The sequence below is a fragment of the Pelecanus crispus genome, chromosome 1, assembly GCF_030463565.1.
Source record: "Pelecanus crispus isolate bPelCri1 chromosome 1, bPelCri1.pri, whole genome shotgun sequence".
NCBI classification, from domain to species: domain Eukaryota; kingdom Metazoa; phylum Chordata; class Aves; order Pelecaniformes; family Pelecanidae; genus Pelecanus; species Pelecanus crispus.
The window spans coordinates 123706264-123850442 of record NC_134643.1 but is presented as its reverse complement, the minus strand read 5'-3'; positions in this window follow the sequence as shown (position 1 = coordinate 123850442).

Here is a 144179-nt window from a genome sequence, read left to right as displayed (position 1 = left end):
GCATTACACTTAAGTTGTGACTGGGATAACGTCCTGCAGTGTGGGTGGAAGTTTCACAGTCACAGGGTTTGCACCACTTCAATCTACTCACTCTTGAGGTAGCTCTTAATCTCCTCCAGTGCAAGCACAGAGGCAAAGCCATAGAGGAACAGCACCTGGCACAGCTGAAGTGGCACGGTTAGGCTGCCATATGCCTGACTTTTTACTGGAAGGAGTATTGTTCAGGTGGAAAAAGCAGAATTTAGTTCTTACTCTGGACCTCCCAGAAGGCAGAGGGCTCTTTTGGCGCAGCAGCGACTGGAGTGTGCCTGACCAGCCACATCTATGCAGTCAAGCAGTGCAGCAAGGGCTTTCCATGTCCAATGAGACCTGCACACGCTGGTCTTAATGTGTGTGAGCCAGGCAATCGATCTGCGCCTGCGCACGGTCTGATACGTGTCACCTGTACATGCGCTGGCCACCTGGGCCTTATAAAGCCACACGTGCACGATAAAGCCTGTGTTCATGCCTGTGGGACTCGCTGGCAAGTGAGTCCTTGCTTTGTGCTTCCCTGAGAATAATCAGGGAGCCCGAGGCAGGAGTCCTTTCCTGAAGTCTGAAGGAATATCCCTGCTGAAGTTTTGAGCTGTAATATCAAAATTAACTCATATCACAGCATCGACTATTTTTATTAACATATTTTTCAAAATTCTTGGGAGAATTACCTGATGAGGATAAACACCCCACCACCACCTTAAAAAAAAAGAGAAGCAGCACTGGAAAAACAATGGGTTAAGCATTCCTAATTTAAAAAAAAAATGTTTTTGTTAAAGAAAACGTGCAGAGAATTGTTAAACAAAGAAACCCCAGACCATTGCAAAATGAAACAGCATGAAAAATGTTCTTAATTCTCTGGATTCACATTCTCTGGATTTCCCCCCCCGCCTTCCCCACTGGTTCAAGATGAAAGTAAGATTTGAATCTAAGTCAATAACAAGATGCAACTGTTGAATGTCAAGTAGGGGGGAAAATGTGAGCATTACTTGGATGATTCAGAAAACAGCTGCTGCAACTACTCAGCGTTGTACTAGTTAGAAAAAGATGCTACTCCCCTTGGGAGGAAGAGGCAAATTTCTGGTAACTTGGTGTCCTAGGGGCAACAGGCAACACGGCTGTGATGCTGTGTTAGCCCAGGCCAGGCAGAGATCAAGGTGGGGGTACCTCTGAGGTTTTGGGCTTTGGGGTCTCTGTGCCAGGCTTCCTTCCTCCTAGACACCTGCCTGCCTCTGGTGGGGTGTAGTGTTAGGGAAGATGAGGTGAGTGGATACCACAATACAAGGACCTGAGACAAATACTTTTGACAGTCTTAGGTAATGAATGTAGAGCTAAATGGACCACAGTCCTGTGTTTAAAAGGAGAAAAGGTCGAAAGAGGACTAATAGTCAGTTATTTAAATCATTCTTTAAACACCTCTTCCAGTCATATAGAGTGAGCTGTTTTTATCTGTCTTTAAGCTCTCCATGACTGATAAATATTTGAAAAAATATGGTATACGCCGGTTGTTACTGGTTGCAGGTTGCAGCTTATATGTAAATCAAGTGCCGCTGACAGAAAGCTCCACTGTACGCCCTCTTTGCACTCTGACCACTTCAGTATTAGAGAATCATTCTCTCCATTAGTGCACTTATATTATGAAGAATGATGTGGAACAGAGGTACTAGCAACTCCTCCTTTGTTTATAGCTAGAAAATATCTGACTGCTTAAAACGAACATGAAAACGAGTTTTGTCTTCCTTTCCTATTACTGTCAAACAAACTTCACCTCCGCGCTCAACATCACATGGAATTTGTCACTGGCAGGAAGCGTAAACCCTACCTTGTGAATATGTAACTTACAGTCACTTCAGAGGGAGAAAAAAAATCCTTTCATCATGTTCAGTTTTCTTCACTGTTTTATTTCACTTAAAACATCACTCACTACCAAATGGTATTTGTCAGTAGTAATTGGCAAATGCTGGAGGCGGTTTTCAAGGCTGTCTGAATGGAAAATCTCAAAGCAGTTGTCTGCACTGAAAGAAAATATTACATTTGATCTTTTTATGATTCTTGCAGACATGATGTATGTCTGCATTCCTTAGCCTGAAGAATTCTTGGTGTTTGGGTTTCTTTTCCTTTAAATGACAGGAAGTAACACTTCACTCTTATTTTGCAGTATTGTCTGAGAATTAACCACAACATAATGGTAATGTACATTTTTTTATGCTTTACAGAGATTCGTTTTTATTAGCCATTTATTGTGGTTTTGCTTGTTGGCAAGATTTAGATCCTCTGAGTGATAACTGTGGCTATTGCATTTCATCTGCATTTGTATTTAGACGTGTATTTCTTCTGATGTCTTCTTTCTAAATAATGTCTCCCTCCAAGATTGCCTTGCAATAAATCAGCTTTCCCCTAATGCAACTGTACAAATGTATTATTGCTCGTCACCTCTGCCCCTGCGCTTTTTGGTCATCAAGACAAAGGATAGGAAGCACGTTACATTAACACGGTGGTTCAAGTCTGCAGAGCTGGGATGTTCCTAGTGCCAAGTAAAGTCCAATACCAGGGAGTGGAGGACACAACAGCAGGTGAATAGTAACTCTCAGAGCCCCTGACAGCCTCAAACACTGCTTAAAAATGCCACTGCTGGGCTCCTCAGCATTTTAAAACTTAATGACATGTAAAGTGTAACTGATTCCCATCTGGTAATAATTTGAACTTTGGTTTTATATATAACAAAATGACCATTGAGGGTTCTTTTACCTCCAGTGTTGGTGATGGCTAATGCTGCAGCATACTAGCAGCCTGGTAGCACAGATCAGGTGTGCAAAATATCCCTCTGTCCCAGAGGTGAGCACGTTGTTACTGGCTGCAGACCTACTGCCTTGCGGCTGGAAAAGTCACTAATGCCCTGGCCCAGCGATTCCCAAGCGTCTGAAATCCCAGTATGATGCCTGAGCTCCCTCAGCACTGAGGGCAGCAGTTCTCTGCAGTAAACAAGACCTCTTCCAGCCACCTGAAGCACAGCAATGACTTGGTGGTACCATGGCGTTCTCAACAAAAAAGAAAAAAAGAGACAAGTGAGCCTGTGGCTTTCCATGGGATGCTGCTCCAGTGGAGGAAGGCTGCCTGGCTCCTTTCAGCTGCTCCCAGCCTGGTGAGGGAAACCCCTCCATGCCCTGGCACCCTGCAGGGATGACTTCTCCCTTCTTCCTGCGACGAGGCACCGCTGGGCTGGCCTCTGCCATCAAGGTCTGCATGACAGGCAAGGCTCGTCTCTTCTGCCATCACCTGCTGCCTCTGGACCAGAGAAAATTAGCAGCACTTGGAGGTCTTTCTAGAAAAGGCGAAATTGCTGAAAACTTCTTCAGAGAACACCTTTACTGTCACCTAAGGGACTGACATCTGCCTCTCCCTGCCACCATAAGGCTGGCCTGAAAATGCCAAGATTACATGAAAAAAACCTGCTGATTTTTGGTAGCGTTTTACTCGCCTTCTGGTTTCCAGCTGTACTGAACTCAAATTTTCTTTACAATAATCAGAAGCAGCGAAGAATGATTTTTCCATGCAAGCTAGAAGCTTGATTCCACAAATGGAGCCTTTGACCTCTGCAACAAGCAGAGGCTGTGGGCAGCTCTGAGGTGTAGCATCTTGGTTATATCACCAGAAATGAATGAAATACTAAAATCCTGGCTATCTCCTGCAAGGAAACTGTGGTATGTGGCTTGGTTTGCTACAGTTAAACAAAATGCTATCATTCATTTAGATGATGCTCTTAGAAAGAGTGCTCACAGTGAGATGGGGGTGTGTGTACAATATATACACAAACACACATGCGTGTGGATACAATTTCCTTTTAAATGTCAACACACCCTTCAAAACATAGTGTAATCCCATGGGAGAGAAATGACAGCTTATTTGCAAACAATGCTGTATTTGTTTTATTTCGTACCAGAAATGAATTAAGTTCTTTTCCCTCCATGAAGGATTGTGGGTTTTGCACTGAGTCATTGTGAGACTGTTGGCCAGGGGACGTCAGATAAGGCTTGTGTGCTTGCAACTGGAGACCTGATCTGCTAAATTAAAGTGTTTGGGGGCCTATAGGGGCCTCTCTTGGGGTGCCTGTGGGGTATGCAGTGGGCTGCAAGTGAGTCAGCTCGCAGGTTGGGAGAGGGGAGCGAAGGTGCTAACCGAGGTTGTGGCTGCTCCTCAAAGTGTGAAGAAGGCTGCTGGGGGCTTGGGGGGTGTGGGGGTGCCACCCTCCAGCCATAGTGCCTCTGCCTGCTCCCCGGGGTGCCGCCGCCCCGCTCCCCCTGTGCAGCAGTGCAAAGCCCAGCGCACAGAGCCAGGCTGCTTCAAACCCAGCGGGGCCGTTCCCCCTGCGTGGCGGGGGCACCGGCTGCTGGGAATGGCGGATGCAGACCCATAGGAAATGGAGGTTTGTTACTTTTGCTGCCTATGGAATAATTTGGGTTTAGTGCAGTGTTTTACTTGGTGCTTTCTCTCTCTCACTAGGCTGCAATGAGACCTCACTCTCTCCCATGTGTAGGGATGGGCTTCTGCTCTCGTTGGGCAGAATTCAGTAAGAAATACTAATTTTTTTGCAGCCTGTGGCTTGAGCTATTCAGCCACATCTGCTGTGGCTCTGATGATTGTCACTTTTCCACAGTTTGCAAATTAATGCCACATCGGAGATTCCTAAGCCAATAGCACAATTAGTTAACAAAACTATGCAAGATCATGAGCAAAATTAAAGACAAGCTGTGACAGTCTTCTATCCCCAGAAGTTCTGTGGGCCTTGTTTAATTATTATCCACAGGCAATTCTGTTGTCTTCTTGTAAAACTTGTGTGAGAGTATTCAGGAATGTTTTTGCTTTATTTTTGTCACCAATCGGCAAAGCAATAAATGCACAAACCTTAATTTTTCTCTCCTCTGTTGACACATGGAGCCAAGAACTTGGGGATGTGCGTGAGAAATGACCAGTCTTTACAAAAAAGTGCTGGTCAAACATTTTGACCAGAAGGCTGCAGTCATTAGAAGTATTTTTTTCTTGAAGTCATTTGCTCTAATTTGTACATAAAGTTTTAGAGCTTAGAAATTCTACAAACGCATATTTTTACTTGCTTTAATAATTCCTAATACTTTTTAATAGCTAATATACAATTTTTATCATTAAATATGTATAATTTTAAGATTATTTTAGGGTCTGCTTCCAAATGTTCACCTCCCTATCACAATGCATACAACTGAGCTCAGATGGAAATATTTTATTTATTGAATCAATCACCTTAGTGCCCCTCCCAGACAATATATGTCCATGTTCTGCAGTATAATTTCTGTGTGATCCATGCAGATCTGCAGAAAGCCATCAAAACCAAAAGAAGTAGAGGTAGGGGGTGCTTCTTCCCTTCCTAAAACAGTTTGTTTCTGGTGAGAATAAGCAAGAAGCATTTGTATCTGCCAAATGTGCACTGTTTCTGACCTTTTAAGGTTAAATAAATAAATCAGACTCCTTCTTGCTGAATTCATGCCAATTAGAGCTGGCTGGCAGTTCAAACTATTTGGGGTTAAATTCAGTTCTATGCAAAACAACCGTTCTTCCACCTACTTTCTAACACAAGGTATTTGAATAGGAGCTAAGAGATGCACAGGCCATATTTCGGCCCTTTCTTCAGGAACAGATTCACTCCATTGCACATTTGTTCTTTGGTTGAGACACTTTGAAGTCAATGGGATATTTAAATTGGGGATTTGACTGTCTTCAGGATACTGGTGTCACCTTGTGACTGTTGGGTTGTGGCATATTAAAATACTGGTTCAGTGCTCAGCAGCAGTCAAAAAGGCAGGTAGGGTATTAGAGATTACTGGGAAAAGGAGAGGGCATGAACAGAGGATTTTTTCAGCCTCTGTATAACTCATGAGTATACCTCCTTTTAGACAGAATAATGTAGCATAGTATAGTATCATATAATGCAATAGAATATAAATAAAATAACATGCTTTTTTTGGTTATCGCTTCTTGAATGCAGCAAAACTAGCAATGATAAAGAGAAGAGCAGAGACTGAAGTGATCCTTGCAGAAAGTAGGATGAACATACCAGTTTTCGTAAGTTTGGGAAAACAGACAAATCGGGTAGGAAAGGGTTATGATAGGAGACTATAAAATCCTGAATAGTATGGGGAAGGCAGATAGGGAAAGATTAAATATTCTTTCTCAAAACACAAGCAGTAGGGGGTGCCTAGTGGGATTATAAAGCAAAGAACAAAAGGGAAAAGTTTTTCACAGTAGCACATAATTGGTTTATTGAGATTATTGCTGCAAGATGTCCTGAGGGCCAAAAGGAGAAACGGTTTCCAAAAGGGTCGAGACAAGGACAGAGCCAATGGTCTGGATGCAAACTGGAACAAGACCATCATGCATATTCTGGTTTATGCTTTTCCCTTGAGCATCTGTCCCAGCTGCTGTCAGAGACTGGACTTTGGGATGAATTATCTTAGTTCTCGTACAGAATTGCTGTTTCTTTCTATGTTTTTATATTCAGAAGCTGCCAGATGTTAGCCTCACCAATGCAGGTTTTCCTGCTCCCTCTCTTCCAGCTCCATAACCACAAAAGGTGCGTTATATGCCCATAAGCCACAAAGTGGGCACAGGAGGTGATTTCTACTTCCTGAATGGATAATTTGTGTGCTAAACTCTTATCCAAAGCAGCTGAAAATGTGAGCACGCCATTATATTTTTCAGTAATGCAACTCACAATAGAGCTAGTTCATCACAGCTAATTTCTGAAAGACGTCTGTGGGGTTGGACTAGTATAGTGCTTGAGGAACGCGGTGATCGAGAGCAGTAAAATAGCTTGTTTCTGATTTTGCAGAGGATTCATTTGAGAGAGAACTCTGACTACCAAACCAAATTATTCATGGCAGAATAAAAGGAAATGATAATATAGCTTCCCAGAATGAGGGACTAGTACTGTGGTGCTGCAATAAATTTGAGAAAGTTAAAAAAAAAAGGAGGAATTGGCACAGGTCTGCAGTTGTTTCCAAAGGACCAAGAACACAGTGCAGAGCCCACATGTTAGCAGGTGATAGGGTTGCAGTTTGGAAACTTGTGGTGTCTGCCCTTTTATCTAGACAAGTGTACCTATTAAAATGTACAAGTCTCCTGTGTCTGCTTAAGCTGTCCAACTTTGTGACTTAAGAACAGACTTAAAAATTGCTCAATATTTTTATTATTTAAATCTTAAAGAGCCTTTCTTTGGCAAATCCTTTCTGGGTTACAAATTTCATTTAGTCAGGATAAGCTTTTAAGGGAAAAGTGCTGGCACTGTAACAGTGTCCTCCTTCTTAAACTGCACATAATTTAAAATCCTATAATGTTTAAAAGAGAAATATGACCTGTTTAGTGGATCTCAGTGGCACTTCAGGACCTTAGGATCCTGAAAGTCCATCTCAAAACAAAATGGTGTTTTATTTCTGCTGTATAGTTCTCCTCCAGATGTTTTGAGACCTAAATGCAAGTTTTTAGAAGTTGTATTAGGAACCTTGGCTCAGTGTGTCTCTTACTCAAATTTTTATTTCTTAATTTAAAATTATTTAGAACAGCAAATACTAACTGATGGTTTAAGATTCTTGGTGTGTATGGCTTGTATTTGGTGCTTCATCACTTAGCTGCCGACAAGCGTATTTTTAAGAAGCTCTTGTAAGACTTGCAGGAAATATATATGAGATTTAAATGTCAGGTCTCAAGGGAGCTGAGAACTATGCACAATTGTTTTTAGTTTTTGACTTGTGTGATTCTACTAATGATGTGAATGACGTTTTTTGCCTTTTTCTGCTCTTTCCAGGATGCCTTTGCAATGAGATGCTTCGCTGAAATAGGATTCTCCTGTTTGTGTAGTCCATGCATTATTTTAAGAAGAAACCAGACGAACAATTATGGAAATGTAACTCTGGGGTGCTAGTGACATGGAAGATAGGGTGCCCCTGTTAAACAGGGAACAGGAATCAGAAAAGCTGGCTTCTCCTAGGTCTACCACTATGTAACCTTTGCCTGCCTTTTGTCTGGTTACCTGCCTGTGAGAGCTGGAGCAAAACCAGTACAGGATCCTCTGGACGCTGTGTTGGCTGCAGGGAGAGCAGAGGCTCCCTCTCTGCCCCCAGCAATCTCTGCATGGGATTCCCTCACTGCTGTTCATATTTGTTGTTCATTTTGGGGAGGAATAAAAGCACCTGCAACACCTGTTCTGGTGAAGCAATTACTCTGTTGAGTATTCAGCAGTTAATCATAACATTACACGGTGCTGTTTGCTTTCATAAAATATACATGATGCAAGAGGGGTCACATCAGATATTTGCTTGTCTTTCGGCTTGTTTGAAGACCAAACCACAGCCATGTTGGGATAAAACAACTGAGGTTAGATAGTGCTAGTAGCATGCTGTTAACTCCTCTCCCAGCTTACCACGAAAACCTCAGCACTGATACACTTTTGCAATGTGTACAGACCAGCAGAGTAATTAAAAAAAGTAGCTTACTGTAACATTGCAGTTGGCTCTCACTGAGCGGTGTAAGGGAACTGCAAGCCTGCACTGGGAGACAGCGAGAGGTGTAATGCCAGTGCTTTTCCTATCACGGTCACTCTCCCAGGGGAACACATCTGCTCAGAAAAGCACAACAGCTGGGGTTTTCAAAGGTGCATGGGGTATGCCCAAAGAAAATCAACGTGTGTTGAGTGCCTGATTGCTTTAGGCACCTTGAGAGTCCAAAGCAAAGGTGATACCATGGCTTATTCTTCCAGCATATGTACGGAGTCAAAGAAATGTCTTAAAGACAAGAATTTTACAGCATTTTCACTGTAATAATATTTTTTTAATTTTCACTGATTTATAGAGGACTGTATCAAGGAAACAACACATGGGATATGTGTTACGACAGCTCCTGCAAACATACCTGATCTGGTGCAGTGCTGGCTCCAGTGCTGACAGGAGTGCAGGGAAGCAGCCTGCAGCACTGGTTTGAGATGCTGCTCAGTTTTCAGATCCTTAGAGATGTTAATGATCTCATGGATTTACAGATTATTAGAGCTCCATCCTGTTTAGCTATCCAGTTAATCAGAAGCGGATTTAGCTACCTGACAATTGTCTTGATTATGCTTACAACAAGGCATCGACACAACTTTTGACTGCAGTATCAATGTATTTACCATAAGTTGTACTGACACAAGCTGCTGCATTTTGGTCAGCAATGCCTTTGGTCTCATACCGCCTTGTGCAACCTGTGCAGGGTTAAAATGTACCAGATGAGGATGGTTGCATTTTGTTCCTGTGTTGCAGACCTAGAGGTCTGCATGAATCACAAAACAACCACCTCGATGTCTCTTGCATTGCCAAGGCGTCTTCACTTTATGACAGGTTTTAATGTGAAGTCTGCAGGATTTGGGCACTCTCCAGCTTCACCTGGCAACTGAACACTGCTCAGTCCACAGTGCTTGTCCACAGTGCAGTTATATGTTTCAGTTGCATGCTAACACAGCAAATTTCTGGATGAAACTTTATAGCTCAATGGAACAAATGTCATTTTACCGTGTCCTGACTTCGTACCACTGAATGGTGAGAGGCAGACTCCTGTCCAGTAATAGAGGTTATAATGCAGTTTCGTTTGTCTTGGCTCTGCTTACATGCAGGATATTTTGGACCTGCTAGTCTCCTGAGCCAATTGCCTTTAATGCCACATGCACGATGCAAGAGTTATGGGATAGATACATGCAACAGGCCCTAAGATGTGTATGGTGTGGATCTTAACCAGGTTTCTTAGCAGCTGCAAGGGCTCTGTTGCCATTTTCTGCAGAACCCATTCTTTCTGTGAATAGAAGATGCTGTGCTTTTCAGGGTGTCACTGAGAGTAGCACTGACCTTGGGACCTTAAAATACAAACTTCTTCAGCCTGCGCTAAAAAAAAAAAAAATAATCCTAGCTCCTGAAGTAGCAGCAGCCAGTCATGTGGCCCACCCACTGTTCAATGCCGCCAGAGCACCATGCTGAACATGTGCATCTGGATGAGAAAAAACCACTCTGGCAAGCGCGCCTCTTCCCGTGTTGAGGTTTCCATCTGTTTTCACTCGTTCTGAAGGGATGTGGGCAACACGCCTCTTGAATATTTGAAGATAACTGCACACTTCCGCTCTGAAGAGCAAACAGCTCCTTGATGATAAGATCTTTGATGACATATCGTGGTTTTCTGCAATGAAGGATTGCTCGTCTCCTGTGCTATCGGGCGCTGCACATGGAAGAGCTGCTGCCCCGGCTGATAGCGTCCTCGCTGGATATGACATGCCAATAGCCTCCTCCTTCCTAATGAATGCAGCGGTGGAGAGCTGTACATCCCAGTGCTGAGGAAAATGGCAGCAGGTGGCAGGGAAGACGATCAGGACCAGGGGTGAGTTCCTATGCTGAGACATTAGCTGTATTTTGGCAACAGTGTTATTCACTTAAAAGGGCAGTGCACTTTTTTTTTTTCCTTGGTATTGTAATGTTAAATGTGGAATTTACCACGGCACTTTCCAAAACAAACACACCCTCCCTTTTGCTTCATATGAATTGTCTGTACCTGCTGCAATACAAAACACGATAAAGAATTAGCTCAAAGAGATCATGGGGCAAATAAATGGCAAGGCTAAGGAAGGTAGCTGCTGCCATTCTGCTGAAGTTTTCTTTGAGCTGGATAGGTGTACCTCTATAAGCCATATTTTTATAATTTTACTCACTTTGAACATTAGACTCTTACCCCACAAATGATTCTCCTGGAGTCTGTGAAATAATCTTCTACATCTTCTCCCAGGATAACCTCACTTGTAAACACAACATTAATCTTCGTACTGATGAGTCAGAGGTACACCTCTTTAATCCCGGTCATCACCTTCTGTCCAAACAAAAATCTTGGCTGCCCCTTGGCAATCCCCTGATGGGTGTCAAGCTGTCAGCTCAACAACAGCATCACCGCGAGTGTACAACAACATCATTTTGCCTTTCATTCAGTTTACAATCTGCACATTGATATGGGGCCAATTTCTTGTCTGATTCAAACAGCAGCAAAACCCCCGCCAAACTAAAAACCAAAAAGCCCCAGAGATACTCAGAAACAACTTGAGTACCTTACCCTGGCTTTTATAGGTCTTTGTCTGTTAACTGCAAGCTAGATTACACACAGGACGAGATACCTATATCTGCCAAGCCACCTCATTATCGCTCCTTTGCCTTCCTGCTTACAAATAATTGCACTTGTTTCCTTGTGTTTCTTGCCTGCATGTCTCTTGGTTTGTACTTCAGCTGTAAACATTTTGGAACATGGGAGGATTTTGTGTGCTAAGGTTGTACAGTACTGAGCACATTTGGGTCCTAGTCCAAGAGAAAGGCTTGAGGACACTTAAAAACCAAAATCCACATAAAGTCCATAAAGAGCACTGTGGAGTATTGTCTATTAAACCACAGTACAGGGTCAGAGCCTGGTCATTTTTAACTTGCTGATCTTTTGCAATTATGTAAAAAAAATGGCCTTGTGTCCTTAATTCAGTTCTCATTTATGCAAAAAATTAATACTCAGATTGAAGGACTGGGTATTCTGTGTGGACACACTGCTGCTATGAAGCACTCTGAGGTTTCTTGGCATTGCAGGCACCCAGTGACACAGGGCGTGTCTGAAAATTTTTAACTGCTTCAATCTACAGTGCTTAATATATCTCTGAAATTCATCTGGAAAAACATTTAAAGAATAATATTTCAGCTTGGCTTTCAACCTAGGGCATTTTTCCTCTGTTCGAAGGCACAACTGCAGAAAAAGGGCCACTTAATGCTTTTGCTGATGCTTGTAGTTTATAAGAGATCCACTTTGCAAAATATCACTACCATTTTGTTATTCAGAAGGCAGACAGCAAAGGCAACCTTATAGTTCTTTACAAAGCAGAAGACCATTTCAACAAATGTATGTATAGCATCACAGCTCAGGCCTCAGCTCAGACTCTGGACAGCCAAAACTGTTGTGATTGATAGGCACCAACCTTTGAATCCTATATGATTTCTAGTAAACTGGGCTTGGATATTGACTGGTCAATATGTGCCCTCACTCTGGGCCATCACTGAGCTCCTTTACATGCCTGGTACCTTTCCTGGGCAGTGTGACTCTGTTATCCAGCTACTGAGCTGCTGCAGCATGTAGTTTAGGCTTTCCAAACATCTTTTATTAAGATGCTTTCTGCATCTGAGGCAGGTCAGATATTCCATTTGTATCCTCCTGGGTTCAACTGACAATAAAATAAGGAATAGCTAGCCTTATTAAAAAATTTCTTGACACCTTCACTGTTGAAAAGCAGAAGAGACAGAGATCCAAGGAAATAATGAACCCCTGAATGCAATTCTGCAACTTCTCCTCTGATCACTTCCATGATAGTTTAATCTGAGTCTCTTTCTGCACAGCTGCCTTGCTCTCTCCCTTATCGTCTCTTAGCAGAGAACAGTCCTGTTTCCTATCAGCCGTGGCTGCTGTCTCCATCCACGTGCTTTGCACAGTTTCCAGGCTTCTTTTCTCCTTTGCTCTTACGCTTGTATTAAAGATTGTTTCAAGTCATGGTGGGTTAAAAACTTGGCTCCTCTGCTGGACTGAAGCCTCCAGCATTGCTGGCCCTTGACTCCTCTGCCACCCTTTCCTGGACTTAGGTTAGGTATTACCTCCGAGTTATGAAATGTATGCTGTAAAGTCACACTGAAGGTGAGTTTTAAAAAGAGGCTGTCATGGCTTTCTGTAATAAGAGTGGCACCCGTAATCTGTCACAATCATTTCCTTAATTCTTGACGTGTGGGAATAGCATAACCATGTTGGCTTATCAGAGAGCCGGCCTCAAGGCCACAGGAAGATGTGGTCAGAGAAAACTTACTGGAGGTTTGATGTTGCTGTTTTACTCATATTCATTCGACGCATGGGAAAACATCCCTTAGACCACAATCTGCTGCTGTGGATTTCAAAAGGCAGCTTCTGCCTGGGCACATAAGAGGGTTCAAAGGAAGGGAGTCCCCTCATGTGGTTCGGGTACATGATCTCTTGCTGGAAGCCCTGAGGTTCAGGCAGAGGAAGAAAACAGCCAGGTTTATTTTCAGTGTTGGGAATGAGTTGTGGTAGCTCAGCAACAAAAGCTGGAAACAGAAAAGATAGGACGGCTGCCCGCCCACTTTGTAAACTCAGCGCAGGTGGCTGAAAATAATACCTGAGCAAATATCACCAGTCACTTCTGAAACTTTCATTGTATGAACATTTGCTGTAGGTGGTTCACACATCTATTGGCGTTTGCTTGGCAAACAGCCTGCTTTGGAACAAAAGAAAAAGGCTTCCAAGGAACAATTATGCATTAATTAACCTTACAGATAATGTTATCGGCATTACTTTTTCTGCCATTATGAACTGTAACACTGTTCTCCATTTTAATCTTAACATTGACACTGCTTGAATAACTTCAGTGTTTAAAGGTGGTGATTTTTTTGGCCTGCATGTTTTGGAGACCCCTTAATATCTTCCCCTTGTCCCTTTGTCCCCTTGTCCCCTAGACTGCATTTTGCAAGGAAGGAAGAGTCCAGTTGATCAGGTAGCAAACTGTGCTGAGTCTACTCAGCTCCTTGATTTTCCTTCATGGATGTGGGCAACATTTTAATATTTGTGGGTCTCAGTTTTCCTCTGTAAAATTGGAAAACTCTGTTGTCCTATCCTCTGAGTACTGTAGAATTACCCATAGAAAGATATATATGTGTTCTGGATGCATATTTCTTCCTGTAGGTAGGTTTTATTCAAATAAGGGATTCATATTTTTGGAAACTCCATTTTAAATAAAAATTCATTACTATTAAGAGAAGTGGTCTACAAAGTGGCTTGGGGAAAGCTTTCCGTAACTGAAAAATCTGGCCTTCAGACTTGCCATTGAGAGGGTGGGTGTTGGAAGAAGGAATTATCAATTGCATTTTTTCATAAAGAAAGGGGCTACAGCCTATTTTTTAAATCATTGTGTCTTTCCCTGTTCAAGTTCAGCCTTGAGTGACCAGGTCTGGAGTTTTGGTGTGGGCCTGTCTAAAGTATTAATCAGCTCAAAAAGTTTAATTAAGATCTTCAGGAAGAAAATTGCAGCTTGATTTTGAGAAGCCCACAAGCAATTTCTTTCAGCCCTCATAGTTCAGCACAAAAGAGTCTCGACCCCTGAATAAGGCTGTGGCTACTTTAGGACAAATAAAGAATAGGAAGATAATTTGAAATATGCCATTTAATTATTTTTGGTAAAGATATGGCAGATGCTTCAGAACATTTTAAAATGATATACATTTCCTTGTACCGCCCTTCGAGGTATTGCACTTTTGGGCCTGCCTGAAGTGACAAGGATCCCTGTAGGATCAAACCTCCAAGTTCCTCTCCCTCCTTGCCTCCTATACCAGAGTGGAGGTGTCATCCATGGTTTGGGTGCCTGCAGCTGTACCCAGGGTCTGAAGAGGCAGGTGTCTCCCTTCCTCTCTGCCCACAGCTGCAGCCCTCCAGCCCCTCGTCCCACCAGGGCTGCATCTGCCCCTCACTCGACTACTGAAGCTGGCAAGTTTAGGAGAGGACAGAGCCAAGGCTCCTTGGTGCCCAGGTGGTAAGTAATGAAAAGGCAAACCTTTCCCTCCTGCTCTGTCTAGCGCCGCGTAGTGATATTCCCACAAGATGAGGTTCTGCCTTTAAAATAACTTTGTTATGCATCTGCCAAATAGCCAGAGCTTCATGCTCACAGATGTGAAAAGCAAGCTTTTTTTTAATAGGAGAAATACAGCTCCTCTGGGGATAATTTCACCTCTGTCAGCTGAAGCATTGCCTGCGCCAGTGTTTAGAGATGCTCTCACTCCCTTTTTTAGATGAAAAAAAACGGGCTCCTCAGGCCCCTTCCCCCAAGGCTGAAAGCACTTGGGATAGCAGGGCTCTTCTCTAACTGATAAATATTTTAAGGTTCGAGCTTCCTTTCAAAAACACATTTGCAGAAGCAAAGGTTGAGCTCCAAACACAGTCGTTCTCATTTCTGAGGAGAGCTTCCAGCTTTGTTCCGATGCTTGGTGCTCTGGGATGAGCATAAGCCCAAAATGGGGGGCATGGCCCATGACACTGGCTGGGGAGGTCCGGCCTGTGGAGAGTCCTGTATCTTCGGCATGGGGCATGTCAGCACAGCGGGGAATGTGGGATGCTCCAACACATCAGGTCTGTACTTGCACTGGTACCGTGCTGGCAGCAACAACAGCCCCAAGAACTTCAGTAGCTCCATGGGGTTATAGGAGGGTGTTGATCACTATTACATTTGTTAGTGAAAAAAAATGCAAAAACATAACAAGAAACAGTTCTAGCTCCACGAAAGTTGTGGATTTTAAAAAAATTCATAGTTGGTAATCTACTGGGTAGCTTTCATTTTTTAGTTAATTAGAAGTCAGATGTTTGTACTTGGCATTTATATTTGCCTTGGTTGGTAAAGCCCTAGAATATGATAATTTATCTTTCTCTTTTAGCATATTCCTCTGTGACTACTGGAAATGCTCACCCTGGTAAACCTCCTCTGTAAAAGAAACCTTCTAGGAGTCCTCACGAGGGGAGCAGTGTGATTTTTGAGCCAGTTGCTAGCGGATGGTCCCTTTTCTTTGAAGGCCAAATGTGTAAGGACTTTACTGCTTCATCGGCTTTTCCTAGAAAATCACATCCTAATAGTTGTGATGAAGTAGATTTTTCAGTGGAAATCATTACCTGATCTCACTGTTACGTTTTTCTGATGCTTTTGCTCTTGTTGGCTGAACCGCGAAGCTGCTTGTGCAAAGAGGGCTGTGTTTGCCACAGCCGTCCTGAAGACATCACGCAAACCTGGTCCTGGGGCCATGCATTGCTTCAGCAGTGGAAACTGGACCTCAGCTCTGCAGACCCTGCGTGTCCTTCCTTCCCGAGCCCCGCTCCAAAGCTGGCTTCCTTCGGCTGTAGGTGGGGTTTTGTGCCGCTGCATTGTTCCCAAAGTCCCAAGCCCTATTTACCCAGCTGGTGTCAGTTCAGAGCGCTGTTTGGATTGCTCTGTAGAAAGATTTGCCTGAAAGGTTTGCATATTCCAAGAAACCGCAATGATTAAGTACACATGAAAGAAAGCATTATGATGAATAATCAGGACATAATCAATGATACCCTTTTTGCATTATAAATGATGATGCTTATACTCAACAGCTTTTAGGCAGAGCGTGGGTGTGACAGTTTGAAAAACAGGGTATAGCATGACATGAGACCTGTCAACTCTTAAATGAAGTAATTAATGACCTGCTAAGCATGCAGATTTTAAATGTCAGTTATTTTTTTGAAATATCTCAAGAGGAAAACATTATTTGCAATTTATCATTCTTATTAGTAAAAACTCAGAATAAGAATACACAAGTGCAATGAGAAATAACAGTAGCTGTTATGACAAAAATGCTTTATGCTTTTATCACTAAAAAAATCAAACCTCCCACTGAGGTTTCTCTCACTCAACATCTTCTTCAGTGTATCACTTTAGAGGCAGACAGCTTTATTTTTGTATACATGGAGTGGCTATATTTGAGGACATTGTCCTCAAGGCCAGAACCACCTGCTTAAAACAGGCTCAAAAGAAAACTGTGGATTAATTTATTCTGCCAAATGTCTGATCCTAATCGTGCAATATCTGAATTTGTGTAACCCTTCTTCCAGGACTTGACTGGTATCAAAAAAGGACAGGTTTCAATTTTAAAGGAAGTTTATAAAGCATCAGTTTTCAGGTGTTTGTCAAGTCTTGTAGCGAACCAGGACACAGATCTACCAATGTCTCCTTGCTCTGCTCCTGGCTGCACCTTGTTCTGCTATCTGTGGCTCACTAAGCATTGCAGCTCTGTAATTTTTTTATAATTTTATTTTTTTGCAGTAATGCATACAAGATGCAAAATGGACAAATTTCTTCTCCACAGAAGACCTTTAAATATCTTGTTCTACTTCATGGATTAAACAGGGTTTTTAGCAAACTCCACATTATGGGCTATGGTGCTTGTACCCAGTGCTGGAAGTTGATGGTGTGGGAACTACTCACCCCAGACAGCTCGGGGCAGTTTCTCAACTCAAATTTCCATCTGTTGATACAATCCACTTTCTGGTATGTGTCCCCTTTTAACAGAAATCCCTCTGAGCATAAACCAAATGTCTCTAAAGCATCTCTTGGTCCCCTCTCTCCACCAGACATTAACAAAGTCTTCCTCCTTTTCAGACATTGTTCCCTTCTGCCATGCTTTGGAGATTGCTATGGGGGATGTTGGGTAGATGGTAGGGATTTGTGGGTGTCAACTTAGCCTCTACACTTACATTTGGCCTCAAATGATGTGTAAACAACCGGAATTTATTAGCATTAGCTGTCTCAAGTTTGGCTGTCCTCCTTTCTCTCTCTAATTTTTTTATTTTTATACTCTCTTTCACATCTTTCAGCTTTGTTTAATCTTTTCTTGCCTTTCTCTGATCTTCCATAATATTTGGGTCATTATTATTCAGTCTATCCTTATCCGTGGATTCTTAATGTTTTCTTTGCTCTTTTTCCCTTTCTGTCTGCCAGTTTTCCCTCCATTCTTTAAGCTCCTTCACAGTTTTCCCTCACATCTCCATGGTAGAGTGGACTTTGGCATCTTCAGGGTCCTTCTGCTTTGCTAGCCAGACCCCTTGCTGCTGTACATCGCCCTGCAGAGGGTACTTGGACTGTGCATCTCTGCTGGCATGTGGACATGCACAGTGCCTGCCTTGCCAAGAGCATTAGAGAGCAAGTAGTGGGGAGCTGCAAGCTTGCAGCACCTGTGAAAAGATTGAGGATGCGGGGGGACCTGGAGATTCTGAAATGACCCATGAGAGTACCAGGGGGCCCAAGTGCAGCTCCCAAATGGAAGGGCAGCACTGGTGAGTCAAGGGAAATGAACACCATACTGATAATACCGAATGCACTGAGGAAGCCAGGTGATTTCCTGGAACAGGGGAACACCCACGAACTCTTCCAGGGTTTGTGCACAGCTGTTTTCTCTTAGCAGTAGCCCAGAAAAATACACGCTGAGTGATGTGCATGCCCCATGCTTGAAGGCCAGTGGTGTCCCAGTGTGTCTGCAGGGCACTGTCTCCTCTCAGATGGTTTGAAGGGAGGCTGTGAGGCTGAGGTGTCCAAGGGCAGGCACAGGGTGTCTGATCTCCCCATGAACTCATGGAACCATCTTTGCTGGGTGGCACGGGCTGCCCACAGGCAGGGCTGGGGCTCTGGAGAGGGTCCCCTTCGTCTGGGCTGATGTCAGACCAAAGGCTATGGGTGGTCCCCCAGAAGAGGACATATAGGTGGTGTCCTGAAATATGAGGACCAGGCTGGGATCAGATCATCTCTCCACCATGATGTAGAAGCACTGTTTTTGGTTGCTGCACTGCTCTTGTTGGTGACTATAGCCAGTATTTTCCATGTCTGAATGTACGGCTCAACTCTGATCTTGCACCCCCCAAAAAAAAGAAAGAAAAAAGCTAGATAACAGGTGAACTGTAACTGTTCTTGTAAATTAAGAGGGCTTCTGATGGCTGAAATAACCACGTGGGATGCTTCCAAATTGGGGTTAGTGTATTGGTGGTGGCATATACAGAGACTTTCATTGTCTCCCTCAAACAACACTATGCATTTGTGTTTTGGTACAGTAAATCTTACCTTTTATATGGTTTTGAATCCTGAATGTTTAAAATAAACAATGCACAGAAAAGGTACACTTTAATCTCTCTAATGACAGCTGGAATATAGGCTGAAGCTCAAGAGATTATAATTTAACAAAGACCATTTCCTAAGTGCTATCTTAAGATTGTGTTTACCCTGTGCATGCATGATGAAATCTCATTTAGATGCTTTAATAAGTGAAAGGAAAGAAAAACCATGCTGATATGGTGTTTGGAGCACTTTGTGCCAGGAGTCATAATCACTGAAAACTAACTTTAATCCTGGTTTAAAAATAAAAATGTCCAATTTTGTTTAGACGTCTGTCTTGTAATGTTCATGTGACTAATAATAGCAGCTTTGCCAACTCATTGTAATAAGATTTCCATAAAGATTAATGCCCATGTCTTGCAAGGCTAGGTGGATATTTTCTTCTCAGGGAAGAAGAAAGGACGCAGGTGTGCTTCTTTAGTCTTCTTCCACAAGTACTCTCTGGGGGCAGAGCTGCCCTGATCTGTCAGGACAGCATGCTAACGGAGTGCCTCGGACTCTGAGCTTTTATTACTAGCATGGCAGTTAGTTTATTAGTTTCAGTTATACAGAAGAAAAAGGCATCAGTAGTAAAATAAAGCACAAAAAATATGAAAGCAGTGGTGTCACAGGAAAGATATGATTTGATAAATATATTTCGGGGGTTGGTGTTGGCTGCTGATTGTGGAAATATATGAATCTTCAGCTATGCCAATGCATAATATTAATGGAGTCTAAATTTCTGTCAGGTACAGACTGGTCCAAAGCTCCACTGAGATGAATAAGAGCCTTCCTACTAATTTCAGCAGGCCTCCTATCAGAATACATATATCTGAACACAAATAGGTGGGTGTGCACTTTACACAGCAGAGAGAAAAACTAATTTCTTCGGGTGTTGGAAGACAGGTTATATCATATAGTGTGTGAGCCAGAAGGCTGTCAGCTCCAGCTAGTGTATTAAGACCAGCTCCTCAAGTTCATAACGCTGTATGTTAGTAAGTGTTGTCTTTTATCTAGTTACTACGTGTGCTGGAGATCCTTATCAGGCTAATAAAATAATTGTTGGGGTTTTTTTTAAGGTAATTTCCATTGTTAATCTCCAACAATCTCCATTCCTGTGTCAGCAGTATGTGGTAAGCTGGTGGATACATCTAACCTAAAACTTTCTTTTATTTATTCCTTTTTTTTGTTACTTCACCTTGCACTTTAGCTTCAGTTTATATATCTTCTTGCAATTGCAATTTGAAAAATAATCCTCCAAAAGAACATAGTATATACTTTAAAATAAGAACAATTTTCTCCTATGACACCAGTGGAGTAATTTTCCTTTGAAATAGTCTGTAAATACTTTTCATCACGCTGCATATTCAGATAAACTCAACTTATGCAGCATAACCTGCACATTGAGGGAGCTGGTGGAGGAGCTTGCCAAGCCACTTTTCATCATCTATCAGCATTCCTGGTTAACAGGGGAGGTGCCTGATGACTGGAGGCTTGCCAATGTGACGCCCATCCACAAGAAGGGCTGGGAGGAGGACCTGGGGAACTACAGGCCTGTCAGCCTGACCTCGGTGCTGGGGAAGGTTATGGAGTGGTTCATCTTGAGTGAACTCAACAGGTGTGTGCAGATCAACTGGGGGATCAGGCCCAGCCAGCATGGGTTCATGAAAGGCAGGTCCTGCTTGACCAACCTGATCTCCTTTTATGACCTGGTGACCCGCCTGGTCAATGAAGGAAAGGCTGTGGATGTCATCTACCTGGATTTCAGTAAAGCCTTTGACACTGTCTCCCACAGCATTCTCCTTAGGAAGCTGGCGGCTGATGGCTTGGACGGGCGTACTCTTCACTGGATAAACAACTGGCTGGGTGGCTGAGCTCAGAGAGTTGTGGTGAATGGAGTTAAATCCAGTTGGTGACTGGTCACAAGCGGAGTTCCCCAAGGTTCTGTTTTAGGGCCAGTCTTGTTTAATATCTTTATTAATGATCTGGATGAGGGGATTGAGTGCACCCTCAGTAAGTTTGCAGATAACAAATTGGGCGGGAGTGTTGATCTGCTCGAGGGCAGGGAGGCTCTGCAGAGGAATGTGGACAGGCTGGATCGATGGGCCAAGGACAATTGTATGAGGTTCAACGAGGCCAAGTGCCGGGTCCTGCAATTCAGGCACAACAACCCCATGCAATGCTATAGGCTTGGGGAAGAGTGGCTGGAAAGCTGCCTGGCCGGAAAGGACCTGGGGGTGTTGGTTGACAGCCAGCTGAACATGAGCCAGCAGCGTGCCCAGGTGGCCAAGAAGGCCAACAGCATCCTGGCTAGTATCAGGAATAGTGTGGCCAGCAGGAGCAGGGAAGTGATCGTGCCCCTGTACTCGGCACTGGTGAGGCCACACCTTGAATACTGTGTTCAGTTTTGGGCCCCTCAATACAAGAAAGACATAGAGTTGCTGGAGCGTGTCCAGACAAGGGCAACAAAGCTGGTGAAGGGTCTGGAGCACAGGTATTATGGGGAGCGGCTGAGAGACCTGGGATTGTATAGCCTAGAGAAGAGGAGGCTGAGGGGAGACCTTATTGCTCTCTACAACTGCCTGCAAGGAGGTTGTAGTGAAGTGGGTGTTGGTCTCTTGTCCCAAGTAAGAAGTGATAGGATGAGAGGAAATAGGCTTAAGCTGCGCCAGGGGAGGTTTAGATTGGATATTAGGAAAAATTTCTTTACGGAAAGCGTAGTCAAGCATTGGAACAGGCTGCCCAGAGAGGTGGTGGAGTCACCATCCCTGGAGGTGTTCAAAAAAACATGTAGACGTGGCACTTTGGGACATGGTTTAGTGGACATGGTGATGTTGGGTTGATGGTTGGACTGATGGTCTTAAAGATCCTTTCCAACCTTAATGATTCCTAGTTTTTACTTTCATTAAAAATAATCCAGCCACCAAGCCAGGAAACATGAAATTGCTACTCTTCCCTTAATTGGTATAGTGGTAGACATGGTAGTGTTAGGTTAATGGTTGGACTGGATGATCTTAAAGGTCTTTTCCAACCTAAACAATACTACGATTCTATGATTCATTAGTTAGATCCAAGCTTCCCGCTGATTTCAGCTATGTACAGTCATAAAAGACCAAATAGGTAGTTGATGCATAGTCTTACTGCTCTGAGTGGGCTTTAAATGAAGCCCAGAGCCACTCTCCTGTCCCCCTTTTCAGATGTATGATCAGTTTTCCAGTGTTCTTTAAATAATACAGTTTATCTACTATGATGCAAGATAAAATGAACTTCAAGCCTTCCTTTTGACAACTATGGTAGCACTGATTAATTAATGTCTGGGAAAGTCAGGGTACTTCTTTCCAAAGCTTCTAAGTTTCTGGCATCATTGTGTGCAGGTATTGGCATGAGTATCTGCATTGATATTAATATCACATTGCCCTCATCAAGATGCAGTGTTTGGGACTTCGTTTTATTTAGTACTTTCCAAAATCACACGCTTGAGCTTTTGGTTGAACACAGTTATGTTGTGTTTCTGTGCCCTCTGTTCAACATAAATACCTATGGCTTTTCTGAACCATCCCAGTTCACATTTGTTTTCTCATGTTAAACCATAGACAAGTCAACAGTAAAGTCCTCTTCATGATCCTGGTTCTCTCCAAAGCTGATGCAAGCATGCTTATTGGGATATATACTTCATATTTCCTTAGAACGTGCAGGGACCAAGCATCAAGACCTGAATGAAAATCCCAGGTACTTGCTTGAAAGATTACTTTCAGTTCAGTGGAGCTTCATTATTTTTTCTTGCTCAACATTTGCAAATTAAAAAACAACAGCAAGCCCTTCTGGGAATGTGTCTTAGCAATTGGAGAAATCATTGGGAATTCTGTACTGTGCTAGCCTAGCCTAGCTTGATACTCCCCCACATATTTTTCCATGTATTTAATTGCAGAGCTATGCTGTTTGACTTGTTCTCATCTCTTTTGCAGAGTGCTGCTCTGTGGCAATGATTAGGCTCTGTACTGACCAAAGAATCCCATACTGGTTTCTGTGTCCAGCCTGATCTCTAAGCAACAGGTTTGCCTGGAAGCTCCCAAGGTCCTTCCAACCTGAGTTACTTGAGGAGGTTCTTTTTTTTTCTCCCAGCAGTATTGCTGCAGAACATACTTAACAGCATAATTGGCTGTAAAATGTGGCAACATTAACAAGCAAATCTTTATCCTGTTGTAGGCTAGAAGGACTTAGCAGTAGTCTAGGCTGTCTGAAAATTATTCCAAAACTGGCTGAACTTTGAGGAAGAACCAGAGATTTTTGCACAATGGATTCCCCTTGTTCTTTGGTAAGGAAAGAATGAAATGAGATATATCTTTCATTGCAAACCTTGTCAATGACATGTCAAACTGTAGCCACAGTGGTATAATAACTGGAACATCATGGGCGGAGTCTCTGCTGAGCTCATTTAGGGCCTTATTTAAAGCCTGTCAGTCCCCAGTGACAGTGCCAAGAGGATCCAAGGGAGACAAGCTTTCTAACTTTGTCACCTAGCTGAGGTCTACCTCTTTGCTACAATGCCCAGAGCAATGTTTTCTGAAACATAATGCTCTGGAGCAGCTCCCAAATGTTGGTGAGAATATCCTGTTATCCCCTTTTTGGACTCAAGCATTTGGGAAGTAGTTTAGGCCCCACCAGGTGTTTTCCATTCAAAACTGAGGCTTGAATCAATGTCTTCTGTCTTTGGATCAAGCAAAAGTAGCATCTTTGCAACAGATTCAAGACTTTTCTGACAGTGCTTGCCTTAACTCACTCTCTTTGCACCATGCTGCCACAGCTCCTGTGTTTGGTGCTTCCTTGATGCCTTCTTTGTAAACTTTTCAGATTTTTTCTGCTCTTGCTTCCTAGCAAAAGAGCAAAAGAAAAGCCAGCTCCATTGATCAGTAGCCTAACCTCTCCTGTTTCTGTATTGAAACCAAATGCCTTTAAGCCAGATGGTTTCTACTCAGGACTAGCTCTATACTGATGCTTTGACCAACAGTGGGTGCCTGGTTCCATAAACGAGCTTAATAGCTTCTTTACGTACCTCTGCATCAAACCTGGGCATTAATTACACTTATGGCTGATTTAATCTATAACACCATTTTTTGGCTTGTCATGGATTTAAACCAGTACATTTTCTCTTGCACTAATTGACATACAAATTGTTGAGCCATTTCATATCAATATTTCATACACACCAAACCCTGAACCTGTTTTTGCAGACATAACAGGATCGTGGTTGCCTGTGCTGCTGTCAGTGTAAAAATTGTGTAACAGTGCACCTTTTGCACCACTAACACTGTCTGGAGAAGGCTGTGCAATACATCTCTGCTGTGCAAAGGGAAACACAATCATCTGAAGGACTTTGGCAGAAAGTCAGTACTCCCGAAAAAAGCATAGCGCTGTGTTCTTGCCCTTTAACTTGCACAGTTCTGTTGTCCTAAGAGGGAGCAAGTATTCTCCAGAGGGCTGCTGAGATGATGCGACGGCATGCTGGCTGGCGTTGTGGTGGGGTAGGGTGGCAGCTCTGTCCAGAGCGATGGGAGTGACTATTCATGCAAATTAGTTTTGATTTCCAGACTGGACATGAATTGGTTTTGATGCCCAGGCTGGTGATGCCGTGAGCTCCATTTTGGTGTTTTACTTCAAAGTGTGTTGGTTGAAACTTTTTTTTTTTCTGTTGTTCTGGTGAACTACAAGTTAGATGTGTGATGAGCACTGGGTAAAAAAGAGACTATCATAATGACATTACAGCAGTGGATTTTCTAGAACGACTCAGTTTGCCAAAATGATTCTGGTTTGCATCTGCTGTAAGCAGCAGTAACTCTAGTGTGGAAAACAACGCAACACCCTTGAAAACCAAATGAGGCCTCTTTCTTCTGAAGATGACAGTTGAGTCTATTTTTTTATGATGTCTTTTAAGGCTGCTAAATTGTTGTCTAATCCTTACCTCAGGGCTAAAAGCCTTTCAAGAGAACAAACACATGTAATATCAAAAAGGAAAGGTCTGTGCTGCATACTCTCCGAAGCAGCTTGTGTGCAGATAACTCCTCAGAGGTTGCATTCAGATGAGCAAATGTGACAGAATTGCGTTCAGTAATAACAATATCCTCAATCAAAGGCATCAGCTGCACTCATATGCGCTAAGCCTGACTTCTGAAGTCTTTGAAAGAACGAAAATTGGCACATGTGGATACGACACGGCATTTGCAAGGAGGTTTGTGAATATTCTCACGTTATCAGAAAAACATCTGTCTGGGAGAATTTGAGATATTTCACCTTCCTGCCCCCCAGAATTACAATAATTAACTCCTTTTTTTCTTTTCTGCATGGTTGGATCATATGATTGTAGCAGATATATTATTCAATAGGTAGATCAACAGAGACATCTTATCTCATATACATGGTAATAGTTAGATTTCATAGATCTCAGATACTTCTTCTACCTGAATTTTTCATTTCATTATATTTTTTGAGTCTGCTTTTTATAGTGAACTACCCAGGGGAATCTTCCCGCTCTCCAAAACTGGAGTTTCATCAGTTCTGACAGACTAGTCAGCCTTTGGTTTTGAGTAACCTCTGGGCAAAATCATAACAGAAACGTCTCTGAATAACTTCCTTCACATATTTAGAAATTTCTGGAGACTGGAGGGACTTGGGGTATTTCTGGAGACTGGAGGGACTTTGCAGATATGCAAAGATGTGCAGAAGGAACCTCTAGGGCTCTTTTTCAAGGCTGGACATCAAGGCCATAGTTTCAATGGGGATATCCAAGCAGAGAGCATACATGAAAGGACTTGTACAGCTGTGAGGAGGCACTTGGAAATGATGGGGAGACCCTCTGGTGCAGATCAGTGTGCTGTCAAAGCCCCGCAGTCCCACAGCAACCACTCCTCCTGATCTCCATTGAGAGCCCTCCACCCATAGCTGTGGAGGATGGCCCCACGTAGGGTTGATGAGCACTTCTGCAAGTGTTTTGAGTCAATCAGAGGCTCGGCTGCTGTTAAAAGGGCAGCAGTCCTGCACTGCCCCTGCCACAGGCTGCTCCTCATGAAGCGGGTGGAGGTCCACAATGATCCGTGAGATGGGGCTCCTGCTGTGGCGTGAGGAGCTGTGTGAACAAAAGGTGGCCTGGTCCCTTGGTCGGGGATTGCAGGCAGAAATGCAAGTTGTCCCTCCAGGATCAGATGAGCAGACTCCAAACCTGAAGTTGTACCTGGTTTGACCAAGTATGGTGTGTAGTTGGAGTCCTGCATCCCCTGACTCTTGACTGTGGATGCAGATTTGCTTTCTGATATACACTGCAGTGTTCACTGGAGACTTGTTGTTTGGTGAATATTTTTTGCCAGTAAAATCATTTATGAGAACATGTGTTCAAAAGGTCATAGGAAATTCATTTAAATAGTCAAATGAATTTTCATGGGAACTTTCTATTTCATTCACCCAGAATTAAAAAGATCAATGATTATTTAATGAGTTGCCTCATGTGGCTGGGAAGCAAAAGCTCTCCATGACATAAGTGATAATCACACTATGCATTCACCTTTAGAAATACATATAACACACATAATTTGGGAAAATCAGTGCTTCACCCATGGTGGATGGAGGGTAATGTGAGTCTTTGGAACAGACCCTAAATACTTTTTCTGTCTTGCCAAGACAATGCCTGAGTTTAAGGATATCCAGTGCTCTTGCATAAGATGTCTTTGACCTCAACTCATCCACACAACACTGACAATCTGACCTCAGACCACTTTCCAAGATTTCATTTTTCTCCCAGGCTGTCATTTTTTTACACCTAGATAAAGAAAGAGATGATATGAATGAACAAGATACATTTCTAACAACAAAGCTGCGGAGAAGCTCAGGGAGCAGAAGCTATTTTGGGTAGCAATGTATGGATTGCTTAGTTCTTAAGGGGGGATCTTCCCTGTGGCTGAGCAGGCTGTTTTGGATGGTTTTGGAAGCTTGGGGCTGGACTGTGGATGAACCATGAAGGGAAGGCAGGCTAGACAGAAAAGTCTCTCCTGTACCCCACTGGGGTAGCAATCTTGTGATATCAAGCATGTAACTATCAAGTATTTTTGTTTTCCTTTCTGCAGAGCAATAAAACATACCACAGTCAAAACATTTTGGACTTCTTTTGCTGCCTTTTGCAGCTACACCATTTGGGTGTCCTATTTTCAAGCTTTTCCTGAACGAGGGGCAGAAAATATCCTTTAAAAAACCCTTTCCTTTCTCTCCTTTGTCTTGCTTTGCTTTTCAGGTAAGAGTGTGAAAGGGATCGTACTGCTGGCCCACCCTCTGCCGCCTTGTCCACTTCCCCTGCCACTGGTCGGGTGCCGGGTTTCAGTGGGTGCAAACATGCATGGTTTGGGTCATGAGATGTTCGTTCTTGCCTGATGATATTGGGGCCATGTGAGCTTTTAGTGCTGTTGGTGCTAGCCCTATGCAACTCTTGTGTGTATTTGCCATGCAGACAGGTGGGTCCCACATGAGCGATGGACACAAAGGTGGCTCTGCTCCTTCTGGCTGACAACGTGAGAGTCATTTGTATCATTCCTCTCCTAAGTAAACATAAAACTCTTCCAAAATAGGCTCCTACCAGAAGCCTTGCCATGATTATACTGTGGAGAAATCAGCTTGTCTTTCAGTGTCTTTGCACAGAAACATGACTGAGAAGAGAATTACCATGCAAGGAAGAAGCAGAAGCTCACTGAAGGCCAGTGAAAGGAAGCAATGTGAGCAGAGCATTAGCCATGTTAGGAAACTGCTTTGCCCAGCACGTTTGAATTGAATGCTCACTTCTAATTTTTTATCATACAAAAAAGCCAAAAAACTCCCCAAGATCCTCATTGTGTGCCTGTGCCTGTCCATCCTTTTGAGTCATTCAACTCCATATGTTCTTCCTGCCCTGCATTTTGGGATTGATTCGGCAGGAAAAAAAGGCAGTGGAAAAGCCAGCAGACAAGCCGTGCTCATTTAGTTGCAGTTTCTAAGCATAGGTAAGAAGCAGTTGTCCCTGGGGGTATTTGCACCTGACATGGAGGTTTGGGAAGAGTCTTAGAAATGGGTGTCACCCAGAGGAAGCTTTAGCTTCGTGGAGTGAAGCAGCACCAGGGGCCTTTTACGTATCTTGGGGATGAACCATGTTTGTGGCCAGACCTCCAACATCCAGGAGTGCAATGGGGCAACCAAGCCGGGAGGGAAGAATTTGTCACACGCTGGGAGGAGATATTCCCAATCCAGCTCCCTGTGAGTTCCTCCTGGGATTTTTATAGTTCAGTATGCCCCAGAGGATTCGCTGCCTGTGTTTGAGTTCCCTCTGGGAGAGCCATCCTCGAAAGGTTATTGTTGTTTGAAAACCACTAATTCATCGACAACATGAGGTTGTTATTCTGAGGTAAGGATTGTATATGTGGGGTGGTATCCAAGAAGGGCTATTTTGCTTTAAATTTGCATCCTTTCTTAGCTGGGATTAGTTTTTGAAAATCAACAAGGTCTTAGGTTTGTGGGTGTGTAACAAATTCAGAATTAAGCCCCAGAGACTTATATCTGAAATTGCTGACGTATGCAGTCACAAATTTGCCACTTTTGTCTTTTTGCCGGTAATTTGTTTACCCAAGGAATTGCACATTTTCCCCTCATGGGTCTTTGATAAAGTTAATATGGGAAACAGCTGGTCAGTTGAACAGTTAAAAAAAGCATAAGAAAGTTTTCTACTTTCGTTTACATTTTCCATCAAATAAAAACAATATTTAAAAAGTAAAAAAAAAAAAAAAAGATTACTTCTGCTGCTTACATATAATTCCAGCACCCATACAGACAGTCAGGGTAGCCACCATCTGTTAAACATATTGCTTAAAACATCTTATTGCCTATGTTTTAATAGGTTATATATTAAATTCTGAACCCCTAAATAAAGATACAGCATAGTTCTCAGTCCATATCACGGACATCTCAATGGTTTGACACCATCACTGGTGCTTAAAAGCAGGGTCTGATACACAGATTTTTTATTAATGTAGCAACAGTTTCTAATAATTTCACATTCCTTTTTTGACCATTTGGTTATGTGGGATTTGCTTAGTCTTTTTTTTATGGACAGAGTTTTCTCTCAAAATCTGAATGTTGGTTAAGGAAAATGGCTACTTTAAACCTAGTGCATTTTATGCAGGAATGGAATGATTTTTAGCTGGAACAAAACCTTGATGAAATGAGAGCATAAAATCACAATTTTAGCTTCAGTCTCAGACTTAAGTGTGTTTGCGCAGGAGTTCATTCCTAATATTTTCCTGCATTAGCCTGATCTGGTCACTAGATGTTGCTGAGCACCTATGCTAGTAGTCGTTTTGTCTGATTTAACTATACAGCTTTATAGGTATAAAAAGAGAATGTTACTATCTGTAACAACTTAAAGAGTTATTTCACTCAGTTTATAAATGTTATTAATAAAAAAGCCCCCACTTTCCCCATTTCATGACAAAGCTGTGTCCTTCCATATTAACGGACTCTGCTCAGCAAAGCAGATGACCCCATCGCCCAAAATCTGAATTTAATTTTTAACACTTCAGATGCTTTGGGAAATGTTTTTTTCTCTGTGGAAATGAGGATTTAGGCAAACAGCCCTTGCTGCTTAGGACCTGAGCGTGGCCCATGAGGAACAACAGGCACAACCTTACTGTGGCTCCACAATGTGACCAGGGGACCTCTCGCCTTCCCCCGGGCTGCTGGAGAGTCAGTTATTCCTCCTGAGACCTTCCTCCTCAGTGGCTTCCCAAGTAAAACATGTTTAGTATTCCCAGTATGTGACTGCTTCCCAGTACTGCTGGATAAAAGCAGTTATACTTAAATACATATAAACTAGATGTACCAAGCAGTCTCATTAATTGCTGATCGCTACAGTTTCAGAAAAGGGGTTTTGCAAGAATATCGTGTTTGTTTGAGTATCAGGAGGATTTTGGGCTAATGGGTTGTAGTCACATAAGGAGGATGGGCTAGCTATCCTCTTTCACCTGACTAGCCCTTAGGAAAGGCAAAAGGGTGGTCACTGTTCTCTACCTTGGAGTCACCAGATACCTGTGGAGATAACATCCAGGTATTCCCTGAACAAAAGTGCTCCTTAAATCTTAGTCAAAGCTTTAAATCTTAGTCAAAGTTTAAGCAAAGCTTAGTCTCTCAATTGGTAGCTCCCATACCATTGGACTTATATATGACAAACATTTTTTTAACTGCTGAGACATGCCCTTTTCTTGAAATATTTCCCATATCAACAGCTTCTATACAAGTGACATGTCTTGAAATCAGTGGAGTACTTCAATGAATAACAATTAACCAACAGATCTGTGAAAAAGTAAATTTTATTTCACCTAAAATGTTGAATTCTTAACTTTAAACTTAATTTCAAATTGGAGACAAAGATTTACAATGTCAGGAAAAATTGCAGAACAATTTAAAAAAATTAGGAAGTGTGGAGTAGAGCATTTATGTAAGTAATTTTGGATTAAATACAGAAACAAAGACTTAGCAGTTAAAATGCCCACATGTTTTACTTAAATGTACTTGAATGTTTTGTGTCAAGACCAGTGATATTTTTCATAATGTGTATATTCACTGTGGGTAGAAATCCTCCAGCCAAACTTTGGCTGTATCAAGGTTCAGGGCTTAATCTAAGCCAGCAGTTCAACCTCCCTGGCTCTAGCAAATGTGATTCATCCCATCCTAGGAGAGGTGACTAAAATCGGGAGGATGAATTCACCTGGGCACATGCCTGTCTCTGTTGACTATACAGGAAGCCCAAATGGCTGGCTCACTAAAAGTCTAACTTCTGGAAAGCTGAAATTAGTTGAAGTGAGGCTGAGTCTTTCTATAAAAAATGCCAAGGCATGGCAGTTAGTGCTTTTCTTTCATTCTTACATGTTCGCATGTTGAAAGTATTGAAACAAAATGTTTTGCTCTTTTTTCATGAGTGTATTTCCTAAACCAAGAAATACCTGAGTGGCCATTTGTTCTCAGGGGTCAGGGAAAGGAGAGGAGAAAAAGAATAAATATCTCTGACCAGGGCAAATCGTGATAGGCAGCAAGGAACTTGGGAAAAAAAAAAAAAAGGGAAAAGAGAAGTACTCAGATGAAACCTTGAGAAGAAACAGAAAATACACAGAATAAATCCAAAAACTTTGAATAAAATGCACTTTTTCAGTTAAATTGTATCTGTCTGATGAAAAACAGGTTCTCTATTTTTCTCACAACCAGCTACAGTCAGAAAGAGCTTGGTGAATTGGGCTATGTGAGTCTTTTAATTTATCACTGTTCTTTACCTTAGAAATATAATTTGTCTCTTCTTTCCTGCACTGGAAAGATAGTTTATTTGAATCAGTCTGAAAAGCAAGAAAAATCTGAAGCCACGTTCTTCTAATTTTTACTTTTTTTTTTAAAGTCCATGATGTACAGAAGTGCTAAAGACCAGGAAACTAGAAAAAATTATGTATTATAGGGCTGGTGATCACAGCATCCATGGGACTGGTAATCCCATCATTCAAACACCAGTTTGATTTCCTTCACAGGATTTGATAATGCACACTCACGTTGCTCTCCTTTTCTAAGGGGACTGTAGGTAAATGTGCTTTGCATCCCTCCTGAGAATGTCAGGCTCTGTCTTGTAATTGAGTCTGAGACCATATTCAGCAAAAGATCCCCTAAAAAATAAACGCTTTGCTTCAGGATTTAATCTGTGGGCAACTGTTTCTTTTCCATTGCTGGGAGAAAGAGAAACAATATTGACTGGCATTTGTTTTTAGCCTGTAATCTGCGGGCATCTGTGAATCTCTGGTGTTTATTTAAGAGGTCTGCTAAAGGTAGCAGAATCTATCAAACACAAACAACTGAAAAACATTTGCCTATGAAGTTTGTACACTAGTGAGCAAAGTAAGGAAACATTTTCTCTCATGTCATTTTTCCCCAAGCCAATAAAGTCTGTCCTAATCCTTGGCTGCCCAATCACTGTCCCCTGCCTGCATTTCCAGACCTCGCGTTTCCCTGCCTCTGAGCATGGGTGGCAGAGCTCAGCAGCTTGGGTAGATGGTGCTGCTGGGAGGCCTGTGCAATCACCGGTGCCTGCTTCTAGAGGCTCACTGTTTCCTACAGTACAGCTGACAGGTTGTCTGCTCTTCCCTTCAAGGGTATGCTTCCCAAAATTGCTGACCATAATGTTTTTTCCTTGGCCTGCTGACTCTTTAGTGCACCCACCTTTGCAAAGACGCTTTTCTGCAATAAGTATGCTGTGTTTAGCTATGCCCACGTGATATTTGTAATGCCCTTGGTTTTTTTTTTTTTTTTAAATTCAAAGAAGGAGAAGGAAAAAAGAAAACTTCCATTTGTAACTAAATTTTGCATGTATGGAGAGAAGTCTACAGACTCAAATGTGTTAAGTATCCACACAGTTAACAGCATGTCACTTCGTGAGAGAATTTTCATAATTAATGAACTGGTTCAATTTGCTCTGCCGCTTGACTTTGATTAATACATTTTTGAGTGTTCCCACTGGGACTCTGTCCAGTTTGTTTAGTAAGCTCTTATGTCTATATCCAGTTCATGTGTATGGATCAAAGTGTTGGCACCAAATACTGGCAATATTAGGCTATGGTACAGCCATTCTGACTCCACTTAAAAAGGAGATAGCAATACATCTTAAATCAAGTTCTTTGTGACTCATTTAAAAAAAAAAAAGGAAAGAAATTTCACACTGTATTGTGTGGAAATGCTGTGATTTAAAAGTTCATCTCACGCAAGCTTTGCCAATTAAAGAGGTATTTATCAATCCAGACAGTAATTGTGCAGACCCAAACCGGCGATTTGTTCAATATTAAACATTGAGCTGCAAAGCTTCCATAATTAACAAACCTAACGAATGTTACCCTGCTGCGATGGCGTTGCACGTTTATCTCACAGTTACGCTTTGGAAGTCCTCCCCAGCCCCCCGTACAGCACAAGGGTGTGCACCAGGTTTTAAAAAGGGGCCGAACCCTGGACTGATTCAAGGCACGAGGAGGGTGGGCTCCATGGCACACATTGCCCACGGAAGGGCCTGCGGCAGGTCCACAGAGGGCTGCCCGTGGGACTGTTCCCGAGGGGGCGGTGGAAGGGGGTGGCTGCCCCATATGGCTGCCCCCGGCCGCTTTCAGAGCCCCATCCGGGGACACCCCTTCCCTCTGTGGCTGTCCCCTGTCCCCCACTGGGCAGCCTCCAGCTAGCTGGGGCCGAGGGGCTCTCATTTTGTGTCTGCCTGAACAGGATGGTCTGATGAAAGAGAAGTAACTCATGGCTTTGGGGCATTAACTCACTCCTTGCTTGGTCAGGCTACAAATAACCCGTTTCTGTCAGGAGCAATATTTAGCATTGGTATGGTCCCAACAGGGTGCAAAGGGGGCACATGTTGCAGATATGAAAGTTTGTTTTATAGCGAAAACTCTAGCAGAGCCAGGAAAAAGTCGCTACCTTTAGTTTTCATCTTAAAGGAGATTGCTAAATATCATTTACCTCCCAAATGCCATGGCTAACGCCAGTATTCTGCGATTGGTGTAGGTGTATAAATATCAGTGCCTGATTAGCATTAATGAGTATGTTGGGGAAAGGGGAGGTTTTGCCACGTAGTACAGAAGGCCATCGCCAGTCTGTGTGTTAACTCAGGGCTATCCTAGCCTTATTTTGAAGGTTGACATGTGGTGCTGAAGTACTTCTCTGGCTCTGTTTCCTGGGGTAAATTTCATCCCCAGAGAGCTGGAGGCATGGAGGATCAATGACAGTGTCAGAAAGCCCCCAGAGAAATCCTTTGTAGTAGGAAAATATGAGAAGGCTCAAAACAAGTTTTCAGTCAATGCTGTATATATATGTCCGCATCAGCTCAGGGCTTCCAGCTCTGTGCCCTTGGCTCACGGCACTGCGCTTTCCAAATGACGGCAGTTGGAGAAGCATATCTTAAGCCCATAGGGTTTAAATTAATTAGAGAAATTCCCTTGAGCTCAATCTCCGCTTTCCCTGAGGGTGACGGGGACCACGCAGTTAATCACCAGCAGTAACAAACTGTCATGCCTGCTGCCCTGGTTTTGTTCAGATGTTATAAGGCTGAACGATATTGCATAATGAACAATGGGAGACAAGCTGATGGAAACACAGAAAACGCTGGCAGATTTAAGTGCACATTGTTTAGCTACTAGTAGGAGAACAGCCTCAGAAAAAATGTATTCTTTTTAACTTTTCCCATGGGGTTCCTGCTCCCATAATACTCCAGTGCGTTTTACAGCTGTTTATTCCTGCTCTGCGAGGAAGCCAAAGCAGTGTTTGTATCTAGTGGCTCCATTGGCAGCATTTGTCTTACAATTTATGTCTCGTCACTTAAGCACTTGTAAGCAGTCTTCGGCCCAGCAAAATGTAACGTGCTGCACATAGTAAATAAACTCTGCAAATAACTTTCATGGATGAATCCTTGTTCATTCAGTGCTTTTAGTCATGTGGTTATTTTCATTATATGGGTTACAGGTGACTAACCAGCAAATTATGAGCTGGTTAATGGCTGCTTTCTTCTACCATATATTGAAAGAACTGTAAAACCAAACCACTCATTAAACTAAGCATGTTGTCTAGCACGGGATCCGCACAGATTTGTCTACCAATAGCTTACACATTTGAGAGACTCCCTCTTTTTTAAACCCTTGCCTGTAAGCACTTTCAGTTCTCCTGAAAGAACTGAAGAAACTCTGGTAACATAAGAATGAGATAAAGTTTTGTATTTTCAAAACAGCGTGCAATATAAAGTAGCCCATTTAACCTGTGTTGATTTTTTAACTTTCTTTTATATGGAATATATATGAGTACTGAAACAGTGCAGAAAGAGTGCTTTCTCTTTGTCAGTTTATTTGATTTGTGTGTTTGGCAGATGTTTCCAAGGGTCCATTTTATTCTTTGCACTGACTATTGATCAGCCAGTTGGTTTCTCCTCTTCTATGTCTAACTTTCAGTAGTAATGGTATGGGGTGGTTTAAAATGAGAAAAACAAAACTGAGAAAATACAGTGCCGATAGGAAGACTCAGCATCTGGTATGAGAGGTGAATGAATTTAAAAACATGACTTCTTTTTAACTAACTGGCTAGATTTCAAATGGTTATTCTGCCTTTAGCAACTCCTCATGATAGCGCATGGGCTGCTAAAGACTTGCTACCAATCCAGCAACAGAGCCAGGACTGCTAATTCGGGCTGCCATTTCTTGGTTGTTACTTTTCTTCTCCAACAACTGCAGCATAACCTCTCACAGCATCGTTCGGTCTGGTTGCAGTGGAAACTCTAACTGTACTTTGGGGAGGACGCTACCCTTTTGTCTGTCTGTTTATCAGTATATCCTCCCCCCAGCAGACTTTTTCAGCATTTTGGCCAATGACAGCCCAATTTGGCAGTGGAGAAGTTTCGGGAGGTGGGGGCAGTTAGCTCCTTTCCCTTATGCTTTGGCCCCTTAGAAAAACTAAGCAAACCCAGGGACTGCTGTGCTGCTGTTGAGTGTGTAGGAAATTCTGCTTACTGGATGACTTTTGGGGTACATGTGTGGCCCCTGGGGGGGAGCAGGGGCTGTGAGGAGCCCAATTCAGGGGCTGTACCATGTGTCCTCCTCGAGATTCATGTTAAGTGCATGAAAAAGTAATGGTTCCACATTCCAGGTCTTATCTCACCGTAAATCAGGTATGTGTTTGCTATACTTTCATTCTTCTGAGGCATTTGCCACAAATCCTACCCCCTTTACATCCCCTCAATCCAGGCACACCAAAAGCCCAGCTCTACTCACAGCACGCTCAATAGCCAGCCCTCTTCCCAATGTGGGTCGATGCTGGATCTGTCTGGGCACTTGTATATGCTGTAATAATATATGTAATATACAATATACAATATATAATATAGAGTATATAATGCATAATACATAATAATATATTACAATAATATAATAAAATGCTAAAAAATCTGATGTTGGTTTCAGTGTTATTGTCACCTTTACATAGGCTTTTCCTCCAACAGAAAACATGAAGGGTCAGAGGAGATAGGTTTTTAAAAGGGGGAAATACCAAGATATTTAAGAGAAGAGGAAAATTGGCCTCCATGACCGGAAAAGCCAATGAAGTCCTGGAAAGAAAATTAACAAGGCTGCTGCCTCTTCTGATACACGAAGCAGGGAGGGAGGAGGGGAGCACAAATTAAACTAGCAGATGGAAGATTTACAATCAACAAAAGCATCCCAGCAAAGTGGTGTGGGGTGAAGCTGTGGGGCTCACTGTCACAGAGCAGTGGTGACAGTAGGAATTTGCTGTGTTCAAAGAGACAAATGGGATGCACAGGCACCACCTCCATCCAAGCTCCCAAACAAGATCCTTCTTACCCACAGGAAGAAACACTTGCTGGATGAGTCCAAAAGGGGCTCTTCCCTGTCTCAGACAGGAGGAGTTAAAATTCTTCTTTGTGCATGTCTGAATCTGGGCTCCAGTTGTGAAGCATCCTAACTAATTTAGATGATTGATCCTTTTTTGTAATTAATTCAAGTGTTCACGCAGTATCATTGCTTACATCATAGTATGTTATTACTGTAGTGCTTAAGTACCTTTGTTATGTGCCCCAATGGATTCGGCAGTGTAAAAACAGAGGAAAAAAGATAGTCCTTACCTCCAGAAGCACAGTTTCCAGTTCCATCTAACAAGGGTCTTACTACTTCAGGGAAAGCAGTGTGTTAACTTAGAAAATGCTGTGCTAACTTTTCTGGTCACAGAAGCATGTGCGGAAAAAGTAGTGCCTGATCAAAACAGGATCTGTCACTGTCATCTGCTAATGAAACACTGCAATTGCCATTCTATATTTCCAAGAATAAAGAAGGACTGGTGCTATTTGCCTGCTTCTTACAGAACTCAAAGGTCAGTGACACGCAGAAAATGGCATTTCATTAACTAGACATTTATATTATAAACATTATTCCCAGACAAGCAGGAAAGTCCCAAAAATCTGAGTCACTGGTGTTTGAATAGATGTTTTGTAAGGCCAAGTGCAGGCCTCTATAAATAAAGCATTGATGAAATAAACAGTCACTTTGTATCAAAAAGGGAAAGTTTTCTATATAGACATGCAGTTTTCTTAAAACAGTGCCATGATTTAGAAGTTTTTTTTAAAAAATGTGTAATCCTATCAGGAGATTCATCCTGTCTAACCAGCGTCTTAACTGGTTGCTAGTATAAAATGTGTATTTTTTACTGAGCATATCTCTGCCTCAGCTCATACTTGTGCCTAATTTATAACGTCTTAATCTTCCTTCCGCTTTACCTTAGTTATGATCATGACCCTTAAACGATAATTTTGAGCTACTGCAATGATTCAAGATGTGTCCACTATATGAGAAGGAAGGTAGATGAATCTCAGGTCTTTAAAACCTGAAGCCAGTTTTTGTTGCTTGGAAAGCACACCGCCCTGTGCCTTCTGTCTCCAGGCAAATTATTTCCCATGCGAGGCTTCCCTGAAGGCACTTTTTATTGATCACTAGGATGACCTTACTCAAAAGCTAAGCAGGTGCAAATGGGGGACTCTCAGGTGTGTGTCCTGCCCCACCAGGGTAAGTAGGGTGCAGGACGTGGAATGCAGATCTAGCTGCCATCGCACCCTGCTCAGGTGCTGGCCTGCTGAGACACCTTAGGCTGGGCTCCTCCAGCAGCTCTGCTCAGCTTCCTGCTCCTTCATCTCTCTTGCTGTGGATGCAAGCAGAACCTCTGCCCATGTGTTCGCACGGCACCTAGCGCCTTCTTGCCAAAGGTGTCCCTGAGTGAGGCTTACTGCAAAGAATAAAAAGCAAAAAAGGATTGTAAAAGTTTCTCTTGCCTCCTTTTTTACAGTGTCTTCATTTTAACTTGTGCCTATGCCCTGATGAAATCGGCCTGATCCTCTGCTGCCTTGCACACTACTCTCCCTGTGGCTATGGAAAAGGAGCACCAAGAGAACTTTGGTCTCAGCAGGATTTTGCTGTGGACAGATGTGCTGTAACAGTAGTAGGGATTTCTACCTTCTTCTGCAAGATGTATTGGCAAGAATTTCCTATTACTTCCTTGAGAGCAGGAGAATGCCTCTCCCATTGAAATCACTCAGACCCTGAAAGCATGAGTCCAATCCTGCTCTCATTTGAGACTGAGAAAAGGATCAGAGGGAAGAGCAGCAGTGTTGGGAATGAAAGCTCTTTGCAACTGCAAAACAGCTGACAGCAGCAGATGAAAATGTGTGAAGAAGCAAAAGAACATTAGGTTATAACAGCTGGATTTAATGTTGGAGGGCTTAAAGTAAACTGCATTGCACCATTATTTTATTTCTTTCCTTTCATTCATGTACCCCAGGAGAGTAGATGACAGAGGTACTGCAAGAACAATTAGTTTCTCTGGTAGATTAAGTAGGAAGAGTAATTCCTGCAGGGAAACCAAGAGTAGTATGTGCACATACGATTCCTGTACTGGGACTTTAAGTGTCAGGGGTTTGCCTACCCACCTGCCAGGGCAGCGTCAGGAGGTTTGGGGAGACCATCCTGAGAACAAGCAAGATGTTCTGTTTTCTCTATTGCGGGAGAGTGTCTCTTCTTTCCTGTTGGTTGGTTTCTTTAATTAATCTTTAATGATAGTAGATGATTTGCTTTTGTATATAAAGCTAAAGCTTGTAAAAAGTTATTGGAGTCATGCAGAGATATAAACAGATACTTGCCTGTCAATCTACCTATCTTTCTTTCTTACATGTTTATACTATTTAGGAACAAAACAAATAACACCAGGCCCACAACTGGCTGCTAAAACGACATTTTCCCAACACTGCTAATGGGAAAGTGTGCTATGGGATGTGGTAACAACCCAAATAATAACAAAACAAGAATAGCCTATTTGCATGGATTTCATTTGCTTGCCTTTTGCTTGATTGGACAATTTGGGGCCGAGACTTTAGGCACAACTTCAATCGCCTAATAATAAAAATAAAAGCTCCTATCCAGAAGGCATGAGCAATTAAAGACAACTGTGAGAAACGTCATTTGCAGAAGAACATTTCCTTTCTCTATAGTGTGCTGGAGACATGAAAGGGGACCCTGTGAAAAGACAAGTCAGATGACTAGAGACTTGGTGTATGTGCTTCTTCCTCCAAGGCTCCCTCCTGTTTTCCTTGGTAATCTCAGGTGCTGGCCCTCACCATGACATGGTTTGGCTGTGTTGGCAGGTGCCCAGAAGCAAACGGGCTGGTGAAGATGATAGTCTTCAGCTACCTTTGCAGCTTTCTAATTTGCAGGTACCTGGCAGGGGCTTGAGCACTGCAATGATCTGCACTTCAGGACATGTCCTTCCATATTGCAAAGCAATTTTGACAAGATGATGCCCTACACATCTGGCTTTCTTCCAGAGAGGAGAAGGCACTGGTAATGCCACATCTTTCCCTCCCTAAGTGGGGAGACCTGTGCCTGCTGCTGGGGACATGGCACCCACTGCTGGGCTCCATGTCAGCTCCTCTTGCAGGGGGCTGCCTCCTTTCCTGAAGGTAGGAGACATGGACATGGCCTGGGGACATGCCAGCTACTCCTTGTGCCTCTCCTGAGCCCTTGGAAGCCTTTACTCCTCTCTGCTTTTACCAGGGCAGGCAGTCTCTCACTGTCCTGAGACCTGTCCTCTTGCATACAGCATGTTAGGGAAAAGATTCAGTTATTCTGAAGTGCCAAGAGGTGAAGGAACTTTGCAAAATGCTGTGTGGTCAGGAGAGGAACAAAGCCAGAGATACATCCAAAGAGAGACAGCCTGGGGAGGGAAAAACAGGAACGTGGAAATCCTGCCTGCAGCTCCCTGAAACAGCAACTGGCTGAAGGGGAGATCTTGTGCAGGGGGTTGGCAGGTTTCTGGGCTGTTTTGGTAGGACTGGCAAAACAATGCCTCCTCTGCTGATCTCACTAGACATGCACACTCCACAGTGCCTTGCTGCCCGCAGGTGAGATATTGCGCACCTCTTTTCTCAGCTCAAAGCCTGAGAGTGCTGCATTTCATCCCTTACCTTGCAACTTTTGCACACCGCATGAGTGGATGAACATATGATTTTAAGGGGTTACATTTATTTCAGAGTGTCCTGGTGCTGTATTTTAAAGACTTTTGATGGATATAAATAGGTGAGCTTTCATAACGTCTAGAAAGAAAGAAGCTGAGTTAAATAACACAGTGTGAAAGGCATCAATGGCGGCAACCTTGTAATCACCCACAAGAGTGTAGATAAGCTGTGAATCACTATGGAGTGAGGAACTCCCTCCACCCCATGTGAAATAAACCTCTGCATTCCTTGGTGCAAAGACCATAAACACCTCCTATCCATGCTTGCCACTAGCTGTTCAGCTTGACGGCGTTGCCATAAGCATGCACAATACACGTGCCTGGTACATGCTTTGCTGGCATCAGTCTCAGCCCTGCAGGAGGGGATGGGATGGTGCCCAAACCTTCTCTTGCCCCTCATGTCTGCTCATGTTTTGCCCTGGGAATGTTTACTGGGATTTCCACTTTCTAAAACAAGCACTGGGCAACAATCCCCCTGTTATTTATGCACCCTTTGTGCTTCCTGGTGCTTAGGCTAAAGGCAGGATGCAGCTTTTGGAGCTACTGCTGTGATGTGAGATGGTACCCACAATTCTGGCAGATTGTATAACAAGGAGGTGGCTAAAGCTGGACCCTCCTAGCTCTGCTGTGTAGATTGCTTCACATAGGGGCCATTTCAGGCAGCAGGAACCCTCTTTGTCATAGAGTGAAAGAAGCAGTTCACTTGTATTCTACTGCAAATGGTTTTAGAGGAAAGGCTGGGCTGTCTGGAGAAGACTAGCTTTGTATGAAGTCTCAGGCTAAATGCAGATCTTCCATTAAAATCAGCTCACTCCACTGTTGTGATGCTATGAGTGAAGTTGTCCTCGGGATACAAGTTACATAAGGAAATATACATAAGGAAACATGGCTTACAATCCTTCTTATAATACTTAAATAAAAAGCATTGCTTTGCTATTGAGAGTATTGTTTCAGGAGGAAGAGAACAACATCTTCTTGAGTAAAGAATATGTCCTCCAGGTCAGTCTGTCTCGTTGTTAGATTAGCTGATTTGAATGGCGCTTCTCTTTGAGCTTGGATTCCTCCTGGTGTTGCAGGGGAGAAGTTATATTCAGCTGTGAGGGAAAACTGGTTCTTGCCATCATGAGGGTTTTTCTTCATTTGGTGAAAGGGGTCTTTGGAAAGGTCTAAGGCATGATACAGGATGAAATTGTGTGCTCAGTATGGAGAAAATGGTTTATACAAAATAAAGCCATTGTGTGTTCCTTCATAAACAATAAACATCATAACTTCAAACCAAGCCTAAACTTGTTTTGAATCCTTCTGCAACTTTGTCTTCCATTTGCTTACATCTCTGGGTCCTGCCTGTGGATGGAAATGCATACCATGCTAGAGGAAAGGGGGCTGTCAGCATCTCTGGCTCAGCTTCATAGAATCATAGAATCATAGAATGCTTTGGGTTGGAAGGGACCTTTAGAGGTCATCTAGCCCAACCCCCCTGCAGTGAGCAGGGACAGCTTTAACTCAATCAGGTTGCTCAGCGCCCCGTCCAACCTGACCTTGAATGTTTCCAGGGATGGGGCCTCCACTACCTCTCTGGGCAACCTGTTCCAGTGCTTGACCACCCTCATTGTAAAAAATTTCTTACTTAAGTCTAGTCTAAATCTATTCTTCTTTAGTTTAAATCCATTATTCCTTGTTCTGTCACAACAGGCCTTGCTAAAAAGATTCTCCCCATCCTTCCTGTAAGCCCCCTTTAAGTACTGGAAGGAAAAGTCAAGGAAAAGTCAAGGAAAAGTCTCACAGGAGAAAGTGCATCTATGAGATCTTCAGCGTTCCTTTCATTTACATAAGAAACTAAGGGAGATACAGTGAAAGTTTTGAGTTTTTCCCATGTTACTATTTCCCCTTTTTAGAAAAGAATATCTAAAGAATATCTCTTTGAGCTGAATCCATGCAGCATGGAGGTTGTGCTGGTGGTGCCTTCCTGGCAGAGGAAATGAGCTGATGAACAGTTTGCCGTTTTCTTTGGTGAAAATGACTTACCTCTGTTAGTCTAGGAGTGTTCTTGATTTCTTCAATCATTGCTTCTACCCATGAGGTAGAAACCTTGTAGGAGGTTTCAAAGAGGAACACTAAGTCAAATTTAATGCTTTTGTCTTTATCTTCAGGGCACTCACTGACCTGAACACAGATTTTCTAAATGTTCGCTTAAATCTCTGGAAAGGAAACAGCTATGAAGCTCTTTGTGAAGATGGATACTTTTGCCATAAATCATGACTTATATTTTTGGGGGGCTGTTCTGAGAATTCAGGAGAAACCCCTGCAAGAACTGGGAATGATCCTGGGCTTAACTATCTTTAATTCCAATTATCTCTAATGTGCTTTCTCTAACTTAAATCTAAGGTTTGCTGACATTAAGAACAATTCAACCCCAGTAAGGCTTTGCAACAGGTGTACAAGTTTTCTGTGTAGAGCTGATAAGAGCAAGAACAAGCTACACATCAGATGTTAGACATGACACAAAATACTCTGCATGTGCTACTACCTTGGTTACAAAGGTTTATACAAACACAAATATAGAATAAACCCACATATGCACACTACAGGATGAAAGCTACTGGACTTTAGGCAAGCATTTGTAATTAAATGAAAGTATTAAAGTGATAACAAATACGAATGTTCAAGTTAGCGTTTAGAAACATGGGAAAAGATTAAGTTGTTCTGCATTTAATATTAACTTGAGGGTGCAGAAGTTATCCTGATTTGATTAGCTAAACTTATAAAGCCTGTGTAATGAGGAATTGTTGCTTGCGTTCTATTTTCTGGCTTGTTTCTCAAGGACAGCTCCTGGAACCATGCTGCCTGTCTTCTCATACTGGTTTTGGTTAAGCCACAACACTGCCTTAAAACTGGACAAATTTCACCTAAATTCATGGAGGAAGTTAACATCTTAAACCAGTGATGTTCTGTACGTATTTGTGAAAATTTAAGGTTGGGTGGAGGACAGAGATCTGCATTAATACCCCACTGAGCAGAGGGCCACAGCACAAACTCCACAGCTACATGCTTGTTTTGGATTGCCAGCCACCCACTCAGCACAGTTCAGGCTGCAGCCCCTGCCATGTTGTTGTCAGCCAGTTATTGCATCCTAGGGAGAGCAGATCAGTCTAAGGTCTACTGGCATGGAGGGAAGTTACAGATGTGGCAGAAGGAGTAAAGTCAAGGAAGAGAGTGAATGCAATGAGAAATTGGGCTACTGCAGCCTAGCGGGAAGCTGTAGGGATGGAGGGTACACATCTATAAGAAACCATGCTTTATTAGTTCCTCTGCTCAAAGTAAAGTTAAATGGTAAGACTCCAAACCTTGCATCTGAGATGTTCAAAGGACCATAAAGGAACTGGGTATCATAAACTCATTGAAATTTATTGAGCTTGTAAACTTCTCAGGATCTTGTATCAATCCCAGTCAACAAAAGTGCTGTTGGGCTAGCAATGAAGGAGCTTGCTGAAGACATTACTACAGATAATCCTTTGGGTAGCATTTCAGTAGATGACTTCTTCTCAAACTTAATGAGGTCAAAAATATCAGAAAGTGAAAACTTTGTGGGGTCAAATATGATTAGTGTATGCCATGATTCAGCATCCATTAAGGCAACAGAAAGACCCACAATATTTCCCTAGAAGATGACTAGACTGGGCAGGCAAAAGAAATTATTGCAACTCTTCTGCAATTTTTTTCCAACATTGATGATTCTAGTCATGTGTGAGCTTTGCTGATCATTATGAAGCACTTTGAAAAGGAGATGAGAGGGATCCCTGCTACCTTCCTAAGGACTGTGGTGGATCATGGCCACTTCCACTTGCGTGCATGACAGCAACCTACTCAGGAGCTGGGTTTGCACTGTCACTCTGGCTGTCCCAGACTGCTTTTTCTACAGCTTTAGCTGTGAGACTGGAAGGGAGACAATTGGTTTTTGATTTTCTTATTCCTCCAAGTGCCTGTAAATCAGCAAGTATGAAATGAAAGTGGATTGCAATGGTGATATTTTGCTATGACCAGTAAAAGCAAGATGATAGAGAATGAGGCCTCACAATACCCTGATATGAATAGCTATGAAAAAAAGTAAAAAAAAAAAAAAAAAGGTCATAAGACAGAATTTCAGGATAAGTAAATCATGAAAACTTTATTGCAGTCAACAGATCTTCATTCTTTTCACCTCCTTTCAAGTGATTTATGTAGCAGAAAAGCAGACACAGCAGCATGCAGAACTTTCTGGCCTATCTCTGAAATATTTAGCTTGCCCTAGAGTTGTCTGAAACCAGAGATATCAAGAGCTGCCAAGTCTGGAATTTGGATTATGTTAAATCCTGTATTGTTCTCTTTGCATAGTGGTGTGATTGCTACATGCTCCTCTTCCTTTTACACACCAAAAAACTGTAAATCAGTCTTCACAGACATGGTAAGTTTAGCTGTAGCCCTGAATTGGAAAAATTATTTTTCTGCTCAAGCTGCTGCATTCACTTTCAAAAACCCATGCAGCTTTGCCTCCCTCTGCACCTCCAATCTGATTTACCATGCCTCCCTTTGCATCTGCTGGACTGCCAGCACCAAGTGGTGTGGCAGCACCACCGTCTCCCTCTCTGCTCCTTCTGCTTGGCCATCATCTATGAGGTTTTCCATAAAACTCCCATACGTTCCTATGGCTCCTTACATTCTCCACATTCAAATCCATCCCAAAGGTCTATTACTGCTCCTGTTAGTGATTCACCACTCATTTTTTTTCTCACATTTTTCTGTTTGTTTTGATGCTTGTCTAGAAATCTACACTGGGGAAAGGGTCACTGGAAAAACATAGAAAACATACATCTGCTTCTTAAAGGCAGAGCACAAAGTGAAATACTGGAGATGAAAAATAATCTGCAAAAATACATTCTGAAAAATGAAGTTCAGATTCTCAAACTGAGTTTGCATTGATGTTTCTCCAGAGAGAACTGTTGCTAGAAACTTGGCCTGCTTGGATGTTAATTTTAGAATATGATCTACTGACGTTTATCATCTGCTAATGTGATTCTGTAATTCTGAGACTTATTTTAACACTTAGGATTTATTAACCACTACTCAACGTTAGTCATCTGGTTAAGGTAAGGAGAAGTCAGGATCCTGTTAAGTGAGAGTTAGTATGATTTGGCGGAAAGACTCCTAGTGTCCCCGGTGCATGGATTTCCTACTCAGATATGACATGAAAAAAGGGGGCTGTTTGTCAAATGGGTCAGCAGTATTACTTATGCATTGCAATGCTGGAGTTATATCTCACAGGCTTTGTTTCTGAATTTCCTTGAGGTAATGCCAGTAGGAAATCTCTGTTAAAAAAATAGAGGCTTCTCTGTATTTATCAAGGTGCTATTTAGTCCCAGTTGTTAGTCCAACTTTTCTAAACCATCAGGATGAGCTGGATTTATTTTCCTTTCTTCATTCTTTTCTTCATTTCATTTCTTCATTGGGCATTGAAATTCATTAGGTTTCAGTGACCAGCACAGACAGAAGTAATCTTTTGCCACAAAACATTATTTATTAATTCAATTGTTACTTTAATGTGCCTCAAAAATCTCATTATAAGTCATATGTCATGGTATGATAGTTTTTATTCTCTTTTAAAACAAATGCAAACCATTTTAAAGTTGTTATGCTGGTCTTGTTTTTCCTGGAAAATAAAATATTTTGAAGAAAGTCTAACTTAACAGTATTAGGGATGGCCATTTTTCTCTATAATAGGAAAGATACATTTTCTAGCACTGCTAGCTCCTTGTATCCCTATATAACATGCATTTGATGTGTATTATAGGTTACAGACTGTAATGAGATGGCCTTGGCCCCAGCCACATGACATAAGTTTAGAAAATGTTGAGAATTCATACTCTTAATAAAGTCTTAGATAGGTTTGTCAACATGAGCACTTAAAAATTAGGACACCTAAAAATGGATTGTCATTTTACAAAACCAGGCTATGTGATCAGTGGGAGGAACAACCTAGTTATGCATTGTAGTCTGAAAACTGTGTGGTTTTATGTCATCAGGTATTGTTATATGTTGATTGAGCTGAGATTTTATTCTGAAAAATAATTGTTGTTACTACTTCATAGCATTCCTGGGTTTATGCAAGCAGTAATTTCATGCTGAAGGGGATCAGCAAAAGTGTTTTCATATGATAATTCTTGGGGCGTAGCATGATTTTCTTAAAGCAAATATGTAAAGACAGAGAAACGTTTGTACCGTATCTATCCCTGGGGCCCAGTGTTCTAAAAAGAGAGGGGGGGGGGAAGAGAAAGAGAGATTTCATGGTAAAGTTACCATGTGAATTACCACCCCCCATACACATTAAGCTTTTCAGTCATTTGTGCAAAATGGGGAAGCCTGAGATACAAAGCCCATGAAAAAAAACTTCGTGTGTGTAGTATTTAGTAGCTGTCTGTACAAAAAGCATTATTTTTGACAGTGACAGTGTTGCAGGTATGGTGGGGAGAGTGAGAAAGAAAGTGGTCTTCCAGTATTTTCACCCATCAGTGTTTTTGCTCCAAAATTGTTGGCATGTGTAGGAGAATAAAGGTAGAGAGAGATTTGTATCCTGAAAAAATAGGTACACACATTAGTGACGTGATCCATCACATATTAAGAATTGCTTTCAGCCATAAGTAACCTTTAAAAATGAAATCTAGCTATTGATTTATATAAATGCTCTTCATCACTTGAAAAGTGTTTGAGTAGATACCCTCTTGTTCCTGCAAATTCAAGGTTTGGGTCAGAACACCCAGCTACCATTTTAGTATTAAATTCATTGTTAGCTAAGATACTGATAAAATGGCTAACCTCCTGTCCAGCAAACTAAAAGTTCTACATCATCAAATTTGGAATAAGGCTGACTAAGCTGGTAGAGAGAAATTATTTACATTAGTAAAAAGGTGGAAAATTGTGGCATATAATGTGAAAATATGGCAAAATAGGAGTTTGGGTTGAAATAGTTTACCCCAAAAGGGAATAAACATATGGAATAAGTTACCAGAGAAAAAAATTTCACAAGTGTAAATCAGTTTTAGGGGTTGCCTTGATTTGTTTCTGAAAAAAAAAAAAAGGTTAACAGGCATAGCAATAGACTAGGGAAGCTGAATTAAGATATTCAGAGCATGGCATCTCTTGGAGGCCATTTTTTTGTGCCAGCCTGGGCACAATGGCTTTGTCTTATTAACCATGTATGTATAGTACATATTCACCTTATGCAAAATTATGAATCTTTGCAGAAGACTACTGGCTTAATTATTCCTTGAAGAAATTTTATCTACATTGTGTGGCTGGTTGGCTAAGCTAGGTCAAGTCATATCACTCTAAGGCTGTGAAGTCAACGGTCCAGCTTTCAGAAACTAATTCTCCTGCTACTTAAAATGAATTATATTTTGCTAAATGAGCCTCCATTTATTGCTAAATACATCTGAAAGATACTTTCTGTGAACTTTCAGGTCAGCCAACTGGGAAACTGACGAAAATCAACAAGCTACTGCCTCTATTGATGTCAATTTGAATGTGCAAATAATACTAAAAACCATTTTTCCCTCTTAAAAGCTTGAACCAAAATGTTTTGATATGTTTGCTTTTCTGTCCAAATCAATAGCCATGTTTTCCATTGTCTTCAAGAAGCTTTGGGTAGCGCCTTGCATGCTCAGCTCTTGTTTCCTGGCTTGCGTGAAGGTGCTTGATGTAACATGCTCCTTCTCCCTTCCTGGTTGTAGTAGTGATGATGGTCAGAAAATGAAGCCTTCCCTGGTATTGTTCATCCTACCCCCTTCCTGTGACCCTTCCATACAGGGGCGCTGCAGAGAGAGCAGCTGTGGATGATGTTCTACCACTTCAAGAAAAATCATGTAAAGGATGGGGCACACTTAGCTAAATGTGGCCAGTGTGGGTTAAAATACCACTGCAGGCAAGACAAGCTGAGTTGCCAAATTGAAGTCACTGCTTCCTTTTGGTCATTAAATCGAGCTACTAATTTTAGTGGTCAGAACCGAATTTGTTCTGCAAATTAGGGAAGTGTCTTCTAACCAGTGAGCTATGTTTTTATACATTAAATTGTAGTTAAGTAAGAATTTTATACACCATATCATGCAAAAGCTTTCTAGTAAAATATATTGTACTGTAACTATCTGTGTACTGTGAGTTGTAGATAAACAGATAGAAGTGGATATGTGTGATATTTGTTAAACCCAGGGCTTGTTTTTGGAAGAATTTCTGAAAAGCTAAATTGTACAGAGCAAACTTACAGTGGTTCTTCTTGTCACCTTTTTCACATACAGTAAAGGAGCGTACAGCCTTTGCCAGGTGGGTTGCTACTTCTTTACTTTTGCATTATTGAAAAATGACTCCCTCAACTTCACTCACTTGGTTAATGTTGGATGTGGAACAGATAAAAATTGTCTTCACGAGTGAAACCAATGCATTACCACTGACTGGCACTTCAGGTGGCAGGCTACTCAATTTATTCTGAGGTTTGCTGTGTGACCTTACTGAGATTGACTCAGTGGGAAGCACTTTGCCAAATCTCTTGGTATTAAATCTGTTGGAACTGTTACGTTCATGCCTGGGAGCAATAGTGAGAGCCTAAAACTGCACTTCTTGCTAACTGGAGAAGAGCAAGAAATGCCATGTCCCCAGTGGGTGGCATTGTGTGTCTTGCACCTTGGGGACAGATGGACAAAGGTTATTGGCAGAGTTTATTTTGTCAGACTGAGTTCATCGTTGACAATGCCCTGTTCTGGGGTATTAGATGCTGAATAAACATCTAAGAAAGATATAAAAAGGATAACCCCTTCCCCATGGGAGCTGATGCAATACCCAGAAGTAGAACAAAAGTCAAAGCAACAAAGATACTTATAAATAGGAAGCTTCCCAAATGGTCTATCACCAAACTTAAGCATCTTTAAAAATGAACCATGTCTATTGGTTTAAGACCACTGAATAATACTTTGTCTTCTGCATAGCTCTGCTTCTTTAAAAGATTCTTTATCTCCCAACCATCTGTTGCTGGAGTGTAGAAGGACAAGTTGATTCCATTCTAAAGAATATTGTGAAAAATTGCCTGGAATCCTTCAAGCTTTTTTTGTTTTTATGTTTTTACCTTCTCTCCCCAAGAAAAAATGATTTAAATGCAGATAACGGTCTCTTTCTTTTCTTTTTTGCCATTCATAATGCAGCATCTTATGTTCTTGTCTTGCTTGCAAACAACCAAAATCTCACTATTTCTATTACTGCAGTATCATTAGAGTTTACTGTCTTTAGGGCTCATGCAGTGCGCTCTATGCTACACAACACGCAAAGAAGGCTGTGCCTCTCTATAAAACTGTTTGTTACGTAGATCTTGTAATCCTGTGAGATTTTTGAAAGAATTCAGCTTCCATTCAAACATACAAATAAGGTTCAGGTTTGCAGAACTGCTCTGAACCCAACAGCACTTATGAAAACATTCAACTGAAGGTTTTCTTCTCCCAAAACAGTTCCTCACACAACACATTAATATTACTCATCACTAGAGTCCTGGCCTCTTATTTGATTACCTAAGTAAAAGCTGAACGTTTTTGTAATCTGGCTCATACTCTACCTAGTGAGAGTTGCTTTCCTCCACTCAGATAGTTTTGGATATCACTTTTTGTAATACCTTTTTCCGCAACTTTCTGTCGGAGAAAGGCATTTTCCTAGGCCACCATGTGTAGAAGTAGGTGGATCGTGTTGCACAGAGGAGTTTTTTTCAAGCTTTCTTCCCAGCCACTTGCCATGAGTGTTTGTACGTGTCACTTCTGGACTGCCTGGATATCGATGGGGAGGACTGAAAGGCTCAGAAGCAGGGGATACTCCATTTAACTACTTACAGCTTTGAAAGAGGGTCCATGAGGGTACATTAAGTCTGCTGCTAGCTGTCCTCCACAGAACTGGTTTTTCCCTTGCTCCCTTGTCACACGCACCTTGCCTGCATGGTAAAGCAGGAAACACTTGGCTCTGAATGTCTCGCATGTGGCGCCTTTATTGAGACGAGCATTTGTCAGGCTTGTAACTCCTGCTAACTTCCCTCTTCCAGACTTCCAGATTTCAAAAAATTTTTTTAAGGCCTGAAATAGAAAGAGAGACTCACCAAAGACAATGGGAAGATCTTCTGGTTTCAGCAAGTCCAGGATTTCTACCCAACATCAAATCTGGAAGGCTGTTAAAAAGGGGGGCTTATGTGAACAGGAAAAATATGGGGGTGAGTGTGAAGCTGTAAGCTCCAGCTGTAAGTCATGCTTGAATTCTGAAGATGGTGAATGACCTTTCAGTTTTTAATTTAAGAATATTAATTACTGTTCTCGTAGGAGGTACATTCTAAACCATTCAGTGTTGTTCTCAGGCCGCAGCTTTTCATTTCTTTACTCTGGCAATGAAAAAGCATCTTAAAATTGGTAAGAACAGCTGTGACAGATTGCTTGTTCCTGTCTCACCCTGACTAAGGCATAGCTCAGGCAGAGCCTGCTCCTGACCATCAGGGCAGATGTGAGGGCAAGGAGATATATGGTGGGTGTCAGAAATGTAGCCTGAATACTCCTCACTGTGGCTCTCTGTTTTCTGTGGCTCAGGGAAGAAGATAAGTTATTAGACCTGGAAGCAGCAGTGGAAATACCCACAAGCCAGCTAGTGGCGTGGACCAGCCCTTCGTGTCACCCAAGCAGAGCCCGGGGTTGTCGGATGTGACTCAGGGATGTTATTCCCGCAGGTGAACAGCTTAACTCGGTCAAAGACATCAGGGCATGGAGTCACCAGCCAAGCCATTCCCACCCTGGGTGCATCAGTGCCAACAACTACAAGGCGTCACCTGACAGTTTATTTTCTTACATTTCTCCTTGGGAGTATGGCTCAGGCCAGCTTATTTGGCAAATGCTGTTCCTTCTATTTCTTTGTATATTGATAGGATATACTTAAAAAAGGGAGCATGATATACTAATTAGTTTTGATGGTGTATACAGCCAGTGGGTTGGGATGAGGTATCTGGACAGCCTTTTTTAAAATTTTCTTGATGATATAGACCATTTAATGCTCAGACAATAATGCTGTGTTTCCTCAGCCTGACATGGTTCCAGTTGGCTGAAAGCTCCTCTGCTACAACACAACATACTGCACGCAGCATGGCTTTTACTCCTTTCGCTTAAGTGTGAAGGATAGTACCTGACAAATATTAATACGAAACAGAGAACATATGAATGCCTGCCTTTATTCCTCTCTGCTTGTCTGCACTTCCTTACTGCTCATAGTAATACATTTTGTTCACAATCGTACTGATGTAAAGCCAAGGTAACTCATGGGACATCACCACAGGCATCACTTTGCTTCCTATTTGGGCTGGTGAGAGGACATGGAATACATTTTTTCCTTTATTTTTAAGGCAAGTAGGGAAAAAATCCTGTTTATAAATATATAAAAAGCTTATTAATATGTATACCCCCCTACTTTAGAATGCCTGTTGCAAATAGCTGGCATTGTGTTGCTGAACTGAGACACTGACATACTTGCACTATTTTCAATGTGATTGTAATAGGGAAGTAGACAAATAGACTCATATTACCAGCCTTATTCAGTGAATTCTCTCCTAGGCTCCTTATCTATGAAAATCAGAAATATGTCCATTTTAGTTCATGGAGTTACTCTTGAAACACAGGTGGTTCACCTGAGTGGGAAAAAAAGATAAGAATCAGGCTCTAGTTCCTGAGTTTACAATCTGTTTTTATGTGCACAGCAGGAAATATTTTTTAAAAATCCTGGGTATTTCCAAACATCTGACTTCTCAGAGGAGCAAAAATGCAATCAAAGTATTTCCTTTCAAAGCTGCATCACTTATGATTAGTTAAGAGTTTTTTGTAACATGAATTTCCTTTTCAGAAATGTTTTCTATTACATCTGTTTATTATTCTTTTTAGCTATCCAATTAAATTCCTCTTTCATCAGGATGGAAAAGTTGGTGCTGCTCATTTAAAAGTGTATATATATATCTCATGGTATGCATGACTACTATAGCAAATATTTAAATATTTCCTGGGTTAGATTTAGTCCTCTCTGTGCTAAAATACATCAGGATTTGACCTGAGCAATTATGATTATCCTTTTCAGAATGTCCTTTGGTTCCCTTTCCTTCAAATATAAAAGCTTTGGTATGATACAGATACAGTGTCACAGATTTTATTAGCCTAAAAGATCCCTGGCATATCTGGATGCACAATTTGGATTGTCTTGTGATTTAAAATCCTCGTCATTTTCCCTCATCTTACGCATTTTACTGTGCTGATACACTTTCTTCAATACATCTTAAATACAGACCTTTTAAATAAAAATGATTGCCCCAATCGCACAATTAAGAAACGTTCTATATTTATGGAATGGTTTTGTCCAGATTAAAGGACAGAGATTTACTTTCTTTTACTTTAATCGATTATGGTTACTTTAACATGTAAAGAGTTTCACAATTTTCCTGGTTCTTTTTCCAATTGCTCCTGAAAATCAGGTCAAACCATATTGTAATATGAATATTCTGGGCCAAACGGAGGACTGGTAGCCCCAGCAGACATGCCCTGCTCTTTGCTCTCGCCGGGTGTCTGGTAGGACCATCTCACCGAGGCACAGCCTCCTGCAGCTGCTGCTCTCTTGCTGCTCCATGCGCCCTCCATGGGAGTTTTGTGGTGAGTCTCATTTTTAGCATCACTCGTCCACTGCCCTCCCTCAAGACCGCTGTGTTCGTGCAGGGACGGCCGCATGGGAACATGCCCCGAAGTGCAGTTTTGTTCCCAGTAGGACAGTGCAGTTGCTAAGGGGGCCTTTGTTGGGTGGGAAGTGGAGGCTGGTGGATATACCATCCAAAACATTGGTGATTGAGGCACATTGTCCTTCCACATAGCAAATGAAGCAATGATACCAACATGTAATGAGTCTAGGTTTGCTTCACGTTAGGTTATTGCACAGGCAGCCAGTATCTGAACTTTGGTTCAAGACATACCGGCAAAAGAGTAGGGTTTTTTCCCTAGTTTCGTCTTATAAAAGAGAGGGCAGGCAACCATGGGTCTGTGTCTTATCACGTACAGTAAATGAAAAATATTAATGGGAAATGAGGAAAAAATCCTTGAAAGCAGAAGTACTGAATATTTCTGCCCTTGGATAGAAGCAAAGTGGCAGTTTGGACCCCAAAACAAGTATTCAACGTATTGAAGCTCCTTTGGGAAGCTCCTCACTTGCAGCACAAAAGAGCTAGAGGCTGTATACTAGGCTTTTGCAGCATGCTGCAAGCTGCCACAGAGAAATCAAGTTTCAAGTTTTTCAAGCACGTCCACTGGCCTCCCCACTTCTCCTGGCATTGGCATGCTGACTTTGGCATTTTACATTCCTGTTTGAAAGGAAAGGCTCACCCACTAGCTGGCTCCCCAAAAACGCTTTCGCATGGCACATCCCTCACCACCTCTTCCCATGCGGCTTTGATCCCGCCCAGCAGGCACACTAGTGGCAGGGTTGTGACTGCCGAGGAGGGCTGAGTGCATATCTTTGGCTGAGGGGCTGGGAAGCCTGACGCACAGATGGTCCCAGATTTATTTGAACTGGCTCTAGCTCCTCGTGTCACTAAGCAAGACCACTGAGGGCTGGCAGCAGCACTGAGGAGTGCCGAGCGGGTTGCAGCCCCGCCAAAGGAGGAGATGGTGCTACAGGGAACGGCAGCTGCTCCGGGACAGAAAAGAAAATTATAGACAGTGAAGGAGGATCATCAGGGCTCTCTTGGAAATTCAGGACACTTGAGGGAAGGAAAAAAAAAAGAACCAGTAAACCTTTCCCCTTGCAAACATGTTGTTACTGTTGGCAAAGCATATGGGTTGCAACACTTTGGTTGTTTCTGCTAAGACATGAGCTGTGTGCACTCTTCTGAGAACACCTTAAAATAAAGGCTGACTTTGGCAATAACAACATGCTTGTAAATAAAGAGGTTTACTTTTGAGAAATGTTATCCCTAACTGGAAGCATTTGAACTGAGCCCCCAAGGCTATTTTCCTTTCTGCTATATACAGAATAAAGATTCACAAGCAGGTCAAGATGCTTTTTGCTTTTTGAATTAGAGTGTTTCTTATTAACTGGGTGTAGCTGAAATCACTGTCCTGCAATCCAGTGCCACTTTCCAGCAGGGATCTTTGACAAGATGTGTACATATTGCAGAAGTGCACACTGAGCAACAGGGACCTCCTTCAGAGCTGGCTTAAATGACAGTAAATTAGGTACACAAGACAGCATAAGTAGGTATGTGTACAAGAAGAAATTTGTCTGCTGTGTTGGCAGAAGGAGAGGGCTGTAGCATGAAAAGAGGTAGTAGAGATTTGCCATCTCCTTGGACAGATCGATTTGAGAAGCAGTGGCTGCCTTTATATTTTGATAGATGTTTTGTCTCATAACAGCATTGCTGAACACTGAAACCCTAAGCTGTGAACCTCAGCCTATTGGCAAAATGTCATGGCTAGTGCTGGACCATGTTCCCATGTCTTACGCAAAGTCATGGGAAAGAAGACGAAAAAAACCACTTCTAGGCTAGTTTGCCAGCAGACCCAAAGACAAAAGCTAGCTTTAACTCCAGGCCAAAAGCTTGGGAGTGACTATCTGAAACTTCGTGAGATAGACACCACTGGTTTAGAGTCTTTAAGCTGCACATCCCAAGTAAACCACAACAAAAGCTTGAAGAGGAAAGGTCAGACCTGTGAAGTGCTATTTGTTTTCACTGAAACTTCATCTCCCACTTATCCCCAGTCTAACCAGCAGCGGAATCAATTACCACTTGTCAGACTGAAACCTGACCCCAGAAATGAAAGAAGGACATGACCTCTGGGGGGAAAAGAAACCACGAATGAACCACTTTCTCCTGCAGTGAAGGGTTAACAGGCCTGATCCTCTTCTTTCCCCCGTTAAGAAAAGATCAATACTGCTGTTCTCTACATTTACTCTTCCTTTCATCAGGAATGGCCAGTAGGACAGTGAGGTTATTGAGATTAGGTTTCATAAATTACTCCATTTAATAATTGAAGACAAAGAGGTTCCATGCATTTTAATAGCATTTAGTGTAACCGTTCAAATTTGTAGGATTCATAATAGATCAATTTCAGCTGTCGTTACCACTTGAGGTAATGGTGCTTTCACTTACCAAGCTTCTGTTAAGTATAGGATCAGCTTGTCAAAAAGTGGTCAGGTTTAAGGCAATATCCCCCACCCTCCCATTTCATACAAGCCTAGAGGGTATTCCCAAAGCAGTGTCTGCAACACCCTGGGAACACTTCTGTCAGTTTAGCTCGCCTGCAGTCTCTGTGGCAGCTGAGAAGTGTGTTCATTTCAGTGTATAAAATGATGTAAAACCATTACTTCCAACATCCGGGACCAGCCTGGACTATTCCTCAGTTAGAGCATCAGAAATGAGTCTGGGCAAGATAGGAAGATTACCTTCTTATGTTTCCATTTCTCAATGTGAGAAAATACAAACCATACATGGAGCTGAAAAAAAAGTTCTCTTCTTGGGAAGGGGTCCTTTTGAGCAGCAGGAGTTAGGCAGCTTGTGGTCAACAGCAGTAGCTAACACCGGTCTCATGGGATTAAAGAAATGACTTTTTTTTTAAAGCATACTCATCAAAACTACATTCTCTGAGCACTCCACCATTTAGGTTTTGTTAGCACCCACACTGCCTACAAAATGATCCAATTTCAGCTATATTCCTGTGTCTTGACTTCGCAGATATCCTCCTGGAAGAGGTCTATGGACATCTTAGCTTTGCATTTGTTGCATATTGGTGTTGGTCTTGACTTCAGTCTGTCAGTACACTTTGTTACACTATATTTTCCTTGAGTTATGCTATTTCTGTCACAGAGGATTCACATTTTTGTGTGGTCAGCTTTATCCCCACAGCCCTGGTTCATTCCAAAAGTGCTCAGGGTTTCTAATTGTGCTCTCTGGTAATTTTCCCTAGGAAAGAGTTACCTACACAGACATTAGTAACCTCTGTATGGTAGATAAGAAGCAGATATTGCACTTGTGGTATGTGTTGGGTGCTGAACACAGCCCACAGAACAGTCTGAAGAAAGAGGGTCTCCCAAAGGGGGTGTTGAATGTACACAACCACGCGCTGTATTTTTTAAGGGCTGCTGCCAGGACCCTGCTGACGCATCAAGCAGAGAGAACTGCTTGGCACCAGCCATTTCTCAAGCAATTTCCCCTCCTGCATGTTATAGAAAGTGTTCTCCATTTGCATATTTATTTTTATGTTTCTATATGTAAACAAAGGGAACTTCATTTTTTCTGTACTTTGATGTTTCATTACCTACTTTTTTCCTATAATGGTTGGCCAGGGAAAGCACTTTTCTGAATTTTCTTGCCCTGCTTTTCCCCAACTAAAGCAGTTATCTGTGCTGCCTCTGCCTCAGGAAAGAAGAAATTTCTTAAGGACATTAATTGTGCAAATATCCTCAAATCAAACCAAGTAAATAGGAATGAATTCCCTTCTCCCATTCCCACTCCCTTCCTCTGTTCACTGAAAAGCAAACAAGCCAGGCTGTACTCTGAAGGAGGCAGGAAATGAAGGCAAGGAGGGACGGTTCAGAAAATAAAAGGCAATTTATTGAGCTTCACAGAAAAATGTCTTCTGCGGTCCTGATTTTGCAATCTGGTGCTCTACTGGTGATAAGATGATTTAGAAAAGCATTTGTGCATAGTGCTATGGAGGGGAATCTCTCTGGTTCCCTATTAAATCAGCAGGCTGTGCCAAACATGAACATGTAAACGAGATGAGGTGGCCCAACAGGGTCTCTGCACGCTGGCTGAAGAATACATGGGATGTGATCTGGCATGGATCAAGTCAGGAAGGAGAAAACTCATGAAGTGTGTGAAACTGGAGATGTAAGCATCTTACTTTCTTGTGGCCTTCATCTCTCCAGTCTGCATTTGTGAGAGAGGCCGTGTGTTTCCGCAGCCTTAACCCTGGCTATGATTTCTTGAAAAGAATGGATTAACCCCCCAACCTGGAATTTCTTATGGAGTCACAGAGAAGTGCTACATACAATGCAATTAATCAAGCACGGCAAAAAAGGATTGCTTTTCACCTGAACATGGCATGGCTTCTAATTAAAATAATGAGTGCAAAGTCACTTTGGAGGGACTGAAATGCTTAACATTTGTCAGCTACACCTTGCTAAATGTATTAATTTACAAAATATGTCCACAAATGGATCTGTGAGAGGAGAGTCTATGAATTACAAAAATAAAGCTTTTGGGGGAAATATTTTAGAACTTTTGGACTTTAAAAAACAGCAACTGTTTTTCAAAGGAAAAGTCTGAAAATTCTACAAAAAACCATGTTTTTCTAAATAGCTGAGATTTTTGGCATAAAAAGATAAAGAGACAAGAAAAGTCTCAGACTTAATACCTACCTGGCTGGACAGTCCATTTTGTGATGGACGGGTCCTTCAGCAGGGATCTTTAGGCCCCGAGTTTTCCTTCTCCAAGACTCCTCCTGTATCCAGGGTTGGATGTACTCCTCTCTTTTTTTAGGTCTCCAGAGTCTCAGTTCTACTTCCTCTCGCTCTTTGCTCTACTTTACAAGGCTAAGCCCCTTCTGGGCTTCTGTCAACCCTTTCTTCCCTGTCAAAAGGTCAAGTCCCTCAGCTGGCATGGGTACTTCTCCCTTGGTGGTTTGGGTGGAGAATGCTGTGGAGTGGCCATATCTGGGGCACTCTGCACTTTTCCTCACTCTCACATCAGCTTTCGGCCCTGTGGATGGCTCCTGGGCTATCTGCCGGCTGGATCTGGGATGCTGGCAATGGGGTGGTGGCGTGGCTTCGCCTGGAGCCTGACCTGGAGCCTGTCCTCAGGATGCCCTTGCCAGGGTACTTCAGACAGAGAAAAAGAATGATGAAGGAGTTACTGCCACTCACACAGTCATTTCTTCTACACAGACGCTATCACCGCTTCTCAGCAGGACCAAGAGGCAGACCATCACTTTCTATTTTCTATCCAGCTGTCATGTTGAGTTTCAGCAGTACTTCTTCCCTAGCTTTTCCCTTGCACACTCCAGATACCAGGCTTTATCATCTGTCCAAAGCTGTTGCTTTGGTTTATGAAATACCTGCAAACTGATCAAGACTTTTCTTAAACCTATCCATTGCTTGCAGATTTTTTGTCCAATAATTTCTTCTTAGCTTATCAGTTGCTCAAAAACAATGTAATGAGAATAGGAGTTGGACTCAATGATCCTTATGGGTCCCTTCCAACCTGAGATATTCTATGATTCTATGATTCTATTGGACATCTACCCTAGAGCCTTACGTGCTTTCTTTTCACATTACAGCCTATTGGTATCTTGCTCTTCATTGACCATGCAAGACTGGAATCCTGTTCGTCTCACATAGGGATTTGAAATTTGCTCTAAAAAAAGTTCTGTGCTATTCTTTCTGAACTGTTGTGTTCGGGAAATATTTGCCTGCCTATCAAGAACCCTACTAGAATATTTATCAGCAGTGAATCCAAAACCTGTGTAAGCAGAACTGGAGTATGGACTTCATATTCATGAAGGTTTCTTTTGCCAGCATTTGTCCTGTTCTACTTTTGTCTTGTCACATGTCTGGGTAATCAAGTGACTGCCCAGTCATGATTGCTAATCCTGGTTTATTTCATCTCAGGCAGATGGAGGCACAGGGACTGCAGTTTAGGAAAGCTCTTAAAGCATGTGGTTTTCTCTGTCCCTGTTGCAAAATAAGACCAATTTCCTGAGTAGGATATAGGGAATGGTGGAGCTGCTCACAGATCTCCCCATTGCCTATAAAAGAGGAAGCACTTCTGCCATCGTCTGCAGTTGCTCATATGCCTAAATTAAACTTAGATTCTGACATTTGGATGGGGAGGAGAGGATGGAAAAGGATCAATGTGATTTTCATTACGTAATCCTTTGCTCTGTGCTTTGCTGCCACTCAGGTTTGCTAAGGAGAGATAATTCGGCTCATCAGCCACTGTCTTTTCCATGTCCTCATCAGGTATGCTAGGGACAGACAGGTCCCTGGTGCCAAAGCCAAGTCAAGTGGATTGGCTGTATTCACACTGCTGAGGTCTGACCATCTTTTGACAGCAGCTTTGGCTTTGAGAGAGCTTGCTAGGGTTATTCAAAGGAGAGCCAGAGAGTGAGGTAATATTTAAGTAGTGTGGGCTAGCATAGCCCTGGCACTTCAGCTCCCTCCTGGGCTCTGCCTTACTCTGTGGTGTAGACACATGAGACCCCCTTGCTAAGGAGTGCCTCTGGACGATGTTGCATGACTAGAATTAGGCTCTGGCTTTGTTTAAAACAGCACTCCTGCGATGAAAATGAGGGAGTGACAGCAATATGCATTGCATGAATAGCTGTGTAGCATAGTCAATAATTATCAGCTAATCCTTGGTGGTATGAACAGCCCGTAAGTCTGCAAAGTTGTTTTCCTATTACATGGTGAGGCATTCTAGCTGAGAAAACATTGCCACCAATATACAGCGTGCTAAAGTAGTGACCATTAGATGTAAACATTTTCAAAGTGCATTTTGCTAATCCTGACCAGAAACAGGAAAGATTTTCATTTTCCTGCAAATGAATATTTTACAAATGGAGTGAAGAGTCTTTACATCTGCAGTACTACAAACTTTCCAGGTGTGTGTGACGAGTCATGAGTTTGAAAGCAAGCTCCTCCTGCACTTGCAAGGATTAACTTTGTGAAAATAAAATTGGCTACCTGTGGATTCTGTCCATGTTACAACTGTTATGGGAATGTCAGTAAAATAGGTGAATTTGTATTGCTTGTCTTCAAGGTGCATGCAGAACTCATATGGCAAGAGGCTGTTCTCAGGCTGGAGGTGTTAGGTTTGGCTCCACAGCACGTATGTGGCGAACTGCCAGTTTTGTGAGGTCCTGGCTGGGAGGGTGAAAGGTATACCACTGCCTAGCCCTATTCACAGGCTGTTTATTGGATTTGGCCAGGAAATATTCAACGGGATAAGCTGAATGAAGCAAAATCCCTCAGTGCCTTAATGTCTATTGCTGAGTTCAAGTGGTGTTTGGAGAGAGCCAGATGATGGTTTTTGTTGTGTTTTCTTGTTATCAGATGTATATTTATAGACAAATACCAGTTATAGAAGTAATATAGAACATATTTTAGACAATAAACAGTAATTCTACTAGAAGTTAATTAATACAGCTAATGTTAAAAGTTTGAGTTGAAAATATGTCTGACTAAAAACCTCACTGGAGGAATGATCTTAAATCAATCTTCCCCTTTCATCCTCCATCAGGATTTAAATTTCCACACTGATTATTGTAATCAATTCACATGCATTGCTTTCTTCCTCTGAAACCATGTGGTTCTTTAGTATAAAAGATGAGATGATGTGATGGAGGTGACATAATGGCCTTTTGCTCCCTATTATGATTTAGATAACAGGTTTTGTTCATGGCTTCATATATTATGCAGATAACTGAGCTATGAAACTGGAAGGGTTGATTCTCAAAATATGAACCTCAATTTTATTTACAAAGTCATTTTTTCCCCCTTTGATATCGTCATTGTGTTTGCGGGTTAGGAAATAAGCTTATTAGTAGGAACCCACTGTAATGAGTGGGTAGGATTTGGGTAGGGTAGGATTTAAACCTCTTGCAGGGGTCTACAATGTAGACGTGCATACATTTGTAACTGCCATAAGGGTCTTTTTGTAGTCAGTGAGGAGAAAGGAGCCCTGTCAGGGTGCTATTCTTCTCACTCTAGCACTGATGCCTAAAATAGATGAATTGTAAGGTAAGCTGAACTGTGCCTTAAAAATGTAGAGTTTCATTGAGTGTAAGGGGAGTCTGGACATGAGCCTCAGTGAATCCCACCCTTGTGGTCTGTTACTGTGCAAGCCTAGGTCATCAGTGGGGAGCATTTGCATCATTGTCAAAATGCCTGTAGTAGCAAAGGAATGTGCCTAATAACATCTCTGTGTGGCATTATTTCTGGAAATACTCTCTAGGAAATAATGATACCATCACACTTGCACTTTGGTACCACTTAATATTTTTGCCCTATTTCTACCATATAAATTAATCAATCCTCACAGCCTCCTGTTTTTTACCTCCCCTTTAGAGGTGGTGAAACTGGAGCAGAGGAACATCAGAAAACAGAGATGTTGAGCTTCCTCAGATTTCAAGGGAAAGGATGTCCCAGAGTGACTCAATCAGTGTTTTGAATGCTCCAGCATCATTTCTGGCAATCTGTCTGTGGTAATACTTGGGGTGATACAAAATGCACCCTTCTCCATTTGGAAGAGAAGAAGATGATGAAACCACATCCTCAGGCTTGAACTAGAAGCACATATATTTGTGCATATTATCTCATTTCCTCTGTGTAATTTTTGAGGCTATGCATGGAGGTCATTGCCTAGTCAGCATGCACTAGTTTCACCCTTGAAGGCACTGATGTTCCTGAATTTGTTTGTCCTAAAAGACACCATGAATTCCTACCACCCTCTACTCCAGTCCCCTGGGAATACCCAGCACCTTGCAGCAGCAAACATCTGAAGAACATTTTCAATGGTAACTAGGTTTTTTGAAGGTTATTTCCATGTGTCAGGACCTTGCTGAAAATTGATGAGCTGTGTTTGGCTGTATTGAAATTCTTCATAAGGAAACGTGTCACTGCCTACAAGGATCTTGAGTATGGGTTTGAATCCTTGAACAGCTTCAGTTTATACATTGATAATAAAACATTGCTGAGAAGTCCATTTGATATCTATATACTTTGTTAGACTTAATATCAATAATAGTGTGGCTTAAATTTTTTTCCCTGAAGAATGCACAATCTAAATAGACAAGCAATAGAAAGGGAACATTGAGTTGCATGGGTTTTTTTGTCAGTCATATTTGCAAAAAAAAAATGCTGAATTAAATCCGCTAAAACTATGTGTACATCCATGTCACATGATTACAAGGGTTTCAGACAAAAAGTCCCTAATTCCTTTTTTGATGGTGAAACTGCTTGTAACTTTAATTCTGAAATAATTTTCACTTCAAAGCTTGCCTAGGAGGGTTAATTTAAAAAAGGCAAAATACCAAATGCAATGAAAACCTCCTAAAGCAAAATGCATTTGATTTTTCTGATTTTGTTTTTCTGCAAGAAAGTGATATTTTAAAAATTTCAGGGAAAACTTAAGCATGAGGGTCTTGTTTCTTTCTTGGCTTTACAGGTTGCTTCTGAGTTAAAAGTCAATTATTTATACAGCTCTTATCACTACCATTTTATGGTTGGGGAAATGAAAGAGAGAAGAAATGACTTGTCTTAATCACATGAGAAGTCTGCGGCCGTTCTGGGTAGAGAGCCTTGAATCCCACGTCCCAGTGTAGCAGTTCAAAGCTTCAACCACAAAATAAACAAAACAGTCAAGTTCTTTTTATAGCTGGAAACCATCACTGACATATGTCAAAAGACCCGTGTGCGGTCTCACACTTTGAGTGTATAAAAGTGATACCGCTTCTCAGCCAGATGGCAGTCTCTTGCCCTGGGTTAGAAATACCAATTTTAATGCAAAATGAGTGTTTTATGTAGTTTGTTCATGATCAGGACCTCGGATCACTGGAACCTAAGGATTTCTCTGGCTGCTGGGCTGAACCCAGGGGTGGTGCTCTCCTTCCACGCAGGCTCATTACTGCAGCAAGAAGCATATCCCAGTGCTAACCTGGGCGCTGCCCAAAATTTCAGCTGATCCATGATAATGGGAGGTGGCGGTGATGACCAGGGTCTTCTTTTGAGGTTTGTGATGGGAGCAGCACCCATGCAGGCTCCAAGTGTCCTGAGCACGTAACATCACCTTGTCAGGAAGTGACATCAGGGCTGAATGACAGGGCTGCAATGCTATGCATTATTTAGTGAGTGATACTGTTGTGGGGAGGGACTGCACACTGAAGAAGATATTTTCTGAAGGAAAATAAAGGAAGGCAGAACAGCTGATTAGTTACTATTATCAGACGCTAATGGGTGTCGTGTTGATAAGATGGTAACCAGATAGCATGTAGAAAGGGTTTTAGTGCTAAGTACTCCATTGCTTTTGTGTGATGCCTCATTACTGCACTTGGATCCCCTCCTCTATAAATTTTTAATGACCTCACTATTTTTCATGTAACTCTCACTCCTTGCTTTGCTCTCCTTTTTGTCCTGTCCAGGTCCTGAGCTGAAATGGAAACATATTGTGTGATTAGGTATAGAGACTCCAGCTTACTGTCTTGCAGCACAGAGCCCTCTTGAGAAGATGGGAAAGAGAAAAAATTTCCAAAACTCAGCTTCAAATGTCCATTGAATTACACTGACAGTAAAGCAGTTTTATTAAGTCTGTTCCAAGGTGTCTAACAATTTCTTCCTCAAGCTATGGGATAGATACAGCATAATTATGGGGTAGCACAATTGCAAAGGGGCCCCTGAAGTATTCTTCACTGAAATGGAGGGTGTGAGGTGTGTTACTCTTCTTCTTCTGTGATCCCTCTGGTGCTGGGGATGTTTTGCAGGGAGTGGAGTGTAACCTGAGGGTGGCTTGCAGGAGCAAGGCAGCAGGTAGAGGGGGGAAAGGCACAGACAAGCCAGTGTCCTTCTCCCAGCCATGGTGGCAAGGCTCAGAGAGGTCATGAGAACCAAGTGTGCAAATCACAGCACCTTTGGTCTTGCTCTAGTCCAAGACAAAGGCTGAGTTAGCCCAATAAGCTGGAGGGGAGGGGGAGTTCACACCATTTCTTCATTGCTCTGTGCCAGCACCAGCTCTGGGGAAGAGGCAAAATTCCTTACTTGGAGGACCCCCTGTCACTCCTAAAAAGAGAGACACAAATATTTTTTATATATATTTTCAGAGGATGGTGGTTAGACAAATGTGTGATAATTAGTCAGAGGAAGAGCAATCAGTGCCGAGTAGTACAGGTCAGTAAACTCTCCTGGTTGAGGTACATTGGAAATGGGCAAACTCTAGATGGTCTTACTTATCTCCAGTGACACAATGGATGAGGACCCAGATCTTTGTCATAGGAAGAAGGATGGAGTGGCTGAAAAAGTACCTCGAGTCTTTCCGATGATGTGTTGTGCTTTCGGTTTTGTTTATAAACAAGGAGAGCTTGGAGAGAGCCTCCTTTGGACCCTTGATCTGACACCAGCTGGAGGAAAACCCTTTGGCTTTTCGCTGGTTTTGGCTGTGTTCCTGCCCTGCCACATGGAAGTCCTTAGCCCAAGGGTCGGGCTTGGCAAACGCAGCCTCAGGTCATGAAACCAGCAGCTGGGTGCAGAGCGGTTTCTCCCTAGCATTTCTCAAGTGAGAAAGACCCGTCTGGAATTTCTGAAGGAGTTTCTGCTATCTCAGGCTTGCACCGTCTGTTGAGGAAGGAGTTTTTCTCATGATATTATCATAACAAATTTTCCACAGACCCATCATCAGCACCACTGGTTCCTCTACAGATAATGCACATCTCAGAATAAAGTTCCTTGGGGCTGCTACCTGCACTCTCCTCTTTGAAAGGGTCTTTTCTGAAAGGTGAGACATACAGTCTCACATCTTAATTTTTTTCTCTGAAAACATTTGAGTCACACTTGCATGAGTAACAGGACAAATGACAAGGAACAAATGACATGTCTGGTACAAGTGAGCTCACTGTCCCAGCTTCCTAGACAAATGTTTATACACTCAAATAAACAGCTCATTCAGCTTCTCTGCTGATCCACACATGACACCTGATGTGCTGTTTGATTACACCACTGTGGTGCTGATGATGACATGGGGAGAGCAAAGCTGTAGAGCAAAGCCAGGCAGCAGAGCCCATGGTCTGTGGCAAGGTATCATGCCCTCGAGGAATCTGACTGGTGGGGGCAGGAGAGATAAAAAACCAGATGTTCATGGAGTAAAATATAGCTCCAGAGTCCCAGCTGCTGTATTTGAACAGTCTGTGATCGTATGCCTTTTTTTCACAGCATGTCTCTTCTCTATAAAATCTTTCTAATAACAACAATAAAAATCAACTAATATCTTGGAGACAAAAACTTCTATTTTTGTCCTGAAGACAAATGTAAAATTGTTTTGTTTTCCACTTTGGAATAGTTATCAACATCATAGTCCCTACCTACCTTTGTTCTGGAAAACAGGGCAAGAATCTGTGCAAACCCAGAGCAAAAAGATAGCTTTTACCTGAGAAAGCTAACAAAACTATGATAGATTTTTGGAATAACCATGCTCTTGTGTTCTCTCCCCTCCATTTTGCATGATACATTTTTATACCAGAAGAATAATAAAGACTAAATATGAAGTATCACTTTTCCTAATTTTCTGTTTTGGTTTTTTTTTATATTAAAAATCACAAGGATTTTTTTCAGATTTACAGACATTTTAAATTCTGTGATCATTGAAGGACTTGGAAAATGTGGGACCTCTTGAATACTTAAATTAATTGTTTGTGAAAGTAACATTACACCTCTCTCTCCCCACTATTTTGCTTTTACTAGTCAGCAGCTTCAGCTAAATCCTCCTCAGTAATCCCTGTTGAGCAGAGATTTTAGTACAGAAGTTAATCTGCTCACATTTATCAATTTCAATGAACAATTTAACAGCACTGTTTCAAAGCTGACCAGCAATATTCTTAGAGTCACGTTGTTGTCAGAGGCCAGATTCAATCTGAGGATTGTCCAGGAATTTACAGCTTTCAACTACTTTTTAAATTCTAAGTTGGTCACTGATGTCAGAGCTGGACTGAAATTCTAGGAAATCAAACCCCTCTGAATATTTAAAATCTACCAAACTTTATGGAAAAATCAAATATTTACTAAAATGGAACATGCAGATGTCTGCACTGCTAAAAGCTGCAGTGCCAAATACAGGAAAGGAGTCAGCCCCTCATAAAATACTGTTGACCTTAAAGATCTCTTGTGAGGCTCTGAGATTTTCTAGATTAGTGACAGAGCTGCACAAAACCATGGAAAAATGTGTACTCCTGCCAGCATACTCATCCAATCTGGGGAAGCTATAGATCTGCCTGGCCAGTTGAAGTGAGCTTTGTTTTACTCCCAACATGGATTTTTCCCCCTTTGTCTGACACTTGGGTGTCCTCAGGAGCAGAATGGTCATTCATATGCCAAGGCCATCAGCGTGCCCCAGTGCTCAAATATAAAACAGCTGGGCAGGACTCTGGGGAGCCCTATAAAAAAGGTGAAGAATCCTCCTCCAAAGACATGGAGTGGCTCCAAGGAGACTCCTTTTCTAATTCTCCTGCTTCTCACTGCCAAAGAGCATCTTGCCGGCTACTTTAATCTACAAGATCCATCTTACTTTAACCGTATTGAAAAGGACTGATGTTTTGGGGTTGTGCTGTGCTATATTAAAATCCATATTTCAAACAATAAATGCTTTCCATTTATCCAGGCTAGTCTCTTTTCTATTGAGCCAAACTTTCAGGCAGTTAGCTAAACCTTTCAGTAATATGAAGCACCTTTTTCATCTTGTGCCAACACTGTAATGCCTCCAATAATTTATGTTTAATTTTTAATACAGTTATCTATCATGAGTAATTATGTGGGCTGCTCACAATATTCCATTTTCTGTTATGTGGTTTTTCTGAAGATCGTGGACTTAAAAAAATACCACAGTGCTACTACTTTTCTTCTGAACTTCCTCTAAAAAAAAGAAATATTGAGGCATACTTGAAGATACTGTATGTCAGACCCCAAGAAGTTCTTTGCTCTGTCTTTAGATCTACTGGTATTAGTGGGAGAAACACTGTAAGCTGCTGTGATTTATGCGCTGCACATCTAGAAAAAGGTCTGAGCAGAGTTCTTCACATTCATGGGGATGTTTTGCTGATGTTTGTGTGCAAGGTTCAGGAGTTGGGGACAAAATTTCCCTGCTGACACTGGTGCTGTTGGTGGTGCATGTCAGCACTGGGAGAGGGTTTCACTGCCATCTCCAATGGCTAATGAAAACCTAGGTCTACTCCAGATTTTCCACACTTTCCATCTAACAAACTGTCTCCTCTGAGCTCATAAAAGAGTAGATGGCAGCACCTGATAGCTGTGCATCCCTGCCACTGGGAAGGGATCCTGCTGCAATGCAACTGAGGCCACTGCAGTCGCCTGGTTGTGCCATCTGCACGGGCAACTGCCTTCAAACTGCAGGCACTCTTCTGTAACATCCCTTTCTGCTCTGCAGGGAGAACTGGAAGGGTATGATGCTTTCCAATGGCAAAATGGAAAATATCTGCTCAGAGCCTGGAGCTACTTACACCAGCAACAACCATGAAGCATTCGCCTGCCTTGACTGACAGCCTGTTTCACACGTGTAATAGGAGCAGCTGGTTTTGTTAATCTATATTTGGCAATAAAAATTGATATGAGTACCAGATCTGTCTGAGGAACCGGAATCTAAACTCCTAGGGGCCATATAAGTTTTCTGTCCAAATCTACATTTTGAGATGTCTGTATTATTTCTCTCAGGCTCAGGAGCTCTCTGTGTGAGCGCTGCTCTTTTGGGAGGGAAAAAACATTTTTTTCCTTTTTTTCCTGGCCAGACGACAGCTTGTCCTGACATGCTCTTGCTCTGGGAATTGGAAGTGGGATGTGTATGGGACTGCTGACGGAAATCTATACCAAGGAGGCCATTTGAGCTCTGGATACTTGTCAGGGCCATTTCCACCCTCTGTGTTGGTGAAAAGGCCTTGGGACAACAGTGCTCCTCTGAAATGGCAGTGCTTCATGAATGAATGATGCATTAAATTCACACAGGTCACCAAAGTTTGCAACTGCCTTTGTTGAGAAAAAAATATTTTAAAATAAATTTATCCTCACAGCAAACATGCCTAAGTTGCTCGTTCTTATACAAGTACCTGAATGTAATGTATTTTGCCATAAACACCAATTATTCCCATGGAGTCTGATTTCATGGCTGAAATCAGATGGCTACTCCACTACAGAACTTGCACAGACAGTCAATAAGGGACAGAAACACCTTCCAAGACAACATTTTCTGCATACAGTTGCTTCAGTCTTGATCCTCAGAGAAGACCTAGACAATACCTTCAAAAGACAGAAACTTGGAATCTAAAACTAATGGTCTAAGATGCTACATCTCATGGGTTCAGTACAGTTGTTGGTGCAGCGCCCCTGACATGCCACCCCATCCTCTGCTGGTGTGAGGTCAGGAGCTTTCTTCCTAAGCTGTGGCACTTAGGTTATACTCAGAGCTGTTGCTCCCTGCTTGAACACATTACGTTGCTCTCTGAGTCTTTGTCAGAGCTAAGAGATCTTGCACATCCACAAATTTATCCTTTTTTTCTTTTTTTTCTAAAATTATTTGACCTAATGGAAGCTATTACCTCTTGATATGAATGCTGTGAGTATCATAGAACAGCTGCAACTACAACACTGCTATTAAAGGCAAAAGGACTTCAGGCTTGGTCTCATCAAATTCCAAGGTGAAACTTCTTTTGACATCAGCATCATAAGATTTCACCCAAACAGAAGTAGAGTTTATTTTTGCTAGTAGTTCAAGGTTTACTCATCGTATCAGATGTTTCACTACATGTATAGGCAGCATTGAATAGTAGAAGATGCCCAGGTAAATCTAAGACTGTAATTCAATGAAGGACCTTTGTTGATGTCTTAAGCTGAGAGTCAAACAGCTTAAGTAGTTTATGACCGGCAGTAGAACTCCCTTGATTGAATTAACTGCATAGGCATTCAATTGCATAAATGTATTGTTATTTATATGGTGTGCCAAAGTCTGATTTTAAAGTTAGCTGTGGCAGGCTGTAACTAATGGAGAAAGAGCAGAATGGCATTACAGTGCCCCTTAAGCAAGGAAAATGAATGATGTGCACTGTGTTCTGTGCTTATGTAAAAATAATTATTGTAGTACTGTAGGGAATTAGTTCCTTCATATTCATGAAAGGAAGGAGAACTTGAGGTTGTTAATCAGGAATAGTCCCTGGCCCCTATACCAGAGTGTAGGGCCCGAGCGATTTCCATTATTGTTAGGGACCTGTCTATAGACTGGATCCACACATTTTTAAAACTCTTAGATGTAAAGGAAAAGAGATGAAACAGGGTGAAAATGGGCACGATAGAAAAGTGTTGTAAATACAACATGAGTACGACACTGTGCAAAGGATAAAGGGGGTTTACAGAGGCCTCTCCGGCCCTTAGCCCCCCTGTGCATAGGGAAGGTGCGGAGCTGCAAGCACCGATCCCCATGAAACCACTTACACTGACAGGTGGGAGCTGTTTGCTGGCTGTAGCCCAGCTCTGCTCTCTTGCATCCTCCCAGGGGCTGCAGGTTTTTTGCTCTCCTCTTTTGCTGGAGAGCTGGACAGCTTTACCAGCAGCTTTCTGGGTGAGAGACCAGAGAGCATGCACATTCAAATCAACCCTTTTCAGAGACGGTCAAAACTGCTCAATAGCAGTGCAGGCTGCCTGTATCATGGGCTGTCATGGCAAATTGGAGCTGACAGCGAGAAACTGCTCACATAGATTTCCTATTGCTCCTTTTAACCAGCCTGTATTAAATTGCAACAAAAGGGCTGACAGCCTTAAAATCCATGCCATTATATCACATTAAGGGCTGCAAAAATCTGCCTGCTTTCACAAATTTCAAAGTCAATTGATATATAAGCCCAGTAGACATCCTAGAGCCTAGAGACACAGTACAGCCAACACACGTATGTGCGTGTTCATTCTGCAACCAGGCCCATCTGCAGTTCTCAAGTATTGCCCCATATCAACATTCCTCAAAATCCTATACATAAAGGAAATTCTTTCAATATAGAAAAAATATCTACAGGCATGAATATTTCCTTCAGGAAGCCTTCTGGAAGGACATGGCTTTTGAAAGCACTATTATAACTTACTTTGGACTCATTAATTACAAGAATAGCCTGTATATGTATGAGCACTCCCTTGGAGGAAAATGTTGCTCAGTAAGGAGTGAAGATGAATACTTGCATGTCCGGTAGAGTAAGGACTCAGTCCTGCATATAATTTTTGACACACATTCTGCAAAATTTTTGGTCTAACACATCTCCTTCACCTCAGCAAAAATACTGAGCACAATAGGTAGTATTCCATAATCAGTTCAGCACAGAAATGCTCATGCCAACATGCTGGTCACAAAATCATCTTTTTTCATAAAGCTTAGGATACATTGCCGTTCACATTCCCTGGTTAATCATGGTGGTGGGACTGGAGAGGGATGAATTATGGCTCTGCTTCCTTGATTTTCAAATCCAGCATGTTGCTCTTGCTATCCTCACTGTTATAATGTCAGCAGACTGCCACTTTATAGGGAGTATCAGCAGAAGATAATTTCCTTTTAGGTCTCTAACTAGCCTCCCTCCAGATTCAAGTGAATGTAAATAACTCACATCAAGGACTGGTAGGTAAGCTACCTCTCTCAAACACACACACCCTTGGAAACTAATCAAACTTACTTTCTGAAGGGAAGTTTATCAGAAGCCAGACAACCCTTAATTTGACACTCAACAGAAAAAAAAAGCGGTTAAAGGCACTTAAACCATATTGCTCTTGTCTTCCTTCATCAACCTATAAGAAAGAAAATTATTCATGTCATCCATGTCACATTTTTAAAAATCCCTTACACAATCAAACCTCAACACATGCAAAAAATGCTGCACACAAAAAGCAGTTAGTTTCGACATTGTGTATATTATGGTTCCTTTGGTCACTGGACTTTAGAACAGTCTGCTCCAAATCCTGAGAAGAACACCGGGACTTCCATAGGTCACCCCAGTCTGCAGCAATGGCAGCCTGACCTTGGCACTACTTGAAAGGCAAAGGATCTCTTGTAAGATTGGGAGGACTACTTCACTAGCTTTCAAAACTCTGCAGCCTAAGAAAGTGGACAGGCCCTCTGCAGAGGAAAATAAACGATTAACAGAGCTGGCTATGTCCTCAGCTGTGTTAGAGAGATTACATCATGACTTATACACACAAACACACGCATTATTTAAAGATGTAGTCTAGATTCATACATCCTATCCAGAAATCTAATTTTCAGTGAATGCATATTAGTCTACCTGTTTGTTTATTTTTAAAATACTGGATTTGGATAGTAATAAGATGTGATTTTAGTAACTGTGTAGCTTTCAAGGATTTAATTTATTATCACAATCAAATATGTCTCTTAGAGTCTCTTTCTGATTTTGAAATCTGTGTGTTTGGCTGTGGGCTTTAAAATCATTGTTGACTTCTTTGATCTGATGTTACGTTACAGACTAACTTTGATTTTATTGGGGTGTGATAATTTCCACTGTGTGGTTTAATACCAGTAACAATGAACAATCAGCTCAGTTGATTTTAATATTGCTAAAAAAAGATTCTTTCACTAAGTGAGAGGGTCAGCTGTGGCTTTCCTTCAGATCATAAAAAGGGGAATGTCTCAAAAGCAGCCTGGGAGGTCATTTGTGACTCAGAGTCCTGCACCAGCAAATGCACTGGTTCTGCCTCACCCATGAGAGCCATCACTCTGTCCAGGCTAAAGTCCCAGAGATTTAAGAGCATTTCCATTCAGAAGGCCAAAATTCTTTGGCGTCCTCTCTTTACATGCCCCACAAGGCACTTGAAATCAGAGTGTCTGATTTTATGCACCAAGTCATGTAAACATACTCCCTATTTATATCACTAGCAACTGCAACAAAGATTTAATCCTCAAGTTTCCAGGAAGCAAAGACCCATATATGTTCCAGCTCCAGCTCTGCTGCCTGCAGTAGGCCTTCTCCAAATAGATGTAGGGTTGATGCCAAGAAAGTGGTCCACCCTTGATTGAACACTGTCCACATATAGCTTGGATGAATTTGTGTACAGCTGGTTCTTTCTACATTAGGATTAATGGGGCATAAACGAGCCCATGGCTAACAATCAGGTTATTTCAATCAGCCATGACAATAAAGAGCCCTGCAGGAAACATGGCTATTAGACACCTATTATGGAAATGTGAGGAACTGCTGAATGAACTAGCAAGTCTTAGTGAAATAAAACTTTTCTGTACTGCTTTCTGCGTTTTTCCAGTCAGAATGCAGCATCTTTCAACAATAGAAATAAATATGTTTCAGTGCAGTTTCACCTTAAATACTACTTTCTTTTTTTTTTTTTTTTTCTTTTTCCTCCTCTGTTGGGAACTACCTATGCTATTGCTTCTGACAATGTCAATCAAATGGATTTGAACTTTTTGCTGGAATGCCTAAGTTGTTGAAAATGTTACAGCCTGCAGAATGCATAACTCCACAGTAATTGTACTGCCTTCTTTTCTTTCTGCATATATTAATGCAAAATCTCAAATAATTTTAAGTAGTAAATACACGACAATCAAACAGGTTTTGCAAAAGTAAAAAGAAGATGCTGAAGTAACAGTGATGAACAAAACTTCCAGGCTCTAAACAAACTTGGAGGAGAATCATTAAATCAATGCTGGTTTTAATTTTATTTTTCTTACCAAAGGAAAAAAAAGGGCCATGAATTCTTATCAAGCTTCCTTAAAGGACAGCTTGGCATTGGCTCTGACTTCTTAAAATTAAAATTATATTGATTTTCCATTTTATTAAATAAATGTTCCTCCCTGAGCTTGCTGTAGGAAAAGAAAAATGTTTTCAGTGCAATTCTCTCTTCAGCCATTGCCTGGACTTTGACTGTGGAACGCACATCTACACCCAAATTAAGAGACAAAGGGATTACCCAGAACAGCCCTTGTTCCAAGCTCCTGCTGGCACAGTGCAAGCTTCGCCCTGTCAGACAAATAAAAAAAATTGCAAGTTCTGTCAGGTTACCCTGCATAATACTTCATTTTAAAAACATCCATGAATATTGACATTGTTGAGGAAAGAAATTGGTGTGGTACTCAAATGCATTGTAAAAAACCATCTTCCCCCCTCGCCCCCTGCCTGCACACCTCACTGTGAGCAGCTCGGAACATTTCTGTCTCTTGCAGCTTATTAAACATGAACCAATGCTAGTGCTAGTGCTACTACTGCATACAGTCCACCTCCTGCTTCCAAATTTATTTTATGCATGCACTGCTAGAAGTGGTAGTTGTATGAAGGTGGGACTTCAACACTGTTGAATCCTTTTAAATTAAAACTGGTAACTTCTAAATGGGCAAAGTTACAAATTATATTCTTTAGGGCTTGTTGGCTTCTTTTGGGTCTTTGTAGCTCAGGAAGATTAGAAAGACCTTTTCTAAATCTGTCAACTATTAAAAGCATCCCTTGACCTCAGGGGCAAAGACACATTTTTGAAGTGAAAGGACTAACCCAGGCTGTCCTTGTGCTTCATATTTAGGATGGAGAACAAGTAGCTGCCGAGGTGAAACATGCAATGGAGTCTGGTGCAAGATCCCTTATTTCCCTTCTTGTTGTGGCCAGTTTTCCTCTAAGGGAAGAGCTTCAGACAGGTCAGTGTTGAATAAGATGGTCTCCAAAGGAGCTATTAGTACTTTCTGTACTGCTATGTGTGATTGAAAATGAATAATTTGGTAAGACAGCTATTGTATTGTTTGCATAAGGGATTTTAAGACACAATTTAAGCCCCAGAGAGATGCCAAAAACCCTTTCTTTGTTTGAAAAGCCAGTTAAAACTGTTAAGCAACATAACGTTCTTACCCCATCGCATAATTTACAAAACTCAAGCACTCAAGAGCAAGGAAATGAATAATTTAGAAGACCATTAATCTCACACTACCCACATGATAAACACAATTATCAATCTTATCAACCATGGAGAAGTGAACATTTCATCACAACACAAGGACCGTCTGACTCTAGCTACAAAATATTTTATCAAGAAACACCAAACCAAAAACATGGAATAAAACTGTCCTGAAATACAACAGTCAGCTATGAACACATTAATGACACAGATTGATAGGGCCCCATGCAAGCCTAATTTCAGTAAGACTCAATCTTGCATTCCAGTTTTTCCTCTTCTATTTCCACATCTATTCCACTTTTAGGCTTTTTTTTTTTTTCTTCTTATCAAGTTGCTGCGTCAGTTGATAAACAGAGTTACTAGATAACATTCCTAAAGAAAAGTACTATGATACCAAACTAAAGATAAAGCAATAGAGAAACACTCCACAGGTAAGCGTGAGAGGCAAGGCTGGTTTTTTTGTGGTGCAATAGCTAATTCCTTGAAACAGACATAATAGTGGATGAGTTACTGAGCTCACTGAAATCAAAAGAGGCAGGATCTCACTCGGTAAACCTCAAGATGGGAACAAGTCTGAATTTTGGCCATGGTGAAGCTGAAGTTCGAAAGCCTGGCGGATGAGGTCACCATGCCAACTGTTGCTACCAGAGTGCAGAGGACATGTTGGGACTTAATAAGTTAGAGCTATAGCCCACGGGTTATACTGAGAGCAGGAGGATATGGCTGAAGAGCATTGCTGCAACACCATCCGCTGATACAAGCGCTTGCCAAGCTTCCTGGGTGGCTTATATGGGTAGGTAGGTGATGTGAAATCAGCCACAGATGGCACTATTTGAATTGTCTGAGCTTTATACATTTACCTGCTGGCCAATATAAAATGAGCAATGTCCTCATCTGTTCATTTCCTTGCTTTTAAATGCCTGGCTTTTGCAAATGGCATGAGAGGTAAGCAATTTTTTGCTGTTACATGTCAGCTTTAACTAGCTTTTGAATCAAACCTGTATTTGTTTTTTTCTGTGATGTTGAGATGGTATTAGGAGATAACGGAAGGTTAGAAAGTGCTGCCTGAAATCATGCTCTTCTGTCATAGGTTTGAGATTAATTTTTGGTAGAAGCAAAATAATACCACAATATCTAATTTTAACCACATTTTAGAAGGGAAATATAGTTCTGGTTTTTGAAAGAATAATAATGCCTTCCAAGATTCATTCTTCTTCAGTGGAATTACATAAGAAAACACCTTCTCTCTGACATTTTTACAGGAAATACCAGGAAACTGAGCATTCCTTACCTTACAGCATTTCCATAAAAATGTGCTCCCCCGCATTATTTTATTTAGAAGGAGTAAAAAATAGCTTTTCTTGTGTTACAGTATTTTCAGCAAAAATCTTGAGATATCCTTCCCAGACTTACCAACCATGTGGATACTCCAAATTACACTTAATTTATTGCGCTTATTGCTTACATGAAGCAGTCATGTAAAGCTTTTATAAACATGCTTCTGGGATTATTTGGATAGTAAGGGAAATGTGACATTCCTGGCTGTGTATTTTTTTCACCTGGGCTCATGGGTTCACAAAGAGATTTCAGGAGCCCAATGTCTGTGCTTTTCTCCACTGGTAAATGAATATTCTTCCTGAGACTTTTTGCTCTAGATCCTACAGAGAAAGTTGTGAACCCCTGCTCTGCACTGACCCTTTAGCAGCCCAAGCTATGGCAGATGCCAAGACTATTGTCACTTTCTTTCTCTTTCCAGATCTGCCGCCTTTTTTTTTTTCCTCTGGCTGTTTTCCTTTCCGAATGACATTTCAACTTTTGTCAGATTTGTCTCTTGTCTTCTCAATTCTTCTCCCTCAGGTCTTACAGTTGTAAGACCTTTACCTTGCCCAGAGAAAGCTGCTAATGCTCTAAAGTTGTTGATCTTAACCTCATGGTCTTGTTTCAAATATTTTGATTGAAGTCAAAGATCACGTTATCTCAGGTTTAAGAACTTATCATATTTGTGCTAATTTTCAGTTTCAAACATCGTCGTCTTCCATGCTCTGCTGAGATCCTATGCAAACTGCATTGGGAGCCAGTAACAATCAGTAAAATCCAGCCTCACTGGGGTCCACGGAGGTTTTACTGGAGACATGAATCTGCCCCTCTGCTTGTACTGAGTTGCAGAGGGATGTAGCTAAGGGCAGACTCTGAAGAGCTTGAGGATTGCTTGGCTTTTGCTGCATGCTTGTGCAAATTATGCAAAACCACTTGGAGGGAGGTGAGCTTGGAGCAGGGTAGCTCTTCCATCTCCATTCAGCAGGGTGGGGCCTGGCAGCCAGGGCTCACCCCACTGCCTGAGCCAGGAGAAGGGCAGCTGGGAGGCATTGGGGGCACCCCCAGCACCGGGCTTCCGACACCTCCCTGGGGATGGGGACAGGTCGAGGCTGGGCTGGGACATGGACCTGCGGGTGGACAACAAACAAGGTGCAGCAAGGGAACTCTTGACAGGAGATCCAGAAAGCAGTTTTCACCATGAGGATGGTTGCATGCTGGCAGGGGTGCCCAGGGAGGCTGTGAAATCCCCCTGCTTGGCAGTATTCAAAGCTCAGGTGAAGCAAGACCCTGAGAAACCTGATCTAAGTTCAAAGTTGGCCATGCTATGCATGGGGACCTTAGGCCCCTTAGGGCAGATAACTTCCAAGAAGTCCTTCCCAACCAAACTGTTCAGTGACTCCAAGTCACACTGCTACAACCATGGAGGGAATCAAAGACCAAAAGTAGATACCTGCTGGTTTTGAGCAGTTTCTTGGAGGCAGTACAGACATAAAGATGTCTTATCAGATCTATTTGAAAATGACTGTTTGACTGCCTCCCTCCCAAATATTCCTGAGACTGTTCTCTTCCCATTGTTCTCCAAGACTGCTCATGGGTTGGGAAGAACAAGGAGTACAGAGGCTTCCTGTGGCATGGCAGGGGCAGCTGCAGGCTGGCAGGGCATGTGCAGGGACTGTCTTCATCCCCAGCCAAGCCAATGGATTTTGGTAGTACCAGAATTGCTTTCTGACACCTAGTAGAAGGTTCTGGCTTGCAAAGCCCACTTGATCCTCTTCTGACAGCCAAGATGGCATGAGGACTTCCAATTTTCATACTGCAAGGCCATTAGCAATTCTTGTACCTCAGGTGACTTATTAATATCTTATTTGACAAGTCAGATTTAAATGCATGTTGAAAAATTACTTTATACTGTCGGAGCTCATTAGGTTTTATGCACAAAACAAAATCATTATTCAGAGATTTGGAACTGCTTTACTAAAGTGGGCATCTATTGAATATCCCCAATGCAATTCTTCCTTCTAATATGGTAATTCGTTATCTGTATTTAATTATCTGCAAGGTGAAAGGTTGCTGGGCAGTGTTGTTCAGCAATAGCCCAATGGAAATTTTTAAGTACTTTCACTCTGAGCTGACTGTCTTTACAGATCAATCTTACTGCTAATGACAACCAATACTTTCAGATGTGATTACAGACTAGCTCCATCTTTTCATGAGCCGAGACTCTTTGGAATCATATGTATTGATCTTTTTAATAGAAGTCAAGAAAAATGAAATTACCGTGGCTTCTTTTTGCAAAACTATGATAAATGGGAACTTGGAAAGTTACAGAAGATTTTTTTCTGTTGTGGATTATTTTAATCACTAAAAATGATGGTCTTTTTAATAATGTTTGTCTTTCCATTATGCACATGTGCAGCAAAGCCAAAACTTATTTTTGTATTACTTTATATAACCACATTTAAGCAAAGACATGTCAGAATTGCCTGCTGGTATATTTAGGTAACTATCAAGTAGACACTGGGCTAAAGGAGAAAGCTGCTTTTAGATGCCAAGAGATTGTATTTTCTCAGCATCTACAAGTTTAATCCAATTTTTGGAACAGCGTTTTAGGATGTCTACAACCAAGTATTAATTTATTTCTTATATACAGCTTACCCTTCATTGCATGCATTATTGTGACAAGAGACTTTACCTACGTGCATTTTCTGTCTTCCCAGAAGTCTCATACTGGCTTTCAGTCACCCAATTTTCAATGGAAATATAGGTCACATGGCTCTGCCTTTTGTTTCATTCCCTTCTCCATGTTTATAAACCGCTAGTATTTTACAAGGAAAGGTGCCTATTGTACCCTGCCCCTGAGGCCTAAAGGACAGTGTTCTGGTTTTATATTATGCTATAAACGTATGTGCACCCCACTGAGAATAACATTTGCTAGTTTGACTTCTTATTCTTGTGCCAATAGAATGGAAGTAAAAATGTATTAGAAACCATGTTAATTGTAGCTATTCCTCTTGGATAAATTGCATTGCAAAGGTAGTGGGTAAGATAAATCTTAGTGACAGAATGGCAGAAGAAAAGATAAGGATAAATCAGAGGAGTGGTGGAAGATATATACTGGTGGCTTTCACTGGTATTAATGGGAGCTGGAAGATGCACACATGACCTACAGATACTTAAAATCAGAGGCACTGGCAAACTCTCCTCAGTTTGAAGGGCAGTGTCATGTTTTCTTATTGCCTGATTGATTCTCAATGCTCTTCAATCTTCTATGTTGTAAATCCATGCTCTTTTCAGACATATTTCCACAAGGCAATTTCCTTTTTTTCTAATCACACGCCCATAATTTTTTAACTTCCTCTTCACTTTTCATTATGCCTCTTGTCACAGCAGTCTTCAATACCCAGTCATTTGGTTTTATTGCTGTCCTTGAGACTCTCAGTATTTTTCAGTCAGATTACTTTCTGAACACCTGGGTAACCTGCATCTCACTGTTTTTAGAGGTCCAGTTTTAACACCTTTTGTGCATATTGTCAACTTCAGAAGTCTGGGGTTTTTTAAGTCACGATACACAAAATTTATGTGTGGTTCAGGAAGTTCCTGAGCTGTACGTGACTGGGAGTGCACACCAAGGGTGCTGTAGATCTGCCCTCTTTTGTTTCTCCTTGTTTCATAACCTCCTGCTACTGGCCACCGTTGGAGACAGGTTACTGAGTTGGAAGATTTTGTATAGACACAGAGTGAAGGTCCTCTACTGACATCTCTATCCCATATATTCTTGCTCTAGCTGTTCTTGCTGTGCCTAATTTTCTTTGACTATCCCGTTCACAGGAATTATTGTACTTACAATGTTGAAAAAACCCTCAAAACCTTACTGAGTATAATTTTATACTATATCTTTTTGTGATGGACTAGATCTTTTAGAAGTAAGCTTTTATATTTCATACAGTCTGGTGTCTGTCTGTATTGCAGATGGACTAAACCAGGTGATAAAAACATTTTGTGTCATGCTGCACTCATCTGCAGACAATCCAGTACTTAAATGAGAAGTCTGAGTAAAAAAAAAGAAAGCAATTATCTAATAATTGCTTTAGGTATACCTTAGTATTTTCATTAAAAATAGTGAATGATGTTTCAGCATGTCTTGCAACCATTCATGCTCAGTCAAAATCAGCCATGTTTTTTCTGTGGCTTTCTTAGATTTTGTTTTACAGAATTGTGTCTGACTGATTTTACCTAGGAAAGCTGTCCCTCTGTTATTTAATGAAGATGCGAAATTAACCGCATTGGGAAGAAGACTGTAGAATTGCAATATATTTATTTCAGTTTATCTGGAAAAGTCAAGTTATTCTGCCAGTTACACTTTTAGTCATGAAAAAAAGCATTTCTTTGGGAAAACAACAGACTGGCTCAAAGATATCTTGTTTTGAACACTAGAAGCTAATTTGTTAGCATGTTGAAATAAAAAACACTGAAGTTGCCATCTGAAATATGATTAATGTTGTTGTAGTTTTGTGAAACACTGACTTTGTGAAAGATTTTTTTGCCAGCAGCTACCATGTAGTGTATAATACATAGACAGCATAAATGATCTTCCATCCTGTTTATAGGAGTTTTCAGCTTATTTGTTTAGATTAATCACTTTTTTTAGCAAGCATGGTAAGGTACATGTACTAAAATTTGTTACAACATGTCCAAAGCAGTCTGGATTAAATAACTCAACCATTCAGTTTAGTCCATCTAACACTTATGCACATAAGTGAATGTGCTTATGCAAATAAATTCCTTAAGCTCAAAGGTACAACTACTCCTGTGTTACTGGATCCCTTGACCAGTCTCCTTATTTACTTGAACAATCCCAATAAGATCTGTCTGGGTACCTGTATTACTTGTATATTGAAGGAAGGAAGACCTTGCTATTGCTTTGAAGTTTTGAACCCTTTTCTTCTTTAATGTAAACCTTTATGGGATGAGCCTGAAACAAAGGTTAGCTGTACAAATAGTGTTTTACATGTAGAATAGCTTGCAGGATCATGCAGGATGGAGTTTTTTTTTTTTTTCTTTAGTGTGACTGAGTTTCTCATCTGGGCAAGAAGGAAAGACTGGTGTATTGAGGTAGAAGGTGAAACCTGAAATTAAATGGGGTGATATAAGCTAGAGACAGTTTTCAGCATGTTTTTTTCTCAACTCATCTCAATTCCTTTTTTTTTTTTTTTAGGCTCTCTATAATTTTTGTTTCAGTCTACTCTCTTACATAATAAATGTAGTAGTTTATTTGCTAGAGCAAGTAAGAAGAGGGAATGCACCGGTTTTCTGACTAGCTGTTGAGAAACTTGGCTGTACATCTCCTTGAAATCTTTTGCACAACCCAGAGGGAAAATTCATCAGTTTTGGCTGTCTAGAGCTTTATTCTCATTCTTCAGTACCATTGCTTTTTGGTATGTGCAACACCTGGGTTTTGTGACAGCTAGTCACTATTCCATTTCTATAAAGACTTTGCATGCTATTATGGAAGCTGACAGATCATTACCAAAGCTTATAGTGCAGTCCAGAAATACACAGCAGTTATTGCTAAAAAGTCAGCATTTCCTTGCAATTATCATGTAGTGGCATCAAAGATCCATGGTTATTTCTCATTTGAATGACAGAGAAAAATAGTTTATCTATCCATCTATCTATCTATCTATCTATAGGTAGTGCTGCTTGGTAAATTTTGTCGATTTTAATGTTTACCAAATTATAATAAGATCTTATTTTCTAACTTTGGAAAGAAAGATTAATTTGGAAAAGAAGATGGAAAATACAGAGTACGCTGTGAATTAGGAATGTGAAGGAGGGAAGGAAGAGAAAGAAGGCATTTGGCAGAAAAGAGAGACAGGGCTGGGCTGAGCACCTGCATCAACAGCTTTGTCAGATCTGTGTGTCCTATTACAGTGAAGAGATAAACCGGTTTCCACCAAGTGTCTTGAGTGCTGCTGAAGCTTTGCAAGGGCTTAGATCAAAGAAGAGTAGTCATCTCTCAAAATGAACTCTAGTTCATCTGAGGTGGCCTCTTTCTCCAACTTAAGAGTTAAAAATAACTGAAAAGAAACAAACAAGTTGGGCTGGGTTTATAATGTTCAAGAGTAGAGTTTTGGTTATCTTGGAAAGATCTGTGATACTCTGATATGGCAATGAAACAGTTAAATCTGTACTGGGTATCCCCAGAAGAATAAGTCAAACGTTAGTTATTTAAAATGGGAAAATATTTGGGCTGGTAAAGAATTTTTTCCATTCAACTATTTTTTATGGAAAACTTTTTTCTGATGAAACAATTTTTTAAATGAAAAGTCTTTAATGGAAATCAGCTGTCTGGTTTTTTTTGTGGAAAATCTTGGCTTTTTGTTGAAAGAAGAAATTATAAAGAAGACAAGAAAAGAATATTTCTACAAAGATCCCCATATTTGGAATGTAGAGATGGCTACTAATTGGTCAAATATTCTGCTGTCTAATAAGTCATTCCTAGTGACAAATATCAAAGCTGGTATCATCCAAAAGAGTGCTTGATCCTGCATATATCTAAGTATAAGTGGTCAGAAGAGTGCTGAAACATATCTCTCTGCTGAGGTTTCCAACCCCACTTCCACTGAAATAAATGAAAATATTCTTTTTGCCTAGTCTAGGAAGAGAACTGGAACCTGGGATCTAGGGCTTGCATGAATATGCTGTGTGCTGAGGAAATGAATGTTAGGAGACTGAAGCAGCTGACAGCCAACAAAGGGAAATGCATGTCTGCAGATGGAAGTATGGCAGCTGGCAACAGACTCTAATAGAGATTGTTTTCCCTTTGGAATCTGATAACTGTTAATTCTTCATATATTTGGCTTCTGCCAATGAACACAGTAGTTTTCACTGATAAGAACTTCATATTGTTAAACTCCACATGAACTCAAAAAATATTAAAGTATAAATGCTTACCAGCAAATACGAACAGCAAATGTCAGAGAAAATTTAATAATTGAGCTTAATAACATAAGCTTGTTTTTGGAATCTTGCTTTATATGTTTCTGAAAGAACAATCACTCTTATGAAACTAAGTCAAGAATGAAATGTAGTGTATGGCTAATTGGGAAAGAATCGATGGATTTAGCAAAGCCATAGGAGTCCTTCTAAAGAAACAGCAGTTTAAAGCAGTGTTGATTTATGTGTGCTCTGTTTATCTGCCCTTCTGCCTTATGAGGGACTGAATGTGTCCTTGATGGGAGGTACCATCGGTCAACCAATCTCCCATGTGAGGCCCTGAGGGAGGCAGGATGGTGATTTGAAATGAATGCTGACAAAAGCTTCATATCACTGTAGCCTACTGTGAGATACTTCATCTACACAACTGATTTCCCATTTGTTATGTTAGAAATGGTTTGTAGCATTAGAATACATGAATAATCCTATTTTTGTGTCCTGCTATCTATCAGTCTATCTAAACAAATCTATGGATATACTGTAAGTCACAGGTATTCAGTTACACAGATTGAAATAGAGAGAATGAGGGAGAAGGGACAGAAACCTTAGAGAGGTAAATAAAGGAGAAAATGGTTCTGCATGGCACTGGCAAAGAAGGCAATGAAGACAAGAGCAAGTATAAAGGCAGTCTGAGCTGGAGACCATCTGCTTGTCAAATTCAGAGGTCTTGCTGCAAATCGTGGAAGTGTTCCTGAAAGATGGCCCCAGCATTTCCTAGCATGGAAAGCAATAGGTAAATGTTGGGCTGCTATTCCCCTTTTAATTAGAGGAAGGCTCAACAAACTATCTGCAACAAAACATGCTTGGACATGCTAGCGAACCAGTTCCAGCTTCCTGATAAGGACTGCCTCATCTGTTCTGTGCCAAGGCTGCGGAGGATCCTATCTTCATGTTGGTTCCACAGAAGGTCCAGCACAATCTTTAGGCCAGTGAAGATGAAACTCTGATCACATCACACCACACCACACCACACCACATCGCATCACATATCACATCATACATTGACTTCCTTAGCCCACCCATCTCTGAGAAATGTCTCACTGATGTCTCTCCTGGTTTTGTACTCATGGTAGAATGAGCAGAGCTACCGTCACTGTCATATTCTTGCTAAAAGCTTTCATTCTCAGTGGCAACTTTGTATTATTCTAGTTACTTTAAAGATGTCCTGTGCTGTTTACACAGCATGCACTGTTCACTAATACTGCAAAATTAATAACTCTTCTCACTTGTCCTGGATTGGGGTGAAACAGCAAGTTACAACTTATTTTACTCCTCCTCTTCTCTTGTTGATGAGTCATTTTTTCTAGCAATACGTTGATGAAACAGGTGGCAAATATCAAGAAAGTGTCTGAAAAATGTGATCCAAATGAAATCTCCTTTCCTGTAACATCTCATAGTATCTGTTGACTATAAAATTTAATCAGATGATCAAGAAGAGATGGCAAACTTTGCATTTGACATGATCTTTCTTTGTATTTTCCTTCTAATTATTTCCATATGCCTCTTATCTGAAAAAAAGTATTTTTCATCTGCTCCTTTGGCCTGAATAATTCTATAGTATTCTTGAATAAGGCTGAGACAGCTTTAGCCAAAATCTTCTTTGTGGCAACGCAGTGCTGGAGAGCACTGCATTTAGCTGTGAAATGAGAATGCTGGGGAGAAGCTAGAACTCATTTTGGGGTAGCTGGCCACGTTTTCTGTTTATGAACATGAAATCCAAGAAAATAGTATATGCTTGATTTCAGAACCCCTTCAGTATGACCTGGTATGTTATTCCTGAATGCAGCCCAGTTCTACTGTTCTATTTTTCTCTGGTGAGGATCTACTATTCAGAAATTTCTGAATAGTAGCAAATTTTGCATGTTCTACACAACAAGTATAAGTTACCACTGGCAACTCTCTTATAGCTGTTTCAGACTTCAGTCTTCTGCAGGGTCATAACATCTGTTATGCATTTATAGAATTCCTACTAATATATTAAAAAGAGTGGATTTATTATGTGAGTGCAGAATTGTGGAGATTTTTCCACGTGCTGAAATTGGTCAGTAGGTTATCCTGAAAAAGCTAAATATAGCTATTTCTATATTTTCACATATAACGGCATGCCCAGTGCTGCTATTTTGGTCACTCAGCCCAAACCAGACTACACAGCAAACAATGGAACAACTCCCTTTGTTTGCAAGACTGGGCCTCAAGGCTTATTATAGTCCCAATGAAACCATGTGCAAGGATATTTACTCTTGTGAATGTTTCTAGAACCAGAATACAAGTTGGTAGGAAACGTTTCAAGGAAACATGCCCACATCTTAAAATCAGAAACTTTTTTTCAGAGAGAATGAACCAACTTCAAGAAAGCATTTATGAGGAAAGTTACTCAGGTCCAAGCTAGACTCTCTGGTCAGACCTAAAGCTGGGGACATCACATCTGCCTGATAATTCAGGTTCTCAGCTGAAGTGAATGATAGGCAACTTCTTTCAATCCCTACAGATGCATTTTGTATGAAGTACTTTGCTATTTCCCAGGGCAGTTGCAGAAGCTGTCTCTGCAGCGATGTTTGCGGATCAGTTGTGATTCAGGAGAATGAGGAGCAAGCATCCAAACTCACATTCTCCACATCCCGAGGATGTGCCATGAGTGACAGGCTTCTGGCTATTTTGATGGAGCATCCTCTTCCCACTCTGGGCTCTTCCTGCCTCCTAAAAAATGTCTGTGGATTGGGAAAATAACTTCCCATTTGTGCTCTAGTCGTAACCCTTAGTGCAAACAGCAAGGGCTGGTAATCCAGTTTGCTTGTGCCTCCTCTGTTATGATCTTTATTTGCCTAGTGGGTGGATGGTGATGACATTTCCCTACAGGAAAATATTAACTGCATAACCTTTTCCCTCTCTCAGCTCATCGTTGTCAGCATCAACATTGTCAAACGTCAAGTGCCCTAGTTTGAAGTCTGCCGATATTCCTCCTGTCTGGGCACGCAGCACTGCCAGCCACGCCCTGGTGATCCTAGCCTCCTGAGTGCCACTCTTTGTGTGACTGCTAGCCATCTTTGACAAAAAGAATGTTTTTCATGTACGACTAAAGAAACCTTTGGTCAAGATAAACAGCTTCCCCCCCTACTTGCCTGCTGCCAGGAAGTTCTAAATAGAGTCTCCGTCGTAGTCTTAATTTTTTTTTTTTTTTTTTATTACTTCACATTGGAGTTTAGTCCTGAACTCTAAGCCAGAAAATCTAAGCTGTATTGGAGCTGCTGAAAGGCCACAGATCTTGCTAAAAGTTCAGGTATTTCAAAGCCCTGAGAACATGTGTTATCATTTACCTTGCATATTTATTTGAGAGAGACCAGCTCTGCTGATACCTTCTCTCTCCCTCCAATAAGACCATCTTTGCCCAGTGACACATCCTCTGTACCTTCCGCACTTGGTTGCCACCAAGTCTCTATCAACCCACCCACGCTCACCAGTGGACAGCCAGTCTCATGGCAGCCAGTCCTGCTGTCATTATGAAGGCAGTAGCGTTCTAGTCTTGCACATTTGCAGAAGAAAAGGTGAAGAGCCAAGCAAAGCACTGACTTTTATTTTTAAAAAGCCAAACCAAACCAAGTCCCTTTGTTATCTTTCCAGTCTGGCTCATGAATTCTGAGTGCTAATGTAATTGAAGAGCTTGAAATGCAGCTTTGCTGACCAGCCCAGGTGTATGCAAAAGGGTGTAAAACATGTTGAAAGGAAGATCATCTTAGCTATACTGGAACGTGTGTTGTCCAACAATGTTTTTGAGTCGTTTTCTCTTAAAATTTGACATTTTTCAACAGATTGGGAAAAGATAAAAAATGTGTAGAATAAGCCTTTTTTTGTCATTACTTTGAAAGTTGTTACCTCAAATAGTAATTTGTGTGTGCAATTAATTGTGAATGACTCCTTCATAATTTCAGTAAGCAATGGCTATGTTAAAAACATTCTGGCACTCACCACAACAACACAGAGGCAAACTAACATGTAAAAATGCAGTAGTGGTGGCAAATGCAGAGGTACTGGCTTCAGTTGTGCATTATTTCTGGTCGTGCTGAAGGTGCAGATTGCCCTGTCATGGCTGTAAGAAAACAGCAGAGAATGTGGGTGAGATGAAGAGACAAGATGGGAGTTACGAGAGCCTGAGAGACAGAATGTGGAAAAGACTTAGATGCTGGTTAGGGAGTTGTGAGAGGAGGAGCAGGGGAAATGTGTGCAAGCACTGGAATGATGGGAGTGAAGTAGCTGGTGGTAATGGGAGCAGCTATGAAAAAAGAAGCATGATAAGAAGAGGAAGGAGGGCTAGGGACAAAACATTGAAGTGTTGAAGAGAAGGAAACTGGATCATAATTTCTCTAAAAAATACAGTTAGGAAATTAGTACATCAGGAGTCCTCAGTTTTTTCTTCCAAAGTTAGTTACTATTAACAGATGTTGCATAATGTTGCACAATGCCCAGATGTATTTGGTTTCCTCCATCCTATTCCTGGCATAAAGTGTTTACTTCATCATGTGAGAAAAAGCTGCTTTGTTGTCGGCAGATGCCAGGAAAGAGTACTAGAAATGTTTCCCCAGGAGAGGACTGGGGATGCTGTCTTCTCACCTGCATTGGTCTGTGATCTCTGTTAATACCAGAACCACGTACTTCTAGGGGATTTATTTGAATGCCTTTGTTAAGATTTTAATCTACAGAGATATTTTCTAATACAAAGCTGGTCCTGCTGTTATAGATCATCCTAACCAGCACAGTGTTTCTTGCAGGTGTCCTGTTTTTCAGAGACATTTTCAGTCCCACATGATGGTGGAAGACCTGTGGTGGGTTTGCTTTCCCTAAAATCAGCCTTAGAGTGAGGGCCCTAAGGCTTGGTCAGGATTGCGCTTTCCACCTTCAGGTGTTTTGCTTTGTTTAACAGAACAAGTGCTTAGAGAAGGGAGGGATACAGGTCTGTCAAATGTATGTGGTGGAACTGAGCTCCCCACCTTCCTGATCCTCTGCTCTGATGCTACAGGGGATTAATCATACTTCCTGCAATGTCTCACACTTACAAATGCTGCCCTGTATGCTTACGCAGAGGATTGAGTGCAGCACAAAAAGAAAAAAAAAAAAAAAAGAGGGATCTAAGTCTGTGTGCATGCATCATGGTGTTTCCTTTTGCCCAACCATACAGTTAAAAATAAAGGAATATGTGAGAGTTGGCAGATAGTTCCTGGAATGAGGACTAGGACTGAAATTAGTGGGAAGAAGGATTAGACAAAATAAGTAAGTGTCAAACGGGAGAAGTGTAAGAAAATCTCATGTTTTGGAACTTTTATGAATTCTCAAAGGCTCAGTGCAGGTTTTCTTTGTCAGGTCAGGTAATTATCTCCCAAAGCACTCATCAAGTTGCACTATAATGGCACTGCTTTCTGGGGAAAACCCAGGTGAACTTTTTCTTGTGAAGGGGCATATAAAAGCTTCCAACATCATGCTTAGATTCAAGGATAGCAACAAACACTGGTCTTGTGGAAACATTTTATTTTAATTCCACAATATCCTCTTACGTAAACACTGAAACACATTGAATCAATTTTTCAAACAAACTTGTAAAATCAGAAAATACACCAGCCTCTGATAGGCAGCAGCATTAATTGCCAGGAGCACAAAGAGACATTTAAACATTGAAGCATTTTGGCAAAAATACAAATGACTTATTTTCCTTCCATGCCCTTGAAAATAGCTTTTCTAAACTCTGAGCTTCCTATGATGGAGGGTTCACCATTAATCACCTTTATGACATCTCATATGTAGGCTGTGGATAAATCCATGGGCCCTAATCAACCACTTTCCTGAGGAAATTGGCCAAATCCTGACTCTTTGAGGAGGGAGGCGGGGGATGAATCACAACAACTTTGCTATTCAGACAAATCTCTTTTCAAGTGCCCTTAAAGCTTTTTTTCATATACAGCGAAGACAGCCACACAGGAAACAATAATAGTTTAATCTCTTGAAAAATTTCCTTCCTGCACTGCAGCAGCCTTTCAGACAGGTAGTCAAAGCACGCCAAAGAAAATTAGCAACAGCCGATGCCAAAAGCAGGCTGTTACGTTAGCCTTTTAGCTCTGTCCCTTTTCCTTCCATGTGAGTAGAGAACAAGAAACTACTCATCTCCCCAACTAAACACCCTCTGAGCTACATTTTGCTGTGCATTAGTAACACTTACGGGTCTGGGGAACTGATAATGGAGAAGAGAAGACACAGAGGGACGGGTCCTGCAAACACTTACTCTGGTACCTCTACCATGAATAGCCTCACTGATTCACATCCCAGGCCTACAAAGAGAACTGTGTTTGTAGCCTCCCACACATGTGCATACTTGCTAGTAAGTATTTACAGGATTTTTACAAGTTGTCCGTTGTGGGATTTTTTCCTTCTCCGTTTTTCTTCCTTCAACTTGAAATTCTTCTTTGCTTAATGTGGACTAAGGAGGAAACAAAAAAAAAAAAGATTTTAACATAGAGCTGGGTATGAGTCAGGGTAAGGCATCATCACATAGAGTTTCGTTTTGCTTGGGGTTTTGTTTTGCTTAGTTTTTTTCTGCACACATGGCAGGCTCCATTCTTGATTTGTACTGCAGTGGCATGGCAGGTTAGCATGGGCCCTGAGGCAGAGAAAGAAATGAGACATCACCCCCAGCCAAAAGCTAGTGCTTGCCCTTATCCTTGAAGACTGGTGCCTGGTATAATTACACTGCCTGTTAATTTGATGATAATATCACTGTTAGAAACAGATTCCAATGTTTACATCTCTGCAGTGCTGCTTAAGGGAGTATGAAAGAAAATGGTTAATATACCATTAATAATATTGTTAATAAATGTTGTGCACTCTGTACACACTTGGCACAGCCAGAGCATAAAAGAGTAGCAAAAAAAGGCCGGAACGGTGGAAAGAATTTTGCATTATAGTTTAAAGGTATTTCACTGCAAACACCATAATGTAAAATGGAAGTATTTGCCTGCTTTCAGTGCAGAGCCTTCCCTTTAAGTCAGCCCAGTGTTACTCAGATTGTTGATAGACTTTCATAACATCTGTATGTAGAAACAGTTTTGTTTTGGGTTCAGATTAAAAAGCAAAAAAAAGCACACCTGCTGAAGCATTTTCTAGAAATGGTTGCAATATGCAACAAGACTGCGTGTTTGCTCGTTTTAAGAGCAACCACAAGAACAGGGCTAAATCCTGTTCCCAGAAAACATGGGGATGTAAATGGATGAGAAACTCTTTAGAGCAGGAGGGAAGACCCTTGGCAAAAGTGAAAGGCCAAGCGATGTGACAATAGGAGAGGCAACAGCAGAAAAAAAGGCCCCATGACTCTCTCTCCTGTGACTTCCTCTGGAGTATCAGAAGAAAAGGCCTTATGAAGCTCTTAAAGCAGGGCAAAAACTGTCATGGTCCATGAGCCAGCTTCATTTTGGTCTTCAGTGCTGCTATGAGGAAGGCTAAAACACCTTAGCTATGCTAGGCCCACTTACATATCAGATCAGTAAGCTCATGGATTCATCCTGAGTTCATTGCTGGCCAAGTTTCCTCTTCCCTCCTGTTCTTTGGAGGTTGCCCCCAGCCCTTGTAGGGGGCAAACTCAAGTGATAGTTTTGGACAACAGGCAAGATATAGCCAGAGTAGAAAACTTCTCTTCCAGCTCCAAGTACTCTGCCCTCCAGATCCAGGGAGATTGTCCCAGCAGTGCAGGGGATAAGATAGGAGGCCAAGGTGAAATTTCTCTGCAAATGGCTACTACAAGTGGGTGGTGCAAGTGGAGGGACTTGTAAAACAAGCCTTCTGCAGAAAGCCACATTAGATTATTCTATGGAAGTGCTGACATTTCTCATCAAGATACCACCTGAAAATGCAAACCAAAATCAGAGCAATCCAGAATGAGGCATGGTATATACAATATACTGGAAGAAGGCAGTTTCTAGGCTGAGGTTATTGCAGTATAAGGACAGCTGAGATACCGGTGGACTTTGGAAAGAGAAAAGTTTACTTCACTGCTTTGTCAACTTCCTGGGTGCAATCTGGGAAACTTCCATATAGTAGCAGAAAGAGGAAGGCCATGCAAGCTAGGAACCTCAAGCACTTTTGCCTGCCACATAGTTTGTGAGACTTTGGACAGGACATATCATCTTGTCTGGAAGGTCTTTTTCATTTTTAACCACATTTTGTGAAAGAACAGGTCTGTAGTTACTGCACCACCAGTATCCAGGGATAGTTTGGGTTGTGAGGCATGTCAAACGATACCTCAAGGACAGAGTGAGGAAAACCAAGTCCTGCTGTAAATCAAAGGATTAATACTGTACTGCTAGGAACTTTGCTTCAGTTTCTTTCCCAAGCCACATGCTGAATGGCTGTTAATTGCACTTAGTGACAATTCTAAAGACAAAGATTCTCCCTGTTATTTGCTAGATACAAGGATGAATCCTTGTTACTGAGTGCAAAACCCAACAGCCCCATGTCGCATTTTCAAGCCAGTACAACAAGCTCTGCATTTGCCATTGGAAGAAATGACAAAGAGTCTTTGTTTCTTCAGCATCAGTATGCGTAACAGTGGCTTCACATCTGTGCACTTTTTGCATATTTTAATTGCATTAATGGCAGCAATGAAATATCTACATGTACTTGTTATTTTTCCAATAATGTGTCTAATTGTACTTCAGTTATGTTATGGAAACAGTGTACGCTTATAGTGAAAAACTTGACACAAGTCAGATGATGCGAGATGTTTTCCATCAGTATTTTTAATGCTTCCTGTTAATAGAACAAAGTGTTATAAAACTATACTTGTTTTTCCTGAGCTGTACTTTCTTCTCTTTATAAAACATCAGCTTGATTTTGCAAAACAATGAGAAGAGAGTAAATAGCTATATTGGCTAAGGAAAACCTTTCCAAAGAGATTGCTTTTTCTTCCCAGAAAGAAAATGTCCTGCTGAGCAGGGGCTGGATCCAGTGCCCACAGAAGCCAGTGGAAGAACTCCCACTGATGACAGTGGATGTTGGATGAAGTCCCATCTTATTCTCATGCTTAAACACCAAAAAATGAGTTGCCAAGTTCTAATGAGTACAGTGAAAGCCTTGTGTTATATAAGTTACTTACAATAGATTATTACAAGCATTAAGAAAAGCTGATTATTTTTATTAAAAGCGTATTTTTGTTGGTTCCTTTTAAGCTGTTCCCAAAGTCTACACATATCTTTCTTCACTTTGCTTTTTTGAATCTCTGTTTTATAAAGAAAACACAAACAAAAACATGATTTCCTGTTGGTTGTTGAAGAAAGACTGTGGATTTATTCTTTACAGGGGAAAACGTTTGGTTGCTAAACACATGCGACAGCACATGGCCTTGTTCAAACAACCTATCAAATTAAAAGCAGATTCCAGCTCTAATGTTCCAGATGAAGGGCATGGGGCTGGGACAGGCACTCACATGAAATTGCATTGCATTTAAGAGGACAGTGATCAAAGCACTGCACCTCATACAATGAGTGAGTGGCGAATCTGTCTTATCTGAGCAGCAAGGAATAATTATAGAGAATTATGTGATCTTCCGCTAACGTAAACCTCACAATTACGATGCTGATTGAACAGGTTCTTCTGTTTCAGGAAAGGCAACATGTATACTCAGAGCTATAATGCACTTAACAGATGGTATTAAAATACCATCCTGACGCTTCAGTAATTGACATCTTCTCAGGCTACTTTTTTTGTTGATCACTCCCTGCTAAGACTTGTGCTGTCCTGGCAATACGTGAGATACTTTCTGCTGATCCAAGGTGGGCAATCCTAAATTTTCTGTGTATCTGAATATGACAAAGGCAGTGCAAATGCCCAGTTAATGGTACTTTGAAACCAAGTGAATAGACCAGACCTTTGCCCTCAGTATATGCTTGTCTTTTGAAATACAGTTAACTTTTCCAAGCTACAGCTTGATTTTGCAGATATATTATGGAACAGAAAACTTAAAAATAGAATTCACCTCTGCTGTTAACAAGTTTTGACCTTTGCTCACATTTGTTGGGGAAAGTAGCTCATAGTACCAATTAACATGAATTATTAACTCCTACATTAATAATTAATTTATTGGAGGGCTAAAGGCATCAGTTTTTGCCAGCTAACACTATTGAGAGAAAATGAAGAAAACAACACAACCCTAATTATAACAGCTTAATGAGGATGTCTGGAAGATCTGATGTGATTCAGTCACTCTAAATGCTCTTTATTTCCTCTCTGAAACCACACTGGGTGCAAAGAATCAGGCAGTTAACTACAGTTCCTGTAGTGCAGGGTTTCTTCCTACTTTCTGAAGAGAGGAAGCCCACTAAGGAGAGCTCAATTTAGATACTATTAAGGACTGATGAAGGATGCCATCACCTAAACAACATGAATGCTGTCTCTCTCAGTAATGAACTGTTCTAGTGGTGTCTGAATCACTAATGGCTTCAATAGGCTGCTAAGAAAACTTCTCTGTCTCAGAATTGTGCTGTGCAGTGATTTCTTGATTTCAGAGGATCCTTTCTTTGCAAGCTGTATTTGGACTTTAACTGCAAAGGTAAACTATAATGTAGTGGTACTGGGGGTATTCTACACATTTTGGTCAGAGTGCAACAGCAACGAAATCCAGTATAGCTTATCAGGAAACATCATGCAATGCAAAACTGTTCAATTGTTCCCTTACGCAGATGCTGATGCTTCCCAACCTTCCCATCCCTGACTATCTCAGGCAATTGCGACATGTTTCATGTTACTGGAACTGGTCACATCTTTCCTCGCCTACTGCTCCTGCTGTGACATGTAGAAACTTTCCGTAGATTCTTTGCTGAAACACAATCTTTGCTAGTTCACAACTTCTCTTTTTGTGCCAACTTTGTTCGTTAACATACATCTTTTTTCACCCCCCCTGAAGTTTGTGGACAACTACAGGACTGTACAGCCTTCAGTTAGCAATATCATAAAGCTGAGGTCTCTTAAATCTGCACTTGTTTCCCAGGGTCTTAGTCACCCTGATCATCTTGATAACACTTCTTTGCATATATTCCAGTCTAAGTTCATCTTTCAATATCACTTCTCACATGCTTTTTGAGACTAGCTCATGCTTTCAGATAACTCTTCGGATACAGGAGTGGCAGCCATGAAATGGGACAAAGTTGTGTACTTCTGCTCCTGTCAGACACTGACATTTTTTTCTTCAGAAATAAATGGCTGAATTAAAAATGTAGGGTAAACTTGGGACTTTTAGTATCTCCATGAGCTTTTATTTTTTTCTTTTGCTTGAAGATGCTTCCAGTTTAAAAAATGCTGGACTATGCAATAATACTTCACTTTATTTTGGGCCTTGGTCCACAGACACATCACAAAGGTTTGCTGAGCAGATAAGCACTATTAGAATGACTTAGAAAGACTAAGATGAACATTACATTAATCAGACAATGCTCTTGGGGGAAATTGCCACTAATTTTAGATTTTTCATCTCTCAGAAATCAATTATTATTATGTTTATTGATATTGTACTTGTCACTACTTTCAGTATTTTTGCTATGGTGTCAGAGCCTAAGAGAAGAAAGAGGCAAGGTATAGTAAATCATTTAGAGCTTCTTCCTAAGGCATCAGAACTTAGTAACCAGCTATGTGTGAGTCAGTATATAGGAGTAGTAGGAAACATGGGAAGATTTTACACATGCACACATCTTTTTGATGGAAAAAGTTTACCCAGCTCTACTTACAAGCTGTGTGGAATACAGCTAGGACTTAAAGATGTTTGTGACGTGTCAGAAAACATTTATCAATTCCATGAATTTTAGCATGTGAAAGATTAAGGACATCATAAAACACTTTTTGTGAGCAGACATAGTTGTAAGTTCTTTAAATGCCCTCTAGAAGAAGCTCACAAATACTTCCCAAGTACGAATAAAATTCTTCAAGAAATGAGTGGAAGGTGCTGAAACTTCACTTTGATAAGTATGACAATAATGTAACTCTGAAAATAGGATGACTCTGAAAATAGGATGATAAATATGCCACGGCAAAATACAGCATCAGTGGCAACCAAAGGAAAGGTGCTTTCTAAGGGACCTGTGTCAGGTCCACTGCCAAGGCTTCATTAACTAATGGCACCAGTTTTGGGCCATGTGGTGACAAGTTCATGCTGTGCTGCACCTCCCTTCTCCCCACATGAACACCACAATGGCAGAAAGCAATGGGTGCCATGGATTGTACTATCTGTTGCATGCAGGAGTTAAACTCACTCATCTGAATGTTTCTTTTTTGAATCATTAAAGTTTTCCACTGGAAATTGTTTGGATTTGTTGAGGCAAGCACTCTTTAAACTGTGTAAAAAACTTCAGAATTTGGCATTTTAAAATTAGGACTAATTTAATTTATGTTAGTCGGGTTCAGGACAAAGAAGAGTTAGTGTTATAATATTACAGTCATGACTTCTCACTAAATCAGGCTTCCTACTTTGCAAACATTAAGTTCAGCTTTGGAATTTAGGAAGAAATTTGACCTTAATCATAAAATATAGAAAATATTTCTATGGTTAAAGACTGATAACAACCATTACTATGGCAGTCACTGAATACTCCCATAAATCTTGTTAATGAAATCCCAATACTGGAGTCCTCCAATCACAACACAAGAGTTAATGCTTAACCTTTCCCCAGGATACAAGTTAACTAAAGCCTGCTGCAAGTGAAGATGCACATCTATTAGATTTAGAAATTGTCATTCAATTAAGTTAACATTTTTCGGTTTTAACAACATTAAATGGGTGCCCCAGTGGCACTGGCAAGGCATATGTTCTTGTTTGTGTGTATAATATTTAATTTAGAGCATGCCCATACTCTGTGACTGAGACGTGAGAAGTGAAGAAGGGATTATGAGGTTGTTAGAAGTATGACACAGCCTTCTGGTAACGGGGCTGTATAGCTTCTGGGACCCAGGCTAGTAGCTCTTGTCTGGTGCCTCTGCACTGCATGTTGTGAACATTGGTGTTAGTCTGAGAGATACCAGAACCTTGTCTTCATGGGTTGAATCAACATACCCAAGGAGGACAATCTCCTTACCAGCTTGGCAGATCAGACAAACGTGTGCTTACCTGGCATACTGAATAGACTATTTCTGTTGGAAGGTCCCTATAATGATCATCTAGTCCAACTGCCTGACCACTTCAGGGCTGACCAAAAGTTAAATCATGTTATTAAGGGCATTGTCCAAATGTCTCTTAAACACTGACAGGCTTGGGGCATTGACCACCTCTCTAGGAAGCCTGTTCCAGTGTTTGACTATCCTCTCAGTAAAGAAATGCTTCCTCATGTCCAGTCTAGACCTCCCCTGGTGCAGCTTTGAACCATTCCCACATGTCCTGGATCACTGTCACTGATCCTGTCACTGGATCCCAGGGAGAATAGATCAGCACCTCCCTCCACTTGCCCTCCTCAGGAAGCTGTAGAGAGCAATGAGGTTGCCCCTAAGGCTCCTTTTCTCCAAACTAGACAAACCCAGATTCCTTAGCTTCTCCTCACAGGACATGCCTTGCAGCCCTTTCACCAGCTTGCTTTCCCTCCTCTGGATGCATTCAAGGACCTTCACATCCTTCTTAAATTGTGGGGCCCAGAACTGCACACAGTACTCAAGGTGAGGCTGCACCAATGCTGAATACAGCGAGATATCACCCCTTTTGACCAACTGGCTAAACTGTGTTTCATGCACTGCAGGATGCGGTTTGCCCTCGTGGCTGCCAGGGCACACTGCTGACTCACATTGAGCCTACTGTCAGCCAGCACCCCCAGATCCCTTTCTGTAGGGCTGCTCTCCAGCCACTCCTCTCCCAATTTATACTTGTGCCTGGTGTCACTCTGCCCTAGGTGCAGAATCCAGCATTTGGACTTGTTAAATTTCATCCCATTAATCATTGCCCAATGCTCCAATTTATCTAGATCCCTCTGCAAGGCATCTTGTCCCTCGAGAGAATCAACAGCACCTCTCAGTTTGGTATCATCAGCAAACTCGCTAGTGGTGCATTCAAATCCTGCAGACAGCTTGTTGATAAATATATTGAACAGAACTGGCCCTAGCATTGAACCCTGAGGAACACTGCTGGTGGCTGGTTGCCAGTCAGATGTGGCCTCATTCACCACAGCCCTTTGAGTTCTGCACTTCAGCCAGTTTATCTGAAATCAAGATAAAATTAATCACCATCAGATAAATGGATTTTTGCTTCTCATTGTCACTTCTATGTTGTTCCTTCAGATGAAATGTATGTGCTATTTCATGTCGAGATAAGGAACATACCTTCTATCTTGTTGCTAGGGCACTTGCAAAGATATGGGTTCATTTTCCTATTCTACCACCTCTTTTTCTTTTGTGCCCTTAAAGAAGATGACTGTCACTTTTAGAGGTACTTCAGGAATGTATCCTAGGTTGGAACTTTATCACCTGAAATTTTCCTATACTCAGGGAAAAGAAGGACCTTTACAGGGTGATGCAAACATCTGGTGGGCTGAATTACTCACTAGGGTTCTGTCTCTCTTAATTATAAAGGAAACATCATGCAAGTAAATTCCTAACTTAGGCAACCTGTTGTGGCTCCTGGAAATAATTTCTGTGAGGGAGACTCAGTTTTAAGAAAAAGAAGATGCAAAGCTGAAAGAAAATGGCTCACTCTGGAGCAAAAGTCCCAACTGTAGAGATATCTGCCACACCCTTTAGAGACTATCTCCACTATTACTATGTGGTTGGGAGGCACATAACAGGGTATAGTTCTCTTTCCTCCTGTTTCCAGTGTTTTACCTATTTTAGCTTTGAACCTGCCTTGAAGCAGAGCCCTGAATAAAGCAATGCGTGTAGACTCTATTAAAAGTACTTTACCCATCCAAGGCAAAGTTATATCCTTGATCTTCCTTTTCTCCAGATGGCATTCATTTGTCTGTGAGTTATCCAAAGGCTCTGCTACTCATGCACATATCAGCCATAGGTACACAGGAGAAAGGACAGTCTAGCCTTATGTAAACTTTTCAAGCCTTAGTCTCTGTTCACATCTCCCACAAGGTTCCTCATGACACTGATAGGAACCCTGAACATAGATAGGGTTGTGGAACAACATTTTAAAACATATGCTGAAATATTACAGGTAATCTTTGAGTAACAATTGTTTGGCTAAAACTCGCTTTCCCTTTATTGTCTACTGTGAAGCCTGACGTTGGTGTTGGAACAGACTTTGCTTCTGTGGGTAGAAGTTAATCAAATGCCTGAACCTCCAGGCTTCTGATGTGAGAAATAACTTTCCAAAATAGTTATTTATGCATTTCTCTTGAAGGTAATTATTTTTGGGCATTGACATTTTCTTAAGATGGAAAGTCCTCTTAGCTTCATTTGTAACCTAGATCTGTACTGATTATTAGCCAGCTGTGTAGTTTTAGTTGGCATTACTTAATAGGGGTGTACTTCATGAGTCAAACAAATGACTCTTTCCACCTGCCATCAAATACATGATCCTCCCTACATTTGTTTTACAATTGCTGGATCTTGGCTAATTAACAATCTGGACTTGTGCATACAGTAGATGAGGGAAGTTTAATTTTCTAGTAGATAATGTGAAGACCTGCCAAAGAGTTGGAAACAATTTAGACAGTGTACTTTCAATATACTAAAGCACTGGATGCATGGATCTAACCCTGAGCACTGAGGGCTCCTCACTGAAACTACTGACCTTAAAAAAAGGGAGAGGAGCTACATATGGGAGCTTCCTTCCTGTTCTGGTGCAGTTCAAAATTTCAGGAGGATTGACCAACGATGATTCATATTGCCTTCCCTTTCAGATTTCTCTTGAAGTCTACTCTTCCTTTTCAGAATGTCTTCCCTTAGAAATAATGCCACCCTGTCTTAAAGTTTTTCAAACCCTCCAGATAGAACCTCAGATTTTTGTCTTGTAAAATATGGGTAAAATAAAAATAAGAAATAGTTAGTCAAGAAATTTTCTCTGTACTTTACCTACATTGAAAGGATCTGTAGAAAATACTATACTTTTCAAAGACTCTTACAAATTTAAAAGAATAGTAGTTTTGCAATTCATATGTAGGATAAATTACCAAGAAGAGCCTCCCCTCCTGCAAATATAAGACAGACTCTCAAGGTCCTTATTAAGTGTCTATGCTCTACTTTTTTTCCAGCAATGACCCCAAAGTGTTCAATACAATGTCCCCATGTGAAATGACTGTCCTGAAAAATTCAGTAGGAAAAAAAAACATGCTGGAGAGCAAAAGCATTGGAAGCTGATGTAGCTGAACCTGGATCAACTACTGCTCAGTCCTGGGGAGAAAAGTATTTCTGCCCACCTTTTCTACCTGAGAAAGTCATGTGGCTGAAGACCAGTGTCACCAAATGCAGCAGCAGACAACTTTGCAAAATAGAACTAAAAGCATTTAAATCACATGGGAAGAAGGGCTAGTGAGGCAAGAAGATAATGCTTCACTTCTGATGTCTCCAAATCTTGACTTTTAATATTTGGCCATAATGTAGATCAGTAGGAGGAAAAAAAAAAATCAAAAGGATGAGAGAAGAAAGATGATCTACCTTTGTTATGACTGACCTTGCTGGCTATGCTAGTCTACATGAGCAGAGGAGCAGCCATTATGGTAAGAAACATCACCTAATCACCTGTCAGTAGAGTAAAAAAAGTAATAGCATGGTTCAACTTGGCCATTCGGATACATCTTAGTCATAATATTTACAACAGGGTGCTAGGTAGAACCTGAACTATCTAAACAATGATACATTGCAGGACTTCACATCAGTGTCAGAAGTGGGTAACAACAGAAAAATGAATTAAATGGTATATCTTTGATGCTGGCAAGACAATACTTTTGAAGAGAAATAACATACTGGGCAGAAGAGTTGTCTTTTCTTTCAATCTTTAGATCTCAGCCATGAAATAGGAACACCAGTTAAGCTTTGTGTAGGCCATTTGGCATAGAATGTTATGGAGGGGAAAAGGAGACATATTCTTCCATATTGTAACAACTATATGGAACAGTTAAAATGCCAGAGCCGAAAATTATTTTGTTCAGTCATCAGAATGTCCCAGTTTGTTGGGTCATAGGTGTCTCAGAGGTCAGAAAGAGTTGCTGACAGAAGAATCTCATCTATTTTTTTCTTTAAACTAAGATCTGAGCAGAGAATAAACCATTAAAAGGAACAGAGAAGGAAAGGCTGTCATTTGGGCAGAACAGTGTTGTGCCAGCCACACACAAGGAAGAACGAACATTTTCATTTACATTTTCTTAGCACGAACTAACTCCATGTAAAGAGTTGTCACGCAATCACCTGATGACAAGCCATACCTGAGTTTCTAGAAAATCCCCAACAAGCTAAGGATGTGTAAAGGGAGAATGAAAGGCTAGAGAAAATGTTTAAATTTAGAAAGCCTGATAAGAGCAGATGGCAGAATTGTAGGGGTAAGTTTTTCCCCATTTTTGGTGAGAAGACAAGTTTCTGAAGGTTTGGGGAAACACTGAAGTGAAGGACCTTTTCTGACCTTTGCCTTCTGGAAGAAGAGCCTACACGTAGCTTACAGGCAACATTTTGGAGGGGAGCACCAAGGGAACTCTCCCAGGCCCTAGGAAGCTGAAGCAAGATGGCGTTGCCAGCTGAGGCAGTTCCTCCCTCGGGGTCTCAGCGTGGTTTGGTGGGAGCGGAGGGCGGGCGGGTGCGTGTGTCCGCGCTTCTTCAGCACCGGCCTCACGGTGGACAGTTCCCACCCGGGACGGCCACGTGGGGCTGCCGGGACCTCCCGCTCCCCGGCTGGGCCGGGGCCGGGGGCCGGGGGCCGGGGGCCGGGGCCAGCCCCACTCTTCGGCACAGTCAGAGCAAAAGAGAACATCATGGTGAAAGGTGAAAGGAGCGTGCAGAGCATAATTTGACCGCTCTGATCTGCTTTGCGTGTGGGTGAAGCAGGGGGAGAAATAAAGTGGAGATCACAAGTGCAAAGTTGGACTGAAGGTTGTGAGGGTAAATCAGAGGGAGAGAAGTATGGGAAACAGCAGACAAGAACTAGGTTTCACTGGTACTTATTAAGTTAGAAACATCTTACTGATAGGAGAGGACAATGTTTGAGCACAGCTGGAAGGAAGTAAAAACATTTTGAGAGGAAGTTTCTTTCTGTGTGGAAAAGAACTAAATTCCCCTTATGAGGAGGATGAAGACACAATAGAAGGGGTCTTTTGCATGATCTATCCCCTCATATTAATTCATTAACTTAATATTGCGAACCCTGATTTAGTATTCTTGTCACCATGAAGCTGAAGAACACTGTTCTAATGGCTTCACTTATAAAAGCTGAGGTGATGACAGGTCTTCATCTGTACCTTCTTAATTAAGTGTTATGAGAGTTGGCATCTCCTGTGGAAATGGGCTGGAGTTAGAGAGTAAACGTCAAGCATTTCTCTTACATCAGGAGCTCTACCTTTTCTATATATAATCTCAGCACAGCCACCATCCTGCAGTGGGTGCACATGGGAACCTAGAAAAGGTAAAAAAAAAAGACCTAGATCTAGAAAAATACAGACCCATTTTACAACCTATGGTGGCTCAAGTACTCTTCATTCCAGACCCAGTTCGAATCTCCTTGGAGAGTAGGGTCATCTTTTTAAATGAATCCGCAGAACAAACAATCAAATTCCCTCATCCACTGCACACTGCCAGGCTGTGCCTTGATTGCATCTTTTCAATACCTGCCTCAGCTTTCACCCCAATCCACATGCGACTGGGATGCACGTAGAGCAGAAGGCGGGCTGTGTGTCAATACTGCAGTCATACACACTCTCTTTCCCTTTCTGGCTCTGAAATCTTTATTGAATTTTCATTCATCATTATGAGGGATTCCTTCAGCACAGCAAAGGTGCCATATAGTTGTGAACATATTCAGTCAAAGCAGCTTAAACTCTAAATTTATTGCTTGTTAAATGCATCAGTTCTGCTATCAGGGTCACTCTTGCTGAGGTAGTACTGACTAGCTCTCACAAAAGGCTAGTGTAGGAGCCAGAATTGGAAAGCATGAAAATGTAAAAGCCTATGGACCTCATCTCCTGGCCATGGAAGTGGATGCACATGGGGACTGGGTTTAAAAGAGCAGTGAGTCACATTGGTAGATTTCAAAACCTGTTTCTGGTATAAGAACATGACTGCCCCCAGAAGCAAGGAACTGTGGAAGGAAGCCCACCTCTAACCCAAGTGTCAACTTGCAGTCAGAGTAACCTCCAAGAATTAGCCCTGCCAAGTAATAACTGTTTGTTTTGCCACTGTGGAGTTACTGTTGTCAAGCATTTGACATACGTGAAAGTATTTAATGGGATTCCCAAGAATTCTTTGGAGAGTCTTCCTTAAAAGTATGGTGAATATCCCAGCGTTCAATACTTTTTTTTTTTTTTTTTTGAGAGAGAGAGAGAGAGAGAGAGATGTCCTGGAAGTGAATAAAGGTTCTTGAAGCTCTTCACTTTTGGACAAAGGACAAAATACATGTAGACCCTGCAGGTAGAAACCTTGTCTGACAGAGACTGCTGCTGTGTTTTATGTGTGTGCCTTGACAGTGGTGGCCAGGGTGGTGAGTAAAGGACACTTATTAATTCCAGTGCCCATTTGTGGCTACTAAAGAGCAGGGGGAAGCAGCCCTCTGAGTATATTTAACCATTTCTGTGTCATGTAACTTCAGAGCAGTTAGGCTTCTTGTTGGTTTGTTCTGGGTTTGTGTCTGCTTTTTATTAGTTTCCCCCTTTTTTGATTTACCAAATGGAGCTAAGGAGAAGCAGTTTTAGAATAATATCAGACTGGCACAGGGAAGAGTCACTCCCTGTGTTTTACTTTTTGGTTTGCTTCCCTTGTAAATGCAAGTGACATTAGGAAGGGCTATGGGAGTTTCTTTATTTTCATCAGAAATAACATGGAGTTGATTATAAACAGGAATAAAACTGTTAGTTCAGGCTGAAAGATATGAAAATGCAAGCTAAAGGCAAAACCACCAACAAATCAATTGGTTTTAATATCCACTTTTGAAATAAAAAAGACTGTTATTAGCAACATATATGGTTTGTGTTTCTTATTCTGAGTTGACTTTACCTCGACAGCATCCCTTTAATTTCAGAAATCATTATTGAAATTAAAAAGAAAAACCTGCTTTAAGAAAGTGTGCTGTAATGCACTGCTTTTCATCATAAGTTTTTAGCTCTACAATAAGTTTGTTTTGCACTGCACAAACCCCTGCTTGACATTTGAACTATGGCAAAGATGTTTGAGTTTACAGCGCCCTGTTCCCTAGCCAGAGGTTACTACTATCACAGGGTCATTTGCCTGAATCAGAAAAAACATTATGGCTACTTTATGAAATTTCTTCAGCTATTTCCTTCTAATGACCATTTACAGTTTTCTTTTTCAAGGCATTGTGTCTATTTCCCTCTTATTTTCAAAGAGACCTTTGCATCATTCTGGGGTCAGTAAATGAATGTGGAAGTTTTGCTTCTTCAGATGCTTGAAAATCCTGCAGGTGATTTCTTTCCCTGCTCCAGAGATCTCCTAATTCAGGTTTTACACACGCGCGCGCGTGCGTGCACGCACACATACACACACATTGATTCTCTTCTTCAATGTCATTAATTTTAATGTAGTTTAACATACTGAATTGTCACCAATTTGATTTTCTAGGTCAACGAGTTCAACCTCCTTTAATCACTGTGTCCATAGCTCTCCATTACATTCAAAGAGCTCTTCTGTGCAATTTAAACTGCCTACTGTTAAGCTACAATCTTTGCCTCAGCTTTCCTTCCAGTGTTTTCTTGGCTGAACTTATTACAAGTTTCTGCTTAGGGCTTTAAGGAGCCTTCTTCAGCCAATTTATGGTACATTTGATGCTGTCTGTATATTTGCAATGACTATGAAGATATCCCATGCTTCTAATAGCAAAAAGGATGACAGCTTGCAATACGTGCTGTTAAACATTCTGTTGTGTCCACAGTTGTTTGGGGGTTTTTGTTTGGTTTTGGTTTTGTTTTTCTTTCCTTTATGCAGCTCTGCTAATCCCCTGGATTTTTGGCTCAAAGACTCTCTGAAGCAAAGACCAGATGAACAGAAATAGGCAGTGAAAAAGACACTGGATATGTTCATACTACAACATAGTAGTAGTATCTTCCAAGTAGTTTGAAATGGAGTAGCTTCGGCACTAAAGGAAATCTAGCTGTATTTCACTCTGGTCTGTCTGGCATATAGCTAAGACCTGCTAATGCAGGCAACTTGTCAAGGGGGGCTTGCTGGGTAATAAGCTCAGATTTAGTTCATGCTGAGCATAACAACCTTGGGCCCAGTTCTGCATCAGCATGGCTGAGCCTGAAACAGGTGTCTTCAGACTCTTCAATCTCCTGTGCGTTGCCTATACACCAAGAGTAATTTGACTCCCATCCTTTGAAGCTAAATGCAAAGTCACAGAGGTCTTTTCTGTACGTCAAGGTAAGCTTGTGTATGCAGATAAGCAGGCAGTGAGAGTTCACAGTAAAAGGAGTGATTTTAATTTCTTTGTATGGCTTTTATAAGAGCCAGGAATACTAGAGACCATTTAGTGAGAGAAGGACAGACACCTTTTTGATCTGATTTTGCAACATGAGGGTTTTGCAAAGCAGCATGTGGAGGAGAAGGAAGGGATTCGTACACGTAATGCTGTATTTGTCTTTCATAGCAACTAATCAGCATCACAGATGTTTGTAGGGTTTATTTTTTTAAATGTCCCATTTAGAATGGGTAACCTTCCATTGTAACTTTCAAAAACAGACCGCCCGCATCAGTTGTATAAATTTCGTTGGGAATCCAATAATAATCCCTAAAAATCTTAGGATGAAGCCTATGATGTTGTTGAAGAAAACGGCCAAACTCCCAGCGATGTTAGGTGGTCTGGACTTCCATTTTTAATAAACAAGTCATGAAACAAAATGCATGATATAATTTTCCAGCTGTCCAGCCTTATCATTCTGAAATAATGTTTTCATCATTTTTAACTAGTATGATACCCTGGAATTTAGAATACAAATAAGATTTCTGAGATATGGAGTCTAAACCCCACACATAACAGCACAGTATATCTTCATTAACAAGAAACATTTCTATTGATTTCATTTTGCAATGTTTCATATTACACATAACAAATATGTATGGTCACCTAAATGAATTATTGCAATTCAATTTGGAATGATTGCATATGGTTATTGTATTATCTCTAGGATGCCTTAGTCTCTGGGTGTCAAAACTGTTTTTATTTAATGGAATAACATGGGAAAGTTAATCAGAGTAGGTTAACCTCTATGGGACTCAAGGTCACAAACACTCAGTCTCAGCTGCAAATGGGGAGCTTGCATTATTTATTTATTTATTTATATTTTTTAACTTGGAAAATATATTTATGCAAGAGAAAAAGACAATGTGGGATTTCTTAACAGATTCAGTCCTGGCAAATGTCTCGTTTGACTTTCCAGCAGGAAATCTTTTTTCTGCCGAAAGATCCTGCAAGGCAGTTACCGTTAAATAAGGAAAAGTTTTACCACAATCAAATCTTTCCCAGGAAACCTCATCCTTTCGCCAACTGTCTGAGATTTTATATCACCTTTGTAGGAAATGAAACAATCATTTTTAGAGAAGACCATTGGTGTTACGCTAAGATTGCAACATACAGTGCTATTCTACTACTTGTTTCACCAACACTTTGCTTTTTCTTCTTTATCCTGTTTCCTTTGTGTACCTTGCTTTGTCATGACAGGTTAATGTTTTGAATTCATCAAGTCGAGGAATTGCTTTTTGTCTCTGTGTGGCTCCACTGTGCTTAGTACAACCTGACTAGGTAGGGTCTGCTGGACCCTACTTGCTGCTGGAACAGAAAGCTGAGTGAGCAACTCCGGAGTAACAAGTTGAGTGTGTGTGCAGTTCCACGAAGAAAATAAATCGCCTGTTCAGGGGACCTTAAGAAATAAATCTGATCTGTGGATTTTTTGGAGGGCATGTCACTGTGCACGTCAAACACTGTGCTGCTTGGTAACAGAGGAGGCAAGAAAACAAGAGATCATCTGAAAGACAGCCTACAAACTGAAACAGATGTCTGCAAAGTGCCTTTGCTCCTGGCTGATCTTCTCCCTAGCATCATCCTCTTGGCTTTTCATACTGTATTGGCTAGTCAGTGATGGGTGAAAAGGACCATGCAAAAAAGTTGCTCTCTGTTCTACATAACAGCTTCTTTCAGGCCCACCTCCCTACCTCTAAACCTGACTTTTCTCCCCAGAACATCCTCACCATCATACTGAGTTAGAGCAATGGTTCATCTTAGCTTGGTATTTTGTCTTTGGGAGTGACCAGTAGCAATCACTTATGGAAGGACACCAGGGAGTGGATAGATAGGGCAATGCTTCCGTGGCGTATCTATCCTCCCATCATCTGGGATCACCCTGGCCATGCCTCCTCCATTCCAGACTAACCAGCTGGGTTACCTTGTTCTGCACATAGTTTGTTGAACAGAAACCATCAAAGTGCTTCTTGTTCAGACTCAGGCACTGTCTCTGCCAAATCTGCAGCTGCGGTACAGCCTCGCCTCTCCAAAGCCACAGAGTTTTGGGTAACCATCAATACTGAGTCCTCAGCTGATGACAATAAATAGACATAGAATCCCTGAGCTTTCTTGCAAACAAAAAGGAGCTGCCGCATGTCACTGTCACGCAACAAATGATTTTCGTTCACCTAGAGGTTTGACTGAATTTCAATCACAGGCTTAAGGAGTCAGCCTTGGTTTACTCAGGGGAATGGAGCTGTTTTCAGTGGTCAGCAAAAGGAAGGCCTAGACTGTTCATTAATATTTTAAAAAGCCAAACACCAAAATGACATAATGAATGATGCATTGTCTCCACTGCCTCTACATTAAGACAAAGCAATCAGGAGGTTTCTAGCTGAGGGTCAGTTAAAGGAAAGGTCCCTCAGATCCCAGCAGTGCTTCTGTGATCAGATTTCTTTCCCCTAGAACTGGTGGTGAGATCGTCCACTGGTTTTCTTCACTCTGGCTGCCTGGGAGACAGTGTTTCTCTGCCTAGCCTTTGAACCTCTTGGAGGTGTGTGTCAGCCCTGCCTCTAGAGAACAGAAATTTTCATTGGTAAAGCTGTGGTGTTTTGAATTAGACCCCCTACACAGAATAGTAAATTCTCACCCCGAAACTTGCATATGGATGGCACTGATGACAGCAAGTGTGCCTGCAGACAGCATCCAGCTCGTGCTCCACACCCTGCAAGCCCAGCCCCACTGGGTCTGAGCTGGCCTGTAACTGCTGTTGCTAGTGTGGAGGGCACAATCCAAGGGTCCCTGCACTGCTGCTGCACATTAGGCAATCCCTGTGTTACTCAACTCCCCTTCACTCGCACAGTGACTTCTATAACCCTATAAATCTAGATTCCTTCATAAATGGGACTCCACATCCTTCTGTATCCTTAGGTACCTAGTTATGTTCATGCAGAATCTAACTGGCTGGGAAGGTGAAAGCACTTAATGCTCAGATTAGAGGATTTTCCTGCATGTGTTCATCATGAAGTCTTCTATGGTGGAAAATGTCAGTGAAAGAATGATTTAACATCAAATATATGTGTCTGAAGCCACAAATTTAGGCACGTGTTCCCAAATTTTCTTTATAAAGGGTTGTCTAGTAGGCGAACAACTCTTCTGTCATACTAATATAAGGATTATTTTCTTATTTATAAGTCTAGACTCTGAATATATAGCATTTTTACAGGGTGAAAATATTGGTTTTAAATTCCTGAAGTGGTACTGACATTGTTACTGGCAGATTCAGAAACGTAACACTTCTACATTTGCTTATTTAATGAGATATAGATGGGCAGGCATTAAGATAAATGTTTCACAGAATTTGAATGATATTAATTCAATACAATGGTCGATGGCTGAAAACCACGGCATTTTTTGAGAACACATGGCTGATGGCACAGAGACCTTGTGGAGAGGAGTCTCCACTGCCCTGGTGTCCACCAGTGTGGAGGTATGTATGGATGTGATTCCACCTCTGTTCCTGTAGGATCTCCTCCACTGGCCTTGCTCCCCAGCGTGCCCTGCACTGTATGTGGAACCTCTGCCCTGTGCACTGTTCGGCATACAAAGCTATCATTTTGCTCTCAATTTTAAAAAGTGATGTTACTCAACCTGAGGTCTCTTAAAGGGTTCATCTTCTACACAGGAATTAAAAACTTTCTGGTTGTCTGTTGGTACTAGTCAATGTAAATATGGAGTTTTTTGGTGATAAAAATATATATTCATGGTCTTAATTAATCAGATTTCAGGCTGTGTGTTATGGAAATAGTTATTACATGCCACTTAAGACTGCAAATGCATGTTTGACACTCAGACAGACCAGCTAGATTTTAGGTGCTTGGTGATCAGGACCACTGCTCTGAGGATATGTGCTGGGGAATGAGAGACTATGGAAGAAAAATGTGGCTATAATGCACATTTCATTGTTACCTTAGTTGTGGAGAGGCAATGAGCACTTCATAACATTACAAGTTACACCTTGTCAGTAAAACCACAGGCAAACACATGAAATAGAGTGAGAAGGAAAGGGAGTTTTTTTGAGAAAAGTGATACCAGAATTTTTCTATTAGGGGAAAACCAAAAGATTGTGAATGGATACAAATGAGCTGAATTGAATCAGGTTGTTTTCCGAGTGAAATAAGTCTAAAAAAAAGTGGCATGAATCAGCAAAGCAATAGAAATGTCAGCACGAGGTGGAGATTCAATGTGGGGAGGGAACTAATGGAGTGGGGTTTTAACCTTAGTCTCCCCAGAAAATCAAAGCCTAAATTTGAAATTATGGGCTCATTTATTAATTAATTCTTATAAGATGCTTATGAAATCTGGTCCTGTCTGTTGGGAAGGTTTATCCTAAAGCACTTTTATGGCCTTACTGGAAGCATGCAGAAGTAATAAGGAGAGTAAACTGGCATGCCATTATTATAACTAACACCCTTTTTATAGGTATTCTCTGTGTGCATGTATAGCACACTAAAGCAAAAAAAACTTCTTAGGGAATGTGCTAGAGATTTGCAGATATGTATTTATCAATTATAACAGCTTGCATTGCAGCTGATTCATAGACACAGTTTCTCATCCTCTAAAATTTTTGCATAACCACTGTGAAGTTTGGAAGCAGGCTGGCTAAGAGTTTTATTGATTGGTGAATTGCTCACGTCTTTGACTAGAAGAAAGTTCCACAAAGTCCAGAGGTTTGGATCAGACTCATCTGTGGTCTGGAAATCCCTATCTACTTGGAATGCATGAATTTGTACTCATGAATTTAATCTGGCTTCAGCTTTTTTCCAAAAATCAAACCAAAAAAGAAAACTATTTTTTGTTTGAAGGGACTGAAGAATGATGAATTTCAAATGAAAATATTGCTAAAACCCATGGATCCTGTAGTTACCCTTATATAGGACTCACTGAGGCATGATATTTTGTGTTGACAAAATAAACATTCTTCCTCACACCAAAAGCCCCTTCCAATGTTGAAAATAGCTTCCTTCCTAGGAATGTAATCTATGTTGAACTTCTGCGTTTTTGCAGACTGCCTCCTCTGGTTTTATTCTTTTCCCCCGTATTTATTATCACTGTCTATCACAGATTCTTCTCACCTCCTCCATCCCTCCCCATCTTTCCCCATCTCTGTGTCCACAACTTCCAGGTTTGGTAGAGCAAACATTGCCTACCAACTGCTGTGCTGACTTGCAAAAGTGTCAGCACTTTTGCATCAGGGTGCAGGAGGAAGCACCCTGTTAAAACCTTATCTCCAGAAAAACAAAGACAGCACCTAGTATGGTCAGTCAGGCCTGGGAGAAGTTAAGATGTAGGACTTATACCCATCCCTTCCAACTGGCTTTCAATGCTATATAGCTTTGCCTTGGACTATCACTTCCTAGGATGCAAAAAACTGTTTAAGGTTTTACTTTTTCATGGACAGAGTCTTTCATCGCAAATCTTCCATGACTGTTGTGAGGCAGAATGGCAGAATCTAGTTTATTGTATGTTTTCCTAGCATAGACTTAATAAATTACATGGGTCAAGTCTTCAATATTCCTGTATTAATTGCTAAAGATTAACCCCTGTCCCCATGAAAATAATCAGCAAAACTTAACTTGATCTGAGTGGGTCATGGTATCCATTTCTTGAGTATTAAGCCTCAGAGACATACAGGTGAATGCCAACATGTTTTTCTTGGCATGGAAGCCATAGGCCATGCTTATTTTTTTCAAAGTTTCTGTGTGTTTCTGAGTTTCCAAAGGACAACCTAGTCAGGACTCCCTTCAGTCCCCCACAGTAAGTGTTTTTGTGGTGTTTTGTATCAACCATGTCCTTTTCACAGAGCAGTTTTGTGACAAGTTTCACTCACCATCTCTAAAGGTAAATTCTGACCTACCTTAAAAGGCACTTCCCAGCTGCCTCAGCTCTGTTTCAGATACTTGTGATCATTTCCTTGATTTTTTTTCTTATTTGTGGAAATCTCCATTATAGTCCTGTTACTTCTTCCATGGGTTACAAAGAGAGAACAATGTGAAATTTCAGTGGGTGAAAAGATGGTTGTCTTTGTTCCAATGTATTTCCTGAGAAATGAATGAAAAAGCTTCACAGGGAGGATAAATTGACCAATTAGTAAACATAATGCATAGAACACTTTTTAAGATTGCAGATGCTGTAATCTGACGGGAACCTCTACATCTCAAAACAGAAACATGATGGAGTTCTAATTATTCTGCAATTGGAAGAACTGATAAATGAAACTGTCCATCCCCAAAACACGCAGAGTATCTAACAGGCATCCGAACCTGAATTTCAAATCAATAGGGTTTAATATTTCACTAGCAATCATACATTTGAAAATCAATGCTGTCAGGGTTGGTAATGCTCTCCTATAGGAGAGATAGTTACAAGTCAAGGAGATTGAAGGCAAACATTCAGGGATGAACTAACAAAAGCTGTTCAAAAAGTCTTGTCTGTTTGTTTAAAGAAGTGAAAACTATTTTTCATAGTGACTTTAAAAATTTAGGTCTTTCATTTTCTAACCAGTAGAGCAAAGCAGAGCCATTGCAAAACACAAGGGAAAACACAAGAAATGCAGTTAAACATTTTCAATAACTTGTGGTATGTAGACTTCTCTGGAAAGGAGCTGTTCAGATCCATATTGACGTTCATTGGGGGAAAATCACCCTTGCTACAGATATTCAAAACTTGTTGTACTGACCAGCACATGCCCATACAATGTAAAACTTCACTGTGAAACATTGTCGTGTCTTGGAAAATGGATGAAGTATACAAGGCTCCCTAAATCTGTACCTCTCTTCAGGCTGGCCTTCTTACAGCACCAGGTATGTCTTTGACGAGATGATCTTCTCTCCACAACCCTCTCTCCTTTAATGTGCTTCTCCCATATCTATCATGCAAGAGATGGACTTCAACAGTGATGGGATGTTTTAGTTTGCTTAGAAGGAGCACTGACATGGTGTGATGGGCTGATCCCAAACACTATTCCACCAGTCCAAAGCAAAGCTTTCTGTTATGTTTTATTGACCTCTGACACTAGTATGCTGTGAAGAGAGGAATAGATTTGTTTCTGAGTGCAGACCATCTTACAGCCTGAGTGAGCCTGGAACTAAAGGAGTATCTTTTTCACATGTTTTAGCTGAAAGAGGAGATCACTGTAGGAGATTCTGCAAGACACTAAAAAAGAGTGCTGCAGAAGTACAGAGCCTAGAAAGCAAAGAACTGTATTACAGCAGGTGCTCTAGCTACTTAGATATGTTTCTTAGATGGCATATTCTGCATTGTTGCAAGTCCTCCGAGATAAAAACTCGTATCTGCGGCAGTCTTATCTGCAGATCCTGAATTCTCTGAATTATTCCCAGAGAGCAAAGACGAGCTTGAGGACTCATCCACTTCTTGCTTTCAAAGAGACTGAATGCCAGTCCCTGATGGTAACCCAGAAGCTGTGAGAAATTATTGTTTGGTAATATTTCTTCAATAACTGTTCTGGAGTCACCGCAGTTCCTTGGACTTGATTTTTTTTCTGGATTTGATATTTTCCTTCTCTGTAATGTTCAAAAAGCCACTAAAAAGGACAGTTTACAAATTATCCACCCTTCTGCTGACTGACTTCTGAAGGACCAATAACTAGGCTTCCTTAACCTAAATAGAGAACACAAACAGTGCTTTCTTTCTGGGAGAATATTGTATATTTGTCCATTCCACTACAACAGAAGTAAGGTTTTCTTAACCGCAAATTATTCCTAGTTTGAGAAATTGCATTTTATGGGTTTCTGATTATTTTTATGTTGAGTTCATCTAAGCCTGACTCTACAACCAAACATCACTATCAAAGATAGTATGCATGCACTTGGCCTCATTTGGGGCTATCTTGCAGCTCATACTTGTGCTGTTCCAAACAGCACAAGTATGAGAATTTCTTCCTCACATTCCCTGTTTCTTAGGGATTGTAATGTGAAGCAAAGCCCATGAAAAGCAGAACAATTTGAAAATCTTACTCTGTGTTAACAGTTTTTCTGAACTTGCACCCTCATTTCCCCAGATGAACAGCACTGTCTTTTTCCTTGCTGGTCAGAAAGACAGACAGCTTATGGTTAAAGGTCTAAAAGGTACATATTCCTCCCGTGGCCTGCCAGTGGCTGTGAGCACTATTTGTCATTGTTGTCACGGCTGTGATCTTTAGAACCATTGTGCTGATGTGGCCGTTGCAGCAATATCATCATAAGGCTAATATCAACCCAGATCTCAGTCAAAGTAAAGTAAAAAAATAAGTAAGTAGTAAGTAAGTTTGGTTCTTTCCTTGCTTTGCTTCATTTACTGTGTTTCATTCTCTTAGTTTCATTCTCAGCTCATAACTCTTCTGTTTAGCCTGGAAACTTCAAGGCTCATCTGCAGCTAACTGACCGTGACTGTGGTCTGCAAGAGAACAGATAGCATAAGTATATTAATGGCCATGTGGTGCTTTCCCACTGGGAAAAGACATTTTTAATATGCGTACATTAATAATATGACCTATTTGTATCCTTGTAGAAAGATATGATGTTCTTGATGATTTTTTGCATTGTTACACTATGTTTCCACTTGCAGAGGTATGGGAAAATAAAATCAGCTCTTGTCTACCTCTGTACGCTTATTCTGTGTGGGACAGTAAACAAAAGAGAAGTGCAATGCTATTGCTGAGTCTAAAGATGGGGGCTGCAGAGCACAATTCACCAAATGATGAACAGCTGCAGGATTAAGGCAAATAAAAGAAAGGTTATGTCAAGAAAACAGTGCCTTGAATCTCACTTGTCCTGTAATGTGTAATGACTACAATGTTTCGACCACATTCACTCATGAGAAGTTAAGAGAATGCCTACATGGGTAAACTGAAGCATGCTAGATGGTTCCTGGACACTGATGTGCAATTATTCACACCAACAAATTGTGAGCCTGATTGCTGGCATCACCTCAACACGGTGCATTAGCTGTTTTCCAGACAATTCCCAGCCACAGCTCAGGGCTAGCACGGGAAGGGCAATGCTCTTACCTCCTAGCAGAGATGAGGTTGTGCCTCTTCTGCACTGGCTTTCTGGTACAGTCCCCAACACCATCCCAACAGGCCTGTTCATCTCACATCCCTCCTACTGATGTCATCACCTAATGTGGAACAAAATCTTGGTTCCATGCTATAAAAGGACCATTCTTACTATTTTTTGAGCCTCCAATAAACAAAAAAAGGAAAAATTATGGTGACTGGACACTGGGGTGTGTCTCCACAGTCCTGGTAATGGCAACTGTCTGGCCATACCTGACGAGGGATGGGGGAGGATCACAAGGACTGAGCTCTGTCTGTATTTTGCTTTGTTTTGCACGATGAGGTTAGCCAAGAAGGTGGCGACAAGAGCATCACCTGACATGGGTGTGCCATAAAGAAAACAACAATGGCCTATATATACAGGGCAGATGCAGAAGTCCTTCTTCCTTCTCCTCTTCCCTTAATCACCTTAATCTCCGAGACTGAATTAATCTGTCTTGAAGACGAGGGCCAGAACATGAAGGATGTTGGAGATTATAACTCGGTGAAAGTCCAAAATTTTGCCACATATGTTTTAGAACTTTCCTGGTAGTGTTTCTCCTTGTACATACTTGGATCACACCTGCCTTTCCACAGACACATCAGGTGGGTGATTTGCAGTTAAATAGCTAATATATCAAGACCTATCACCTTGTGTCTTTTCTAATTGTTAAGCTCCTAATTGTTAAGCTCCTTATCAGAATCTGTTGTTGTTGGTCCTTACTAATTTTCATTTTCTTTTGGTTCACAAATCTGATCACTAAATTTCATCCTAACACAGTTACTATCAAGATAATCCAATTCTCCCTGGAGGATGTTCTAACCCTCCTACGTTTACATTACTAGTGCACATGCTATGTTTTACACCACTCATTAAAGAATAGCAGAGAAGATTGTCCCAAGCTGGGTCCTTGTTACAGCCCTAGTAACCTCCCAGCAATCCAAACATTCTTCTTTCAGCGGAGTTCATTATAATCTCTCTTTAACTAGTTTCTTATGGTTCTCTAATAATGTTTATCTGCTCCTATTACCTAATAACTTCCCATACAGCACCAAAGCAAATGTTTTACTAAAATATGAATACATCCAGCAGACTCCATTGACTTAAAACTGAATAAATCAGTCATCACATTAAGTGAAAGGTATTAGATTAGTCTGTAATGATTATCTTTTCAAATACCATGTTGATTTAATAGCATTTTCATTTTCTTCCAAGATTTTAATTATTCTTTCCTTCAAAATTTGCTTTAAAGCTCTACATACTAATAAAGTCAGACTAACAGGCCCAGAGTTACCTAAGTTAGAAAGGGGGAAACTCCTTAATTGATACATTTGCTATTCTCTGAAAATTTGCTATGATCACTGATTTGACAGTTTTATTAAAAATCCTTCCTAACAATGTCCAACTGTATGCAATTTTATCTGCCTCTTCCTGCTGCATTCTGGGATGGACATTGTAATGTCTCCAGTTGGAGGACGTGAAGACCTTTGTATCTTGTTTTCATCTCAAAGAGTGGCTATTTCTTTTCCTGTACATTCATTCTCATTAGATCTCCTGCATTTTCCAATTTTCTGTATGATCCTTACTAAATGTGAGGCAAAGTATTCTTTTACTATTTTTTAGTTTATCTACATTATTTTTAATCCTTAATCCATCCTCAACATTGCAATTGGCCCTGCTTCTCTCCTCACCACCCTTCACTCTTATTTATATAACTGAAGAAGGTTTTGCTGTTCACCTTTCCTTCACAAAGTTTAACTAACTTGGATTTTGGCAACTTTCTCTTCATCCCTATGTTTCCTGACCTCCAGGATGCAGCTGTCTGTGCTTCAGTCTCTTTTTTCCTTCCTTGCCTGGGGGCTGTTCTTGTGCAGTGAAATATGTATGCCCTGAGTTGGGCTCTTTGCTTACAATTTTATGTGCAATCCCCTTGATCTCAGAAGAAGGGAGGGTGGTTGGATTTCTCCGCCCTGCTATTGCTCACCCTGCTTATGTGATGTTAAGTCATGTCTGTCAGTTTTATAATGATGCAACAGAAAACAACTATTTTCCAAAAACAAAGCATAAACCTTACAAGCATGTTCACCTCATAAATTTCTTTTGCAAGCACTGACACTGGCTTCTTAGCTTAAAATTATGAGAATATGTTATTTCAGGTGGGTGACTAAGGCAATAGTATACATACATATAATACTGGGACAGCAAGCTGTCCAAGCCAATCTGAGTTTCAGACCTCAGAGGAAGAATTAAGGAGTCAGACTCCATTTTCACTGTGTGTTAACATCTTTTTTTTTTTTTTTTCTTCCCTGGGAGCAGTAACTTTTCTACAAGTCTAGTCCAGGCTGAAGCCCAGCAGACCAATTTTTTTCTTCTCGGGACAGATCAAGGACAATTCTACAGAGGTCAGCAGAGTTGGAGGGACATTAAAGGATTACCATGAGAGCAAATCCAAGCACAGCAGAACACAACATTTTAAAGGAGCCTTTTTAAACCCTACTTTTTTTAAAGAACCTTTCCTAGATGTAGCATTTTAAAGCAAGTCCAAGCAGAAAGAGATAGGTTTATTGAGGCTGGGTGTGGACTTTAGAGCAATGCAAATTGTCCTTTTGCTTTCAGTTATTGTGGTTGTGTCTGGGCGGGAAGAAACAAAGTCTGTGTTAATACAATTACTGTGTCTTCTGGTTTGCCTCCATTTTGGATCAGCAGCCCTTTTGACATACTCAGAAACAGTCTACTTTAGAGGCATTATTGAGTAACAAAGTACTGTCTGGAATGCGTTTTGTAGTCTCAGCAAGGGGTGAAAAGTTATCTCACATTAAATCTTCCTTAATTTAGAGATACACCAAACAGTACAAGCACCAGTGGGCATTCTCTTATTGATCCACAGATTTCCCTTTCCACAGTGGTTACCAGCCATGTCCTTTGCTGCTAACCCCATGTCATTTGTGGCTAGAAAATGAAGACACCCAAGTGTGCTATTGTCAGTCCCAGTCCTCAGCCAGACTGTAACATGGGAGCCTGGGGAAGCCTGAGTCTGCAAGCCTCTGACGCCTGGCTCAAAGAGCAACCCCTGTGCTGCCAGGCACCAAGACGACAAAATGTATTTCTATGATGCAAAAATTAGATCTGATTGATAGTAGCCTACTAATAAAATGTCATATCTTATAGATGTGGAAGGACCACAGTGCCAGTGATAAAGTGAGATTGGTCAGGTCTGACAAACGTGCATCAGAGCTGTATTATTGACAGTGGGGGATAGTATTGATTGAGCTGCCAAGCTTATCATATTACACAATTATGATATTAGATTTGCATTTTTAATTCTTTTAGGAGAAATTGGCCCAAGGCAATTACAAGAGAGAAATGCTGTGATGGAGCCTGCTGGTCCAGCAAGAAGGAATCATAAGCTTTTAGGAAGAAGCAGCCACTGTCAAAGAAAAGTTTTGCCTAGCAGACCCATGACAAGGAAACAATGGAAACACAAAACCAATAAAGCTTTAAAGGATTTGTTCCCAACAGTGTTGTCTCAGGGGACAATAAGGCAAAAACAGATGACCATTAAACCTGGGATAATAAAGATGAGATCTACAGGCTATTTGCTTTGTACAGATCACAACCCCCACAGATGTGCAGCCAGTAGAGTCTTGGAGAGTTTGCACAGACAATGTCTTCTCTTTCTTACAACACAGAATGCAAAGGCGTTTCCAAATCTTTTAATCTTAGGCCTCATCTGTTTGCAAAAGCCACCCAAGCTGGTAGCTGGATATGCAGCTCTTTTGCAAGCCAGTGACTAGCACCCAGGAGAATGGATGAGTTGGACACAATCTCTTCTCCTCACTAATATGCCCATTGCATAAAGTGGTTACAGGAGTTAGTTGTCCTGAGGTTCTCTCCTCAAAGGAAATCTCTTGTGGACAATCCACTGGTCTAACCTCTTTTGGCCCGTTGCCGTTGAACTGGACACAGGGCTCTTGCTGCTTTCACTGTTGTATCAGTCACTGAGCATAATTATTCTTCACTTTCACTATTGTTAAATTGAAAGAATAAGGTTCTTGAAGTGTCTTGACTCATGTAGATGAAATGTTCTCAGCATTAGGTTTTTGACTATCTATCTCCTTTTTGAAGTACTTGATTTTTGAAGAAAATTTCTGTGCTGAGGAACATAAACAGATTCAGCAATGTTGTACTAAATGATTCCTTCCTCTCCCCAGTCCCAGCTTATCTGTACCCAGCTAGCTCTTCTTTGACTTGTGTCGTGGTTTAGCCCCAGCCAGCAACTAAGCACCACGCAGCCGCTCGCTCACTCCCCCTACCCCGATGGGATGGGGGAGAGAATCGGAGGAGTAAGAGTGAGAAACACTCCTGGGTTGAGATAAGAACAGTTTAATAATTGAAATAAAGTAAAATAGTAATGCTAATAGTAACAGTATAATAATGATAATAATAATAATGATACACAAAGCAAGTGATGCACAATGCAATTGCTCACCACCTGCCGACCGACACCCAGACAGTTCCCAAGCAGCGATCGCTGCTCCCTGGCCACCCCCTCCCAGTTTATATACTGAGCATGACACTGTATGGTATGGAATAGCCCTTTGGTCAGTTTGGATCAACTATCCTGGCTGTGCCCCCTCCCAGTTTCTTGTGCGCCTGGCAGAGCATGGGAAGCTGAAAAAGTCCTTGACTAGCATAAGCAGTACTCAGCAACAACTAAAAACATCAGCATGTTATCAACATTCTTCTCCTACTAAATCCAAAACACAGCACTATGCCTGCTGCTAGGAAGAAAATTAACTCTATCCCAGCCGAAACCAGGACAACTTGTTAACAGCCAACCTTCTGATTTAGAACTACTGGATGATTTGCATTCAGGGACCACTTTTCCTTTTTTCTGGAGGCAAGAAATATGAGAACCCTGTGATCTTGTAAGGACTGGAAAATTTCAAGGGTAAATTTTCCTTTTCCAGATCTACAAAAAGTCAGCAAATACTTCTTTGGAAGAACAGCCAAGAGAACAAAATCCTTAAGGCATAAAGGAAAAGGAAAAAGGAGGAAAGAAGTATGTAACCTTGTTTCAGGGCTTGATATAACTTTTGTTAGGGTCAGACTTGAGCTGCCCAGAAGCTTCCCGCAGCCCAGGGCTAGAGTCTGCAGCTGGGTTATGGATCAAGCCCATCTTTAACATCTCAGAAAAATGGTGGAGGTATGTCTTTGTGTATTTATTGAGTCACCCTGTAAAGATCAGTGGTTTGAAACAGGAAGGTGGGTTTGGGGTGAGAAGGGGGCAGGTGCATTGGAGGGGTCCCTGACCTCTCTCCAGCCCTCTTAAACCTCTGCACTGGGCAGAGGGCCCATGGGAACCAGCTCCCAGTGAGTGGAAATGCTTCTGAGCTGCTCTGTGCTTACTACTCCTAATGTGCTTCTGAGTCATCACACTGGTGTGATACTGTATGCGTGATTAGAGAGTTAGTGTAGGACGGGTTGTTGGTACTGATGAAATGAGCCTTTTTACAGGGTCAATGGCTTTGATATTTAATGCCGACATTTGCTCAAGGGCTTCTGGGATGCACTGGAAACAGTTCTGCTCTGCTAATTACAGGAACAAGCACCCAGATAAATACACAAGTAGCTAGTAGGATTAAAAGAACGGTGTTACTGAAATACCTTATAGTGTTGCACCACTGCTGTTACAGGTAGCTTTTCAAGATAAGGGACAAAGTATATATTACAGCAATACATAACACAGGTCATTTGAAAGAGATATCAATTTAAAAATCAATTCTCTACCAGTTCAATTTTTACTTACTGTTATGATTGACAAAGAGGGAAGAATTTTTGGAATACATACTTTAATACATCTATTGTTTAGACTATGTATTGGGCAGTCCATTGTGAATAATGTGCTTCATGGTCATCCTTTCATGATATATGAGTCTGTTTCCCCTTTGGTTTGCATGAGTCTTTCAAAGAGCAGCACAGTGGAAGGACACATGTAAAACAATTCTGATTGTTAAGTGATAAGTAAAGGTCAAAGGCATCCAGGAGCAAGAGAAGTTCCTGAAACATTTTGAAGTGCTTTATTTTCTCTTACTGAAGTTTTTCCTCAGTTGATGACACTCTTTTGTTATGAGAATGTTAACTTCCATCACGGTATTAAAATACTTTCCGGAGATGGCAACTTGAAAAATATCTGATGTCTGTGTATTATCCATTTTACAAAATGAATATGGTCCTGGTCCAGGGAAAATATTTGAGCTCTGAATTCAGCAGGATTTGTGTGGAACAGCAGGGTTTATGGGCTTTCCTAAACCATGATCCTTTCTATCCTTTCTGAGATATGTGATTTTCTTTCACAGGTACTGCATAGATACCACGCATGTTGCAGAAGAGTTTTTCTGTTGTTGTCAAGTATATTGTACTTTGCAAACAATGGAAGCAGCAGTCATAATGGAGAAACAGCTATGACTGATCACCCATCAACATATATCATCTAATAGTAAAACTTAAAAAGATAATGACACATTCTGTGCCCAGTTTCTTCTATCTCAATTTAGCTATCATAACATTTTGAGAAAGATAATTAAAAAAACCCCAACTCAGACAGGGATCATGTCATAGGTAGCAAAAGACCTCATATGACCTCTTGGGAGACCCAAGCTCATGTGAAGTATTAATTGCAAACATAGCAACAGGGAACAGAACGGAGTAGAAGTGGGAGGGGAGAAGCCTTAAGTGACCTCTCTTTCTTACCCGCTCCTGAGAAGGGTATTGCTCTTCTGTCATTCTTTCTTTCATAGCTGATCCACAGCAAGCCCATAATAAATGGTTACAAAAACCAGCTGCCCATACAAACAAAAGCATAAACAATATAAATTGACTTCATACATACATACACACATACAGAAGGGCATCAGCACCTATGAAGTAAAGACGTTTCATTCAAAATCAGCTCACGCGAAGAGAGTTTTTGCTGGAGCTGGCCAGAGAGTAAAAATTCAGTATCATGAAAATTTTAAGGTTCCAGAAATGTTTTTCTTCCACACTGGAATGAAAACAAAACTTTCAGAACATTTTTCTGACTTGGAATTGTGTCAAAAATTACTATTTTCAGATTGAAAAGCTCCAGGTTTTGGTAGAGGCCTCCCTTTGCTTCCAGTCATAAACCCTGGGCTTCAGAAATCTTTGTCAAAACCAATATGTCTCCACAGAATATTTCAGCTTTGATAAACAATGTATTTTAATGAAACGACATTTTGTTGAAAATATTCCAGCCAGCTCTAGTTGCTCTTTGTGAGATTAGGCAACTGAGCGTTATTAATATTGCTAAAGCTCTCTTTTCAAAGGCCACAGTGTCTCTTGATGATCACTGGATGTAAGGAATTAATTACCTGGGGGGAAATGGGAAGAAGGTGAGGGGGTTAGTAGTGTGGTTTATTGGACCCAGGCATGGGATAGTAATAAAGCTACCCACAGTCAGGTCACAAATCTTACTTTTTGTTTTCAATGTATTTACTTAAAAAAAGAAGCACCCCCACCTCAGCTGACTGCGAGTTCCCATCTCATATGAAAACTGGGGGTCCTGGAATGGGCACCTGGGCAGCAGGGCTGGGGCAGCCTGCCACTGGCCACGGGCCTGATCCTGCCACTGCTTTGGTGGTGGTTAACCACACAGCAGCCAAAGATGTTCCATAGCTGTGAAATCCCTGCATAGCAGGAGCCCGAACTTTTTGCTTTTGTGTCAGTGCTTTCTGGAGCTCCTTGGGATGGGATGGGATGGGATGGGATGGGATGGGATGGGATGGGATGGAATGGGATGGGATGGGATGGGATGGAATGGATGGGATGGGATGGGATGGGATGGGATGGGATGGGATGGGATGGGATGGATGATAGGAGAAGACATCATCTCATCTCTGATTTGATAGATGTGTCGCTAACCCTCCTCTGTCCTTGCCTCCCTGCACTGCCAGCAATTTAGCAGTGGAGGGGTGCTTTGCTGGATGGAGGGAAGGTGATTGCTTGGAAACATGTTGTACGTACAGCAAGGGGCTGTCGGGCCCCTGGTCTGTGGGATGTGCCCCAGAAGCTGCCCACAGCCCTGCAGGAGCTTCGAGGGTCAAGGCATAAGCATATATGGAAAGCGGGACTGTGTCACAGGCTCAGGGGCCCAGAATGTTACCAAAAGTGTCTGGGTTGGGATGTGGTGCTTAAGCCCCCATATCCACAGTGTGATGGGGGTAGGAGATGAGAAATGTGCCATGTTATACCTCGTCTCCAGACAGCTGGCCCAGGGAGAGCTCTGATGACCCTGCTCAATAACCAAGTGAGAAAGCCAAAGCTGCTGAATGTGAGCATAGAGGGAGGAGGAGAGGAAAAATGGAGAGGATGCTCCTGAAGCTTGTCCATCCCCTGAAAAGGGATTCCATATGTGTTTGCGGGGGCATGGGTGCACCAGGAGACTCTCACTCTCATGGAAACACGGGAGCTTTTGGCAACACTGTGCAATGGACTCGGCTTCCTCCAAGATGCTGTTGGGCATAGACGTTAGACTGCATATATTATCCCTCCAGTTTAAGTTTTTGGTCCACTATGTAGAGGAAATAACAGAAAAACCAAGAGCTGTCTGTGGTCTTCCTTTCCTTTCTGGTGTAATGGTGTCAGCTTTACTGGCCCTGCAGAGCAATCAGTACTGAAAAGGCCATACACTTTGCTCCTTTCCCAGGTTGTCACACACTGGCCTTGGTTACAACAACTCCTGTGCCAACAAGTCCTCAGGAAAAGCAGTTTGGGTGTAGCACATAATTGGTGTGCACAGCTTTGATCACCATGTGTTTACATACCGAGTTCATCGCAAGAAATTCTTATTAGGTGGTTGTAAAAAACCAGCACGCTACAAGAGCAGTAGGATATTTCCCTCTTCATCTTCACTATAAGTTAATTTGTAGGCAATTACTGCGTCTTGAAACACTTTCTTTTGCACTGCAGGAAGCAGAAGGTTTTTTAAAATTTTTTAAAAATTAATTATTGATGACTCAGATCAGGAGCCATTTATCACCTTCTTATTTTAGAAAAATAACTGGCCAGTTTTCAGTGTAAGAGTGTGTATGGTGCTTATGAGTGCACATACAAGGGTAAACCATTTACTTGGCTAAGAAATCAGTATGAAGGAAGCAGTTGTGCTAATTACATCTTTGATTTTCAAGAGCAGGGTAGGGATAGATAGGCTCTTGTCAAACCTCATCTGGCTCCAAATCATGTTATTGTAGTGCTCCCCTTGTCAGATGGAGCACACTTATTTCCTGTTGATAGCATATAGCTGATGGCAGATAATTGCACTGACAGATTTAGAGGGATCAGGCAGAGTTAAGAGCCAGAGTGTTATGAAGGAAAATGGAGGAGGAGACTGTGGTTTCACTGACAAGAAGAAGCCACAGGGAGACAGCCTTTCACTGGGCCTAGGCAGCTATCATCCATTTACACCTTTGGAAAGCTCCTCCATGATTTGTATTAGTTCAGCCTTCAACCACAGTGCTCAGTGAAGATCACAATATGTAGCTTCCACAACCAAGTTATTTTGGCAATCAGCTTTATAATATTCTGCCTACAGACCATATGATCTTCCTGTGACAAAAGTTGGCCAACCAGAAAAATCATAGCTGTGCCAGCCCTTTTTCCTTCTACATCTGAGTATGCAGGAGCACTGTGGGAAAGGGTGACATAAAATAGTTAAGCCTATGGCACTTGTCTCACAAGATGAGACCGGCCGAACCCACAGTTGCCTCTATTTGTACAACATTTCAGGGGAAAAGGGCTTTTAGCACACATTTTATCTATTGCCTATATAAATGTTTTGGCTAAAAATGGGTACAGGAAAACCTAGATGAAAAGATGAGGCAAAAAAGTTTTTAGCTAAGCAGGCAGGTTCTTTGTTGGAGTTAAGATAGGAATTGGCCATTATGAGCTTCTCCTGACAACACCTTAGGGTTACTTGGCTTATTGCTAAACTTGGAGATTTTGATTTTCAGCTGAAAATGTACCTGGCTTTGGTCTTGTCAGCATACAGGGATGCATTGGTAAGAAAGTGAAATGAGCTGTTCCTATATACAAAACAAGAACTATGGAAAAAATCTGAACAACTGTTGCGATAGACAACTGGACTTATAAAGTGAAGTATTAGATATTTGCTTATCAGTTATTCCTATGTGCCAGGCATTTGCAGCAGTACATTTATGTAAGGTTGACTCTTTCTGAGGGATGTTTGAGACCTTACACAAATCTGATTTAGTATCATTGAAGCAAATTGGCTGATGAATTTTTGCCTGAAGTGCTACAGGTTTTTTGTTGGTGCAAACAGAAAACAGATACAATTCAAATTCTGTTTGATTAAAATCTTTCTCTCCCAGACAAGGTGCCAAAAAGACAATGAACCTAATGCCTTCAGTCATTCAAGTCCTCTAAGTCCCAGTCAATAAGTTTATAGCCTTTCAGCTCTTCTGCTCTTAACATAACTTAAAAGTGTTGGAGTGAAAAAATAGTCTAACAAGTGCTCCTGCTATAACCAGACTATTAGTTTCATTGATTTTCTAAGACGAAAACCTCCAGCTAAAATTCAAGAAAGAGATTAATACAACTACCTTTTAATAATATTAACTTTCTTGAAATCAATATTTTTTCTCACATTACACTATACTTTGCTACATACCAGCCACTATACAAGTAATGATAATCGATACAGAGCCTGTGTATTTGCAAAGACCTTTTCAAAGGCTGGCGTAAAAGACAAGGATTAGCCAAATCTCGTCTGAAAAGTCAGAGTGCCAGTTTGATCTCAAACTACAGCAGACTGCTGCTGGGAGCTTCAGATCCAGAGGGCTTTTGGAGTACTAATGGTTAGGCTCGTCGTGGTCCTGATGACAACTAATGTGTGATGATGGAAGTGACACTCTTGGCCATGGTGGAGTCAATTTTTTCCATAACAGCACCGTGCTGCAGAGGCCAGGCTGTAGACCCTTGTTAAAATCATTCCATTGAATTGGTAGAAAGTTTGGGGTGATTTCCAGCCTTGTATCAAGGTCACTGGTATTCTGGATACAGGATCACAGAAAGACTGAGGTTGGAAGGGACCTCTGGAAGTCATCTGGTCCAACCTCTCTGCTCAAGCAGGGCCCCCTATCGCAGGTTTCCCAGAACTGTGTCCAGACAGCTTTTGAGTATCTCCAAGGAGGGGGACTCCACAGCCCCCCTGGGCAACCTGTGCCAGTCCTTAGTCACCCTCACAGTAAAAAAGTGTTTCCTGATGTTCAGACAGAGCATCCTGTGTTTCAGTTTGGCAAGGACAAGTTTCACACGCTGCTTAGTTACATCTGTTAAACCCCTCAATATTTAACTTACCAGCAAGTGTATGTAGCCCAGGGACACTAATTATCACTATAGGCTGACGGGAAACCTCAAATAGGGATCCCTTTGCTAATTGCAATATATCACCACCACACAGGGAGGCCAGTGAATCAGGGCATTTCATGGCCCCTGCCATGAAGAAACTCAAGGACCTGGCATATTGCTATCACAGACCTTGTGACTGCATGCACATTGGGTAAATCAAGGGAAGTCCCACACTCGGGTTTCATGCTTTAGCATGTCTCACTACTTTAAGATTTGTGGCATCATCATAAGGCTTTCAATGTTTCTTATCTATCTATAGCCTTTAGGATGTATGAGGAGTATGGAGGGTCCGTATTCACCATGATGTTTTCTGAAAGTCATCCACTTAATGACATCTAGTTGCAAAATTAAAAGATTTGGGGAATCTGCCTAGATAAGTTTTGAGAAACCATATTGAGATATTTATGGAATATTTTTTTTTCTAGACAGACATTCTGGCATTTGTGGCCAAATGCAGATCCAGAATTAGGCAAGGGAGGGTGCCTGCAGTTACCGGGCCAGGCAGCTCAGTGACCAAGGCTCCATGACGAAAAGCTCACGGACTGTGAGGCACCCATGAAGTGCTGGGGACAGCACTGGGGCTGGGGGAACTCCTTTCCCCCTGGGTCTAAATTGCCAGCACAAAGTGCAGCTCTCACTTCAGTGCTTAGCCAAGGTGGAGATGAGGTGGGCCTGGAGGCAGGGCCACAGGCCATGTCTCAACAGTAATCATCGGAGTTTGGTCTTCATCTGCAATTCCACCTCCAAGGCCCATCTGGTTTTCCTGGAAACTGAGCTTTGGAAAAATGGCTAGAAAACTTCAGATCCAGTAAGCTGTGTCTCCTACCTCTTATGCCAACATAGTGCCTTTATGGAAAAAAACCACTCTGTAATGCCCATTGCCAGTTACCATGGGGGTTCTGTACACCCTTGCAGTGGACACTGCTTACACCTGATTGTAAATATAGGTGTATATGATATAAATAAAAGTTGCAGCCTGTCACTGAATCTCAAATTTAGTGTTTCTATCTCCTTTCCTTCTTAGTCTCAGGTAAATTCAGTTAACACTTGGCCATGGTAAAATATTCCTATGCTGAAACTTAGAGAAGTCCCAGGAATGCAGTGAGAATTGACTGTAGCAGTAATAACAAGGAAACTCCTTAATCTCCGCACTGTTTTCCTTTCCAGTTATTAATGTGTGCAAAATATTGATACGAAAGTTTTGCCAAAACAGATTTTCTTCAGAGAATGATGCTTTAAAGCAGGTGAGATTTCTCATAATTATGAAAATGTTTATCTCAAGATTGTGAGAAATTACCTTGTATAGTCTTTAAAAGTACTGCACTGTAAAGTTTCAGTTTTCTAGAGAAAACAATATTTCTGTCTTGCAACACTTCTGTTTTGGATGAAAGTCTTCTTGCAAACAAAAATTCTGACTTTTGATCAATTCTATTATGAAACTTTGTTAGCTAGAACAGCTAGAACAGAGACCTAAATGTCAAGGCATAGAGAATATGAAATGAAAAATATTCCTTCTCATTTGCAGGCATAAATTATATGCCTAAGGATAAACAGTTCTTTTGGTTATTGTTAGGATATGCCAAATATTCCCTTGCTTTCTACATAAAATTTGCTTTTAGTTACCCTACCTGTTGGAAGAGTGGTATTAGACACATTACACCGTAAATTTCTGTGCATAGCAGAGTAACTGTCATGTGAAGAGCATTGCCTGCATCACTATGAACTGTCATCCAAATAGGTGGAGTTGAACTTTAAAAGGATGAATTTGTGGTTTGGGTAACCTTCTTGCATTTTGCTGTACCGCTGAGTGGATCTTGAGAAGGGGGAGTTAAACAGTGGAAGCAGGCACAGAGCTCAAAGTAGGGGGATAGCTGCTACCAACCCTTCCACGGTGCATAACAGATAATTCTGTCTTCATGCATGAGCAAAAGGTGAAGAGAGAACAGCAGAGAGGGATTCATGGCAGGGTTAGGAAAACTTTCTCCTGATCTTTATTCATAGTCGCTTTCCCTTTCCTGCTTCCTTTTCCCAGTCCCTGAGCACTTCTTCCTTCCTTAGTATGGCTTTGGTATTGCAAACATTTTTTGGGGGCAGGGTGTGTGTGTGAGGAAATTAGTTAAGAAGAAGAAAAACCAATTTGTTTCCCAAGTGATTCTGATGTACACACCATGAAAAAGACCCTGCTGGTGTTTCCTGTACGAACATGTTGCACTGCATTCACACCTTGTCAAGAAAAATTATCTAGAGAAAAAGAAGACAAAGGGAAGTAGACACTGTTTAAACACCAGTCAGAGAGAGAGAGTCAGTAATGATAAACCCCAAAGGCTTTTCTTTGTTGTTTGTGTTAGCATTCTTTTTTTCCCCATTTTTCCTAGTTTATCATCAGCATTCCTGTGTCTGTCCCTGCACTGTCCATTCTGCAGCAGCAGAGACCAGATCCTTGTGAAACCACAAGGACATGCCAGTCCCTTTAGGTTTCCTTATTTATTAACCTCTTCTAAATGTATCAAAGTATTTGTCATTTACTACTCCTCGCTGTACAGAAGGCACATGCTACAAGACCCTGCCAGCCTGTAGGGGATGGCACAGCAGGCACCGGGGAAGCCAGGCTGGGGAGCTGAGCAGTGCTGTGCCGTGATGTGCTGTAGGCATCTCCCCGTGCCGGTGGGGAAGGCACGGCTCTCACCCGGGCGGTCAGCACAGCTGCCTTTCCCACACTTGCTGTGGGGAAGGGTGGGAGGGTTAAAGCTCTGCTGGGCCTCCTTCATAGCCCGAAATCCCAACTCCGCTGCACTTGGGGGAGTTCTGCATGCAGCAAAACGTGGCTGTGAATGGCAGATTTTAGTGACAGGCTGGGTTTGATGGGGCTGGTGGCTGTGGCTAAACAATATGCAGTGCCTAAGAGCACCTCCCCCTCCCACCCCGAAAGTGAAGTTCTCTCTCTGTCCAGCTTAGAAAGACACTGTTCCCCAAATGAACGATTAATGCTTGAAAAAAGTCTGAAAAATGGATATTCCTTTGACCTTTCTAAGGTTTGTCATTTAGTTGACATACCCATTACCTCAAAAATCAAATGTGTTTGTCTAAACATTATTCTGATGTTTGGTTTGGGCACCAAAGGTCAGACAGCTGACCACTAACTCGCTGACAGTGATCAATTCAGTCTGAAATCTTGTCACTTTCCCTGTTTATTCTGCTATCCATCTCTGCTTTGCCAGCCACCACCGCCACTTTCTGCTGTTGAGGCGCTTTTAAACCTAACAATAATCCAATTTAGAATTGATCAATGGGAACGTGTGGTCAGTAAGCAAAATGACAAAGTCTGCATACAACCGCTGACCACAATCTGGTGGTATTTTACATAGGGCTGATTGCAAACTTAATATATGTAAACAGCTCCCAACCACAACCGTTCCAGCAAAGAGGAGGTGGTAGGGACTGAGGTTTCGTGTGCTCAGGGCTGACACTTATCTTGTGCAACAAATCTGTGCAGCCCTCTGGTTCCTTACACGGCTGCCTACGCTCGGTCTGACGCAAAAACATTTCCCACAGGCAACGACAGTGTCCCAGGTTTTGCTGTGGTGCTTTTCCAGTCAAATTCTGCTGTGAAATTCAGCCTTGCTAGTGCGAGAAGCTTGTGGCAATTAATAGGCTTATCTCAGAAGAAAAAAAGCTCAACACCCTACAGTGAGCTGTAAGCACAAAGTAACAAGGAGAGAGAATGAGGGCTTTTAATTCTCAGTGTTTATATGTTTTTTATTTAAAGGGAAGGAAGATGAAGTACCTTGGGGTTGTTCCCTTCATGTTAGCCAGGTAACACAGAGTGATAGAAAGGCAAGAAGAATAGAATAGAATAGAATAGAATAGAATAGAATAGAATAGAATAGAATAGAATAGAATAGAATAGAACAGAATAGAATCATTAAGGTTGGAAAAGACCTCTAAGATAATCTACTGCAACCACCAGCCCAACACCACCATGCCTAATAAACCACGTCCCAAAGCGCCATGTCTACATGTTTTTTAAACACCTCCAGGGATGGGGACTCCACCATCTCTCTGGGCAGCCTGTTCCAATGCTTTCCATGAAGAAATTTTTCCTAATATCCAACCTAAACATTCCCTGATGCAATTTGAGGCCATTTCCTCTGATCCTATTGCTAGTTACTTGGGAGAAGAGGCCAACACCCACCTCACTACAACCTCCTTTCAGGTAGTTGTAGAGAGCGATAAGGTCTCCCCTCAGCCTCCTCTTCTCCAGGCTAAACAGTCCCAGTTCCCTCAGCCGCTCCTCATAAGGCCTGTGCTCCAGACCCTTCACCAGCTTTGTTGCCCTTCTCTGGACACGCTCCAGCACCTCGATGCCCTTCTTGCACTGAGGGGCCTAAAACTGAACACAGTATTCGAGTGCGGCCTCACCAGTGCAGAATACAGGGACACGATCACTTCCCTGCTCCTGCTGGCCACACTATTCCTGAGACAAGCCAGGATGCTGTTGGCCTTCTTGGACACCTGGGCACACTGCTGGCTCATGTTCAGCCGGCTGTCAACCAACACCCCCATGTCCTTTTCTGCCAGGCAGCTTTCCAGCCACTCTTCCCCAAGCCTGTAGTGTTGCATGGGGTTGTTGTGACCCAAGTGCAGGACCCGGCACTTGGCCTTGTTGAAGCTCATACAGTTGGCCTTGGCCCATTGATCCAGCCTGTCCAGATCCCTCTGCAGAGCCTCCCTGCCCTCGAGCAGATCAACACTCCCGCCCAATTTGTTATCTGCAAACTTACTGAGGGTGCACTCAATCCCCTCATCGAGATCATTGATAAAGATATTAAACAAGACTGGCCCCAAAACAGAGCCCTGGGGAACACTGCTTGTGACCAGTCACCAGCTGGATTTAACTCCATTTATCACAACTCTCTGGGCTTGGCCATCCAGCCAGTTTCTTACCCAGGGAAGAGTACACCTGCCTATGCCATGAGCCACCAGCTTCTCTAGAAGAATGCTGTGGGAGACAGTGTCAAATGCTTTACTGAAGTGCAAGTAGATAACATCCACAAAGAAGGAAAAACAATTAAAAACTACTTCTTGGGCTTGCACGGAGGACAACATAATGCCCAAATAAATGCATCCCACATAAATAAAAATGGTATTTAGGTAAATACCTGGGACACACCCCTTAACCCCTCCCCCTCCCCCAGCTTTCTAGTCACTTTTCAAACCTTTTTTTATCCTTTCTGCTTGCCTCAAAAGACCCCTCAGTCTTCAGATTGCAGCTAACAGGCCAGAATGGTGCATGACAAATGATCAAAAAGTGAAACACTGTTGTATGTTGTGTGTGAGAACATTTTTCATTAGCTGCTAAACCTAGCCCTAAATCTATTTTCCTTGACTGCCTGTATGACTATGTGCAGGACAGAAGACTCCAGTCTTGGAAACGGTACATGACAGCCTTGACGGGGGAGACTGATTCACAAAATGTGCTCACAGCGGCTGTTCAAAGTGTGTTTTGAGGTTCTGCTGGGAAGGAGAAAAGGACCCTATTCCAAGTATTTGTTTTCGCACGTGTTCAAATTGTGAGCACACCTATGCCCAAGTGCTCAATACTGGAGATGTGTTTTGGCTCATCAATGTGTGCAAAGTTTATGGCAATGTTTTGCACAGCCTGTGTTACATGGGGCAGTGCGTGCCCCATACACTCATTTCCTCTGCTGAGATTAACTTACTGTCACTGCTGAGATTAACTTTCTCTGTTATGGAATGAATTTTGTTGCCTCCTAAATGCAAATTTTCATACTTCTGCTCTGATCTGCTCACTGACCCTAGATAGGGCTTATTTCTGAAGCAATTTGTTATTCAACTATGTGTCAATCGTTCCACTTGTCTTGCAGGTTTCACTGCCACCTTCCTTGTGAGGATTGGTTAGTGAGTTGCACGTGCACTGGCTGTGCTACTTGTGTGCAAGTCACCTGTCCAAGCATTGAACTGCAGCTGTCACTCCCCTACTATCATTGTGGACCTGTGGCAATCAGTCAAGGTGAAGAACAGGCTCTGTCCGAAGCATTTTCAGCCATCAGTGTGTCTCTTGGGAAATGCTGGTTGATGTTGCTCGGATGATACCATCTATTCGGCCAAGGAGTGTGGCAAAGACAGCACCAGAACAGATGGCTTATCTTTGCTTTGGTTTGGAAGTGGGACAGGCTGATGGTCTAAGCCTTGGCTGCAGTTTCCATCCTCAGGCTCCCGGGATGCAGAAGATATGGAGCCAGGTGCTGTGATGTGCTCCCTTCTTGTAATAAGGAGGGAAAACACAATTCATAATGCAGGAGAGCTTCTCTCCTGGCAAGGAACAGGTGAGGACAGGAGTTCTTGGCAGAGCCACAGGCCCAAACAGGCCTTGGAATCTCTGCTCCAACAGGCATGACACGATCAATGGTAGGAGAAGATGGTGTCATTGGCGCCATTTTGTCTGCTGCAGTTGGCTTGGCGTACTACAGAGTACTGCTCCTGCTTGGGCTGCACCTCTCTCCACTCTGCTCACTCGCTCTGCAAGAGACCTCAGGCTATCTCACTGACCTCAGACTTGTGACTTGGAGGTCATTCATGCCTTCAGCATCCTTGTGACTTGATGACGCTAGTCTTCTGTTTGCAGACTGAGAGATTTTAGATGACTTGCATCCTACCATGGATGATTTTGATAGGACATTTTCTGAAGGATGGTGGGAACAATTTGGACTCCTCTTGAGAAGGGCATCCAAATTCCCCAGGGTGTCGTGGACCCTTGACTCATTCCTTTCTTCTGAAACTGCCTTTTTATTGTGTCTCTGCTTAATCCTACAAAATTTATGAGGCAGACTCTAGTCTCAGTGCTGCAGCCAAATTGAGGGACAGAGTTTCAGGCCTGGCATATTTTCTCTTTTTCTATTGTTTCTCCATCCTCCTTTGTCATGGTGAGGAGCAGAGTGAAAATTGCCCTTTCAACAGGCATGGATGGCAGACTAACTTCAAATAAATAGGTCCTTGAGGTAATCTTTTAAATTTCTTGTGTTCAGTTCTTTTTGTTGAGCTCACCTTTCCTCATTACCGTCATTCCACTTGAGGGAACCTTTCCATGACATCCTGCTTTGACAGGAGAATGAACACTTTTACCTTTGATAGGCTCAAGTAAAATTAATTCTTATTTGAGCTTCCTCCTAAGATTTCAACTGCAGATACTCTGGCTGAGTATGCTGGAAAGCAAATCAGCTGGATGTCATTCGGCTTGAGTACAGATATGTAACTTCAATATTTGGGGATGGGAGTTGTCTTTTACTGTGGAATCAGTGTACACCTGAAGTATGTGCAGTGACATTCAAATGCTTCAAAAATAGCCCCTGAGAGGTGTACATAGCTTCAAAAATAGCCCCTGAGAGGTGTACATAGCAACAGAGAACTTAGCTGGGGAATGTTACAAAATATTTTTAACAAATATTTCACTGATTTTTTTAAAGTTATCTGTTCAGTCTGAATTTGTGTGTGTATTCATGTGTACAGGCACTTAAGGAAGCAGCTTTGCTTATCTTCACAGGGGCTTTCATGCTTGTGAATCAGAACCATTGAAAACTGAGTTTACAGCCTGATCCATTGGAGCGCAATTGAGCTGTCTGTTGTTAGTACCATAAATGCTATTGAGATCACCGCTTATGTAGTTCTAGCATCTTTCAAACAGCAGGACAACTGTCTCTTTATAAAGCTGGCTAGACCACAGCACAGGTAAGCAGTCAGCCAGTAAAGGAGGTCTCCTTGGACAGTAGTGGAAGAACTATTAAACTTCCAAATTTGCAGAGGGTTATTAAAAATTAGAAAGAAAAAAATCATGGGATGTGATTAACAGTTCTCATATAGAAATAATTTACTACGTGTTGCTTCATGCAGATTCTTGATGTGCAAGATCAATTGCTAGTATAAATTTATGTAGGTCCATAGAACACAGGGGTGTTATGCTAACAGATAATAGCACTGTGGCTCCAAGCCCATGTATTTTAACTGGCTACCAGTTTCTTCCCCCTGCACCCCTTTTTCTGTCTTCAAAAAAATATTTTAAAATTTAACATTCATTCATTAGGAAAGAACTCGTGATTAATTGACAGCATTGCTATGCCTATACTAACCTTGCTAGAGATCGAGAGATGGATTTTGTGGAAACAATGGCTTTCTAGGTATGATTTCTTTTGTTCTTTATTTTTGAGCACATTTCTCTGATTGAAAAGTTCAGATAATGCTGCAGTATAGCAGATTTAGATTCATATCAGCTGTGCTCATTTAAAACTATGCTTAGATCATATTTTCATGCATTCCTCCTACTCAACAGACATTGGTTTGTTGTTAAAATAATAACATATCTCAGCAATATAATCTTCCTTTGATAGCCTGTTCAATATATTTTTAGAATGTAATTAAACCATATCAGTACAGAGACAGCAAATTGATGACCTTTTAATTATTTCAGGATAGCTGAGCGCATAATCATTTCTCATATACCTTGAGAAAACAGAGAATGCTTTGTGAATAAATTATAAATTTAAATATGGCAAACTCTTTTTGTTTTTAACTTTTAAACATGTTATCTAGTTCTTGCTGTGCACCAGGGTGATGTGAATAGATGTATACTCTGTCCCAACATTGCTTTACTAGGAAGTTTGCATAGCTGAATCCTTCAAATCCTGGAAACAGTGCAATCAATACACACCGGATGATTAAGATGTGTGACCAACGTGGACATATTTTTTGGCCAGTTCAAGGTTTGTACTGTGGGCTGTGAACCTTTGGAGTATGTGTTCCTGTAAGACTGACCTCCTTAAGCCATCGCTGATGACGTTGTCACCTCGAGCACAGCTGTAGCACAGCACAGCCAGGGCCAGAGCAAGCTGCTCACCCACTATGCTCTGCAAGGGCATACTTCTCATGGTAGGACTTTGGCCATGGTGCTTGCACTTTGAATCCAAGGTGTCTGTGCAATGCAGACAGCAGCTGTGTCTCCTGGGAAGCTCTTCATTTTTTCTTTTTTTGGGGGAAGCCCAGAAAACAGTGGATGCCCAGGAGGCTCAGTTCAAATAAATGTCCAAAACCAAAGCAACACAGGCCTGAGAGTTTGGTCTTTGTCACATGCATGGATAAGGACATGGGGAGATGACACCCATTAATTTAGCTTTTAAGCTGTGACCATTGACACTGATCTGCACAGCTGAGTCCCGAAACTCTTGGGAAGTCAGTGGGATCTGTACTGACATGGGAATTACTACAGTAAGAGTAACAGACGAAGTCTTTTAAACACTTTGGGGAATAGCATTCCCTGAAACAGAAGTACTTCTAAAGACTGCCTCATCAGCCTTTGACCCAATAACCAAGTACAGAGTGGGTGCTTGTACAAAGCTGAAAAAAGACTGGATGGGAGATGATGCCTTTTTTCCCTTAATGAAATTAAAGTCAGCTATTTAATCTTTAGCAGGATTTTTAAAGTCATTAATTCAAGAAAGAAGTAGGACCGCTTTATAACAAAGCACCTCAAGTAAGTGATCTTGATTTATTATTGTGTATGGGGAACATATACTGTGTCCTAAGTAGCTTTTCGCTGGATACATTTTATAACTGAATCAAGCTTATGATTCACTGTCGTATAGTACACTTAGGTTTAGTTCTTACTGAGTTTTTTTGTTTTTCTTTCTCTCTTGGCCATTTCCAGCAGTTTGAGTCTTTCCACTGCACTGTTCATGTCAAAGATTTCCAGTAAGGGCATGCCTGTATGATGATACAGACTTTTAGCTTTCTTTTAAGTAGGGGGAAAGGAGTAATAGGGCTTACATGAAGAATGATACCCATGCACTTTTACACATCCTAAAACCATCCACAGAGCAGACCCAGAGAAGAACAAGATCAGGGGCTTCCCATATGACTGCAAAGAGTACTACAAGTAAAAGGTGGCCATCTTGCTCCACTTATCCTCAATGAAAAATCATGGATTAAAACTTTCTCGACTGCAAACCCAGGCATTTTTAAGATGAACGACCTAGTTTGTACCATTTCAGACCAGTTATCTAATTCATAAAATTTCTGCTGTGAGTTAGACCATGCAACATGTTTTTGGCCAATGCAAAGCTGTTAGCTAAAATGGCTATACAAGGAAAAATATTCTCTCCTTTGTTCCAGGAACTTAGCGCTTATTTTCCACCAAACGCAGCAAGCTGCTCACCACAGCTCCTTGCCCAAACCAAAGGATCTTTACTTCAAACATTATCAGCTGTGCCCTACAGAGTTGCCACAATTCCTAACAGATGGTGGAATGTCTATATACAGTATTGTTCGGATTAAACTGCATGAGGACTGTATGTGAGTAATATTCCACTATGACTTGGAACCAGCCAATCTGGGAAAATTCAGTGACAGCACTGAAATCCACAGCTCACACTACGTATTGCAGCCTATACAGTGTGGTACACAATGTGATACACTCGCCTGAACACCCCTGAAACAGGGAAAAAGGCATTAAAGTATCATAACATTTTTTCCAATCTTCTGAATTTCCTTGCTTTTATTAATGCTTTTTGACCTGAGCTTCTGTGGTTTAATTTCCTGTAGGTATCAAGTAACAGTGAATCAAGCAAAGACCTTAACCTTTAGTCCCTTTTGCATTTAAAGCTGTCTCATCTTGACAGTGTTTAAACTGGTGTTAATTCCTCTCCCTTTCTTCCCCCTCCTCACTTTGTGCTTGCTCTTTAGTATTGTAGAATATCAACCCACTCCCTATACTCATCTGAGCTACCTTTATTAATTGGGTAGCTTTTGAACACCACCACCACAACAGACAAAGTAAGCAGTTTTCTAGCTACAGTTAAATAGGGTTTGTTTTGCCCAAGAGCCCTGGGACTGCTCTGGGCAAAAGCTTGCACCATGCAGAGCAGCGCCTGCATTGTCTGAGACAGAGGAGTCGCGGCACTGCTCTTTCGAGCTGTTTCACAGTGGTGCTACGAGGGAAACTAGGCACAACATCAGGGCCCTGCATTTGCAGCAGATTTACTCTCTTCTGATATAGCTATGCTCCAGCTGAGATACCTCAAGCTCACAGCAGCATCCCAGGGTGATCAAAGATTCTATGAGTTGAGGAACCGAGAAACTACCAACTTCAGAAATCACTAGAAGATGAAGGATTTAACTTATGCTGCAGGAATGAAAAGAATACATAGCGTAGTTGAATCTTGCTTAATTTTCTACTGTTTTCCACACCTTGCCTTTTCTTACTTTTCTTTTAAAAACCTCTCTGTGGAGCTGACTGCCTAACCTGCCGTCTATACCATACCCTACCGACTTTTTATGTTCCTTTCTTTCTAAAAAGAACCTCTAAATATCATAACCTATATTAAAGTAAAAAGTTTTTTCTTGTTTGCTTGCATCTAAGGCAATACCTCAGAAAAACACATGCCTGCTAAAGGCAGGGCTCAGGCAAGAGAGCAGCCCTTTAAAGCGACTGAGCTGCCATGTGCCAGCATCTATGCTAACAAACAGCACTTACTCCTTTTCACATTCTTTGACTTAAGAGCTTCATATGTCTCAGAAAAATTTAGCATGAGTGATTAGAGGCAAGGTTCTGAGGAGAATTTGTGCCCTGTGATAGGAAAGCGTATTCAGGTGTTAGGTTTAACACGGTTTTTAACTTGTAGCTGACAAGGTCTTGGTGAAACCTCTGTATTCTGGGTTAAACCCAGGTTGCTTTAAATAAGGTGATGGAAATTGTTAGGGTTAATGTATCCTGTGTGTGCTAATTTGTAGACATGCAGGAAGCCTAGTTATGAGTCTTGTTGAGTGGGTTAGTCTACATTAGCATTTTGTTAGCGGAATCTCAAACGCTCTGTTGGACTCGTGCCCCAGGGCTGGGTAGCTGGGATCTGTGATGGTTTCTCTGTGAGTGAGAGGAGTTAGTGGAGGGGAGCCTGCGGGTGGCTGGGCCTTCTTTGCTCATCCCTGATGCTGTGCTGCACTTCAATGCCCCAGCAGAGAAACACCTCCAGATCAGATTGGCTCAGCCTGGTCACAGACACATTCCCCTTACAGCTCCTTTCTTTAGATCTGTGGAGCCTGCAAGGGCCTAAACCCGGCCCAAACACCTCAGGGCAGTAGCTGCCAGGATCATTTTCCTGGGATAAGCGAGTTTTGAGGAATTTGATTTTTTTTTTCAGACTATGGAGTCTGAAATAGCTCGGCATCTTCAGGCTATAGTTTTTTGTTTGTGGAACCTACAAACTATTTTGATTGTCGGCTTCTACCAACCATGTGTATTTTTACATTTTTTCCCCCTATAAATATGTGGAGTTTTTTTTTTTTTTTTTTACAGTATGTTGAAAAAGGGATTTGAGGAGTTGTTCTGGTTTTCTGAAGGGGAGTTTATACCTTCCACAATATTTTGTCTCTCTCCTCCTCTTTGCTGCTGTCACACCTGTTTTCACTTTGCTGAACCAGCTCTGTTTTGATTCTGTTCTACAGATTTATACATCTGAAAATGTTAAACCTAGAAATTCTCTGAAACTTTGGGTGCTTTGACTCAGACTTTAAGGAGTGGCTGAGGAAGGTTTCGCTATTCTCACCCCTGCACAAGGACCTGTGCATTTTCCTCTGCTGTGGTGGGCAGAGCGGTACAGGGTGATGCATGTCGAGGCAGCAGAGCCGCACCGAAGCAGTTCTCTGGCTGGATGCTGCCTTTCCAAAGGAGCTCAGCACATATTCCCTGCCTGCATTTCTTTTCTTGGCCTTTTGGTGTCATTCTGTGATTAACAAGGAGAGCGAAGAGCCATATAATTGCTTCTCCCCTCTTCCTTTCAGAGCAAGGCAGGGTTGGTAGCAAATGACGATACCTGCCGAAAAGGCATCGAGCACGACTAATCTCATAAAACTTAAGGACAGAGTTAAGCCTATATATTGGGCCCAGTCCCTACTAAGGTCGCTGAGTGCACCCACCACTTTCAGTCAATAAAGTGGCTTCACATTTAGGTCAGTGATGCTCAGCTGTAAATGAGACGGAGTAAAAGATTCAGGACACCCTTCCTCGGCTCAGCCCATGCCCTGGAAAGCATCCTTTGAGGATCGTGTTGGCCAGACATGGTGGCACAGAGGGCCACTTGGTGCAGCCTGGGTGAGGGGAGGAGGGCACAAATGCTGCCTGGAAGTGCAGGGCTGGGCTGCAGCGCTATCGTCAAAACCTTGACAGGAAAAAAATAGGTACAGAGTGCCCATTTGACGTACTGCTGTTAAAAAGCAGAACTGTAAAACTGAAGTGTAAGAGATGAGACAGGCATGTGAAAGTACTGTGTGATCAGCTGCTGTGGGGCTGTATTGTAATACAAATCTGCAAGTAGGAAAACATCATTCTCTGTGTGGCCGGGATCCTGGAAAGGCTGTGCGCTGGTACACCTTCGTGCATCTCGTGGAGAGACGATGCACACGACAGCAGGGCTGAGCACATAGGGGAACAAAAAACGTGGTAGAGCTGTACCAATGACAGATTGGGTTTTTTTTTTTTTTTTAGTTTGGTGATTGGTCTGGGGGGAAAAGAGATGAATTGACAGGAAGTTTTCCTAGCAATTAAAAAAAAATAAAAGGGCCAAATGGACCATTTCCTTTGATCTAAGAGAAAATATTCCAGCACTCAGAGGGGGGTGGGGGTGTGGTGTGTGTTTGGGGGGGTAGTTCAGGTTTAAAGGAGAGCTGCACCTGATCTATCACAGGCAAAATATATATTCATTTAGCACATACTTCAGGATGTTTGCTAGCATGGATGGCAGTATGTTCCCATAGCTTCTGCCTCTTTAAACAGTAGAGATGCAAGTCCTGGATACTCTCTGTAAAATGGTTCCTGTCTGGTCGGAAAACTGAGCCCTGTCTCCTTTCATGCTGGGTAGCTGTTTTACAGGAGGAACTTCACCATTCCTCTGCTTGCCCAGGGAGGCAACGGGGAGTTTCTGGCAATCACAAGTGGTTAAAGAAATGTGTCTGCCACGGTGCATTCCCCTGTGTCTGGGGGTAATTGTGGCTTGGCCATACAAGGTTTCCTCAGTTTTTTTATGGCATTACTGACGTAGGCTGTGATGCCATTCCTGCTTCAAACTAAAGTTTTGCACGATTTTACCTCCTTGATTGAAGGATTTTTTTTTTGCTTCAGATTACTTTAAGTGGTGTAAATGAATGAAGTACATATAGTGACTGTGCTGGAGCAGGTGTGTCATGGTTGCATGGACATACCCAACTGGCCAGTCTCTGCAAACTCAGACCAAAGTCCACTTTGTGCCTGTGGAGAAATTACACAGCACTTTGAGTCTGTTAGGCTGAAACATCTAATAGCTGTTTCAGGATCTACAAAATTGGGAGGCACTTGAGAAATGATAATGCAATCCTGCGAGCCAATTTAAAAAGAATAATTTATTTTCTATGGAGCTATCCTGCAGAAGACAATTTAGTTTGCCATCTTTCTGAAACCTGCTCTACCATCCAAAGGCATGGAGGAAAGCATTGCATTTGTGGTAGAGCATAAAAAAGTGTTTTTTCTTTTTCTAATGACCTCTCTTCAAAAAGTAGTTTTGCTTTCTTTGAGTACAAACAGATATTTATAGCCATTGGTAAAGGCTCTGCTTGAATATGTGTATTAACACCAGAAAGAGCTTCATTTTCCTTCAGACTTTCATTAAACATTTCTAGAAAATTTGGAAATGTTATAAAAATTATTCCTTTCTTCCTTCTTTTTCTCTCCTCCTTTTGTGAATAAGTCTGTCTCTAGAAATAAGAAGTAAACTGATACAGTTGGATACCAGGCACTACATTCTGCAACATATCAGAATAAAAATACTGAAAAAATAAAATGAAAAAAACCGCTTTAAGGAACTTGGACAAATTTGCATTTTTCCAGCCTTTATTTCACAACCTTGCTGGATTATATTCTTCTTGTCTTGAAACTCTCAACATGGTGGAAAAAACTTAGTTATGAAATTCTTTCTAGAAAAAAGGATTTAGCCTTCATTGAATCATCTAGGGAGAATTTTCCAGTGCACCGGAAAGATTTGATGCTGGCACTTCCTCTGCAATAACCAGAATGTTGAAGAACAAGAGTGTTGATTCTGATTGCAAAGCCTTTCATGATCCAAATGCAGAGCCTGAGCAGAGGGACCACCAATACAAGAACGTCTCTTTCTCCTCCAGAACGTGCTTGCAGCTGTTTTCAGACATGAGAGTCAGCCAGTCTTTCCTTACTTCATAATAACTGCAGTGAGATTTGAAAACCACTGAGTTTTAGCACATGCGTAAAACTGAGCGAGCCTGATCTCCCCAGCCAATTTAAGGCAAAGACAAGGCTCTCAGTGATTTCCACAGGCTTTGAGTTGGCTTCAGTCATCTTGGCTGGTACCTTTGCCCTGTACCAGGGTTGTCAGGGGCTGGGCCTGTAGACTTTTCTCCATGCCCATGCCAGTCCTGCAGAGACTACTTGTCTTTGCTGAGACCCTATGAGATGCTGCAGTGGGTGTCCCTGCTGCTGTTGCCTGGACAAGCCGGTGGGAAGGAGAGCTTGCATGGCATGACCTTGCTCTGCCCAAGTCCTTTTTGCCTCTCTAGCTCTAGAAAATGCAGGTGATTCAGGACAGAGAGCTTGACAGCTCAGCTTAGGTAAAACTTTTCGGATGCACTTATCTTTAGATTTTGAAGCTTTTCCTCCAGCCCTTCAGACCCCTCCATGTCGCTAACATGCTGACTACTGCTGTTTTATGGAAGAGTGTTTTTTTTGTTTCTTTTTCAGTCTGCTTTTGAGTGATGTTCTGTCAGACTGCAGGAAGAAAAAAAAAAAACTTTTTTTTTTTAATCCTGTACCAAGGTGCTGGCCTCCTTCCATAAACCCTGTTCTCTACAGAGATAGAAGACAGAAGTACTTTTCTGAACCAATTCTCATCTTAAAGTATAGAGTTTGGTTTGAGGTTTCATGCTGAGGTTTGGAGTGACTCATACTTTGCAAACAGGTCTACTCAGTCTCTCAGAGTTACACCACCTATTTAAGGTAGAAATATGCAAGCTAGTACATAATGCATACTGCCTGCATGCTCCAAACCACAAGTTGCTCAAAAAAGCCAGAGCGGTGAATCCTGCTGGGAAAGTTCAAAATAATGAAAGAAGAGCCACTTCTTGCTCTATAGCTGTCTATGACAGCTATATTTGTGATGCCAAGTCACATGGGGAATATGAAACTAAAATATAGTTAATAAGAGCCTTCAATCAGTGCTAGTTACTCAAATGTTCTGTCAGTACCTTCTACTGTGATTTCAGTGCTGTTGATCTTATAGAAAATATGTAGCCTGTTTAGAAACGAGTAGCTATTTTGTGTTCTTTTGCTCATTATATTGCTTTATGTCTTACAATTCAGGACATTATTATTCTGCCAGAAACTTGCTTTGTTCAAATGTGAATAAATACATTGTTATCTTTTAGAACAGGTAACATGGAAAAGGTTATTTTACCTTTAAAGAGATTTTTGCTGCACAGCTCTAGATTTTGCAGAACGACAACAATAAAACATCAGAAGAACCAACGGAGGAAAGCGTAATGCTAATGGAAACAGACATATTTTTCCACGGTCCTTAAGAAAAACAAAAGCAGCTGCCACTTTTTGTTGAATGATCTCTCTGATTGGACAGAATCTGTTCTGTGCTATTCTTTTGCTCTAATGGGGGCAAATAAAATATTCTTCTGTATAACCCAGGGGAGTAGTTAGCCATCTCCTCTTAATTTGAGTGATCTTTAGATTTCTTACATGAGGGTCTGAATCAGACAAAGTGCTTAGAGTCAGCTTTTATCTCTACATAGTAAATAAGGTTGAAATTTAAAAAAGGCCATTAGCAATCAATACGGCTGGGAGATTTAATTTCCAGCACATGCTTGTTTTGTTTTATTGTTATATACCCTAAAAGTTCCAAGGGATTATTTCCTTGTTATTACATTTGCAACATTTCTCTGCATAACCTGCCCTTCTCTGCTCACACTATTTGCTGTTTGGCTGATCTGCTCTTGTGGTGTTGCTACCTTGTTGAAGGAGTAGAGGACAGTGGTCTTACTGGAGCAGCAACAGGCTGTGCTGACTTGTGGCTAGGATGTCAAGGGAACGATAAAAAAGAAGAATGGCCAGACCCCCTCCCTTGAGATAGGAAGTACTCCTCTTCTGCCAGCTTGGGAGTTAGAGCCAATTCACTGCTCTGAGCTTTCCACACATGGTAGAAAAGCGGAAGCCTTTCCAAACACAGCTCCCTCAAAACATTCTTCAGGATAAAATGCAGCTGTTCAATATAATGGTTTAATAATATACTGCATTTTCTATAACTTAATAGACCAAACATTCTCAGGGCAGACATTGGAATTGCTCATTCCTGCTATTCTTTTTAGGGATAAGAGCATCTTAGCTCAAAAAAAGAGGAAATAAGTCAGACTTAAAAAAAAAAAAAAAAAAAAGGGAAAAAAAAAAAAGGGGGATGATACAACAGCAAAACTGGTGGTGAATTTGTGCTGTAAAGTTAGAAGTACAGCTTGCCTGATAGCTGTGACTAGTCTGTGTCTGTTGCAATGAGAAAGTGGCTTTGCCATCCCAAGACTAAAAAGCAGAGAGATAAGCTAAATGGACCAAGGAGTGAAAGCTGTTTTTTTCCCCAGAAGTACTCAAAATTGTTTGTGACGTGTTGTAGCATTTCCTGTTAAGCAAGGTATCTATTTCACCCAGAAAAATCTGTAAGTGATCCCTCATACAGTCATTTTGGCTTTATGCTCGCAGTCTCAGTGAGATTAATAAACAGGATTTGGGTTTAATGTCAACTAGCCAATGTTAAAACATTGATTTGAGGACTAAGTATGAAAGTAAAGAGTTAAAAAAAAATAAATGTAGTGCTTTACTTATTCTGTATTCTGCAAGGGACTATTATGAAAGCCAAACAAAATTACCCAAAGTAAGATTCAGTCCATATGAAGTCTCTCTGTAAATATGTACATGGGATGTTTCATATACTCAAAAATAAATATTCTTATTGTACATTGTACGTTGCTGTACATAGTAGAATTTTGATGTAATGTATCAAGCACTTCTAGAAGTAGTCTTCATTTAATCAACACAATTTTGAAAGCAAATCATCATACAGTCCATAGAAACAGGTTTAGCTCTGTGTGTTCCTAACACAAAAGTAAAAACATTTTTTGTTTAGGTTCTACAACACCATTGAAGCATAAAATTGATGCAACCTAATGCATGAAGCCTCTGTTCTGGTCTGTTTCATTAGACCTGTTACATCTATATAGGAAGAGTTTAAATTTGCTTTTTTTTAAAAAAAGCATACATCAACTAGTTCGTTATCACCTTCATTTCTGATACTTTGTCAAGACCTGACAATTTAAAATGCCTACAAAGACTGTGGCTGTGTTCTGGTGTAAGCTGGATCTAGGTACTTGTTATCAGTTATTAATTAACATGGTGATTCATAGTCTGCCATATATTTAGCTGGTAGGTAGGCAGCACGTCCTCTCAGGAATGATCCTTTAGTAGGTAAACACAAAAAATTCAAGTGTAAAATATCTGCTTTAAAAACGATATTTTTTTATTGATGTCAACCATTCCGACCTCCAAAAGGTGTTTTTTCTATTTGTAAGCAGCACAGTCCATAAGAAGAGTCCTACAGCTTTGAATGAAAGATCTGAGCCTATCATAGGTGAGAACAGACTGAAAGGGCAGGTTTTCTGGATGCTGCTTCTTGAAGTGATGATAGTGCTGTACATATCAAACATTTAAAGGACAATGAATGTTTTAGTTGTGGGTTAAAGTGAGTATTAATAGCTTATCAATATGGTCAGGACTTTTTTCTGAAAGCCTTCTCAGCTAGGAATACCATGGATTGCACTTGTTCGTTGTGAAGGAGAATTTCTTTTTAAGCATATTCCCTGCTCCTTTTTGTATTTAGGCACTTGATTAAATTAAAATATGTTTTATTTGCGCATGCATTATTATATGTATACTGCCATAATAACGTTTGAAAATCCATCTCAAAAACCCTGTGGATTATCAAAAACCAGTTTTATCTTTTTTGGCCTTTAAATCTGAGCCAGGTAAGATGTAACAGTGAAAAAAAAATTCCTGAATAAAAGGGTCCTTAACCTCGTTAAAGTAATGGACCCTAAATAGGCATGAGTATGTAATCATCGCTAAAAGGGATTAAATTTGCAGCTGATAAGCTGGGAGAGGCTGCAAGCACAGTTAGAAGTCAGGATTAAAATTGAACATGATCTTGATAAATAATATAAATAGTCTGAAGAAAAGAAATAGGATTTTATTTGCTAAGGACAGAGGCAAATACAATAAAATAAGAGCAATTGTTTGCACAAGCGCAAGAGGGGAATGACTGGCTGGGCATCAGTATGGCCAAGCAGCACCTGGGCATTTGGTGGCAATCACAAAATGAATAGAGGGGTGACTCAGTTCCAGCTTTGCCTTGCGCCCAGCGGGAGGGCGCTGAGGTTGGGTCCCACAGGTCCGTCACAGAGGCTGTCAGGCTCCTGCAAAACCACCCCAGATTTTGTCCTCTTGCGCAAGGACACGAAGGAAACCTGCGGCAGTGTGTGGGCTGCAAGCTGCTTCTCAGGTCTGAGACCCCTCCTCAGCAGAGAGCCATCTTCAGAGAGCAGACAAATCACCGCTTTGGCATTTGGGGATATGGACACTGATATTTTAATGCTTATGAAATACAGCTGTTCCGTTCTTTTAAATGAAACATGCTGCTGAGCTGGAAGGCAGCATTAGCTTCGGCTGGACACTTTTCTGAGTACAAATGGGATGCAATCCCTGGTTAAAACACTTGCTTATATTCTCATTAATTCTCAGCTTGTTCCATGACAAATAAATCTTTCTGTCCAACCTGTACTTCCTCAGACTTACTGGTACGATGAAGGCCAGATGGCAGCAACATCTCAACTAGTGACCATCTTGTTGCAACTTCAGTGTTTGAAACAGAGAAAGCAAAAGGAT